This window comes from Microtus pennsylvanicus, chromosome 18, assembly GCF_037038515.1.
Source record: "Microtus pennsylvanicus isolate mMicPen1 chromosome 18, mMicPen1.hap1, whole genome shotgun sequence".
In the NCBI taxonomy this organism is placed as follows: domain Eukaryota; kingdom Metazoa; phylum Chordata; class Mammalia; order Rodentia; family Cricetidae; genus Microtus; species Microtus pennsylvanicus.
The window spans coordinates 2,945,798-3,082,154 of NC_134596.1; the positions used below are offsets into that span (position 1 = coordinate 2,945,798).

The 136,357-nt window shown below is 51.7% G+C and overlaps 9 protein-coding genes, 1 long non-coding RNA gene and 1 pseudogene across 23 annotated transcripts; 4 read left to right on the forward strand and 7 right to left on the reverse strand.

Annotated features, from left to right (window-relative positions):
- Positions 1–1,614: 1,614 nt before the first annotated feature.
- Bcl2l12 (BCL2 like 12) lies at positions 1,615–7,878 on the reverse strand. The gene is made up of 7 exons (XM_075952802.1): positions 7,745–7,878; positions 7,301–7,415; positions 7,005–7,147; positions 4,782–4,868; positions 4,607–4,698; positions 3,233–3,520; positions 1,615–1,834 (listed from the first exon to the last, which is right to left on the reverse strand). Exons 2-7 carry the CDS (start codon positions 7,405–7,407, stop codon positions 1,784–1,786), a joined length of 768 nt encoding a protein of 255 aa, XP_075808917.1. The 5' UTR covers positions 7,408–7,415; positions 7,745–7,878; the 3' UTR covers positions 1,615–1,783.
- A 26-nt stretch (positions 7,879–7,904) lies between these two features.
- Positions 7,905–13,029, forward strand: Irf3 (interferon regulatory factor 3). 3 transcript variants are annotated; one of them, XM_075952798.1, is made up of 9 exons: positions 7,933–8,083; positions 8,172–8,347; positions 8,981–9,154; positions 10,152–10,323; positions 10,411–10,478; positions 10,629–10,803; positions 10,898–11,278; positions 12,128–12,243; positions 12,803–13,029. In XM_075952798.1, the coding sequence occupies exons 3-9, from the start codon at positions 8,990–8,992 to the stop codon at positions 12,965–12,967; spliced, it is 1,242 nt and encodes a 413-aa protein (XP_075808913.1). In that variant the 5' UTR covers positions 7,933–8,083; positions 8,172–8,347; positions 8,981–8,989; the 3' UTR covers positions 12,968–13,029. The 3 variants fall into 3 exon arrangements, with proteins under 3 accessions (XP_075808912.1, XP_075808913.1, XP_075808914.1); XM_075952797.1 differs by lacking the exon at positions 8,172–8,347 and having other exon boundaries at positions 7,905–8,167; XM_075952799.1 differs by lacking the exons at positions 7,933–8,083; positions 8,172–8,347 and adding an exon at positions 8,375–8,786.
- A 612-nt stretch (positions 13,030–13,641) lies between these two features.
- Positions 13,642–26,176, reverse strand: Scaf1 (SR-related CTD associated factor 1). 7 transcript variants are annotated; one of them, XM_075952792.1, is made up of 12 exons: positions 25,903–26,109; positions 24,280–24,410; positions 23,644–23,757; positions 23,380–23,437; positions 22,846–22,943; positions 22,472–22,572; positions 22,117–22,232; positions 17,441–20,101; positions 16,200–16,282; positions 15,765–15,983; positions 14,177–14,305; positions 13,642–14,052 (listed from the first exon to the last, which is right to left on the reverse strand). In XM_075952792.1, the coding sequence occupies exons 3-12, from the start codon at positions 23,749–23,751 to the stop codon at positions 13,861–13,863; spliced, it is 3,765 nt and encodes a 1,254-aa protein (XP_075808907.1). In that variant the 5' UTR covers positions 23,752–23,757; positions 24,280–24,410; positions 25,903–26,109; the 3' UTR covers positions 13,642–13,860. The 7 variants fall into 7 exon arrangements, with proteins under 7 accessions (XP_075808907.1, XP_075808905.1, XP_075808911.1 ...); XM_075952790.1 differs by having other exon boundaries at positions 25,693–26,103; XM_075952796.1 differs by lacking the exon at positions 24,280–24,410 and having other exon boundaries at positions 26,101–26,176.
- A 1,761-nt stretch (positions 26,177–27,937) lies between these two features.
- Positions 27,938–31,718, forward strand: Rras (RAS related). Of its 2 annotated transcripts, none has more exons than XM_075952803.1 (6): positions 27,938–28,140; positions 30,230–30,317; positions 30,397–30,499; positions 30,584–30,692; positions 31,172–31,290; positions 31,362–31,718. In XM_075952803.1, the coding sequence occupies exons 1-6, from the start codon at positions 27,988–27,990 to the stop codon at positions 31,444–31,446; spliced, it is 657 nt and encodes a 218-aa protein (XP_075808918.1). In that variant the 5' UTR covers positions 27,938–27,987; the 3' UTR covers positions 31,447–31,718. The 2 variants fall into 2 exon arrangements, with proteins under 2 accessions (XP_075808918.1, XP_075808919.1); XM_075952804.1 differs by lacking the exon at positions 27,938–28,140 and adding an exon at positions 29,520–29,654.
- Positions 31,719–36,262: 4,544 nt separating this feature from the next.
- Positions 36,263–59,860, reverse strand: Prr12 (proline rich 12). The gene is made up of 14 exons (XM_075952788.1): positions 59,289–59,860; positions 57,755–57,867; positions 56,747–56,908; positions 53,361–56,662; positions 52,211–52,877; positions 49,830–50,272; positions 42,175–42,291; positions 41,904–42,037; positions 41,303–41,796; positions 39,309–39,434; positions 39,054–39,151; positions 37,384–37,530; positions 37,207–37,302; positions 36,263–37,084 (listed from the first exon to the last, which is right to left on the reverse strand). The coding sequence occupies exons 1-14, from the start codon at positions 59,372–59,374 to the stop codon at positions 36,938–36,940; spliced, it is 6,132 nt and encodes a 2,043-aa protein (XP_075808903.1). The 5' UTR covers positions 59,375–59,860; the 3' UTR covers positions 36,263–36,937.
- A 760-nt stretch (positions 59,861–60,620) lies between these two features.
- Prrg2 (proline rich and Gla domain 2) lies at positions 60,621–68,041 on the reverse strand. Of its 3 annotated transcripts, XM_075952807.1 has the most exons (8): positions 67,918–67,965; positions 67,158–67,222; positions 66,432–66,576; positions 65,894–66,075; positions 65,736–65,775; positions 62,677–62,821; positions 61,059–61,187; positions 60,621–60,747 (listed from the first exon to the last, which is right to left on the reverse strand). In XM_075952807.1, the coding sequence occupies exons 3-8, from the start codon at positions 66,514–66,516 to the stop codon at positions 60,729–60,731; spliced, it is 600 nt and encodes a 199-aa protein (XP_075808922.1). In that variant the 5' UTR covers positions 66,517–66,576; positions 67,158–67,222; positions 67,918–67,965; the 3' UTR covers positions 60,621–60,728. The 3 variants fall into 3 exon arrangements, with proteins under 3 accessions (XP_075808922.1, XP_075808921.1, XP_075808920.1); XM_075952806.1 differs by lacking the exon at positions 67,158–67,222 and having other exon boundaries at positions 67,918–68,041; XM_075952805.1 differs by lacking the exon at positions 67,918–67,965 and having other exon boundaries at positions 67,158–67,382.
- Positions 60,743–64,330, forward strand: LOC142837621 (uncharacterized). Its single transcript, XR_012908300.1, has 4 exons — positions 60,743–61,114; positions 62,584–62,778; positions 62,891–63,131; positions 64,163–64,330. It is a non-coding gene; the product is annotated as an uncharacterized LOC142837621 (long non-coding RNA).
- Positions 67,987–85,767, forward strand: Nosip (nitric oxide synthase interacting protein). Its single transcript, XM_075952801.1, has 9 exons — positions 67,987–68,067; positions 81,490–81,560; positions 81,937–82,042; positions 83,321–83,402; positions 84,540–84,699; positions 84,782–84,900; positions 84,987–85,174; positions 85,252–85,360; positions 85,664–85,767. Exons 2-9 carry the CDS (start codon positions 81,491–81,493, stop codon positions 85,733–85,735), a joined length of 906 nt encoding a protein of 301 aa, XP_075808916.1. The 5' UTR covers positions 67,987–68,067; position 81,490; the 3' UTR covers positions 85,736–85,767.
- LOC142837687 (nucleolar protein 16 pseudogene) lies at positions 79,923–80,987 on the reverse strand (annotated as a pseudogene).
- Positions 85,768–92,351: 6,584 nt separating the features above from the next.
- Rcn3 (reticulocalbin 3) lies at positions 92,352–101,037 on the reverse strand. Of its 2 annotated transcripts, none has more exons than XM_075953304.1 (7): positions 100,820–101,037; positions 100,179–100,426; positions 98,692–98,894; positions 97,082–97,254; positions 95,421–95,481; positions 94,195–94,394; positions 92,352–92,802 (listed from the first exon to the last, which is right to left on the reverse strand). In XM_075953304.1, exons 2-7 carry the CDS (start codon positions 100,418–100,420, stop codon positions 92,695–92,697), a joined length of 987 nt encoding a protein of 328 aa, XP_075809419.1. In that variant the 5' UTR covers positions 100,421–100,426; positions 100,820–101,037; the 3' UTR covers positions 92,352–92,694. The 2 variants fall into 2 exon arrangements, with proteins under 2 accessions (XP_075809419.1, XP_075809420.1); XM_075953305.1 differs by having other exon boundaries at positions 92,561–92,802; positions 97,073–97,254; positions 100,820–101,000.
- Positions 101,038–101,743: 706 nt separating this feature from the next.
- On the reverse strand, positions 101,744–110,828 carry Fcgrt (Fc gamma receptor and transporter). Of its 2 annotated transcripts, none has more exons than XM_075953303.1 (7): positions 110,673–110,828; positions 109,962–110,042; positions 109,194–109,454; positions 108,691–108,966; positions 103,039–103,314; positions 102,200–102,316; positions 101,744–102,049 (listed from the first exon to the last, which is right to left on the reverse strand). In XM_075953303.1, the coding sequence occupies exons 2-7, from the start codon at positions 110,026–110,028 to the stop codon at positions 101,940–101,942; spliced, it is 1,107 nt and encodes a 368-aa protein (XP_075809418.1). In that variant the 5' UTR covers positions 110,029–110,042; positions 110,673–110,828; the 3' UTR covers positions 101,744–101,939. The 2 variants fall into 2 exon arrangements, with proteins under 2 accessions (XP_075809418.1, XP_075809417.1); XM_075953302.1 differs by having other exon boundaries at positions 109,962–110,232.
- Positions 110,829–136,357: the final 25,529 nt, after the last annotated feature.

The window sequence follows — 136,357 nt, forward strand, 5'->3', positions numbered from 1 at the left end:
CAGCCAGAAGGACTCCTAAGTCCTTCACCAGGGTCACAGAAGCAGCTCAGCATTGGCTGGGAGCCCAGCTCCATGTGAGGTGGTTGCCAGCTGCCTGGTGACTGCTTCCGGAGGAGTGAATGCCATCTGCACTCAATCCATATGTCCACCCACCCCAACACACCTATACTTGTAACTTTTAAATACTTTTTTAGAAACAGCCAGGGCTGGAGAGATGGCTCAGAGCTTAAGAGCATTGATTGTCTCTTCCAGAGGTCCTGAGTTCTTCCCAGCCAACACATGGTGGCTCACAAACATTTACAATGAGATCTGGCGCCCTCTTCTGGCATGTACATGTTAGCAGAATATTGTATGCACAATAATAAATAAATGACTAGAAATCGGTAAAGTGGAGTTGGAGCGGCTGCCTAGCCGTTAACAGCCATTTTTTTTAGATTTATTTATTTATTATGTATACAGAGTTCTGCCTGCATGTGTGCCTTCAGGCCAGAAGAGGGCACCAGATCTCATTACAACCGTTTGTGAGCCACCATGTGGTAGCTGGGAATTGAACTCAGGACCTCTGGAAGAGCAGCCAGTGCTCTTAACCTCTGAGTCATCTCTCCAGCCCCAACAGCGATTGTTCTTGCAGAGGACCCAAGTTCTGTTCTTGGGGCCTGTACGTGGCAGCTAACTGCCTGTAACTCTAGCTCCAGGGGCTGTAATGCCTTATTCTGGCACCTTCCTTGCGTGTGATCACACACATATAAACACACACATAAATAAAAACCAATCTATAGAAATAAAGGGGCTTGGGCTGGAGAGATGGCTCAGTGGTTAAGAGAAATGCCTCCTCTTCCAAAGGTCCTGAGTTCAATTCCCGGCAACCACATGGTGGCTCAAAACCATCTGTAATTAGGTCTGGTGCCCTCTTCTGGCCTGCAGACATACAGACAGAATATTGTATACATAATAAATAAATAAGTATTTTTAAAAAAAAAAAAGAAATAAAGGGGCTTGCCGGGTGGTGGCTCACGCCTTTAATCCCAGCACTCAGGAGGCAGTGGCAGGTGGATCTCTGAGTTCGCGGCAAGCCTGGTCTACAAGAACTAGTTCCAGGACAGGCTCCAAAGCTACAGAGAAACCCTGTCTCGAAAAAATAAATAAATAAATAAAATCATGAAGGTGTTTTCATCCCTATTTAAAAAATAAAAGAAATAAAGGGGCTTGGAGATGACTCTGCTGTTATAACCCTCTCGTAGCCTCTGTAGGCACTGCACACATGTAGTGTGCATACATACATGCATATACTCATAAAAACTGGTATTTCTTTTCTCTTCAAGACAGGGTTTCTCTGTATAATGTTGGCTGTCCTGGAAGCCACTCTGTAGACCAGGCTGGTCTCAAACTCAGAGATTCACCTGGTTCTGCCTCCCGAGTGCTGACACTAAAGTCAGCATGGTGCCACATGCCTGGTGAAATCAGGGCCACCTTTACAAAAAAAAGAAAGAGGAAGATGGGGTGTGATAAAGACCCCAACCTTGACCTCTCTCCACCACACATATTTCAGTTCACTGAAATACACATGTATACACACACACACACATAAACTCACATAGTCAAACACTTTAGTGCTCTAGTTAAAGAACAAAGCTTTTAATATGGAAATATTTCTAAACAATCTTTTGGCAAAAAAAAAAAAAAAAAAGAAAGGTGGCACGGCAGCCACCACCTGAGCCCTGAGAGGAAACACGTGTGTCAGCAGGACCTGTGGGCACTCCTGCAGCAGCCTCGGGGGAAGCACTCAGTCCAAGGGTAAGTTCAGGTCCACAGGCGACACAGCCAGGATGCCTGCCTGCAGGGGACAGAGCCCATAAGCTGCACTTCCACTGAAGGGATCAGATACCCACAGAGGGAGACGGAAAGGTAAAAAAGGGACAGAGTCCTGGACAGAGTAGTTCAGTGGCTCGCCACTCTGTGCTGGTTTCAGTCCTCTGTCTTTTAACTCTGTGGTCTCCCTTAAGTTCTGGCATCCCTGTTAAAAGAAGCGGGTATGCCAGCTTCTTAGATGAGTTTCACAAGTGCATCCTTCCTCTCCATTCTGCTCCAGTGTGGGCTGGATTCCTTCGTCACTCCCCACCCCCCGAGCCCAGGGAATGCAGAGGAACCTACAGATGCTCGCAACAGCATATTCAATCTGGAGAGAACCTGCCGCCTCACCAATGAAACCCACAGTCCTTCCTGCAGGGACTGGCACCCATCTCCAGGCTTCTTCAGGTCTATCCATGAGGCCAGGACGGTCTATGCACATCTGTATCTCACAGCCCCCATCTCGGAATGATCAAGGGCCCTCCCATGGCTACCTGTGTCTCTAGACCACACTTTCCCCCTTCTGAAGTGCTGGGCTCTACCACTGAGTTTTATCCCAACTTTGAGACAAGAGCCCACTAAGTTGCCTAGGCTGACCTTGAACCTACTCTCTAGCCCAGTTATGTCTAAAGCTGTATGCTTAGCCTCTCTGGTACCAGGGATGACAGGCCTGTACCACCAGCTACCATTTTCCCTACCTTTACCTCCAGGGTCTCACTCAAGCCCTAGCTGCTTTGAAATCCTCTATGTATACTAGGCTGGCCTTGTCCTTATAGAGATGCCAGCCTCTGAGTCCTAGGATTAAACATGGCTAACGTGTGGCATCATGCCAAGCAGATTTATTTCTGTTTATATGTATAAAATAATAAACAGGGTCCAGGGAAGACCTCATTTGGTTTATACTCAACACAGAAAACAGAGGTCCATTAGACCTGGGTCACTATTCATCCCTGAAGAATCCCGTCCTCTCCTACATAGCTACCCTAAAAAGATGGGAGGAGAGGCTGGAGAAATGACTCAGTGGTTAAGAGCACTGACTGACCCGGGTTCATTTCCCACCACCCACATGGCAGCTCACAACTGTCTGAAACTCCAATTCCAGGGCATCTGACACCTTCACACCAATGCACATAAAATAAAGATAAATAAATCATAAAAAAATTTTTTAAAAAAATGAGAGGACTAGGGAGCTATAGGAGCTCCTCTCACAACTGCTGCCCAAGCCCAATGGGCCTCAGAAGTCAGCACAGTGCCTGGCATACAGCAAGTGCTCAATAAGCACGCGATGGAGTAAATGGAGCTGGGAATTCTGGAAGGAAACCTAAGATTTCACCCATCAAATGGCAGTAGGGTAAACTGAGGTTTGGAGGGATGTGCGACTTACCCAGCCCCCATGGGCCTGGATCCAGGGTGCAAAGCTGTGTACGTGTTCTACACTGAGGCTGGCCAGGGTGCCCCCCAGCCCGGCCACGCGCCGGCTCAGCTCCATAGCCAGAGCCAGGCGGGCCAAAGGCTCCGGGGATGGCGGTGGGGGCGCCGGGCATGGCAACGAGGGGCTTGCACAGCTTGGGGCGGAGCTGACTTCACGACTGGAGAAGAGTTCCACAAGGCGGGCGAAGGAGCCCGCTGACAGGCGAGCAAGTTTCCGGTGCAGAGCTGGGTCAGAAGCTAGCTGAGGGGCAGAGGGGCAGCGTCAGCTAACTGCACCCCTCCGCAACCAGCCCAAACACCAAGTCCCACCCAATCATCCTCTATGGTCTTGGCCATTGGACTTCCAGGAAGGGGGTCTAGCTAGACTCAGAGCCAAGCAGAGTTCTGAGTTCTAGTAACAAGTTTTCCTTTAGTTAAGGGCCCCTGAAGCCAAGCCTGGAGCACTGGCGCACACCTTTGATCCCAGAGGAATGCCAGCCTGATTTACAAGTGAGTTCCAAGACGGCCTGGAATAGAGAAACCCTGCCTCCAGAGGGGGAAAAAAGAGTGGCTGAAGCCATTTATGGAAACCTTGTTTCCTACCAGATAATCGCTGTTACAGTACTGTCCAGCTCTGAAAGCCAATCAGGTTCCAGGAAACACAGAAGCTTCACTTCAGCGGGCATTTCCTCCATATTCTGAGCTATATCCTTACTGTAGTCAATCAGGGTTCTTTCGTTGGTTTTAGAACCAGGGTTTCACTATGCAGCCCTGGCTGGCCTTGAAGTCAGAGAGCTCTGTCTGCCTCTGCCTCTCAAGGGCTGGGATTAAAGGCTGCACCCAAGTCGCACCTTACTTTGTTGAACGATGTCTCCCTGGGCAGCCCTGGAACTTGTTCTGTGGCACAGGAGAAAGCTGAACTAGTGAAAACCTCCTGCCTCACATTCGCAGTGTGTGTCACCATGCCTACTACAATCAAATTTTACACACCTGCTCACAGCCATTCTCTTTCCTGGCTCATGGTCTGGTCTCTTTGTTGTTCTTTGCTTTTGAGAATTTGACTTGGGGGAGAGGGTGGCAGAGAGGAATGTTAAGGACCTCAGGTCACTAGGCAAGGGCTCTGCTGTGCTCCAATCTAGTGGTTTCTGTTGACTGGATTCCCTGGCATGCTGCTGGTCCATGGGTCCACGGATTTAAAGTCCCACCATGGTGACGCTCCAAAGCTCCTGTAAAGATGATCTGGTGCTCACTGAGCCCTGGAGCCTCACCTCTTCACCAAGACAATGCAAGTCCTGTTCTGCCCAGTCCCATTGCTGCCCTCTCAAAGGCATAGAGCATAGCCAGTCACCTTTTGGTTGATGACTTCTGCTTCCTCCTCCAGCAAGGCTACCAGCCTCCTTAGCAGGGCTTCCTTTTCTGTGGGTGGGGGTCCCTGGAACTCTGGGGGTAAGAAGAGAATGGACTGAGGAGAGGTCCTGGCCTCACCCCCACTCTCACCTGTCCCAGGCTCCTCTGCTACTTACCTGGGCTGGGCGGAGATCTCAGTTGTTCTTGGACCAATTGTTCCAGACGCTGGGCAACCATGGCATAGAAGTCTGAAGTAGCTGGACCTGATGGGAAGAATAATTCTTTGTCCACAGAACAGGATATATTTATGAATTTTCTCCTCCAAACCATCTTAATAGACAGCAACAATTTTCAGTTCACAAAGGGGTAAAAACTAGGCCATGAGAGAATTTGATAAAAGATGTGAAAATCCTTAGCCTTTCTACTTTGTTGCACCCTCAAGTTACACTGAAAATAATCGAGCTAAACTCTGGAGGTTCTTCCATCCACCAGGGCAAGCACAGCGTTCCTGCTGCTACCTCACCTTGGTCCGGCTCCCAGATGAGCAACCGAGCAGACTCACCTCTGCAGTCACACCTTCTAGGTAAGCCGTCAATCAGGCATGCTCCGTTAAAATTATTTTTTAATTTTATGTATATGGGGGTTCTGCCTGCGCGTGTCTGTATACCACTTGGGTGCACAGTGCCCATGAAGGCCAGAAAAATGCATCAGAGGTTGAACAACCCAGCAGCTGGGTTCAATTCCTACCACCCACATGGTGGCTCCCAATTTTCTGTAACTCCAGATCCATGAAATCCATTGCTTTTTCGATGGCGCACACCTTTACTCCCAGAACTCGGGAGGCAGAGGCAGGCAGATCTCTGTGAGTTCGATGCCAGCCTGGTCTACAGAGCGAGTTCCAGGACAGCCAGGGCTACACAGAGAAACCCTGTGTCGAAATACAAACAGTAAGCACACAAAAGAGAACAGAAAATAGTGAGAGAGGAGGTACCGCCAGGAGGTCCACCAGGCAGGGAGAGGAAGTGGGAGGAAGACCTCAAGTTCAGGGGAAGAAGGAATAAGAGACGCCAGGGGCCAGACAGACAGACACAGAGGAAGCAGGAGAGCAGGACATACAGAATGGAAGAAAGGGAAAAAGTCCTGGGGAAAACATAGATGAATAGAAACAGGTTAAACGAAACTGTAAGAGCTAGTGGGACAAGCTAAGCAAAGGCCGGGCATTCGCAATAATGTCTCCGCGTCATGAGCTGGGAGGTAGTTGGTGGCCTAAGAAGAAAGTCTGTTACATGGGACAGCCAGACTGTTTCACAGAGAAACCGTGTCTCAAAAAACAAAACAAAACAAAAAAACCCAAAGCGAAACAATTTTTTCTTTTATTTAATGAGTATGGGTGTTTGGCCTGCACGCGTGCCTGAAGACCGTGTAGGCCGCTTCCCTCTGCTTCCTGATATGTACTACTATGCCTCAGGTGCTGATGGCAGGCCTCTACTGACTTGACTACATCATCAGCTTTCTGTAATCCAGGCTGGCCTCAAGCCCACAGCAATCCTTCTGCCTCAGCTCCCAAGTGCTGATTACAGCAATGCGCCCCCACACCCAGGTCTGCTGATCACTGATCAAGTCCCAGTACCCCTTCCAGTCTTCCTCTACGACTTGACATTACCAGTTGGCTAAGGAGTTGTGACTAACAACCATGCCTCCTGTCTCAGGCCCTGGGGCACCGGTGTCACAAGCAGTCTTTCCTAAGATTTTAAGAGCCAGGGAAGCACCTATGTAAGGAAAGAGACAATTACCTAAGAAGGGCGCCAGAGCACCTCCCCCTGGTCAACCACAGAATTGCTCAGTAGAAATCCAAGCTCAACCCAGCGGTGGTGGCGCATGCCTTTAATCCCAGCACTCGGGAGGCAGAGGCAGGCAGAGCTCTGTGAGTTCGAGGCCAGCCTGGTCTACAAGAGTTAGTTCCAGGACAGGCTCCAAAGCTACAGAGAAACCCTGTCTCAATCCCGCCCCCCCCAAAAGAAATCCAAGCTCAATGCTGGGCAGTGGTGGTTTAGGCCTTTAATCCCAGTACTTGGGAGGCAGAGACAGGAGGATCTCTGTAGGTTTGAGGCCAGCCTGGTCTTCAACGGGAGTTCTAGGACGGCCAGGGCTACATAGAGGAAACCCTGTCTCTGAGGCTCTATTTAACGATGTGTGCCTGTGATTCCAGTTCGAGGTAGGCTGACGCAGGAGGCTCCAGCAACTGAGACTGTGTCTCAACACTGCCCTTACCCTCTAGAAAGAAGTCTAACTTTGAAGGGGAAGAGTTGTGGCTAAACCTGAGCAGTGCTGGCCTTTAACAGGTACGAAAGCTCCTAGCCTTTAAAGTTTCATAGGTAACCAGTGTAAAAATCTCTCACCAGGTCCCGAGTCATAGCAGGGGCGTAGGGGAAGGAAGCAGGGCCGAGAGGACTCCGGGGGAGGGGCTCCTCTACCCAGGGGACAAGGGAGGCATCTTCGGAGACGACTCAGGAAATCTGTTGGCTCCTCTTGGGCAGGGCTCCTGGGGACAAGAATCTCAGAGTAACCCCATGGAAGATCAGTCTTGAAACTGGAGTCAGGCATATGGGGTCAGATCTGAAGGGAGGAGACAGGTGGGGACCAGTACTCAAGAGGACCTTCCAGTCTGGCCCTGGGGGAGTGGCCACTCACTCACCTGGGTGGAGTTGGGACAGGGCACCCAACAGCTTCACCGCGCCTAAGGAAAGCTGCCAGAACCCTCAGTGTGTCCTCTCGGAGCCCCAGCTCTTCAGAGCCGGCCATGGAGGCACCTGAGGGAGAGGACGGAGGATGAACCAGTGGGAGAGTTGATTCTGTCGAGGAAAAAGGGTCTGGAGAGAGGAGGTAGCTGAGTGCTAGGACATTGAGGTACTTAAGTCCTTAGAGGCTAGGGTACTACCAATCCCAGTACGCCTTGCGGCACTCATTGGCCCGTTTTCCCCGTTTATTCGCCGAGCAGCCTACTGGGAGATGTAGTTCCAACTACCTCTGGCTGGCTCCGGAGATCCTGGGACCTCAAGAGAGACAAGACTGGCTGTGGCCGCCCCAGCAATGGTTCCCCTCGCTTGCTGCTCTGATCCTTTCCTGGAACCCCGCTCACCTTGTTCGGGGTTCTGTTCTAGTTGCGCCGGCGCCCACGCTTTCAACTCAATTTCAACAAACTTTTCGGAAAGTCAACTTTCCCGCGCTTGCGCACTGGGCCGACCTGGTAACCGCCCCAACGTAGAAGGGGCGGAGCGTTGGGTTGTATATTTGCATATGGCGTTCCCAGCATGCTTGTGGGCGGAAGGCCAAAAAAGGGCATTGAGGGAGTTGGGTTGCGCCCAGAAGTAGACTCTCTGCTTTTGGGTTTATTACCCAAATTATGAGAAAACTGTTTTTATCTCAAAATATCGTTAGAAAAGAAAGTCCCAGCGCTCGGAGGCTTAGCTGACAGGAGGTGCGTGGCTGCGAGTCTCAGAACTACTGAGGCCCCTACACCAGTGTTGGCCCCAGCGCCCCACGAGTGCACGATTCCTCCCCGGTAGGTAACGCGGAAGACTCGGACGGGTGGCGGTCTCAGGGCACAGCATGGGGCAGCTCAGACGCGCAGGAGCTCGGCGACCGAAAACCAGAAGGGCAGCGCGTTGAAGGTCTGCAGTCTCAGCACCCTGGCTGAAGACTGTAAGATTGCCGCAAGTTCAAGGCCTGCCTGGGCTCCAGAGTGAGTGCCAGGCCGGGCTGGACCACAGAATGAGCCCCAGGCCAGCCTGGGTTATGTGAGTTGAAGACCAACCTGAGGCTAGCTTGGCTTACAGAGGGCGTTCGAGGCCAGCCTGGCCACATAGTGAGTCCCAGGCCAATCTGGGTTGCAAAGAGAGGTGAAGACCAGACTGGGTTACACAGCAAGTTCAAGGCCAGCCTATGCAACGTTCTAGGCTCTTTCTAAAAACGTCAATAAAAACAATATAGGAAAACCAAAACAGAAGAAGCTTGGGGAGAGGCGACTGCACTTGGAAGCATTTAGGAGAAGACTGGAAATGTGCAAGGGAGCAGTCACGGTCCTGAAAAGACTAGGAACAGAGGGCTCCACCCAAGAAGTGGGGTGCCTGCTTTGGATAATAGACAGGGGCTTACATTTATAAAAGAGAAGGAACCGATGGGTAGGTAAGAGTTTCTACTAGAGAAGCTGGGGTAGGAAAGACGGCCCCACTAGGTATGGAAGGGTGGGAAGGAGTTTCCCATTTGTACCCCATAAAAGAATGAGTGAAAGGCTTCTTCCGCTGTGGCGGGGCGCAGAGGTTTGAGTGCATTTGCTCCTTGACATGCATACTCAGAAACTGCCCTGTGTGCGCAGGCCCCAAGCATGGGAACCCCGAAACCGCGGATCTTGCCCTGGCTGGTGTCGCAGCTGGACCTGGGGCAATTGGAAGGCGTGGCCTGGCTGGACGAGAGCCGCACTCGGTTCCGGATCCCGTGGAAGCACGGCCTGCGGCAGGATGCCCAGGTGGCTGACTTTGGCATCTTCCAGGTGCGACGTCGGAGAGGCGTTCCTGGGCGTGGCTAGTTAGGGGCGGGTCTTGCTAATGAAGGTAGTTGGGACTGGAGGGATAGACAGGAATTGATTGGCCGTTTCCAATAATAGAACCCGGAAAGCAAGTTCGGGTCACTTAACAGAACGTTCTGTAGTAGAGGTTCTCAGCCTGTAGGACAACACTTCCACAGGGGTCGCTCGTTGCATATTTACATTACAATTCATAACAGTAGTAAAACTAGTTATGAAGTAGTAACAAAAATAATTTTTTAAAAAGATGTTATTTATTATGTATACAGTGTTCTGCCTGCATGTACACCTGCAGGCCAGAAGAGGGGGAACCAGATGTCATAGATGGTTGTGAGCCACCATGTGGTTGGTTGCTGGGACTTGAACTCAGGACCTGTGGAAGAGCAGTCAGTGCTCTTAACTTCTGAGCCATCTCTCCAGCCCCAACAAAAATAATTTTATGGTTGGAGTCAGCACCAGGAAGTGTATTAAAGGATCGCAGAATTGGGAAAGTTGAGAGAATGAGAGATCTTTGCGGCGTGGGCTCGATTTTAGAACCCTTCAGGTTTGAGACTGCCTCATAGATGGGGTTATTGGTTACCAAATTAGCATGGACTAGTGGTAGCAATAGAGAGAATGGGAGACTTGGTCCGGAAGGTGTCCTGGGGTGGGTACCAAGTAGGTCTTGGGTTAGCTGGAAGGTGGGCATTGTGGTTGGGTTTGGAATCCCAGCACTGGTGGCGGCAGCAGGACCATGACAAGTGGGAGCCCAGCCTCGGTTAGTGTGGAGACCCTGCTTCAAAGCCGAAGGGGATTTCTCTTTGGTGTTGAAAGGAGTGGATAAGGATAAGGATGGACCTAGGGGCCCAGTGAATGCGAGACCGTGGGTCTGAAGCTATAGGATGGAACATGGTGGGAGGTGCCAGGAAGTCAGGGCAGAATCTAAATCCTCTCCCTTCCTCTCCTGCAATCACTGGTGTGTCAGGCCTGGGCTGAAGCCAGTGGTGCCTACGTCCCAGGGAAGGATAAGCCCGACCTGTCAACCTGGAAGAGGAATTTCCGGTCAGCCCTGAACCGGAAGGAAGTGTTGCGATTAGCCGATGACCAGAGCAAGGACCCCTTTGACCCCCATAAAGTGTATGAGTTTGTGACCCCAGGTGTGTAACCAGGCTGGCTTGGGTGCAGACCTTGGGATCAGGAGGATCTCTGCCCTTCTTTCACCCCACCCTCTCTCTGGACTGCAGCAAGGGACTTTGCACATCTGGACACCTCTCCTGATCCCAATGGCAGAAGCAGTCTGTCTGATCCCCAGGTGAGGAGGCAATCATCTTGCCCTGTCCCTGTTAGGTCAACCCTTCCTCCCCAGCCCAGCTTTTACCCCTGGACCTCCAGTCCTTTAACACTCTGCTTCCGTCTTGACTCAGCTGAGGCTGTTAACTAGACCAGCCCTTTCCTCCTCCAGGAAGACCTCCGGGAATTACTGGGTGACATGGTCTTGGAACCTCTCCCAGATGAGGGGTCCTCAGGCCTGGCTATTGCTCCTGATCACTCTCAACTACTACTAAGCCCAAATCTGGACAACCTCCCAAACCTGGCACCCCAGGAAAATCCACTGAGGCAGCTGCTAGCTGAGGAACGTGAGTGCCAGCTGTGGGGTAGGAAGGGCTGCCGCAGGGGCAGCAGCCCCCACCCTGGTCCTCTTTACCTCTCTCTTTTCATGCCACCACACAGAATGGGAGTTCGAAGTGACCGCTTTCTACCGGGGCCGGCAGGTCTTCCAGCAGACACTCTTTTGCCCAGGGGGCCTGCGGCTGGTGGGCACCACAGCTGATAACAGGACACTGCCCGGACAGCCCGTCACCCTGCCAGACCCTGAGGGGTTTCTGACAGACAGGCTTGTGAGAGAGTATGTGAGCCAAGTACTCAAGGGGCTGGGCAAGGGGCTGTTTCTGTGGCGGTCAGGGCAGTGTCTCCGGGCCCAGCGTCTGGGCCACTCCCATTCTTTCTGGGCTCTGGGTGACGAGCTGCTTCCAGACAGTGGGCGAGGGCCAGATGGAGAAGTTCCCAAAGACCAGGACGGAGTTGTGTTCGGCCTTGGGCCCTTTGTGACAGGTGAGTACCCTATGGGGATTGACAGGCCATGGTGGTGGACTGTATTCAGAGCCTGCTCCTCTGCTCTGTGGCAAAGGACAGGCCTGCACCACCGCATTTGGGGGCTGGCTGCTGTAACTGTTGAACCTCGTGTAGTACAGGCATCATAAGATGCTCTGGCAACCATTTTATGGTGAATATGCAGAAATGACGCTGGGGTGGGGTTTGGCTCAATGGTAGTGCCCCTGCAAACTACAGGTAAATAAGTCCCCTAGAGCTCTGCTGTCCAGCAGTTTTGGGGAACAAGACCAGCACTTGCCTCCAGTGTTTTCCACTAAACACATGGGACCACTAAAGAACCCACAAAGAGCCAAGTGAGATGGAGAGTCTTGAAGCTGTTTTGAGAAAGGGCCTCTGTAGCCCAGGCCTCCCTAGGGGTAGGGCACCTGGTGTGAGCTGATGCTCAGCTTGACATTGCATTTCTATGAGTTTTCTGAAGCAGGGTCTCGTTGCTTCGGCTGGCCTTAAATACATCCCTCCGGCAGTCCTCAAAGGCTGGCATGACAGTGTCAGTTCAGAGAACCACAGCAAGGCCCGAGTTGTTGAGCCATCCCAACAGCCGCCTCCTACACTAAGCTACTAGGGCCCACCCTCCTCTCTGTGGAGCCCTGGGTGGGGTGGGCTGACATCTCACCTCCATAGTGCTGCTGAAACAGGAAAGGAAATGGATGAGCTGTGTCTGCAGGGAACTGCCCAGAAAGGCAGTGCCTATGGTGGCGGCAGAGAATTGGCAGGGAAGACAGTAAGCTGGGTGCATGGAAAGCGTAGAGGGTCATCCTTTCTTTTCTGACCTGACTCCTGGGTTCCCAGATCTGATTGCCTTCATGGAAGGAAGTGGACACTCCCCACGCTACACTCTGTGGTTCTGTGTAGGGGAGTCGTGGCCCCAGGACCAGCCGTGGGTCAAGAGGCTTGTGATGGTCAAGGTGACAGCTGTCTTGTGCTTCTGGGGCTGGGAGGGTCCATGTGTAGAGGAACCTGTGGCAGCCAGGGATTAAAACTCCCAGAAGCCTCTCCAAGAAACAGCAACTCAGCCGGGGGGGGGGGGGGGGGGGGGGGTGGTGGCACACGCCTTTAATCCCAGCACTTGGGAGGCAGAGAGACAGGCAGATCATTGTAAGTTTGAGGTCAGCCTGGTCTCCAGGGCAAGTTCAAGGACAGGCTCCAAAGCTACGGAGAAACACTGACTCAAAAAACCAACCAAACAAAAGAAACAGCATCTTCCACAGGGCTCCACAGCCACTGTTCCCCATCTTCAGCAGGGCCTCGCCATCACAGCTTATTCTAACACTAGATCCTGGAGCTGTCAGCTGCAGGTCTGCAGCCTTTGAAGTGTTCAGCTCCCAGGAGCCCCATTGGTTATGACTATGGGAGGGGGAACTACAGTTCTTAGCAGCCCCAGTTTGAGGGAGGATCCACCCTGGGCTATGCTGGGGGCTTGCACCTGATTAGCGATTTGCCCTGATCCATTCCTGCACCATGTAGGTTGTTCCCACGTGTCTTAAGGAGCTGTTAGAGATGGCTCGGGAAGGAGGAGCCTCCTCACTGAGAACTGTGGACTTGCACATCTCCAACAGCCAGCCTATCTCCTTCACTTCTGACCAGTACAAGGCCTACCTCCAGGACTTGATGGAGGAAATGGACTTCTAGGCCACCAGAGACACCTGAGCCCTGCCCAGCTGGCACCAATAAAGCAGTTTATGCCACCATCACATCTGTCTGGTGTTCACTGTCCCCCAGCTGGTGATTTCTCTACAGAGATCTCAGTTTGCCCACATGCAGCTGGAGTTTAGGTGCTCAGTGAGTGAGGCCCAAGGGGCAAGGGCAGCACGGTTACCGGCTGTCTCCCCACGGTCCTGGAGAAAGTATCACAAAGGAGGCGGGAGACAGGCCAGGCCCGGGGCTGCATGCTCTCCCTTCATGAGCCAGGGGAATCTGAGTAGTACTGGAGGGCAACTGGCAAGCCAGTGTGGGCAGCCTGACTGGTAATGTCGCCCTTGTTGCCTCGGTTTCCTCCTAGGATCATGGACTGAGTCACTGCAGCCTCACAGGGCTGCTGACACTAGAGGCCACTCAATGGGGTCAGCTCCAGTGTCCATCAGACAGCCCAGCTGCTGTTCAAGGCTGGGCCCTGCCTCCTGTCACCACGTTCCTGGGTTTGGTGTGGACCCTTCATGATGTCCCATGTCCCCCTCCCCCATAACCCTTTTCTCCTGAAAAGAGCATTTTTTTTTTCTTTTAAAAAGAGAATCTCTCTCTAAGCCAGGGCTGTCCCTGAACAGCCTGAGATCAGCCTGCTTCAAGCGTGTACCACTACACCCATCTCTATTTCATGAAATCTTTAATGAAAGTGGAGGGGCATGACAGAAGGGCCGAGACCATGGGAGTAGGCTAAGGGGCCAGGATAACGGGCAGGGGCAGGGCTGGGGGGGCTCTCCTCTTCCTCACAGTGACCCCATCATCCCACTGTGGGGGGTGTGGTGGGGAAGTGGAGCCATAAATATGTCCAGAATCTCAGAGGCGCAGGAACAGGGTATGAAGTCTCAGAGAGGGGGCAGGGGCAGGCCAGGGCCACCCTTGTCTGGGGGCCCTGGCTCCTTGGGTGGCCGAGGGGGTCCTGGGGGGTCCCCCGGCTTGCGACCATGCTTGCGGAAGTAGCGGTAGCGCTGAACGTAGGCCCTCACCAGGTTGCTCACCTTGACAGGATTGATCTCCCCGCTTTTGCTGTGGCAGATCTGCAGAGCCAGAACAACTGAATTCCTGCCAGCCCCAGGGCACCTCACTTGACTCAATGACTTGGCCTACCCTATGCCCCTCTCCAGGACCCAGGTTCCCATCCCCACAGTCCCTCTGCCCCACCTTGTGGACAGCCTTCCTCAGGATGTCCTTGTACTCCTCCTTGGTGATGTCTTTCTTCTGGTAGTATGGTTTGATGGCCAATTTCACCTCTTCCACTGCCCGTTCCTGTGTGTGCAGCTTCTTCAGATACTGGTGGGGTGAGACAAGCACAGTGAAGAGCCAGCGAGTAAGGAGGACCTGCAGTGCCCTCACCCTGCCTGCCCTGTGCTCCCCTTTCTGCAGTTACCCTAGGCCAGACCCTGGGCCACCCTGGCCTAGCCAGGCCCAGCATTTGCTGGGAGACAGTCAGACACTACTGTTTATCAGTGCTGGAACTGAGAGCTTGGGGTTGCTGGTGCTCTACCACCCGGCCCAGCTTGTTTACTAGTAGTGTCTAAGTTGCCCATTCTTGCCCTCAGCTTTTAAATCTCTTGCCTCAGCCTCGAGCGGTGTGTATCCCACACACAGCTGGTCACAACTCTCCCTAAGCAGACCTTACAGGCTAAGTAACAGAGACACCCAGCTTGGCTGCTCACACTCTGCTCTGGTCCAGGTTGCCTGAGCTCTGGCAGAAGTACAGGAGGGGCTGAGCGATCAAGCCCAGGTGGCTCAAGCTGCTAAGGTGGACAGCATCACCGCCGGGGAAATAGATCCTGTGACTCATGGGAAATGGGACACCACCATCAAGGGAAGCTGTGCTGGGAGGCCGAGCTTCCTGGGAAAGCCCCGTGCCCAAGACCACGCGTGTGGAAGCCAGAGACAGGGGACAGGGCCTGGGCCCACAGCAAGATGCGTGTAGGCAAACGGACCCTGGAGAGGGCAGGCACTAAAATACACCTGCTTAGGGACCAGGGACACATACGTCCCAGCTACAGGGAGAACCAGTTTCAGCTCTGTGGGCCATGAGATTCTCAAGTAACACAGAAGAGGGGCTGCATGCTACACCACACCTCACACTTGCCAAGACAATACAAACAGCACAGAAAAGTCCTAGAAGCCTAGCTGGCAGGGCATGGCAATGTTCACAAACCAGGGGCTGGGTGAGCTGAGGCCACCTGTTTCCACTACAAGCCTGTTCAGCCAGCGTGAGGCAGAGCAGTGGTTAGTACCTTCAGTGGTGTCAGGGCCATGACCAGGTAAATCCATCTAGACAGGACTTAAAGAAAGCAGTCCAAGGCCCAGTAGTAGCAGCCAAAACCACTGTTCCTCTTTGTGCCTGCAGTTCCTCACTCCAGCCAGGGATGGCCTCATCACCATCTCCCTTGCCTCTGAGCCTTCATAAATGCTAGGGCTACAGGCCTGAGTCTGTGTGACCAGCTCAGCCCGAAGTGCTTGACCTTTCCTTAAGAAACTGGTATCTCCCAGTTACATAAAGCAACCGAGAGGTACATTAAACGGGTATTTATAAACACATACATACATATACAAACTATAAATGTTTTTAATTCTTTTATACATTAGTTATTTTTACCTGGAATTGAGGATGAAACCCTGTGCTTCTTGCAGGGAAGCACTCAATATGAGCTGCACTACTCTGTGGTTTTCTGTTGTAACTGCTCAGCACCCTGCCCCATTCACCTAGTCCTCTGATGCTCCAAATTCATCTCACCTTGTCAGTGTCCCCACGTCCCTCTGAGCTGCTGCTTCCCTCTCTCTTGTCAGATGCAGGGGCCAGCCCAGTGGGGGTAGGAGGGGTGGAGCCACAGCCCCCTATGGGGAGGCTACCAGGAAGCAGGTAGCTGGAAGGGCCTGGGGGCAAGCCCAAAGAAGTGGGTACAGGAGCTGGGGTCACCCCCAGAGTGGAGGGTGGCTTCCGATGGCTGAGGATCTGTGAAAGAGAGTATGATGAGCCAAGGAAGGTAGAAGGGAAGAGGAGGCTTTGTACCCCCTCTGTTCCCTCCAATTTCCCAATGTTAGAGAGCAAAAGGCTCCTCTTCCGGCCAATACCTTGCCCTAAGGCCTGCTGGGAGTTGTAGTTCCTCTCCTACCCCGAGGCAATGGACAAAAGAAGGGGCTGTGGGGACTCTTCCCCATGGGAGCCCACCTGGTTGGTGGCCTGGATCAGCTCCTGGGCCTTTGCTCGGCTGGCCAGGTTGGCTTCTTCCATCTTGAACAGCAGTGCAGTCACTGCAATGGACAGAAGTGAGAAGATCAGGGTGGGTAGTAAACCTCATCTAACCCTGACGCTGCCAGGTCCTCCCTATCTTGATCCCAAAACTAGAAAACCTCAGTTAGGAACAGAAAAAAAAAAGGATCTCCTCTACTGAGAACCACTACAGACGCCCAATGTTCTGACACAAGGGGTATGTGTGCAGAGGCTAGGAGGACCAGGATATGAAGAGGAGCTGGTTAGAGTAACGCCTGCTTCCCGACCCACCCAAGCCCCAGCTATCCCCCACCTAGCAGGAGGACAGCATGCTGATCAAGCACTCCATTCTGGGCTAACCACTACATCCTTCTGTTCCATCTGTCACCTGTACATCCAAGACTGGACTAGACCCTGCCCTGTTCCATCTCCCTATCCCTTCTATCCCCCATCCCTCCTATCCCCATCCCTTCCACCCCCATCCCCTCTATCCCCCCATCCCCATCCCCTCTATCCCCCCCCATCCCCATCCCTTCCACCCCCATCCCTTCTATCCCCACATCCCCATCCCTTCCACCCCCATCCCCTCTATCCCCCATCCCTTCCACCCCCATCCCTTCTATCCCCCCATCCCCATCCCTTCCACCCCCATCCCTTCCACCCCCATCCCTTCTATCCTCCATCCCTTCCATCCCCCCATCCCTTCCATCCCCCCATCCCTTCTATCCCCCCATCCCTTCCATCCCTATCCCTTCTATCCCCCATCCCCTCTATCCCCCCATCCCCATCCCTTCCATCCCTTCTATCCCCCCATCCCCATCCCTTCCACCCCTATTCCTTCTATCCCCCATCCCTTCCATCCCCCATCCCTTCTATCCCCATCCCTTCCACCCCCCATCCCTTCCACCCCCATCCTTCTATCCCCCCATCCCTTCTATCTCCCCATCCCCATCCCTTCCACCCCTATTCCTTCTATCCCCCATCCCTTCCATCCCCCATCCCTTCTATCCCCATCCCTTCCACCCCCCATCCCTTCCACCCCCATCCTTCTATCCCCCCATCCCTTCTATCTCCCCATCCCCATCCCTTCCATCCCCATCCCTTCTATCTCCCCATCCCCACCCCTTCCACCCCCATCCCTTCCATCCCCCATCCTCCTACGCCATCACCCTTCCCTCCCCTCATTTCAGAAGACTCACAGGCCAGGACACCACTGGTCGTGCAGTCCACACCAGCAGGCAGGTTCCAGGGCATGGGTGGGGGTAGCGTGGGCAGCTGGGAGACCCTAGCAGCTGGCCCATCCTCGGCACCAGAGTCTCCAGCTGTAGACCCCGCACTGGGAGCAGTACTTGGGGCAGCTGCAGCAGTGCTGGTGGCTGTGGTAGTTGCAGGCTGCTGCTCCTCTTCCTCTTCCTCTTCCTCCTCCTCTTCCTCCTCTGCCCCTACTCGGACCCCAGTGTCTTCACTGGCTTCCTCTGGGAGGAAGGAGACTTCAGGGGTCTTGCAGCTGCTGTCCACAGTCTGTGAGTCTGGGGTGAGTGCAGGTGGAGGTGGGGCTACCTTAGGTGGTGGGGTACTGGGGGCCTTGCTGGTCCGCTCCTCCCCAGACCATGACGTCTCCTCTGTCCCCTTGGCACTGGCTGCTTGGCTGCAGCTGTCGGCCTTGGACTTCTTCAGTGAACCAGGCCCGCCACTGGCCGTGCTACTGCCCCCACTGCGGACCTTCTTCCTGGTCTTTGATGGCTTGGTCTTTCCCTTGGTCCCCTTTGCTTTCTTGGCCCCAGCTTTGGCCTTGGCCTTGGTCTTTTTGGGCTTGGTGCTGCCTGGGGCCACCTTAGCCACCTCTGCAGGAGCTCGCTCATCTGGCTTGAGGAAGGGTGAGCGGCTTTCCCGGTCTCGGCTGAACTTGACCCCGATGGAGCCCAGGCCAGAGGATGAGGAATCCTTGGCAGGCGTGGTACTGCTGACACCCTCTCGGATGAGCACGGCCACCTTGGACTGCAGTTTCACCTTTCGGGAGGAGCAGGATGAGGAGGAGGAGGAGGAGCCGCTGCTTAGCGGGGCCTTGGGTGGCGGCCCCGAGCCAGGTGCTGAGTCCTTAGGTGGCCGCGTCTTCTTGGATGACCTGTCCCTGTCTCGGCCCCGGTCCCCCCCATCAAGGGCCTTCCGTCGAGACCCTTTTTCCCTTGAGGATGAGGATGAGGATGCAGCCCCTGAGCGCCTCCGGTCCTTGTCACTCTTGCCACCCCGCTCATCTGCACTCAGACCCTCAGAATCATACAGGACCTCTCGCTTTGGGGACACAGCAGGTGCTGGCGAAGGTGCACGGGGTTCAGCCTTCTCAGGGCGGCCCACTGTGATGGTCCGTTTGATGGCAAACAGGTCGTGGTCCGTGAGGTCCTGGATCGAGGGTGGCACAGCCCCACGGCGCCGGCTGTCACGGTCAGAGCCTGAGGGAGGCACAGGTGCGGGCAGCTTCTCCACATCCCCAGCGCGCTTCTCGGCCCGCGAGCGCGATCGCTTTTTCTTCTTCTTGCCACCCTCCCGGCGCTTGCCGCGGTGCCGCTCACGCCTCGAGGACGAAGAGGATGATGCTGCTGGGGGTGGTGATGCTGAGCGCCTTCTGCGCCTGCGCTTCTCCCGGGAGCGTGAGCGGTGGCTCCCGCGTCTGCGGTCAGCACTGCGGGAGCGAGACCGGCGGCGGGAACGGGACCGTGAACGTGAGCGACGGCGGGCAGCAGAGTGAGAACTGACCTTCCGCTCACGTGAGCGATGCTTCTTGGCATCCCAAGCTGGTGAGTCAGGTGGGGCTGGGTCCCCACTGCGCTGCCGCTCTCGTCGCGCCTTCTTCCGTGCAGGCGGTGGGCCCGGCGAGGCAGAGCGCTGGCGGTAGCGCTCACGCCGCTGCGTTAGGATTTTGCGGCGCAGGTCCAGGCCGCCCCAGCGTGAGTCTGCAGCCGGAGGTGCGGGTGGCTCACCCAGGTCTACCTGCAGTGCGCCCTCACCATCAGAGTCAGCATGCAGGGATAGGAAATCATCGCCCTCAGGGGCACGTGGTGCAGAGGCTGGGGGCGCAGCGGGAGTGGCCACTGAAGCAAGGGTGGCTACCGAGGCAGGAGGCTGCCGAGAACGCCCAGCTCGGAACAGTGACACTGCAACCCTGGGCTCCTCCTCGGGCTGCACAATCTCTCCTTCCTCGATCTCGGGATCAGTCGGGGGCAGTGGTGGCAGTGGCAGCCCTGGCCCTCCGGCTGTCACTACTTCCACCGACACCTTGCCCTCAAGACAGGCTTCAGCCTCAGGTCCCACCACGAAGACCCTGCGGCGCGGGGCTCCTTCAGCCCGCGTGGAGTCCACCTGAGGTGGCGTCCCTGGGGCTCCCAGCGTCTGCGGGGGCGGGGGCTCCGGTCGGGGACTTTCGTCACCTGGGAAGTCCTGGCTCAAGCTGTTGTCATCATAGATGCCTGCCAGGGTCTCTGAGATGCGGCTGATGCTCTGTGACAGGCCCTCCTCTTCCTCTTCCTCCTCTTCCTCCTCTTCTGGTGAGGGGCTCCCTGCTGATGAGCTAGGGTTGGAGCCTGTGGGCTCGAAGGGGTCGTATTTTTGCTCTGGGGCTGGCGGTGGAGAGTAGGCCTCGTCGGTGGGGTGGAAGGGGTCATAGATGTCGAATCGGGGGGCAGGAAGAGCTGGAGGGGGCGGAGGAGGAGGAGGGGGAGAAGGGGAAGACGAGGATGGGGAAGGGGAAGGCGAGGATGAGGCAGAGGAGGGAGCAGGTGGAGGGGCAGGCCCTCCATCCCCTGTGCCCAAGGTGAGGAGGTGGCGGGCACAGGCAGGCCGAGAGGCATGAGACTGCGGAGACACTGCAGAGACGGGCAGACAGAGTCACAGTCAGTAACTCCCTACAGGCAGGCCAGGGCCACCACTACCTCCACCCCTGCCCTAACCCCGCCTTGACCCCATCCTGACCCTCCTCAGACCCTAATCTAGTGCTTCCTATATGCCCTCCAAGACCTTGAGCAAAACAGGAAACAAAGGAGGCAGAACAGGCCTATTTATCCATAGAATTAAGGAGTAGGGGAGGCTGGTCAGTGAAGTCGGAGACGGGTATGCAGCGCATGTGTGAGGACATCCAATACAGCAGAAAATGGGCCCAGAGGCCACACTTGAGCCCAGAGGTGCACCCACCTAGTAATATCGCACACCACAAACTGGCCCTAAAGCCAAAAATCTGCCTTGACCAATGGCAGTGATGTCCCCACAGGACAGAAGAGCCAGCTGCCTCCCACATGAATTGAATCTGCTTTGTGAATAGGAGGCAGCTTAGATCATGAAATGGCAGAGCTGGAGGCCTGTCAAGACAAGAGAGTCCTTCCAAGTTTTTGGCCCCAATGGCTAGGAAACAAGAGTCACGCCCACAGGGACATAAGGGAATACTTGCCCTTCTCACAGGCCAGGCTATGCATGCCTCCTTAGTTTGGCCCTAATACACACTGCACCATGGGCACACAGGAGCAAAGGCTCATGATGTACCTAAGCATGGAAACCAGACCCCACCCAGCACAACCCATCTGAGGACAGAGACCCAGGTTACAGCTCTCTCTAGTCATGGACCACAGAGACCTGGGTCACACTCTCTAGTCATGTGACTACAGGCCTCTAGCTCAACCTGTCTGCTTTGGATCCCTTCTATGAAATCAAGAGTCTGGGGCACACCTTTAATTCCAGCAAACTAGAGGCAGAGGCAGGAGGATCTCCGTGAGTTCAAGGTCGGCCTAGACTATGGCCTGAGTTCCAAGACAGCCAGGGCTGTGACACAGAGAAACCCTATCTAGAAAAACCCAAAACCAAACCAAAACTAACCTAAAAAGAACTCTGAATGGTGCAAAACCACAGTGCTAAATCCCAGAGGCTGAAGCAGGAGTGTCTGAGCCCAGAGCCTGTGAACAGCCTTAGCAACATAAAAGACCCCAATTCCAAGAGTTTTTAAAAACCATAACCACAAATGGCGGTGTTCCAAGACTAATCCCAGTACATGGGAGGGTAAGGCAGGACCACGCCAGCCTGGGTCACAGTGCAAGACCCCACCTCAGAAAAAGAAACCAACAAACGACACAATCACAACCTAATTTAGAGTTCCATATATATCGCAGTCAGGGTCAAAACCAGACACTCGTCTGTGTCCACAGGCTGTTGGCAAGCTCATCCTCTGCAGCCTCTGCAGTCAGGGAGACACATGTGACAGAGTGACCGTGACCTGCCTCAGTGGGGTCACAAGTCATGCTCTTTAAGGCACTGGGACTCATTGCTACCAAAGACTCAACCACTCCACTTATAAATGAACACACAGACACCACCAGCAGCACAAAAACAAAGGCCCTGGTGGAGCCTGAGTCAGAACAACCTTAGGTGTTCAACAAACGCCAGTGCCCCTGGAGCTGACGGGTGCTGAGGTCGCTGGGAACCGACCAGGAGCACAATGAGGAGCAGACACTACCCTACACAACCACAGCACAGAACCACAATGTCAAAGCCAGAGCTTTCCCCTCAGACACAAGCTGGTGAGAATCCCCTTCCTAGAAGATGAGTTCCCAACTCAAAGACACTATCAGTCAGCTCTGACATCTGATATCCAGTATGCTCAATGCTCCTACATGACCCCCCGTGCATTCTTTCTACAAGTATATGCATTAACTTGTACCTAACGTCATAACCATCCCTGCTGCCTTCACTACAAATAGCTTAACTGAGGCTAGGCTCAGCTTTGTGGGAGAATGCTGCTGAACATGTGCGAGACCCCCACAGGACAGAGCACCATTAGTTCATTTCCACACAGCTCCTACAAGACCACCCACCCATCAGAGTGCAGCCCATGTACCTGTTTTTCCTGTCCTCCAGGCCCTGAGGCGGGGCAGAAGGCTGGGCACAGGCAGCGGCATGGGGTCCCTGTTACCAATGCGGACCTCGGCCACCAGCTCAAGCACGTCTTCACTCCTGCAAAGCAGAAGAAATGGTGAGCCCCAGCAGTGCCACAGCTCTCAGGTTAGAGTCACCACCACCTTCAGGGCCCAGGCGCTTTACAGGGTTTCTCCGTAGCTTTGGTTCCTGTCCTAGAACTCGCTCTGCAGACCAGGCTGGCCTGGAACTCACAGAGATCCGCTTGCCTCTGCCTCCGGAGCGCTGGGATTAAAGGCGTGTGCCACCACCGCCCTGCTAGCTGCCCAGGTTCTTACTCGCCAGGTCGCAGGTCCAGGCGGCTGGGGACCCAGGTATCGGGGGGATCCAGGATGTTCACCAGCCCCACAAGAAAGCTGTCTGCAGCTGTGTCCAGTACCTAGAAGGGACCAAGTTGGGCTCTGTTCTGTTAGTGCTCACATGGAGAACCTTCCTAGTTCTAGCCTTGCAGGAACCCACCAACTTGCTCCAAGGACATTCAGGGATCCACCAAGGGCCACCCTCGATGGTCTCTGGAAGCAGCTCAGTCAGGGATCTGGTCCCCAGACTCTGATGACTACCCATTAGAGTTACTCCAGACCCAAGGGTATAGATGTCCAGTTCCTTTGTCTTGCAGGCCCCAGGATGAAGGGTCATTGACACCCTTACTCACAGTGGCTGTGTCAGCACCCCCTGACTCCTGTGAACGAGGCTCTGATCGTGGACTGCGGCAGCAGCGCCTCCATCGAAGGCCACGACACTGAGAGCCATCTGGATAAATAATGCAGTAACGTGGGACTTACCATGAGGCTTTGCAGAGCACAGCAGCCGGGTGAGCGGGACCAGACCGTGTTGGCTGCACAAGTACCTACCCCTCCCAGTTAGAGAAGGACCCTAAGCTCCCCCAACTCAATCTGGGTTGAGTTCACATCTGGGTTACTGAAAGAGATGTCTCAGCTTGGCCTCTGAGCCCTGCCCAGCCCTGGGTCTAGACGTCTCCTCCCTCCCAAAAGTGTCCTACTGCCCTGCTCACAGCCTCTCACCAGCCCCGAAGCCATCCCCTGTGCGGCAGGTCTGCTGGCCCCTGCCAGTTAGGCTTCCCTCCAGCCGCATGCAGTCCCCCAGAACCCCTGACCCTAGCACAAGTGTAGCCCTCATGAAGCCTCAGGAAGAAGGAGGCCAAGCTGGAAAGGACTAGAGTGCCTACCTTTCTCATTAGGCAGGTCCCCCTGCAGGGCGCTCCCCACAGCCTGCTGAATGGCCCGCTGCAAAGTGGGGGAGTTAAAAATCAGGGATATCAGATAAGAGACTGGAACCTCTGCTATTTGGAAGAATGTTCAAGAAAACCCACAGCCAAGCCACAGGCTAAGGCCACTTAGGGCTCCACTTCTTCCAGGTCCCAAACCCTCAGCCCCTATGCCAAGAAATGGGAACATAGGCCACCACGCCCCACTGCCCCCAGCTGTCTTACCAGGATAAAGGCAGAAGGGAAAAGGGCAGAATCTCTGTCAGGTGGACCATCTCCTCGATCCTCTCCCGACTCTTCTGTTTTACCTCGAGACTCATCTTCCTCCTCCATGGTCACCTGGGGTTCAGGGAGGACGGAGCAGAAAGTAAAGCAAGCCCTCTGGGGCTTCTGTGCACCTCCTTTAGTGCCCCTCCCTTCCACCAACTCCTGACGACCTCGGACTTGGTTCCACGCTGACCTGCAGGGACTAGAGCCATTCTCATCCTTCTGGACTTCAGCTGCCTTCCCTGTCAAAGGCAGGATCCTCTGCCACAAGCTCTAACATCTAGCCCTCCACTGCCCACAAAGGCTCCTATTCAAAACTCAAATTCCCCGACCCAATGAGATGCAAACTCAACCCTGACTTTAGGTCTCAGAGACCCACCTTCCCCACAACGAGGACCGCGCCGACATGGAACAGTAGTAGCACAGCTTCACACAGCACCCATCGTCCTCCATGGTGAGGAACCAGAGTCTCATTTATAGGCATGAAATACAACTATGATAGTATGGTCTACACAACCGCCACATTGCTATTAAAACAAAAATGCCAAGTTTCGGAAAGGCATGCTGTCCTCCCAGCCCCATCGGGACACTTGCCTATCACCCAGCTGCCTGTCCTGTGGAAGCATGGCCAAAGCCTCGGTGATGTCACTGGAATTCTGAGCTTTGAGAGCCCAGTCAGGTGGTTGAAAGAGCATCCTTCAGACTGGTGGATGTCTTGATTGAGGCTTCAGAAAATATGGACATCACAGCTGTAAGCCTCCCCACAGCTGTCAAACCTATGACTCTGAACACACCTAATCTTGGAATTCCTAGAAGCTCTGGGCTCTCTAATCAAACTGTGTGCTTATCTGAAAATGGCAAAATAGTAGCACCTATTACACTCATTTGCACATACAACGGATGGATACACATTAGCAATAATTGTATCATTAGCCCTTAGACCAGGTTCCCCCTTTTTGTCTCAGCCGGCTTCCCTGGCTGTGCACCTGCAAGGGAAAGACCTACGCCCTGGACCCAGTCCTACTATGAAACTATGCCCAGGCCTCCACATTCAGTGAGCCTCTCAGGTCCAGCTTCTTCCCTAAATCCCACATCCATATCTCTCCCATATCCAAGCTAATACTCAGGCCTTCCTACACAGTGTACCAACAGTGCCGAGCTCTAGAGTTGCTCCCCAGCAGTGTCTGAGACACAGATGCTGTCCAGAGCAGTGACTGTCACATACAAGAAACTCTAGCCAAAGCACCTGGCCGCAGACCACGGGAGATCAGTGGTCCCTCAATTACAAGGTTCTGGGAGCAATTTAGTGATTAACAGATAGCTCATTTAAGACCAGGTTTTAAATGGGAACATGAGTTTGCGGGGCTGGGGTAATACTAGTGAAATGCATATGCTGGCACACACTGAGTCTCAGCCAGCAGTGTATTTCCTCCTGCCTCCAAGGTCATGCTGCAGAGTACTGCACTAGATGAGTCCAGACCCTCGGCTCTCCAGGTACTCCTCAGCCCGAGGACAACACAGGTTCTCTTTCTTTTTCTTTTCTTTTCTTTTTTTTTTTTTGGTTAAAGCCATTTTCATTTTAATTACTTTCTGAAGGGCAAGTATATTTGAGCTGGGTAAAATGCCTAGCACTTTCTGTTGTACACGCTTATCTAGTCCCCCAAAGCACTTGAACTTGCTCCAAGACACAGTCTGGATTCTGGCAATCACATCAAAATCACCTGGATGACTCCAGTTCCTTCTAACTGCCCCACCCCTTCCCCCATCTCCGAGTCACCCTACATCCAAACACTTCCCAGACCTTGGAGACCCATTTATGCCACTGGGCACATCACAACGCTTGCCTTCCTTTCCCTGAGTGGGAACACGTCTTTCTTCCAGGTGGCCCTTAACACTTCCTAGTCCTTGAAGAGAGTTCCCAGGTCGCATAAATAGTCCCAGATCCATGTAGATAAGCAGAATGCAGAGGCCGGCACGGGTAGACACTCCCAGCCCTAACAGACATACCCCGGCGATCTAGGTGGTTCTGCAGACCCCTTCACTCCTGGGACACACACCAAGATCTCAAGATGGCCCCAAAAGCCTCTCAACAGACCCTAGTCTACGGTCGCACACAAAAACCATCTACAGCGCCTGCAGACACGTCCGTGTTCAGCAATGTATTGGAGGGCTGACCTAGGCGCTGCCCAGGCCCTACGGACGCCCCCTGGTACCCACGGGCGCGTCCCGGGCCCAAAGAAGGCCCCACACTCAGCGACTGCTCTGGCCGCCGCTGCCGGATCCGAGGCTGCCACGTTTTGCTCTCCAGGCCCGGTGGCGGACTGGCGACACTCGGAGACGACTAGCGACCCGACTCCGCCCCGCCCACCCCGCTAGGCCCGAGCCCCGCGGCCCGGACCGCCGCCGCCATCTTACCCCGCCGCTCGGGCTGCGGCTCCGGCCCAGGCGCGGGGCGGGGCGAACTGGGGCGGGGCTCGCGAACTGATGAGGGGCGGGGCCAAATTGCCGCGGAGGTTGCTGGGATTTCAAGTACTCAAGTAGATTTCCTGAAAGCCGGCCGAATGGAGGGCGGACTCGGTTTCCCAGAAATCAAAGCGACGCGTGGAGGCGGGGTGCGCGCGCTGTGCGCCGGGAGACGTAGTCCGCGAGTCAACTCCGTCACGCGGGGACAGTGTAGAGGTGAAAGGTGAAGTGGGCGGGGTTGTAGGAGCGCGCGGTGAGGCCCCCCACAGTGCCCTGCGTGCGCGGGGAAAAGGGCGGCGGATCAGGAAGTGACGTACAAAAGGCGCTCCGATGTTGAGATCCTTGGGAATTGAAGTGAACTGGACGCTACCCCGCCCATATTCTGCCTTTCCGAATATGAGACCCTTCTAACTATTTCCCCCTCGAAGTCCTAAGGAGGTTTTTTGAGAAGGTATCTATGTAGCTCAGACTGACCTGGAACTTGCCTCAGACTGTGATCCGTCACCATGTCCCGCTTAAACGATTCATTTTGGGGGTACTGGAGGTTAAATTTAGACCCTCTTACATGCTAGGCAAGCACTCTATTATTGAGCATTACCTATAGCCCTCTTTTTGTTTTTTGAGACAGGTTAATTCTAGAATGTCAAGGATAGCCTTGACTTTACAATAATCTCCACTAAATTTAGAAGCAAGGCGTCAGACCAGGACAGTTAGGTCCGAAATCTGAGTCCTCTGACTTAGAACAGAAGAGGGAAAACTCATTTCCCTCCTCCCCGGGACTCGGAAATCTCAATCCTCTTCCCTAGGCCTTTCAGGGCATCAATATTATACCTTACACAAACGTAAGTGCTAAACTCCTCAGCAACCCTCCCCGCGCGCACTCATGTCCTCGAACCCAGAATTCTGAGTCCCCCAGACTCTCCATCCTCGAGCCCCAAGAGTTCAGGCTCTCAGCTTCCCCAGTACCTAATCTGGTAGTAAAGAGCCCCTCCTGAACGCCTGTTCTCCCTAGGACCCGGGAATGCACGTCTCCAACTCGATGCACTGGTAGGAACCAGGTGTCTGAGTCACCAGCTGCCTCCTCCAAACCCCAGAAATCCTGGCTGTAGGCCCTTCTGGCCTCGGACTTCCCGACTAGGATGAGCTGGCTCATGAATTAGGAATGTGGTGATCTCACAGCCCGTCCTGCCCCGTTACCCTGCTGTCCCCCTCCAGGGCCCCAGCTCCTCTCCCAGACTATCTTCCGTTTGGCTGGGACATGGGGAACCGGAAGCCTGAGTCCCTTGGCGGACGAAGACTCCAGCGTCTAGACCAACGACGGGGCACAGAGATTGGCGACGATCTCAGAAAAGAGGCGGAGCTTCTTTTTTGAGACCTGTGCTTCCTAAGAGCACCCTATATTCGGCCCTGAGCTGGAGTCCACGAACCCCACCTATCAGAAAGACGTTCAGGGGTGGTCCTTAGATAAAAACGACGAGCATATTATTTGCATATCCCGCCCCGAAAGAACTTTTCGCCCGAAGGTGGGGCTTTATTAGCATAGCTCCTCCCAAAGGCGGAATGCCTGGAGGGAGCGCGTGGCTGGGCTACGGGCGGGCATATTATCTATATTAGCATATCCCCGCCCCTCTTGGAATTCCCCTTATTTGCAAACTTGTTTTCCCAGCCCTTATTAGTATAGCTCCTCCCTTCCCCTGACCTCGCCTCCTCCCGAAGCATCCGGACACGCGCGTCCTACAAACGGGAGCTCATGTTTATGCAGTATCATTAGCATAACCCACCCCTTAGTCTCTCCTGACTCCCCCAGGCGGTAGCGGCAGCGGCAGCAGCGGTGGCGACATGAGCAGCGGGGCGGCGTCCGGGACTGGGCGGGGGCGGCCCCGGGGCGGGGGGCCGGGACCCAGGGACCCCCCGCCCGGCGAGACTCACAAGCTGGTGGTCGTGGGCGGCGGCGGCGTGGGCAAGAGCGCGCTGACCATCCAGTTCATCCAGGTAGTGGGCCCTCTCCGGGGAGGGTGTCCCCGAGGAATCTGTGTCCGTTGGGGGTTCCTTGAAACTTTTACTTTTCCCAGAACCGTCACTGAAACCCTTCTAAACGGGTCACTAATCCTAAAAGATCCCTGCAGGTTGCTACTCAAAGTGCCAGGACCTCCACCCACTTCCTGCGGGGGAGCCTTCTCCTAATACGTCCTGAGGCATATCACCCTCCCAGAGCTCGGTACCTGAGAGCTCTTGTTCCAGCGGACCTGGCCCTGCTCATCTCCTGGGAGTACCTAAATCCCTAACAATTGCTCCATTCAGATCCTAAGCACTCCCTGAGTCCCCGACCCCAGAACCCTGTCTGTCTGAAGTCCCAACTTCACCCCTTAGCCACTCAAGAGCCCCACTGGCCCAGCAGCTGCGCTCAGGACTTTTGACTTTCCACAGCTGGAACCCTGGTCCTTCTATTCAGGGACCTCCCCCAGACTTTGGAAATCTTTGCCAAGATCGTGATTCTAGGACTCTACTGGGTCTACGCAGTCCTAAGAGAGGCACCCTGTAACCCCTGCTTGAAGAGGATTTCCCCTCCGAGCTTAGGAAGATTCTGCCACATGACTAGCCTTGGAAAACACCAATATCTGGCAGTACCCTATTCTGCTAAATGCAGACCCTCATCCTCTTGCCCCAAGGAAAGCCAACCATTTCTCCACCCTAAATTCTCCACTCTATTCCAATGCCCTGCCCTCACCCTCACCTCCGGTAACTCTGGATAGCTCCCAAGTCATCTCCATGTTAAAACAAAAACAAACAAAACCCTCAGGTTTTTCACAACCTCCAAAGACCTAATACTTGGAAGGTTTAGGACCCTTGAATGCACCTCTAGGTCTCCACAACATCGTAAGCCTACCCTCCAAGAATGCCCCAGGCCGTGCCCATCCTTGAGCGGCTCCCCACATAAACCAAGCCGCATCCTTCCTAGGCTCTGCGCCTACACCCCTCCAGCCCCAGCCCTCAGCAAACAGTCTCCAGAGAGGAAGCCACCTTCAGCCCCAGCAGCCAAATTCTAAAAATCCAGCCCAGCCCCGGAAACCTCCACCCAGTTCCCACGGGTGGCCCCCCTTCCCCCTCCCAAGGCAACACTAGGAAAGTAAAAGTTGATTTACTGCTGCACTAGAGGTTCCTGGGTAGTAGACACACATGCAAGGCGCCTCCAGCTATGCCTTTGAGAAGCCTACAAGGGAAGGAAAAGCCCAAATTTGAGCACTTGGCACCCAGGGCCAAACCCGGAGTTGGCCGGAGTCCTGACTGAAGGCAGCAGGACCCAGGCAGGAAGGGAGGGGCGGGTTGAGGGTGGGGCGCCTCTCCGAAGCAGGATTGGAACCTAGACTTTCCCCAGGGAGGAGACACTGGAGTCTGCTTATGGAGGAGGGAAGAAAGATCGGGGAGGAAGGGAAGAGAGATGGGCAGGAGAGGCAGCTACTTTGGTCAACAAGAGCTCTCAGAAGCTGATGGCTAACTATCACCAGGCAAGTGTGAAGTGTTGAGCAGAGAATTCCTGCAAATCAAACGCTGAGATGGTACAGAGCTTTCATCTTCCTTCTCCAAAAGAGGAAACTGAGACTCTCAGAGGGAGGGTGATTCGTAACGTGACGCAGCCGAGGGGGGTTATGGCAAAGAGGACACTTTATACAGAAGAAAACGGGCTGAGAGGTCATGCAAGCGGGCATTGGTGACTGGAGACAGTCAGCCAGAAAGATGGAATCGGAACACTAGAGAGGCAGGACAGAGACCCAGAGGGATGGAAAGGGAAAGAGATGGGACAGACAGACAGACACGGGCAGCAGCAGGGGAGACAGGTACATGGGGGGGGGCGGCAGAGAAAGGAGGGAGAGAGACAAAGAGGAAAAGATGGATAGTCAGAGACTCAGGAGAAGACAGGGAGAGAGAGAAATACTGAGACCCAAAGAAAGAGTGGGGACAGAGACCAAAGGAGACAGACCCAGAGGGAGAAAAGAGAAGATCTAGGGACAGGGCTCACGCGTACATGCACACACACAGAGTCATAGAGTGCTTTGGTGACAGTGACCTCTCTGTCCCGCAGTCCTACTTCGTGTCTGACTATGACCCCACCATTGAGGATTCCTACACAAAGATCTGCTCTGTGGATGGCATCCCCGCGAGGCTGGACAGTAAGGACGGCGGGGCTCGGATGGGAGGCAGGTAACTGGGTAGCCTGGGACCCACATATTTCTCTCCCTGTCTCCACAGTCCTGGACACTGCAGGTCAAGAGGAATTTGGTGCCATGCGGGAGCAGTACATGCGTGCTGGCAACGGCTTCCTGCTGGTGTTTGCAATCAATGACCGGCAGAGGTGAGGGCAGGTGCTGGGAGACCTGGCTGAGCACAGGGCAGGTTCCTCCCTGAGGCGGCCTCACACTACCGGCTTCTCTTGCAGTTTCAATGAGGTAGGCAAGCTCTTCACGCAGATCCTCAGAGTCAAGGACCGCGACGATTTCCCCATCGTGCTGGTTGGGAACAAAGCAGATTTGGAGACACAGCGCCAGGTTTGGGATGCCCCCTTCCTTGATGGCCCCATTTGGACCTAGGAGGCTCTCTCGGGGAAACCTCTCCTTCTCTGGTCCCTGGTCCCTTCACTGTCAGAACTTTCACTTCGACGGACCCACAAATGGAACCATCTATCACTGAGCCACACCCCCAGGGACTCATTGGGAGATTCTGGAAAGTGCTCTGCCATAGTTACTTAGCTACTCCCTTACCCTCACTAGGGGATTCTAGGCAGGGGTTCCATCACTGGTCAGTCCTGACCATCACATAATCCTTTGCTCCTGCACCCTAGCTAGCTGCAGTGTGTTCCCCTCTCGTAGCTAAGAGCACCCTTAACTTCTTCCCTGCCTTCCTGAAGTCTCACTTAGATATAGCTTCAACTCTCCAGTATCCTCCTGTTGGGTCTTTCTTTCTTGAGCCTGCTTCTGTTAGCCCCCCACCCCAACTCCTTGCTTTGTCCCGTGCCATCTCCTCCCAGGTCCTCCGATCTGAAGCATCCACTTTCAGCGCTGCCCGCCACATGGCTTACTTTGAGGCCTCAGCCAAACTGCGTCTGAATGTCGACGAGGCATTTGAGCAGCTGGTCCGGAGTGTCCGGTGAGTAGTCCCCTCTCCTGCCTTCCTGGTCCTCAACCCTCCAGCCCATACTTACACACTGCTTCCCACAGGAAATACCAGGAGCAAGAACTCCCTCCTAGCCCACCCACTGCTCCCAGGAAGAAGGGTGGGGGCTGCCCTTGCGTCCTGCTGTAGCCAGATAGCCCCCAGCGACCAGCACAAGCTCTCCCGGGACCAGCTGCCTCACACTCGTGTGGCCTGAGGCTCTAGCTGAGCCCCAGTCTCCTCTGGGTTTCCCAGGACACACTACACCCTCGACCTTCACTTCCTGGCCTCCCAGGGCCACTGAGTGCCTTCTGTCAATATCTCCTTTCCCCACCCAAGCCCCTGGTGGGATAGGAGCTCCTTGTCACTGCTGTATATAAGTCCCATCTTTCAGAGAAATAAACATCACTGCCTAAGCTGGAGACGCCTTTTACTGAGTGGATGCAGAGTTGATGGCGGTGGACCCAGTCTCATTCCTTCTCAACCTGAGCTGCATCCACAGCCCAGACTTCTTCCCCCAAGATAGGGTTTCTCTGTGTAGCCTTGGCTGTCCTGAAACTCACTCTGTAGATCAGGGTAGCCTCAGACTCAGAGATCTGCCTGCTTCTACCCCTCAAGTGCAGGGATTAAAGGCTCACACCTCCACGCTCTGCTCTTTCCATTTTCTTAAGTGGGAGTGGCCATTTGGCTGTATGTCCAAGCAGGTTGCTACCAAACATGACTTCCTGCGTTCAAAACCCAGAACCTATAAGGTGTGTGTGTGGGGGGGGGGGCAGGGGAGAAACAGGAAAAGGAAAACCAACTCCTGCAACTGTCCTCCTATCTTTATAAGAGCGAGTGCTGGGTAGTTTCCTGTCGACTCAATACAAGCCTAAGTCAGAAGAGGGAATCCCAATTGAGAAAATGCCTCCAAGAGATCCAGCTGCCGGAAAGCCAGTTGCCCATCTTTTGTTTTGTGTTTTGAGACAGGTTTTCTCTATGTAACAGCCCTGGCTGTCCTGGAACTCATGCTGTAGACAAGGCTGGCCTCGAACTCATAGAGTTCTGCCTGCGTTTGCCTCCCGAGTGCCAGGATTAAAGGATTACGCCACCACCTCCCAGCTGTGGCGCATTTCTTAATGACTGATGAAAGAAAGCCCACCCACCCTAGGATGTTGGTCCACAGCAGGCTGAGGAAGCGATGACGAACAAGCGAGTAAGCAGCACTCCTCCATGGCCTCTGCATCCGCTGCCTCCAGGATCCTGTCCTGACTTCCTTCAAAGATGTGGAAGTGGGTTTTTTTTTTTTGTGCAAAACTGTTTCCTCATAAATTTGCTTTTGGTCGTGATGTTTATTACAGCAATAGTAACCCTAACACACACACACACACACACACACTAAATAAATGTAATAACATCTCGTAAAAATTTAAGCTAGGGGCTGGTGAGATGGCTCAGTGGTTAGGAGCACTGACTGGTCCTCCAGAGGACCAGGGTTCAATTCCCAGCACCCACATGGCAGCTCACAGCTGTCTGTAGCTCCAATTCAAGAGAATCTAACATCATTATACCAATGTGCATGAAATAAAGTTAAATAAAGTTTTTTTTTTTAAAAAAAATTTAAGCTGGTGGGGGTGGTGCATGCCTGTAACTCCAACACTTCAAAGGCTGGGGCAGGAGAATTAGACCACAAATTCAAGTCCAGTTTAAACTCTATGACAAGACCATGTCTCAGGAGAAAAAAGTATTAGCTGCTCAATATGGTAGCCAGAACCTACATATGGCTGTTGAAATTAAAATTAATTTTCTCAGCTGGGCAGTGGTAGTGCACGCCTTTGATCCCAGCACTTGAGAGGCCAAGTGGGACTCTGAGTTCAAGGCCAGCCTATTCAACAGAACAAGTTCCAGGATAGCCAAGGCTACACAGAGAAACCCTGTCTTGGTAAAAATTAAATAGATAAAATTAATTTCCTCAAGTTCAGGATCTCAATACTCACTCATGACTAGTAGTGAAACATAACCAGCAAAGCAGATATACAAGATCTCTGTGGCTGCAGAAGGTCCTACTGGAAATGCTAATCTAGAAAGTTCTAGACAGGTAACCCTGCTATCAGGCTCCCACCTCCACTCTCCATGCTAAGGAAGTTCTTTTAGCTGGGGGAAGGCACAGGTCTAAGAAATAGCACCTTTATATATTTAGATCCAAGTCAGGACCTGCCAATCCTGCCGTACAGTGAGATATCCTGGAAGGTGCCAGAGAGAAACCTCCAACCCAATCTGATCCCACTTATTTTTACCCCCGAGACAGGGTTTCTCTGTCACTTCGGAGCCTATCCTGGAACTCTTGTAGACCAGGCTGGCCTCGAACTCCCAGAGATCCGCCTACCTCTACCTCCCAAGTGCTGAGATTAAAAGCGTATGCCACCACCACCCCGCTTTTTTTTTTTACATTTATTTATTTAGCTTTACTGGGCTGGCCTTGAACTCTTGATCCTCCTATCCCCGTTCCCCAACTGCTGGGGTTACAGGTGTGAACCAGCATGCCTGTCTCCGTACCTTTGAGTACCAACACTTACCCAGTACAACAGTCTGACACTCCATCCTAGCAGTGTGTCCCCTGTGCTGGAGACCTATCATCAAACACGTTGGCTTTAAACACTTCTGGGCCTAATTCTAGAACCCCTCATACCTCGTGCCAGTTCTGCCTTCTGATCCCAGGTACACCGTGACCTTGCCGTGCCCCTGGGAAATCAAATCTAGAACAGCAATCTGTGCAAGTTGCCTGTCTTAATGCTTCTTCTCTGAGAAGATGCAGGCTACAGTTGGCCCTTCCAGAGCAGTCCAGTCCCTACTGGCCGTTCTGTATGAACATCCATGACCCACCGCTTTTCTGTCCTGTCCCGGGACTGTTCCAGATCAGACAGCCGACTCGGTGTCCCTTTCCGGCCTTCCCTTACACAGAGCCTTGGCCTGTGTTCAACTTTCTGCCCCCCGCCCCCGCCCGGGACTGAGCAAGGATAAGAACACGCCTTAGCATGTTCACTCCCAGCCCAAGGAGGGAAGCCTTTTGAGAACCTGTAGCTGGCTGCAGCCTCCTCATCCTCTAGGTCAAGGTTCCCAAGTCCCAGCAAACATTCCTCAAAATTCTTTCCCACCATGCATCAGGGTGGAGCTCTTGGCCTGGACACCATGGTTCTTGGAAGGCCAGGATGCACACCGGGACGGTGCCAGGGTGACAGGTTACTGCTTGCCCCCAGAAGCAGCACAAGACTGTGCATGACAACTGTCAGGCCATTTTTGGAAGGCTCCAAGCCACTGCCTTTATAAAGTTTCTAGGAGTTAAAGGCTGTCACAGCCTTGCTGGCACCTCTCTAGGCACAGGTCTGTGCCTGTGGCGGGGTTTCTGCCCCCTTCCAGGCTCTGGCAGTATCTTGTTTTGTTATTGAGAAAAGGCCCCCACTGAAGCTAGGGTTGCCTTCGCTCTACCTTCCTCCCTCAGGATCCCCACACACCAGGCTTGTCTCCTATTTTTGGATGTATGTGCATATATTGATCGGCCTGCTTCAACTAGAAACAGCTGAGTTTTAACCAAAAGGCAACAACAGTCCTCCTACTCTGGCAGGGCAGTCAGGTCAAACTTTTGTTCTAGAACTCAGAGCTGGGATAATAGTTCTGACTCTGGGGAATCTCCAGCTTCTGTTTGCAGGGCCAATTCATAACCTAGAGCAACCACTGCCTATTGGCCTGCAAGCCACAGCCCATGGGCACTGAAGGTCCACTCCCAGCCCTCGCTAGAAAGCCATCTCTAGGGCTAACATTCTCATTCCAGTGCGCCCCTACACCCCAGTGCAGAGCCAGGGGAACTCAGTCCCTTCTCCACACTAGGTTAGTACTCTACCACTGAACCAAGCCCAGCCCCTCACTAGAAGATTTCAGGCAGCTGCTCTACCTGCCTTTTCAGGCAAGTCTTGAGTTCCCTCCTGAGGCCACAAGTGAGGGCCAGCATGCCCAGCGTCGATTTAACTTGACCCCTGCATGCTCTTGGAGGGCCGTGGGGACACTTTAACAGCAAATGTGTCCACAGCATGGACCCTGACATTCACCTGTTCTCCCAGTCCATGCTCCACACCAGCCTAGGCTGTCCCAAGTGCTTCTACTAGGTCACTTATCCCCAGAAACTGATGGTTGTGGAGGGGGCCCTCAATTCTGTAATAAAAATGGCTACCAGGCCGGGCGGTGGTGGCGCACGCCTTTAATCCCAGCACTCAGGAGGCAGAGGCAGGCGGATCTCTGTGAGTTCGAGAACAGCCTGGTCTACAAGAGCTAGTTCCAGGACAGGCTCCAAAACCACAGAGAAACCCTGTCTCGAAAAACAAAACAAAACAAAAAAAAAAAAAAAAAAAAAAAATTTGCTACCCAGCTCCTGACACCTGCTCTCCCTGGATCAGCCTGCATAGTTCATTTAAAATCCTGATGCATCTAAAAAGTGGAACTTGACCAGGTGGGGCAGCACATGTCGGGTAGAAGCAGGATTAGAAATTTAATGTCAGTCACAGCTACTTGGTGAGCTCGGGCTACCGGAGACCAGCAGAGTGGCGTTCAACTGTCTTCTATAGACGTTACCCAGTATGGGCTCTTCAAGAGCGGCTACGTTCTTAACTCCTGAGCTGCCTCTGCAGCCCCAAGGCTCTCCAGGGCATCTACCACGGCAAGGGCAGATGACTTGCGTAGCCACGGAGGTCCATGGAGATTACACACAGTAAGAACTGAGGCCTCCAGCCCACCGCCTTCCATGGGGGATCCTGCAGCCACAACACCCTAGAAACCCCACATCCTTGATTTTGACAAACCGTAACAAAATTCATGCTTGTAGGAGATCATCACATTTCAGGGCCACGCACACACTAACCCTAGGCTGTCTGGTAACCCTTGCTCGCAATGCCCAGGCCCGCCGCGCCGCCACAGACAGAGCACTCCAGCCAGCTGGTAAAGTGTTGCTGTTGGGTCTCGTTTGGCTGGTTCTGTGCACACAGTGTATACAAGAGGAGCTGTACAGCGCCCAAGAGCAAGAGGTCCGGGAGAGGAGGGGACAGGGCAGAGAGGAGCAGGGCTGGGGCAGAGAGACAGATGCTGTAGAAAAGGAACAGGAGGGGCAGGGTGAGGGGAGCCTTCTCACCCTCCCTCTCCACCCCTCCCCCACCCTAGGTATGTACAATAAATAAGATTAAAAATAATTAACAAGATGTTCGGCCCCTCCCACCCAACACCACACACCCCTGGGGAGCAGCCTTTAGCCAAGATGTTGGCTTGGAGGGGGAAGCTTGAGAGGGGAGGGGGCCCCCAGTTCTCTCAAGTTGCCCCACCTCCCTCAACCATACATAGAATTTTCCTATACATTATGTACACAGTGGAGGGGCAGGAGCGATGGCTGTGTTGGGAGGGCTGGGCCAGGGCAAGTGTTACTAAATAGACATTTATACATATATATAAATAATTTCTCTGTACACGAATGGGGGAGGGTGTAAGAGGGACAGAGGGGAGGGCTGTGTGGATACAGCCCGGCTGAGGACGACCCCTTCCCTCCTGGCTGGCAGCTCCGGAGGACAGTTCTGTCCAGTTCTCGGTCATGGAGGAGGAACCCTCCTCGCCAGGCAGGGTGCAGTCACCCGCAGCGGCTGTGGGCCTGTGCTTGGGCCAGCAGGTCACTGAAGGAGTCAAAGAGCTGCTCAAGCCATGGCTGGTTCCGCATACACTGCTGGACTACCTCCTCTTGGCCCAGGTCCTCCGCGCCACCCTCGATGGCCAGGGTCTGTGGGAGACGGAGGTGAAGCTACGCGGGACGTAACGACTAGGGAAGGGTGGGGCAGGATGCCGGTGAGTGGGCCCAGGACCCACAGAGGGAGGAGGGCTGGGGTTGGGCTGGGGGCTCACCTGGTCTCGGCAGCGCAGGAAGGTGTGGTACTTGTAGTGGTGCAGGGAGTGATAGAGGGTGTAGTACCCCGACTTCTCCAACTCCACCTTAAACTCCTGCAGACAGATGAGCAGACGCTCAGATCCTCAGCCCAGCGCCACCCCGCCCAGGGTTACCCTTCCTGGGTCAGCTCCTACCTGGGCCCGCACGACATTTCTCTTGAGCTTGCTGAGCGTCTTGCGGTTATAGGGCTCCCCGGCAGGCCGCAGCCGCACAGCCCCCTCCTCGGGGGAGCCTTCTCCAGTCTGCTCCACCTGCAAATGCGGGAACGTGTGCAGAGCATCCTGTGGGAAAGCCGGAGGGTCAGTGATCACCTCCCTGGACCACCACCACCCAACTCCAGTGCTCACATTCTGGATCTTGAGGGGCCTCACTGTACCCCAACACAGTTTTTTTAAAAAATATTTACTTTTGTATTATGTATACAATATTCTCTCTGTATGCCTGCAGGCCAGAAGAGGGCACCAGACCTCATTACAGATGGTTGTAAGCCACCATGTGGTTGCTGGGAATTGAACTCAGGACCTTTGGAAGAGCAGGTAATGCTCTTAACCTCTGAGCCATCTCTCCAGCCCCCCGCCCCCGAACACAGTTTTAGGAGACCTGGAGGCATACCTGTCTCCTGAGCCTGGCTGCCCTGTCCCTATGACTCTAGCACAGCCTCAAATCTCACAAGGACCACATTTCTATCCCCCCCACCTGTGCTCTATGGCACGGGGAGACAGCCCTGTTCCTGCAGACAACCCTGGCTCGGTTCCTAGCACCCACATGGGATGGCTCACAACTGCAAATACGGAGGCTCTGAAGCCAGCTTCTGGTCTCCACTCATACACAGAAAATAAACCTATCTAAAACTGTGCACTCAAATTCACCGGCCCAGCCCAGCCTATCCTGGAACTGTGCAAACCAGAACATCTGACTACCACCAAATCCCAGAGTTCTTGCTCTCCCTTTTTTGTGGCTATTGCTTTTAAAGATGGGATCTCACTGTGTAGCTCTGGTTGTCCTTGAACCTATAGAGCTTCATCTGCCTCTCCCTTCCAAGTGGAACTGCGGGAATGTGGCATCACCTTGAAACATGGCCTCATTAAGTCACCCAAGATGGCTTTGAGTTTTTGTCCTATCTCAGCCTACCAGGTAGCTGGGATGACAGATGTGAGCAGGTAGATCCTGAATTCAAGGCCAGCCTGGTCAAGGTTACCTAGTAAGACCCTGTCTCAAACCAAACCAAAAAAAACCCCAAAACAAAAGAATGTATTAACCAGAATCCTAAGAATCAGACTAAAATTTTTACCCTACCTTTTCCAAGTCAGACTAACAAGATGCCAGGCATCTATCTCAAGACAACCTGATATTCTACCCCTGAATTCTCAGTGACAATCTAAAAGTCACCCCAAATAATCCAAACAGGACTACCCTCTTCCAGAACCCCTACTAGCCTCCCATGTTACAACCTCAACAGTGTCAGGCCCGCACCACCAGGTCAGTTCTGGGGATAGAACCGAGGGCCTGAAGCACACTGCCAGCTGATACCAGAACTAGATCCTCAGCACTCTGCCTCAAGATTCTCAAGGTGGCCCTGGGATGTGCAGCCAGATGAAGTGTCATCTGCTCTATGAACATCCTCTGGGCCTGCTGGGGAGCCAGAGACCTCACCAGCTTAGCGTTCATCTCCCAACCAAGCCCAGGACAGCTGGCCCTTGCAGTGACCCTCCCTCCAGGGAAGGTACTCAAGGAACCACACCCCAAACCCCAATCTCCACACCAGATTTGGCCCCACGCAAGCCCCAACCAAGCCCCCAAGCACCTGCAGCGCCGGGCTCAGTGACAGCCGCTTCAGGACCTTTTTCTTGTGCTCATTGAGGAGGCCGTCAATCTTCCGCATGGGTGGAAGGTAGAGCTCATCTGTAAGAGGAGGGGTGTGAGAAGACCGCAGCTCCAAATCCCCTACGCCCCAAGACTCCTGAGGTCACAATCAGTGTCCTCCACAGGCCCCGGCTTTCCTCGCCAACGACCACGTGCCCAGTGCTAAACTCCATCCCTCCTCCCTGGTCCGGCTCACCATGCGTATCCTCCAGGGCCTGGATCATGTCTGGGTCCAGGGCTGTGCTCACGAGCATTTCCACATAGCTTCGGTACATCTCTCGCATGGCCCGTGTCTTCAGCAACCGTCCTGGAACTGCCCGTTCTGGGAACGATGGGACAAAGACTTATTATCCCTAGGCTACTGTGCAACAGACACTACTTCAGTGGCAGGGACCCACGGTGAAAGGGCACAGCAGGAGGCTCCTGCTAAGGATGGGATGACATATACGACATCGCAAGCACACGGAGTAATGACAACAACCATTTGGGGCAGAACACTGGGCCTAATCCACTGTGACTCCACAGAAAGCGGCTGAACAGGCAGAATGCTTGCCTAGCAGATACACAACCCTGGGTTCCATCAGAAACTGGGCATGATGATCAAAAATTCAAGGGTCACCCTCAAGTACACAGCAAGTTGTTCCAAGGCAGTCTGGGTTACATAAGACCATCTCAAAATAATTAATAATAATAGTAATAATAATAAAGAGAAGACGGAGCAAAGAAAAGGAGGAGGAAAAAAGAGAAGGATGAAAAAGCCACGAGGAAGAGTTACACTGACCCACTGCCACGCTGACCCACGACTCTGATGAAGAGCCACGCTGACACACTGCTCTGATGAGGGAAAGAACCACGCTGACACACTGCTCTGATGAAGAACCACGCTGACCCACTGCTCTCACACTGACCCACTGCTCTGATGAAGAACCACGCTGACCCACTGCTCTGATGAGGGAAAGAACCACGCTGACCCACTGCTCTGATGAGGGAAAGAACCACGCTGACACACTGCTCACAAGGGAAAGAACCACGCTGACCCACTGCTCTGATGAGGGAAAGAACCACGCTGACACACTGCTCACAAGGGAAAGAACCACGCTGACACACTGCTCTGATGAGGGAAAGAACCACGCTGACCCACTGCTCTGATGAAGAACCACGCTGACCCACTGCTCTGATGAGGGAAAGAACCACGCTGACCCACTACTCTGATGAAGGAAAGAACCACGCTGACCCACTGCTCTGATGAGGGAAAGAACCACGCTGACCCACTGCTCTGATGAGGGAAAGAACCACATTGGCCCACTGCTTTCAAAGTCAAACACAGACTTAAGTTTAAAATATTATACTGGAGCCAGGCAGCAGTGGCGCACACCCTTAATCTCAGCACTCAGGAGGCAGAGGCAGGTGGATTTCGGTGAGTTCGAGGCCAGCTTGGCCTACAAAGCAAGTTCCAGAACAGCTAGGGGCTGTTACACAAAGAAACCCTGTCTTGAAATATGAAGGGGGAGGGGAGAAGAAAAACTGGGGCTGGAAAGACGGCTCAGCGGTTAAGAGCACCAACTGCTCTTGAGAGGACCCAGCACCCAAATGGCAGCTCTAGGGGACCCAAAACCTGCTGCCTCCATGGCACCAGGCACATGCATGGTGTGTGCACTGTGATGGTGTGTGCTTTGGGTTTAATAAAAAGCTAAATGGCAGGATTGGGGCAAGACACCAGGGTAGGCAGCCAGAGCGGAACGAGTCTGACACACAAATGGGATAGAGGTAAAAGTCACGTGGTAGACAGCCCATAGATTAAAAGCCATGGGTTAAGTTATAAGAGCTAGTTAAAAATAAGCCTAAACTAGGCCAGGCGGTAGTGGCGCAAGCCTTTAATCCCAGCACTCAGGAGGCAGAGGCAGACGGATCTCTGTGAGTTCGAGACCAGCCTGGTCTACAGAGCTAGTTCCAGAACAGGCTCCAAAAACACTGTCACTCAGAGCTCCTCTGAACATTAAGCAATTACGTCCTGAGGTCAGCAGACACTGTTACGTAGGAAAGTGTGATTGTTAACTGTTAGCTTCTTCCACTAATGGGGAGTTCCCTTTGTCCCCATTTTGTTGAGGCTATCAGCAGCCCTCCTCAGGCTGGCACTCACCCTGTCCCCTCCCTAGGTGACGCCCTCTGCCTGTGGCTGCTGGAACTTACCGTCCTCGCTGGGAGCACCAGGGGAGGACTCCGAGTCTGATGAGCTCCCCCCAGGCCCGCCGCTTGCTGAGGCATTACCCACTGCCTCTTTCAGCCACTTCTTTCTCTTCTTCGGAGGTGGCTCAGCCTTCACCTTCGTAGGCCTGGTTTTGGGCAGCCGGGAGGTGGTAGACTGTCCTGCGGCCAGGCTCCGGTCAGTCCTCATCTGCCGCCCACTGGCGGCCCGTTCACTCCGTAAGGGCCGATCACTACCACGGGTTACCCTCTCCTTTTCCTTCTCCTTCTCCTTTTCCTTCTCCTTCTCCACAGGTCGGGGTGGGGATGGCTTCTCTGAGGCAGGGGTCTCGAGTACGGCAGGCTCAGGTGTCAGTTCTGGAGGCTTCTCCGATGTTGCCTTCTCAGGGGTCTCAGGCTTAGCAGGTGTGACTGGGGCTTTTGATGGAGGTGCAGAGCTGCCCCCCACAGGGGTAGGGGCCTTGCTCTGACCAGACCGTCTGGAAAAAGAGAGGTGACTGCCATCAGCAGGTCCAAGATTCTGACTCCCATCCCGGGGAACCTGAGATACACCCTTCCCTCTCAGAGACCCTGCCACGGTCAGTACCTGACTGGCAATGGGGGCCGGTGCCAGGGTTTCCGAGCGCACACCCTCACGTAATCCTTCTTGTTGACATTCTCCAAGAACTTCACATAGAGGCGCTGGTATCGGTTTTTCGCATCCCCAAAATAACCCAAATACTGTGGAGGGACCAAAGCCTGTGAGAGCCGGCACACTTCACCCAACCTACCCCCAGAAACGGAGTTCCCACCCTGCCCTGGGCCATGCCAGAGAGGGATCCCAGTACTGAGCACTCTATCCCAACCCAAAGGCTTACGTTACTGGTGGCACAAAACTGCCTCTGGCCATCCTTGATCTCTGGAGTGAACTTCTGCAGAAGGGCCTTCTGGACACGCCAGATAGGTGGAGGCTCACGGCCAGTCTGTAGTGCCAGCTGAGGAGGAGAACAGGGAGGCCTACAAGGTTACCCTCCACAGAGCAAAACACAAAGCTGGAGAGGTACAGTAGCTCACACCTCTCATCCCAGCACTCAAGAAACTGAAGCAGGAGCATTGCCACAAGTGTAAGTGGCCTAGGCTATACTGCAAGGCTGTCACAAAAACAACAGAAACAAACAAAAACAAAAATAAAAAACCTAAGACCCATCTACGAGCAGCACTGCCCTCATGATGGTCTCATGAGGCCCTCAGCCCCAGATGAGCCTGATTCTATCCGTGCTCTCCTACTCCTGCCATCGTCCTAGGTCCTCCCCAGTATCTCGGACGGCAGGCTGCACAATCTGGGCCAGCCAACTTGAGTAGGTTTCTTCTGCGTAACCCAGTGTTTTACCTGTTACTTAAGTAAGGTAAGCTCTGAACACCCACCCACCATCAGTGATACACGAACACTCGCTAGACCCAGGGTCGCAGCAGCAGAGACTCAGAGCCCTAGACATCTCCAACACCAGCATCCCTGCCTCCCCGGGCACGTGACTTTAGCCAAGACCCTCTCTGTGCCTCCTCTTCAGCAGACTGTTAGAACACCTTCTTTGCACTCATGTGACTGATCTGAGAGTCATAGAAAATTGAGTGTGTGTAAGCAAAGTGTACCAGTCCAAAAACAGACACCACTATCTAGCACGCAGGCCTCAATATTGGAGCTGGTACCCAGAGCAGACATCATTAATAGACCCCAGATCACACTACCTCTGAATGCAAAGCTGAAAGGGAAACAAGGCTAATCAATAATTTGTGATAATATAAAGAGAAAACCTATGGGACTAGGTTAAGAAGCAAGAGTTGGGGCTGGAGAGACGGCTCGCTGGTTAAAAGAGCATAATGGTCTTCTAGATGACTTAGGTCCAGTCCCTAGCACATTAGATGGGTCACGGATGCCTGCAGCTCTAGCCTCTGAGGGCCCACCCACATAGAACACACACTTACAAAGACTACACAGAAATAAAAACAAAATAAATCTTTAAAGAGGCAGAGACAATTCAACCTGGCCCCTTCTTGTAGGGGTATAGCCTGAAGGTACCATCCAGAACCAGGAAGAAGCCTTTGCCAGAAACCAAATCTGCCACAGGCTGACCTTGAACTCCCAGCCTCCAGACCTGTGAGCAAGACATTTTTTTCTTGCTATCCAGGTTACTGCAATTTAGTACAGCAGTCTGAGGTGACATTAACAACGACAAAGCCTTCTACGAGCCATTCAAAACACAGGCAATGGGCTAGAGAGATGACTCAGCAGGTAAAAGCATTGCCTGCTCTTCCAAAGGTCCTGAGTTCAATTCCCAGCAACCACATGGTGGCCCACAACCATCTGAAATGAGATCTGATGCTCTCTTTTAGCCTGCAGGCAGACACACAGACAGAATATTGTATACATAATAAATAAGTAAATAAATAAATAAATCCACAGGCAGCTGAAGCAGGAGGACTGAGGGATCACTATTTCAAGAAGCAAAGAGTTCAGGGGATACAGTTGAGTGGCAGACCCCCTGCCTAGAATCCCCTGTGAGGCGCCGGGGTGCGGCTCAACCACAGGGCATTTTCCTAACACATTTTCTCCCAGGGTCCCATCCTTACACCTGGGAAACAACAAGAACACTACAAGGAGTCAAGCTTTGCCAGAACATATAGTTAGGGATTAGGGACGAGAGTCATCAACCTGGCAGATGAAGGGCAACAGGGACAGAAGAGAGGTTCTCCCTCTTGACCTCTGACGTCCTCCATTCATTCCCAGGGTTGTCAGGGTCCCACACCTGGCACATGACCTTCACACATGACAGGGACCACAGAGGAGGTAAGGACAGGCGCAGAACACTCAGGCGTGGTACTGCATGCCTGTGATTCCAGCACTGTGGGAGTCTTGACTGCTTTGAGGTTGGGGCCAGCCTGGGTTAGACACACAAAAGTGCTCCTGACAGAGGTGAAGTCTAAATGGGTGCTTGGAGAAAGCATATGAGGGAGCAAGCCAGCCATGGATCAAGTATGTCCTGGATGACACAAGAAAGCACAGATGGGGCTGGAGAGATGGCTCAGAGGATCCGGGTTCAATTCCCAGCACCCTCATGGTGGAAATTAGTTTCTACCCTCATGGGGGTGGAAAGGAGGAGTTATCTAACCACTTGCTGAATAGAGAGCACACAGCGGTCCTGGATAAAGTGGTACACACACAGAGACACAACAGGGATGCAGGGATGACATCACAGGCTAGGGTAGAGGCCCCCAAAGATGAGTCTATTGCAGACGACCTTCTGCTCAGCTCCAAAACATCCCCTGGGCTCCAAACAGACTTTCAGCCTGACAGGGAGACAAGGCCTGTGTCCTCTCTCATCCCAAACCTTGCCCTATAGGAATCAGACCTCTCAAAGTCTGCAGTTCATGTCACAGACTTTCTGAGCCTGTGACTTTTCTTGCCCAGCCAGTGTGAACACAAAACTCACTGTTCTGGTTCTGAAGAGACCTCCAGGAGGTCCTGTTGGGACTCCTCAACAGGCACCAACCCTCTCCACATCTGCCCCTCTGCTTTTCCCAGCTGGGCGTTTGGTCTTCCTCCAAAACATCCTTCCTAATCTTCACTATTGCATGTGTCTGTGGGTATGTGCACTTAAGTGCAGTACCAATGGAGGCCAGAAGAGGGCAAAGCATCCTGGGGCTAGAATTAGCCATAATCTTAAGGAATACAGTGTGGGTGTGGGGAACTCAGGTCCTCTCCAAGAGCAGTAAGCACTCTTCACAGCTAAACCATCTCTCCAGTCCCCTACTTTCATCCTTCGGGAAGGAACCCGGATTTCACGCCCTTTCACCCTCCCGATCTATCTTTAAGGCCTGTCCATCCAGGCTCTCTTCACTAACCACGCCCAGTGACTGGAGGAAGCTGCCCAGCTCATGGACCCCACACTGAGGAAGTCAGCTCACTGGGCAGGACTAGCACTGGTTCCCATCTTGGTACTGACTAGGACCAATCAGATCATCTCCCAAGAATGTGACCTATGACCTGTGACAAGCTAAGCCGCCATTGCTGCTGTAAGCAGGAGGAATGTAGCAGGTGAGCTGCCCACACCCACACAAGCTATGTGACAAGAAAGGTCAGCTGGATCCAGTGGCCTGGAACTCTCTACGTAGACAGGTCAGCCTCCAACTCGTGGTAATCCTGCCTGCCGGACTCCCAAAAGCAGGGATTCTAGGAGGGGCCACCATGCCTGGATAGACAAGAAAATTTCTTGTGTGCCAGAGTTCAAGGCCCCTCAGAGCAACAGAGCAAAACCATACAACAAAACCAAACCAAACTAGGCCCGAACAACAGGAAGGCAGTCATGGACAGGGGCAAGGAACACACGGCTCTCAGGGCTCTTTGGACTCACTCCTAGCCACCTCCTTTATCTCCCTGCAGACCAAGAGCCCCACCAGCAAAAGCTATGTCTTCAAGATCCACCTGCCTCTGCCTTCCCAGTGCTGGGGTTAAAGGCGTGCGCCACCATCGTCTGGATCCCCTGAATGTTTTCTTTTCTTTTCTTTTCTTTTTTTTTTTTGGTTTTTCGAGACAGGGTTTCTCTGTGGCTTTGGAGCCTGTCCTGGAACTAGCTCTGTAGACCAGGCTGGTCTCGAACTCACAAGAGATCCGCCTACCTCTCTGCCTCCCGAGTGCTGGGGTTAAAGGCGTGCGCCACCACCGCCCGGCCCCTGAATGTTTTCTATTTGTGGGAACGAGACAGTGTAAAATCTTACACATAGGCTTGCAATGGACCTCAGCAGTAGAGGCCCTGCTCTTCAGTGAAGGTCGCGAAAACGGAACTCAAGCCATCAAAGTCTGGGACAGGTGCCTTTACCTAAAGAATCATCTCACTGGACCTGATTTTTAAATTAATAAATATCAGTTCATTTGTGTATATACACATTCATACCCCGTGGTGTAACTATGGAGTTGGAGGAAAACTCGTGGGAATCTGCTTCCTCCTTCTGCCTTGGGAGACCGAGGGATCGAACGCAGGGTCTACCTGTCTCTACCTGCAGAACTACAAGTAAATACCATCTGAGAGCTTGTGGGATGGAGCTCAGTAAGGGACTTACCAACTGAGCCGTTTCCCTAGCTTTCGCTTCATTTGATACATCCTGTAGACCAGGTTGGTGAAGATGACCTCGACTTTTGACCTTACTGGCTCCATTTCCCAAGCGCTGGGATTACAGGTCCACATTATTGTGTCTATGTCTGCTGCAGACTGCAGGTTCACACCATGGCTATATCTGCTGCGGACTGCAGGTTCACACCATGGCTATGTCTGCTGCAGACTGCAGGTTCACACCATGGCTATGTCTGCTGCAGACTGCAGGTTCACACCATGGCTATGTGTACTATGGACTGCAGGTTCACACCATGGCTATGTCTGTTGCAGACTGCAGGTTCACACCATGGCTATGTCTGCTGCGGACTGCAGGTTCACACCATGGCTATGTGTACTATGGACTGCAGGTCCACACCATGGCTATGTCTGCTGCAGACTGCAGGTTCACACCATGGCTATGTCTGCTGAAGACTGCAGGTTCACACCATGGCTATGTGTACTATGGACTGCAGGTTCACACCATGGCTATGTCTGTTGCAGACTGCAGGTTCACACCATGGCTAGGTCTGCTGCAGACTGCAGGTTCACACCATGGCTAGGTCTGCTGCAGACTGCAGGTTCACACCATGGCTAGGTCTGCTGCAGACTGCAGGTTCACACCATGGCTAGGTCTGCTGCAGACTGCAGGTTCACACCATGGCTAGGTCTGCTGCAGACTGTAGGTTCACACCATGGCTATGTCTCCTGCAGACTGCAAGTTCACAACATGGCTATGTGGACTGCAGGGTCACACCATTGTGTCTGGCTATGTCTGCTGCTTTCCGAGGCTGGTCTGAGAGTCATAAGCTCAACTGAGGACGTTCCTGGCTCAGCCTCAAAACACTGCCCAGACCACCAAAATGGAAAAAAGCCAGAAAAGTGAATGATAGTAAAGCCCGAAATACATTCTCTGTATTTTACCAAGCCTTGGAGTAAAAGCCTGCCCAAGATCACAGCAACAGATCCAGTGTTTCTAGCACCTTCTGTGCGTGGGCTGCTGAGACCAGGTCAAGCCAGGTCACATGAGCACTATCAACACACAACCAGGAGGAGGAGCCCATGACATCAGCGCTGACTGAGCTGAGGCTCTGGACAACAGGACAGCCTAGTGCCCAGGCAGGAGGGGAACAATGGAGTCTAGCAAACCTGGTGCAGAAGTCTGACCAGCAACACGAGGGCTCGGTGCCCGCCACTGCTCACACTCGAGAAGTATTTTAAGCACCTGAGTCCTTGCCTGGCCCCTGGCCCTGTCCCACACCAGCTGGGTACTATCAGATGAACAGCCCTGGCCCCTGGCCCAGCCCTGTTCAGTGGATGGCCCCTTCCCAAGGCACACTGGCTTTCCTGGTCTGTAATATGGGGCTGGCAAAGACACTGCCTGGAGCCCTGTTCACCAGGATCAGAAAACACACAGCACAAGAACCGTGGAAAGCTGCGGTCTGCCCAGATTACCCACAAGTGAGGCTCGGCTCAGGCCAGCCTAGGGAAATCCATGAGACCTTGCCTGCAGCAAGTGCCCTTATCAAGTGATCCATCACTCCAGCCCTAACTCCCCATGCTCAAAAAAATTAATATTGTTGGCTCCACTTCACACTTTTGTGATTCTTCATGACAGTTTCTGTCCTCGTCATGAATTCAACCCAGCACCCACGTGAACGGCAGGAAGAATCAGCTGATGGTCAGTGCAATACAACGTGGACAGCGGCAATAGGCAATCCCACCAGAACACGCAGAGCAGCCTCCCTCTGACAACAGCAGAGAGGCGGCCCAGATGAGCACCAGCTCTGCCTCGTGGGAGCAGCTGACGTGCACTACCACACCCGGAACCAAACAAATGCTTGACCAACACATTCCCATTGAGTCACACCCTCAGCTCCTCACCCGGGGATTCTGGGCAAGCATTCTATTCCTGGGCCAGGCCTTCAGGATCCTTCACTCCTCATCCAGACAGGTACGCCTATGAACCAAACATCCTAAAAGCCACCCAACCTCTCTGGGAGCAACCTAGGCAAGAAGTTGGCTAATACTATTGGCTATATCCAGTTTCACGCTGCCACTGGTTATGAAAAACACCCACAGATGGTATGTTGCTGATAAATTTTTATTTACAAAACTCGAAGCCGCAGCACTCGGGAGGCAGAGGCAGGCGGATCTCTGTGAGTTCGAGACCAGCCTGGTCTACAAGAGCTAGTTCCAGGACAGGCTCCAAAACCACAGAGAAACCCTGTCTCGAAAAACCACAAAAAAAAAAAAAAAAAAAACTCGAAGCCGGGCATGGTGGCACATGCAGAGGCAGGTGGATCTCTGAGTTGTCTGAGGTCAGCCTGGCAGAGCTCCAAGGAGAGACCCTGTCTCTGGGACAAGTACAGCACCACTGAACTATACTCCCGGCTTTGCATCCATCCCCTCACTCGATTTTTCAGGCTGGCCTTCAATCTGTGTGTGGCACAGGAAGGTCTTGGACTTAGGGTCCTCTTACAGCTCCCACAGAACCTGAGACAGCAGGCTGACACCAGCAAGTCCAGTTCCACACCAAGAATTTAAAACTCAACCAGGCAGTGGTGGCACACACCTTTAATTCCAGCACTTGGGAGGCAGAGGCAGGAGGAACTTGGGAGTTCTAGGCCAGCCTGGTCAACTGAGTGAGTTTCAGATAGCCAGAGGTACACAGGAAAACCTTATCTTAAAAAAAAAATTAAAGTCAGCCTGACAGACAGCATCCCTAAGCAAAGAGCTGTTACACCACCTGCAAGATACACGTAACTGCATTTGGTTGATGTCAAATATGTAAATGAAAAAGAATATACTCTGGTAGGCTCCCCTGATAGGAAATCCCCAGGAAATGGAATTACCAAGTGATAATTTTGAGTCCTATATTCCACAACACTGGCCTGCCAGGCAAGATGTGCCTACTACTGTAGTAGTGGCATGAAGGTTATAGGGGCAACCAGCTGCTCTGATTGGATCTGATGCCTAGTCCATAGGAGGAAATTAACGTCTGGACCTATAAATCTGGTCAAGAGCCCATGGCTTGAAAAGTCATACGGCCCTGGGGAAGGCAGACACCACTGTCATTCTGTGAAATGGACACAGCCTTCTAAACATGTATAAATACCCAGTTTGGTGCAGCTCTCAGCCTTGGCCAGACAACCCTCCTTCTGCAGGGGCAGACGTTAATGCAGACACCCATTGGTCAAAGCCCTGAGAAGCCAGGCGCAGAGTCTATCACGGAAGACAGGGACAGAATGAATGAAAGCAGGTGTCCTAACCGATTCCTTTATCAGCCAAGTCAGTCAGACAGTGGACCCAGAAGCATCCCACCCAGCTGGCCGGTCACGCAGCAGCTGTTAAAGCAGGCTCCATTTGTAAACAATGCTGAGACTCACCTTGAGGGAAGGGATGTCCTCTGCACGGATGACAAACTCATCCCGCTCCCGGAAGATGCCCTCACCACCGCTCTCCCCGGCCTCCTCATCTGTCTCCCCACACACAGCTGCTGTCTCCTGCTTCTTAGCAAGGTGCAGAGGCCGGGCGTCTGGAGGTTCAGGGTCCTCTGGGGATGGGGCAGCAGGTTCCTCTGGAGGAGGAACTGGTGGGACGGCTGTGGGTGCTGGCTGCGGCGGCGGCGGCGGCGGTGGTGGTGGTGAGGGCAATGCTGGTGGAGGTGGCGGCTGTGGCGGAGGAGGCGAGCTAGCCACAGGGGTCACCAGTGGAGTAGGTGAGGGCAAGGCTGGAACTGGGGGTGGGGGTGGGGGTGGAGGTGGGGGAGGCTGAGGTGTTGGGGCAGGAGGCGGAGTGGGTGGGGGCTTCTCCTCGAGCAAAGGGGGCTCTGAGAGAGAGAGAGAGAGAGAGAGAGAGAGAGAGAGAGAGAGAGAGAGAGAGAGAGAGAGAGATCAGATATGTGGTCTGCTCTGGACTTCCCCTGTGTAGCCCAGGCTGACCTTCACCTCCTGATTTTCCTGCTTCAGTGTCAAAAGCTAGTTAGTTAGAATGAGCAATGGGCCACTATGCCCAGCTCTATTCACATACAAATCCTTGCGCTCGTAACTGCCACTTAGACCCCAGCATACCCAGTGTTTCAGGTGTCACTATGGGTGGCCAGCAAGGCAGCAGATGAGACACTCTCCACCAGTATATCAGGTACATGAAACTTGTAAGGCCCTTGCCGGTCTGAACCGTCTCTCCAAGCCTTCGGAGCCCTTGTCTAACTCCTAACTCCACATCCCAAAGTCTCCTAACTCTAAAGCTATCCCTTCTGTGTCTCCCAAGTCCTCACTCCCTCCCAGGACATTCACCACCCTTTGCAAACGCTCGCTCGTCCCACAACCTGCTATCGTAGATTTCCAATGCCACCCGCATCTGCAGAATTCCTGTGCGCTGGGCTGGAGAGATGGCTCAGTGGTTAAGAGCATTGCCTGCTCTTCCAAAGGTCCTGAGTTCAATTCCCAGCAACCACATGGTGGCTCACAACCATCTGTAATAAGGTCTGGTGCCCTCTTCTGGCCTTCGGCATACACACAGATAGACTATTGTATACATAATAAATAATAAATAAATATTAAAAAAAAAAGAATTCCTGTGCGCGTGCACACGCACAAGCATGAGCAGCTACCTACAGAGGTACAAGAGGTAGAGCTGGAATTACAGGCAATTGGACGTGGGTGCTGGGAACCAAACTCGGGTCCTCAAGAAGAGCAGTAAGTACTCTTAACTACTAAGCCATTTTTCCAGACCCCCAATTATTTTTTCAAAGTACTAAAGATAGAACCCAGGTTTTTCACTCATTAGGAAAACCCCATGAGTCCCTTCCCTGGGAGTCTACACAGGCGCTCGACCTCCCACGCCCCCAGCCTCTCAATGAGGATTCTAGGCAGGGGCTCTCCCATTGCACCTACACCCAGGATTTACTGTTGACTCCTCAGAGCACTTCTGAGGCTCACATTCCTGAGCAGTTCCCGAGCCTTCTCTGCTACCCCATTTCCCCGTCCCTATCACTTACACCCTACGCTGTCTACAGCATCCTCTAGGGTGCGGAACCAGGCCTCTAGGATTCATTGCAGCATTTCTGAGCTCGTAAGAAAAGATGCTCCAAAGCCGGGCGGTGGTGGCGCACGCCTTTAATCCCAGCACTCGGGAGGCAGAGGCAGGCAGATCTCTGTGAGTTCGAGACCAGCCTGGTCTACTAGAGCTAGTTCCAGGACAGGCTCCAAAACCAGAGAAACCCTGTCTCGAAAAACCAAAAAAAAAAAAAAAAAAAAGAAGATGCTCCAGGGGCTGGGGAGGCGGCTCAGCGATTAGGAGCACTGGCTGCTCTTCCAGAGGACCCGAGTTGAATACCCAGCACCCACACGGCAATTCAAGACTGTCTATAACCCCAGTTCCAGGGGAGCTGCCACCCTCACACCAATGCACATAAAATTAAATGAATTATTTTTAAAAAGGAAGAAAGAAAAGGTGGTGGCACACATCTTTAATCCCAGCACTCAGGAAGCAGAGGCAGGCAGATCTCTGGGTTCGAGGCCAGCCTGGTCTGTGGAGCAAGTTCCAGAACAGCCAAAGACAGAGAAACCGTGTCTCAACAAACCAAAGGAAAAAGAGAGAGAGAGAGAGATGCTTCTTCTCAGAAAGCATTTTTTCCCATCACTCAGGAAATCACCTTAGCCACATGTGTTTATCTACACAACAGACAACCTTAAATTAAGCCAGTGTGTAACCTCAATGTGTCTGCTGGTTCACACCATCCCCAGACCACCTTGTGAGAACTCACCGGGTGTGCCATTGCTGTTGGTGCTAGGCAGGCTTGGGAGAGGGGGTGGACCCGAGACCGTAGGTCCAGTGCCTAAGGGTGGCTCTTCAGGAGTAGAAGTGTCCTTAGGTCCCGTTAGTGGCGGGTCGTCCAGGGCAGAGATGGCCGAGGAAATGCTTTCCTGCAGGTCTCGGTTCTTGGCCACAGAATCTTCTTCATCAGAGGAGAAAGAAGGCAGTGTCTCCAGGTTGCGCTTGAGCTCTTCGTCCAGCCGCTTGCAGGGTGAAGGGCAGCCCAGCCCCAGCCCCTCAGTCTCTGCAGCCTCTAAGGCGCCCCCCAGGCCAAAAGGACCAGAGGGTGCAGGGTGTGGCACAGTGGGTGCAGTGGGTGGTGGGGGCTGCAGACCTCGGGTGGGCACAGAGGCTGGCACGCTCTTAGGGGGGCTTAGCGGAGGCGTCAGGCCAGCTTGGTAGAGTGGCGGGTGCCGCTTGCCTGACTTGAGAAAGTCAAGGAAGGAGGCCATAAAGCCTGACTTCATCTCCGGCTGCTTCTCTTCTACCTCCTTGATCTTAGCCTCAATTTTCTCCCGGGTCAGGTTGGAATCCAGGCTATTGTGGTCTACACCTGAGACGGCATCGTTGGAAGGCGCTCCCAGACCCTCACCAGCCTTGGGTACAGACAGCTTGATCTAGACATGGGGATAGCAAAGAATCAAGGTCCAGGGGCCCAAGCCACAGGCCTCCTCCCTCAGATCCAGGGATCCACCTTTTATCCTTCTGAGTCTGAGACCCTGGAGTTCCACATCCCACCTCACTCTAGCCCAAGTCCAAATCCTTCGACCAGGCTGTGAGCCCTGGATTTCAATCCATCTGACCTTACTTAAATGGCAGGAGGCCAGGCTAACAGTTCTTTCAGCACCCAGACCTTCCATCATATTCAGGCAAATGGGATCTGAATGCCCGACCCAGCCGTCCATGTACAAGAGTTTAGGACCCGGTCCTCTCATGAGCATCCCATTACAACACTCTATTTCCTGGGGACACCAGGATTCCATCTAGGTAACTGTCTAGTGCTTTTTAACGAGGTAACCCCAACTTCAACGCCTAGGGCACTCTGCCACCTTCAAGCTCAGACAGTCCAGCCCACCCCTCCGAGACCCAATCCCCCTCACCTTAAGTGGTTTCAGGGGCTCCAAACGAGTACTTCCCATTTCCTCAGCCTTCCTGCCTCTGCCCCTGCCCCGGCCCCGAGGTTTCTTGGCCCCATCAGTGGTTATGGAGGCTGAGGCTGGGCCTGCAATGGCAGGGCCCTCCAGTGGACGAATCCGGGGTCTTCCCCGGGGTCGGGGAGGACCGTCACGCTTTGCCTTGGTGGGCTTGCGGCCTCGGCGCCGAGGGCCATCAGGACCAGGGTTGGGTGGGCAAAAGTCTATATCCCCCAGTGGTGAGAGGGCTGGCCGGGACCGGCAGCTGGACACCAAATCGGGCAGGCGTCTTGGGTTCAGGCGGATGTCTGCGGGCACATCGGCTTTGTCCTCGTCTGCCTCAAATTCATACTCCTGGGCGTACAGTTTCTTGGGTGTCTGGAAGGGGGGGTCACGACGCCGTAGCAGGTGGAATGAAGATGTCTTCAGCAGCTTCTTTGGCTTAGTTGAGCAGAAGATGGGTGAGGTGAGGCCACCCTTGGGCTCGGAGACAGGTGGTGGTGGGGGCGGGGGCGGCGGTGGGGGCGCTGACTGGTGGGGCCCACTCTGGATCAGGCCCAGTGGTTCTGCATTGACAGTGGAGGGAAGCTCGGGGGGTTTATTGGGATCCAGACCCAGGCCTGGAGTCTCTGGTCCAGTCCCAGATGCTCGGCCTCCACAGTAGGGTCCATAGGGGTCATAAGCAGTGGGACCAGGGGGTGGACCAGCACCAGTCTTTGGGTCTCCATCATCTTCAGTCTGTCCAGCCTTACCGTAGTCGTCAGCTGCCCCTCCACCAAACATCTCCTCCATGGTGGGGAAAAAGCTCCGCTCCTCATCCTGAAGCAAGGAGTCAGGAAAGCAGATAGATGTGAGGGGGACAAACCGTGGCGCCTTGGTCCCTTGTGGGCTGGGGCTTCGGTAGGCGCCTGCGGGATCCTTGCCCTCTGAGTTCGGTGGTCCGACACCAGTGTCCCCAGGTCCCGGTGGCAATGGTTCCAGAGCCCCTAGCAATTCTTGCATGGCCCCCGGAGGTTCCAGGCTCTCCTCCGGCCTTAAGCGAGGACTTGGGGCTGTGGGCTCCAGGCCATGACTGCGAAGGTGAGCTTCAAGCTGCAGAGGCATAGGTGGTGGTGGTGGGGGTGGCGGTGGAGGTGGCTGGGGAGCCCCATCCCGGGAGGCTGGCTCAAGGAGGTGGACGCCAACTTTCGGTGCACTGGGTGAGGGGCTTGGGGCATGGCTGAGTACAGAAGGGAGCAGCTGGGGGGGAGGCGGAGGCAGCACCATTGGAAGGTCAGGACCTCCAGCCTCCAAGAGGAGGCCATGGGGTGTGGGCTGGTTTGGCTGGGCCGTGGGTGGTGGGGGAGGTGGGCTCTTCTGCAAGAAGGCTCCCAGCTCCTTGGCTCCTGCTCCATAGTGAACAACTGAGGTGGCTAGTCCCTCAGGGGTTTCACCGCCCCGCTCGGGCCCCTTTTTCTTCTCCTTCATCCTCCCCAGGCCCAGCTCCAGCGCAGCCGTGGCACCCTCGTCCAAGCTGGCACTGGTCCGGATAACACTTTGTAGGTGGTACCTCTGGGGATCTTCCTTGGCCAATTCATACGGCGTGCCCGGCGGTCCTCCAGCACCACCGCTGCCCCCGAGTCCCTTAGAGGCGTCAGCTGGCCCATCCTCGCCCACCAAGCCATCTGCCCCTGAGGTCCGAGGTGGACTGGGTGCCTGAAGGAGGTGCTGAATCAGAAATTCTTCATCTTCTGTGCGCTCGGCGGTAGCACCGCCTGGCCCAGCAAGCAGCTCAGAGCCATCTCCTTTTCCCTTGTAGCCACCTGCTCCAGCGGCATAGCTGCTGGCTCCAGGGGGGGCCAGAAACGGAGCTGAAGCTAAGACTGAACTTAAGTATTTGCCAGGGGCTCCTGGAGAGCCAACGCCGGGAGGGCGACCAGCAGCAGGCGGTGACTGGAGGGGTCGGATGATATGAGAAGGGCTGGCCTCTCCACCACCTCCCAGAGAACTGGGGCCCCAGCCACCTCCATGGCCAGAGAGAGCTGGTGAGTGGCCAGTACTATAGCTGAGAGAGGGACTGGCTGTGGGGAGCCCCTGTGAATGGGCAGCTGGCCCTGGGTAAGGCTCACCCTGTACTCCGTAGAGCTGGCCTTGGAGCTGGTCTGGAGAGTAACTCTGACAGGTAGCCAGACCAGGAGGTGGGGGACCGCTGGGGGGCTGCGGGGGCCCACCAGAATAGCTAGGGCCTTTACTTAAGTCCTGTGCTTGCCCCCCCCCAAACCCTTGCCCATAGGCCTGGGGTCCCAGAAGCCCTTGAGGCTGACCGGGAGAATATGCCTGGCCCCCAGCCCCTCCAGCTCCAGAGGCTTTTCCAGCAGCATAAGCAGCCGCTGGTCCGCCCAGGCTCTGACACTTGGGTGTAGCGGTAGAGCGAGGTGGTGGAGGCCTGGTGGCACCCCCTGTAGCTGGTCCATAACCCCCCTTACTTGTCTTGTAACCAGGGGACTGGATGATAGGGCGGTACCCACCACCACCCCCTGCCCCACCACCCCCAGCAGTCTCCGGGCCTGTGGCCCGGCCAGCTGCTCCAGCTGCGGCTCCACTGGGCCCACCCTTGCTAGGTTCTCCAGCACCTGGAGAAGGTTCCCCACCTCCCAGGGGGCTGCAAGCCAAGCTGGCCCGGTGGCCCATGGAGGGATAGCTGCCTCCGCAGCTCAGATAGTGCTGCAGGGAATGGGCTGGTGGTGGGGGTGGTGGGGGCTGGGCACTGGCTGGCCGCTGGTAGTGTTTGATGACCGTGTCCTGTCGGGGCAGGGCCCGCTCTGGTGGCGGACCTGGGGTGGCACCCGAGAAGTTGTAGAGCTGAGGGGAGGATGGCTCGGTAGCACTGGCAGCAGAAGAAGAAGCCAGCAAATTGAACTGAGTTGGGAGGTGGCGGGGAGGTGGAGGTGGATCTGGGGGACCAGGGCGGTAAGGAGGGGTCTGAGCAGGGCCAAGGCCAGCAGGCCCCAAGACACCACCCCCTGCCAGGCGCTCAAAACCCAATGAAGAGGGCACTGCGGGTGCCTGCGAGGGCTTCAGGTGGAGCACATCATGGGGAGACAGGAGCCCATTAGCAGGAGGACTGAAAGGTGGATCCTGGAGGCTGAGGGATGAGGGCACTGGGAAGGGGCGGCTGCCGAAGGAAGCTGGGTGCTGATAGGCAGACAGGGCAGAGGAAGATGGAAAGGTGCTGGAACCCGGGAGGGCACCAGAGATGAAGAGCTCCGTAGGGCCTGGTGTGTGCATGGCTAGAGATGAAGGAGAAGACCACAGGTCAGAGCGGACCACGAGACAGCCCTTCTCCAGCCCTCTGAGGACTAGCACTAGCTTACCTGTTTGCCAGGAAGGACTTCGGAACTGGGAGAGGAGAGAGGAGGCGGAGGGGCCAGGCTGAGGGCCCCGGGACTCCAGGGCCGAGATGAGGTTCATGACGGAGGCGTCAGGCCCTGCTGAGCCTGCGTGGTGGAGGCCAGTGTCAAAAAGTCCAGAGAGGCCTGGCAAGACACAAGAAGACAGGTCAGCCGGGCTGGGTGGAGACCGGAGGTCAGAGAGAAAGCCCTAAGCATGCTCAGTTCAGAGGAAGGTGGGAGAGAAGAGCAGACAAGCAAATGGACACAATGCGATGCAACGCAGTCCTGAGGCAGGAGGATCAGGCGTTCAAAGACCACCTGAGTAATTTACTGAGACCCCGGCTCAGAATTAAAGAAAGGGAGGGCCAGAGGGAAGGAAGGTGTTGCTAAGATTACATATGTAAGGCTCCAGGTTCGATTCCCAGCACCACAGAAACACCCACAAAAAGACAAGAGGCAGAAAACAGGGCAAGAGCCAACTAGGAGAACCAGGGACCAATCTGGACTGGTTTAAAAAAAAAAATCGAGAGGGAAGGGAACCAATAAGAGGTGTGGGCGGCATGGCCACAGTGGTGGTGGATGAGGTTACTCTAAGAAAAAAAAGGCGGGCCAAAGAATTGGAGCCAATAGAGAAAAAAAGCAACCAAGGAGTCAAAAGCCTCGGGCAAACTCACGGGAAAGAAAGGACTGGGATGGGCTAGAGAGAGGAGGAAAAGCCTGGAAGAGAAGGTGGGATTTGGGGGCCCCTGATGGATGGCAGCCAATAGGAGTGAAAGGGGCGGGCCCATAAAGGGATTGACGAATCCGGTGTGAAATAAAGCAGGGACCAGCAGCCTCAGAGGTAACCAATCAGAGAAGTGGTTTAAAAAAAAAAGAGAGAGAGGGCCAGGACCAAGGGCAAGGCCAATTAGCAGGGGCGGAACTTTTAGCAACCAATCAGGTGTCTTGGAGGGCGGGCCGGCCCCAGCCCTCCCGGATGGGGACCCGTACCTGCCGGGTGGTGGTTGGTGGCATAGCTTTGTAGTGGGTGGGGGGCCGCGTAGGCCTGGCGGTGCAAGATGTCGGTTTCTGGGTGCGAGGTCCGGGAGCTGCCGTAGACCAAGCTGAGAGCAAGGGAGAGATGTAAGAATCTCTTCTCAAGCTACCCTCTGAGAAGAGAGCTGGGGGAACCTCCCACTTGACTAGAGGTGTTACTCCAAGGAACCCTGAGATAACACAAGGGAATCCAGCTGCCCCATGCAGGAAGCACAAAAACGACCCTATTCTTTGGAACCCTTAAGAGTCCCACGTTTGCAAATACAGGCATACAGGGACAGAGGAAGGGGGGGGGGGTCTACAGTAGCCAGTGAAAGGCGTGGTCCTCCCCTGGCACCCTCCTCAGCCACAACAGAACCAAAGGTCCAACCCTGCAGGGACACATGGACACCCCAAGCCCCGCTGGAACAGCACAGACCCTGATCCAGGCACGCCAGAAGCAGGAGGTAGCTTGTGTTCCAAATGGCAAGGGGAGAAGGTGGAGAGGGGACAGGACCTAGGGAAAGTCCCAGGTACAAGTACTGACGTGAATTTGGTACATCCCTAGGGGCTGAGGCTCAAGTGCACAGGTTTAGGCAAAGCCAGGTGCATGAACAGACCGGAGCTCAATTCACAAATGGGAAAGAAAAGATCCTGAGTGTGAAGTCCCACTCAAAAAATTTGTACACCCTGGGCTAACCCAAGTGCTAAGGGGGAGGGGCTGAAGGGCAGGTGAACAGTGAGGACGCGCAACACAGATTAAACGGCAAGAGGCAGGTTCGAAGGTGAACATGCGGCTAGCCACGCGTGCAAAGGGACCACGCGAACACAAACGAGGAAAAGATCTGAGTCTACCCCAAATCCATGGCCCTGGACCGGAGGGCAAACAGTGTACCATCATCCAGGATTCTCAGGATTTGCGGGAGGTGGGGAGAAGGGGGCGTGTCCCTAATCCCAGGACCCCCCCAACACACAGAAACCTAGTTTAAGAAGGGGGCGGGGCTCCGTGCCCACTCTGCGCGCGGAATTTCTTGGAGGGGGGGAGGGCCCGAGTGGCCCAGCCTCGCTCAGCCCCGGAACAATAGGACCTGGAAGGGGGTGCGCGCCCCCCAGGTCTGCGAGCTAATTCTCCTTTCCTCCCACCTTTGCAGTTGCAGAGCCAGGGGCGCCCAGGAGGAGGGGTCAGCAAGCCGGGAATCCAAAAATGAGGGGCAAGTCCAGGCCTTGCATTGCCAATCCTTCCCATCTTCCCAAGGCCTTCCCGGTTCGAATTTGTTTTTGTGCCTTGCCTGCTTCGTTTCTCTTTTGCAAGCCGGAGCTGGCTTTGGCGGAGTTTGCAATTTGCAAACTGGGGCGGCGGCGTTGTTACAAACCCAAAGAAGGCCGCTCCCTTGCAAAAGCCGGAGGGGGAGTTGGCGATGCACGCGTCGCCGGGCGGGCCCCAGGCCCAGGCCCGACAAGAACCCCCCACCTCTTGGCCCGTTTCTCCAGGTCCCCCTCAGCTTCTTACCTAGCTTTCGCTGACCTCTCGTAACTCCATCCCGCCCCGGCGCCGAGTGGGTCCCCGAAGCCGGCGCTGGGGTAGTTCCTGTCCATGAATTGGCCGCGGTGGAAATTGGGGGGAGGGGGAGGGAGGGGGAAAGGAGGGGGCGCGCGCGCGCTCTCCTCCGCCGCCGCTCCCTCCGCTGCTTTTTTCCTCTCCCTCTTTTTTTTTTTTTCTTCGCGGCCACCGAAGGTCCGGGAAGGCCCCGGGCGGGGGAGGGAGGGGGCAGGGATGGAGGGGCGGGCAAAGGAGGGGTGCAGCCGCTGAGCCAAGGAGGGGGGGTTCCCCCTGGAGGAGGGAAAGGGGGGAGGAGGGACCCCGCTGTCTCCGCCTTTGCCCCGCCGCTTGCAAGAGAGAAGGGGGACGCGCACTCGGGAGGGGGCGTCCCGGACGGCCCCGGAGTAGGTGCAGGCGCTGGGTGCTCGCTCTTTCGCCGCCGCCGCCGCCGCCTCCTCCTCCTCTGCGCTCACGGTGCAGCCATCTTTGCACAAGGCGGCTGGGGGAGGGGGGAGGGGAAGGGGGGCGGGCGGCGGGGTGTCTGGCTGCGCTCCGCTTCCTCCCACAATCCCGTGCAAATGCAAAAAAAAAAGAGAGACGAGAGAGAGAGAGAGAGAGAGAGAGAGAGAGAGAGAGAGAGAGAGAGAGAGAGAGAGAGAGAGAGAGAGAGAAGCACTAGCGGAGCCTGGGGGGGGGAGAAAGGGAGAGAGAGAGAGAGAGAGAGGAACGAGAGAGAGCGAGCACTAGCGGAGCCTGGGGGTGTAGGGCACAGCGCCCGTACAGAAATCCAGCTCCACCGCGCTCAGATGCGCCCAGGAACAGGGTTCAGTTCGTTTGCATTTTTATTTTTCTCTAATTGTTTCAATTTTGAGTTGGGGGGTTTCTTTCTTTTAAGTCTCTTCCTTTTCAAAGGGTTTTTAGGTAGATAGACGCTCAGCTCAACTTCATTTCCCCGAGTGCAACACAATCCTAACATCCCTTTTACAGCACATAGCAAACGCGCCCTCCACCTTTATGCTGGATTACGAACCGCCCAGGTGCCCAAGTGGAGAAACACACGAAGACGGGGGTGTGCATGGGCCTGGTTCTCTGCGTGTACGCTCCCCACGACACCAGTGGGAGGACAGTCGAGTCATGTCCAAGTTTCTAAAGGAGCCTGCCCACTCCGAGGCAGGGCCGCTGATCAGGAAAGGGGGGGCGAGAGGTAGGGGCACGGACTCCGCAACAGGATGGTCAGGGACGTGCGTGTATCCGTGCGTGGCGGAAACACGTGTGTCATGTAGACCTCGGGTCCGACGACCCTGACTCCCCCACGCACACACTGATGAGGAGTCGAAGAGGCCGAGCGACTTCCGGAATCCGCTGTGAATCAGGGGCACAGATCGGGAGCCCGCGTTCCGGAGCAGGTCTTCAGTGAGGCCTTCTGAGGCTACCCGGGGTGGGGGTGGGGAGTGTACAGTGCGGAGTCAAACAAGCCCCCTCCACCAAGACCACACCGACCCGCCCTTGGTGCCTCAGCCAATCCTGGATCCTGTAGGCACAAGCCCCACCTTCCTGAAAAGCTGCACTCTTCCAGGCTGGTCCACGCCCCTACAGACAATTGCGTAGGGCCCGCCCTGCCCTGCAAGCCCCGCCCCTTGTAGATTCCCAAAGCACCAAACCCTGCCCTTGGGGACACACCCCTCCCACGCGTGGCCTTTCTCTCCGCACTATACCCCTTGGAGAAGCCCCACCCCGTACCTGGAGTAAGGGGGCGGAGGGGCGTCATGCACACCCGAGGCTGCTAACGCCTGCTCGTAAGTGGGAAGGCCTGGAGGTAAGGGTGGAAACAAGGGCGTCGGGGGAGTCAGGGGACTGATGAGCCCGGTCCTGCGGACAGAAAGAGAGTGGTTAGTATAAAAGCTACCATGGAGTTTAAGAGCACTGGCTGCTCTTGCTGAGGACCCAGGCTCCTTTCGCAGCACACACATGGCGGCTCAGAACAATCTGTAACTCCAGTCCCAGAGGATCCGACGTCCTCTTATGACCTCTGATTGTACGAGGCATACATGTGGTACATATACATACATGCATGCAAAACACCCATACACATAAAATAAATCTTTAGAAGAAATGAAACAAAACCTACATGACCAAGGGGTTACAGACCAAGAGACCGAGGGTGGGAGGGGACAGAGGGGAAGAGAGATGGCCCAGAAAAGTGCCTCAAAGGACAGCCCGATGGACATAGACAGGTAGACATGAAAATGAGCCTCGAATGTACACTCTCATCCACAGAAACATGGGAGCACCAAAGTAACAGAACATCAGGTGGACAGACAAGACAAAGTTCAGCAGAGCCACACAGACAGAAACACAATTCTGAAACATTTAGTTCCAAAATTTCCCAAATCCACTCTTTTAGCTAAGGTCGCCTAAGCTGGCTTCAAAACTTCCAACAACCCTGCCTGGCCTCCCAAGCATTGGAACTGCATGTGTGAGTCACCCTGCCCAGCTTCCAAATCCATTCTTTTACATTTTAATAGATTTTTTAAAGATTTATTTACTTATTTATTACGCAGCGTTCTGTCTGCATGTATGCCTGCAGACCAGAAGAGGGCACCAGATCTCATTGCAAATGATTATGAGCCACCGTGTGGTTGCTGGGAATTGAACGCAGGACCTCTGGAAGAGCAGCCGCCAGTGCTCTTAACCTCTGAGCCATCTCCCCAGCCCTAAATTTCTATAATTAAAGTACAGTTATGTATTCTATGGGTGTGCACACATGCTAACACACAAATGATGGTCGGAGGAGAACTTGGGGGAGGGTTTTCTCCTCCCACCACGCAGGTCCTTGGACTAGAACTTCAGGTTGTCAGGTCTAGGGGGGCCCCAGAACCCAGGCCATCCTATGTCCCTGCATGGGCAGCCTTTCCACAGGCCTTCGACTGCTGATCCTACACCTTCACTTCTCTTTCCAGTTTATTTTGAGAAAGGTTCTCCTTAAGTTTCCCAGGCTAGCTTTGAACTCACATCAGAGTGGAAAGGTCTTGAAAATTTTTAGATCTTCCTGAAGTGACAGGAAGGAAGCGCCGTGATACCCAGCTACTGCCATCAGACACCCTGTGAGCCCCTGCTGATGTGACCTGCACCCATGGGAAAGGCCGTGCCACAGACAGCAATGGACAACAGCCCCGGCTTGCATTCCACCCAGTGTTGACCTCTCTGAAGCCTGGTTCTCAGAAGACTGTTAGGTCTCAACTTCACATCGACTTACTCTCCATAGGCCCGTGGCTCCAGACTGGTCTTGCCCCTCAGATCAAGCCTTCTCCCTCCCACTTTGCTCTCCATCATTCCCCCCTCCCGGAAGACCCCTTACTCTTGCTGACTGGACTCCTGCACTCTGGGTCGGCGCTGCCGTCGGTAGTGCAGATACCAAAAGGCTCCCAAGCCAGCCAAGACGATGAGCAGGATCCCAGAGGTGAGTCCCACCGCCAAGCCTGCAACATCTACTCGTCCACGCCCTGTGGGTAGAGGGTACCACTGTCCCAGGGGCTGCTACCTCCTCCAGATTCTCTATTCTTTTCCCTAAGGGCATGGGCTAGGAAGCAAGGCTGCTCTGAGTCCCCTTCCTGCTACTCTGGCCTCAGGCAACAAACACTAAGGCTTTCTCAGAGCATCTGTTTCTTGCTTTGCAGAACGGGAACATGAGCCCTACCAGTCTATCATGAAAACTCACTGAGATCTGAGTAGGGAGCCATGGCTCCGGCCTGTCATCTCAGCGGTTTGGGAGGCTGAAGCTGAAGTCTAACGGTGAATTCAAGGTCAGCCTGAGTAAGTTAGCTAGACTCTGTCACAAAACCACAAATGAAAAGGGTTTTGGATGTGGGCTGCAACTCAGTGGTAGAGCAGCTGGCAGTGCACTTCAGGCCTCAGGTTCATCCCTACTACTGGAGAGGGAGGGAGGGGGGGAGTGAGGGAGGGAGGGAGGGAGGGAGGGAGGGAGGACAGTTCATTGCAAACACGCTAATGGCATATCTTCTACTTCAGCTGAGCTGTGTCAGCACAGCACAAGAAGAAGGGGCCGTTCCACAGGACTGCTTCAGCATGTTCAGGGATAACAACAGATAAGCTGGCGGACACCTTCAACAAACTAAGGATGCAAAAGGAGACTTTAACATCCTTGCCCTCAGTCTGACGTGGTTTTCTTTTGGCTCCTTTTATTTTTATTTTTATTTATGCTTTTTCTCATACTGGAGACTGAAACTAGGGTTTTTGTTCTTCTTCTTTTTGGTTTTTCAAGGCAGGGTTTCTCTGTGTAGCTCTGGCTAGCCTAGAACTCACTCTGTAGACCAGGCAGGCTTTGAACTCACAGAGCTTGATCTGCCTCTGCCTCCGGAGTGCTGAGATTAAAGGTGTGCATCACTGCTGTTTCAATGAACTTCTAGCTTTAAAAAAAATTATTTTTGCAGGGGGATGGTGGCTCACACCTTTAATCCCAGCACTCAGGAAGCGAGGCAGGCAATCTCTGTGAGTTCAAGGCCAGCCTGATCTACAGAACAAGTTTCAGGACTGGCTCCATAGCTACTGAGAAACCAAAAAGAAAGAAAGAAAGAAAAGAAAAAAGAGGGTGTTGGATCCCCTGGAATTGGAAGTGGTGGTTGTGACCACTATGTAGGGCTAGAAACTGAACCTAGGCCCTTTAACACTCTCTAGCAAGTATTCTTTTTTTTTCATATCTTTTTTTTTAAATTTATTTATTTAACTAGCAAGTATTCTTAATCCCTGAGCCATCTCTCTAGTCGCCTATTGGTTTCCTAAATAATCCATTCTATTATTTTATTTGTATTTGTGTGTATGTGTAGGGGAGGTGGTGCACGTGTGTGTGGATGCTCAGAGATCAAAGAAAGGCACTGGACCTTCTGGAGCTGCTGGAATCATCACCAGTTGTGAGCAGCACTCAAATGGGGTCCTGGGAACCAAGCTGAAGTATTCTGTAACAACAGCAAGCACTCTTTAGTGCTGTGCCATCTTTCTAGCCCTTACTGCTGATTAAATAAGTGTGTGTGTGTGTGTGTGTGTGTGTGTGTGTGTGTGTGTGTGTGGACAACCTCCTGAAGTTACTTCTCTTACTCTACCATGTGGTACCTAGGGACAAGCACAGTCACCTGCTGAGCAGTCTCACTGGGGTGCCTTGTTTTTAGAGACCTGTTCTCTCATTAGGAGGGGGCTCAGTGACTTGGGCGAGCTGGTTACCCAGGGAGCCCCACGGACCCTCCTGTCTCTCCTCTCCCACAGTGGGATTACAACCCAGCTTTTCCCTGGAGAGTCAGGGGATCAAACTAGGGTCCTTGGGGTTGCATGGCCAGCACTTTACCAACTAGTCCATCTCTCCAGCCCTTGTTTTTGTTTTATTGAGACATGGAGTGTCAAGCTGGCCTCAAACTTGATATGTAGGTACAGGCTGGCCATGTACTAACAATCTTTCTGCTTTGGCCTTTGGAGTACCTTGGATTGTGAGGCCAAGGCCGGGGCCATCAAATCTGGCTACCTCCTATTTCCACCTCAAACCTTGCTTTTAGCTTGCAGTGAGAAGATAGGACTTTTAAAGATGGGCAGATTTTAGGTGATCCAAGGAGCCTCTAGGCCTTGCTAGGATTGTAGACAAGGAACTATCTCCCCTAGCAACCGGTTCCACTGTGAGGACTACAGTACAGACCCAGGGTCTGTTGCTAAGGTGCATCTACCCCTAGCAACCAGGCCATGAGGGGGTGGGGCAGCTGGAGCCTAGAGGGGGTCCTTCAGCTGGGCAGGAGGCTCTGGTCTTCCAGCTAGGTACAGTTGCTAGGGAGAAGGCCTCCTTAGCAACCAGGCAGACTGTGGCTGGCATGGGGCTGTGGGGGAGGGGAAGCCAGCCAGGTAGTGCTTCTGACTTCCTCTGTCTGGCCTGGCCAGGGCCTGTTGCTAAGGAGCAGCCCCCCTTAGCAACAAGGCTCAAGCCAGGATGAGGACTTCAGAACTCAGAGGAGGGGCTGGGGTAGGCAAACTGGACAGGTGAGAATGGCCAGGCTTCCTACCCGAGCTCTGTTGCTAGGGCACAGCCCCACTAGCAACCAAGATGCTGGTAAGGGGCTGGGGCTCTGGAATCTAAAGGAGGACCCAGGTTGTCCTATCAGAGCTTGTCCTTCTGATAGGCCCATGACAATAACACACCCACATGCCCCCTCCAGGGGTTGGGCCCTCCTATGAATCTGCATGCAGTTGTGCTGGGTTTTCAGACAAGGGCCATAATGAAAAGGGAGGGGACACCTTGTCAGTCATCTCTGGACAGCATGGGATTTGAGGGAAGGAGGTCCTTGTTTGTGTGTGGGGAGACTTTGGATTGAACTCTAGGGCTAAGGGCCGCTTCCCGGAGCAAGAGGACTGAGGACCACTCACCTCCCTTGCCATTGTAGGTGTAACGTTCCCAGTAGCGTTCCTAGAAGGAGGGGACGAGAAGGGGAAAGCAGCAGCTAGACATGGAGCAGTCCCCACAGCCAGTCCATGCTGGTATTTGAAACCCCAGGGAGGCAGAGAGGGTCCTCTGAGGCTCTCACCGTCAGTGTGTTATCCTCAAAGTATTCCCGGGCCTCCTCCCAGGAGCACCTCTCCTCGTGACACTCCCGCTCCAGGTTCCCAGGGGTCAGCAACTCCAGGTCCCAGTGGTTAGCCCTAGGAACCCGCCTGTGGCCAACTAGGAAACTCTGGGCCTCCGGAGGATTCAGGAAGATGTCAAGAACTAAGGACATCAGGGTCAAAAGCAGAGAGTCCTTAGGATTGAGTTATGGGGTTCTGAGGGGTGAGGGCCAGGCTTGGAAACCCCTGGATCTGAGCAAGGAGGGCCGGGGTCTGGGTAGTTGGGTATGAGGGTGAAAAACTGGAGTCTAGAAATCTATTTCTGAAGGAGGAAGGCTGAGGCTGGACTTGTGGGTTGGAGGGAAGAGGCTGGGACCTAGACTTTTGGGTCTGAGGGAGAGCTGGGGTCTGGATTCCTGGATCTGAGGGAGAAGGGCCAGGGTCTGGGAAGCCAGGAAGTATCCTGGGTAGGAGAAGGCAGAAATTAAACCTCTGTAAGGCTCTTCCTCAAACACTCACCTTGGTTTTGCTCTTCATAAGGTAAGGTGTCCAGGCAGGTGGTCAATCCCATATAGACTAAGAGCAGGGAAGGATGGCCCCTCATGTTGTGTGGATTCCCAAATGCCTCAGCAGAGTTATGAGGCAAGAACTCCCTGCCTGGACTCTGCAGTCAGTGAATGAAAGAAAAAGCAAACACTCAATCTGTAACCTATGCCAGACACTATTGGTCTGTATCAACTCATTTGGATTCTCAAAACAATCCAATTTGAACAATCTCCTGCCATTCTATAGACGAGAAAACTGTCACCAGGTGGTAAAGCGACTTGCCTACGCACCAGGTATTCGAATGTGAGAGGAGGGAGGACCTCAGAGATGGCAGTGCCTGCCCCATGATGAGCACAAAGTCCGTGTGCTCTCGTCTGTCCCTCTGCCGTATCCACAGTACCATGTGACACTGTAAGCAATTTCAACAGGTTCATCCGCAGCCCTGGTCCCTTCCAGCCTGGCAGGTTCCATTCCAAGTCAACCTCCCTCTGCCGTTGCCTCATCCAACCCCAGAGATCAAAGATTATAGGACAAATGAGGTCCTAAATTTCTAGATCTGAGGTCTTGAGAGAACGCGACCCTGAACTCCAGGGCCCAGGATTTAGGGTCCCAAGTCTCTGGATCCCAATGGTGTGGGAAGTCAGGACACCAGAGCTCCCCTCCACACCCCAAGTTTCTCTGAGAGCAGTATCCACTTACCTGCCCAGACCTGGGAGCCCTGCCTCTCTTCTGTAATGAAGACCCCCTGGGTCAGCAGTACCCAGCTGTGAAAAAGGGGAGGGGAGGAAGGAGGGGTGCTTCTCTTCGGTAACAAGGCCCAATCCCGGCTTCTGGCAGGGGGCGGGGCTACTGGTTACCTGCTCTGGGAGGGGACTCAGGTAAGAGACAAAGTACTTAAAGGAACCTTAGGACCAAGGGCTCCGGGGACACAGTCCCACATAGGAGCAAGACTTTGCACATTACGGAGGGATCTAAGGAACCTTATTAGAGTCTCCTCCTCTCTCCTTTCCCAGCCCGGCTCTCTCCCTACAGACAATTTGCTTGGCAGAGCCAGGAAAATAAATCTTGAGTCTCTAGAGATCTACAAACTGGTGGGAACGGAATGCTTTGATTCCAGGAATAACTGGGCGGTACCACATCATATCTGTTTGCTGAGGGTGACTGACGTGGACAGCTTGGCCTCGTGATCTTTTGATTATTGCTTATTCTATAACTTAGGCAAAAATCGTCTCTTAAGATGTAATGGGAAAAATAGGTATATATTTGGGAAAGTGGGTATCAGAATATCTGGGCGAAGGAGTTAGTCCTTAAACTCAGACTTGAAAAGAATCAAAGCAACTACACCACTCTGCCTAACACAGGTTAAGTGGTCTCCGATAGTCAAGCCACTTTCGCTCACCGGAACCTTCGAGTTGTCACTCACGTTTCGGTGGGGGGAAGAGAAGAAGAAAGGACTTACCAAACCACGAGAAGCGCCTCCACTACTAGGGGCAGTATTATTTCCGGTATCTGCTGCTGAGCGGAAGTGGGAGGGGTGTAGTGGAAAAAAAAACAGTACTCTTTTCCGGTTCGGGACACAGTTGAAGCCACGACGGATCGGCTTTGTGAGGTGAGCTGCAGGCGGTGTGGGGTCGCGTCGCTAAGAGTTCCTTCTTGTGGGTGGGATATCTGAAGTTCCGAGGGACACAGGATAAGGTTTCGCACTCCGACTTCCTGTTAATCATTAACAGAGCGCTCTGACTCCTTGAGTTGGAAGCTGAACTACATCTCCCAGGATGCCTTGCAATATGTCGTCATCATCCTGACCACTCTTAGAAAATGTAGTTCCGTAGTGGAAAAGGGTCCGTACCACTGCAGAAATGAACGTAGGATTACCTGGAATAGTGAAGAGTTGAGGCAGGATCCCTTAATCCGCTTCAGTTTTCCAGACAGTGGTGAGGAGGACGATGAGCAGTAGTGGATAAGGCCCTAAAGGATCCTTGAAAGAAGTGAATTATTTTACTTGAGACAGAGTCTCACGTAGCCTTCGCTGTCCCAGAACTGGCCTCAAACTCAAAGAGATCCACCTGCCTCTGCAGCCCCGAGTGTTCGGATTAAAGGTGTTCACCACACCCAATCACTTTTCCCCATTTGTTTATTTTTAATTTTTATTATTGCTTTTCGAGATAACCTTGTGTAACAACCCTGGCCACCATGGACCTCACTTTGTAGACCAGGCTGGCCTCGAACTCAGAGATCTGCCTGACTCTGCCTCCCAAGTGCTGGAATTTAAGGTGTGGACCACCCGGTGATTTGTTTTTTGAGAGAGGGTTGCTTGCAGTGCAGGATGGCAGGATCTCTGTATGGAGATTAAGATTTATTTATAATGGGCGTAGCGCCCCTATATCCAGAGAGCCTGGGATGTTTGAGTGAAAGCGTCATCCCAGCCCCTGGCATCCATATAGCCTAAGAGTCTGGAATATTCGCGTGGAAGTTCCATTCCAAGCCCCCTCCCCTGGGAGTTGCCTTAGTCCAGACTCCACCCCTGAGAAAACCTGCCAAAGGATGACCCCTCCCCAGAGATTCACAAGACCCCTCCCACAAGGAATTTAAACTGCCACCCAAAGAACAAACTCGTAGTTTTCTGGTCTTCCTTCCCCAACTCCTCTCTGGGGTCCTGGAAAGCCGTCCGGGAGCATTGGTATCCAGTAAACCTGGGCTTTTTCTAATTCGGTTTGATTTGGTCTGATTCAGATGATTGCATTGTTAGAGAAGTTTGTAGGGGGTGCAGAAACTTTTTAGTGGACACATCTTTAACCCCAGAACTAGGGAGGCAGAAGTAGGTGGATCTCTCAGGGAGTGAGGCCAGCCTGGCTCACATATGCTGCTCCAGGCCAGCAAGAGCTACATAGTGAGACCCTATCCCAAAAAGGAAAAGGATTTTATGTGAATGAGTGAGGTTTTTGATTTTTTGTTTTGGTTTTGCTAGACAGGGTTTCTCTGTGTAGCCCTAGCTGTCCTGGAACTCACTCTGTAGACCAGGCTGGCCTTGAATTCACAGAGATCCACCTGCTTCTGCCTTCCAAGTGCTGGGATTAAAGGTGTGCGCCACCACCACCCGGCTTGAATGACCGTTTTGCCCTGCTTGTATGATTGTGCACCACTCGAATATGGTGCCTATAGAGGCCAGAAAAGGGCCATCAGCTCACCCGGAACTAGAATGAATCACGAGCTGCCGTGTGTATGTTAGACTCAAACCCAGGTCCTCTGGAAGAACAGCCAGTGCTCTTGGCCTCTGCCCAATCTCATCTGCCTCTTCATTTGTTTTTGTTTGTTTTGTCTTTGTCTTGAGACAGGTAGGCCTGTACTGAAATTATAAGCATGCAGCCACCACTCCTAGCTCATGTTGTTCTTATTTTTCAGTGAGCTTTATTGAGATATAATTTCACGTAATATATACTTTGCCCACTTAAAGCAAACAATTCGAAGTGTATTCACAGAGTTGTATGGGCATCACCACTAACAATTTTAGAGCATGTTCTCTGGGTGTGGTAGCACAAACCTGTAATCCCTCCTGTTCCAGGGGATCTAATGCCCCCTTCTGGCCTCCAAGAGCACCAGACAGGAGCCTGCTGTGCAGATCACTCCGTGGCCTTGGCAGCAAAATCAGAAGTTCAAGGTCATCCTCAGGCTGCCTATAGTATCAGAGGCCAAGCTGAGCTGTCTCAAGTCAACTTTAGGACATGTTTAACATCCCCAGAGAAATCCTGTCCTACATTCTTTGTCACCTCAGTCTTTCCTACCCCCAGGCTTTGGCAGCCTCTGAATGCCTATGAATTTGCCTGATCTGCACATGTCTCCTACCTGCAGTCATACAGGTGTGGGCTCTGTGGCTGGCTTTCCTCACTCGGCATGTTGTTTCTAGGCCCTCCATGCTATATCCTGACGCCTGTCTGTGGGTGCACAGTATTCTGTTACATCCTGACTGTCTGTCTGTGGGTGCACAGTATTCTGTTACATCCTGACGCCTGTCTGTGGATGCACAGTATTCTGTTACATCCTGACTGTCTGTCTGTGGGTGCACAGTATTCTGTTACATCCTGACTGTCTGTCTGTGGGTGCACAGTATTCTGTTACATCCTGACTGTCTGTCTGTGGGTGCACAGTATTCTGTTACATCCTGACTGTCTGTCTGTGGATGCACAGTATTCTGTTACATCCTGACTGTCTGTCTGTGGGTGCACAGTATTCTGTTACATCCTGACTGTCTGTCTGTGGATGCACAGTATTCTGTTACATCCTGACTATCTGTCTGTGGATGCACAGTATTCTGTTACATCCTGACTGTCTGTCTGTGGATGCACAGTATTCTGTTACATCCTGACTGTCTGTCTGTGGATGCACAGTATTCTGTTACATCCTGACTGTCTGTCTGTGGATGCACAGTATTCTGTTACATCCTGACTGTCTGTCTGTGGATGCACAGTATTCTGTTACATCCTGACTGACTGACTGACTGACTGACTGACTGACTGACTGACTGACTGTACACAGTATTCTGTTACATCCTGACTGACTGACTGTACACAGTATTCTGTTACATCCTGACTGACTGTCTGTACATAGTATTCTATTACATCCTGACTGTCTGTAAACAGTATTCCGTTATATCCTGTCTGTCTGTGGATGTACAGTATTCTGTTGTGTGAGATACGGCACATTTCACTTCTCCTTCAGTTGATGGACCGTTAGAATTGTTTCGACTTTTTGGCTGTTGCAGCTGGTGCTCCTGTGCATATGTGTGTGCGACTGTGCACATGTGTGTACAACTGTGCACATGTGTGGATGTGTTCTGACATTCCCTGGGAGTAAGGTCTGTTGGTCACGGCTGTGGCGTCCTCCGGAAGAACTTCCTCCTCACATTGATGTGTGTGCCTCTCAGTTCCTCTTCATTCTCACTAATGATTTATTTATTTTTGCCTGCATGTATGTCTGTGTGAGGGCACCAGATCCCCTGGAGTTACAGACAGCTGTGAGCTGCCATGTAGGTGCTGGAAATTGCACCCAACTCCTCTGGAAAAGCAGCCAGTGTTCTTAATCACCTCTCAGCCCTCTCTCCAGCCCCCTATGCTCACTTAACTGTTGGTTACACGTGGTTATAATAGTAGGGCGTGAACTGGTTCTTTGTTGTGGTTTTTATTTTAATTTTGTGTTTGCGTGGTGCTGGGGGTGAAATCTCTGAGTGTATGTCGATGCTCACAGAGGCCAGAAGAAAGCATTGTATTCTGGGGTTACAGGTGGTTGTGAGCCCTCAGTCATGGGTGCTGGGAATCGAACTCTGGTCCTTTACAAGAGCAGCAACTACTTTAAATCCCTGAGTTATCTCTTCAGCCCCAGCTTTTGTTTGTTTGGTTGTGTGGTTGGTTGGTTTTTGGTTTTGGTTGTTTTTAGTATTTCGAGACAGGATTTCTCTGTGTAGCTCTGGCTGTCCTAGATCTCACTCTGTAGAGTAGGCTGGCCATGTGGGTGCTGGGAATTGTACCCCGGTTCTTTGGCCTTCTGGCAACTGCAACTGGTTCCCCTCTCCCATATGACACAGCCCAGTCTGGTTAAGTCCACTCTGAACCCTCCCAATTGTCCCTGCCTCTGGGCTGTGCTCTCCTGACATCTGTAACTCTCTCTGGGCTGTGCTCTCCTGCACATCTGTAACAAACTCTCAGGGCTGTGCTCTCCTGCACATCTGTAACAAACTCTCTGGGCTGTGCTCTCCTGCACATCTGTAACTCTCTCTGGGCTGTGCTCTCCTGCACATCTGTAACAAACTCTCAGGGCTGTGCTCTCCTGCACATCTGTAACAAACTCTCTGGGCTGTGCTCTCCTGCACATCTGTAACAAACTCTCTGGGCTGTGCTCTCCTGCACATCTGTAACAAACTCTCTCTGGGCTGTGCTCTCCTGCACATCTGTAACAAACTCTCAGGGCTGTGCTCTCCTGCACATCTGTAACAAACTCTCTCTCTGGACTGTGCTCTCCTGACATCTGTAACAAAGTCTCTCTGGGCTGTGCTCTCCTGCACATCTGTAACAAACTCTCAGGGCTGTGCTCTCCTGCACATCTGTAACAAACTCTCTCTCTGGACTGTGCTCTCCTGCACATCTGTAACAAACTCTCTGGGCTGTGCTCTCCTGCACATCTGTAACAAACTCTCTCTGGGCTGTGCTCTCCTGCACATCTGTAACAAACTCTCAGGGCTGTGCTCTCCTGCACATCTGTAACAAACTCTCTCTCTGGGCTGTGCTCTCCTGACATCTGTAACAAAGTCTCTCTGGGCTGTGCTCTCCTGCACATCTGTAACAAACTCTCTGGGCTGTGCTCTCCTGCACATCTGTAACGAACTCTCTGGGCTGTGCTCTCCTGCACATCTGTAACAAACTCTCTCTGGGCTGTGCTCTCCTGACATCTGTAACAAACTCTCTCTGGGCTGCGCTCTCCTGCACATCTGTAACAAACTCTCTCTGGGCTGTGCTCTCCTGCACATCTGTAACAAACTCTCTCAGGGCTGTGCTCTCCTGCACATCTGTAACAAACTCTCTGGGCTGTGCTCTCCTGCACATCTGTAACAAACTCTCAGGGCATTCATTGTGTGTGTATATGTGTGTGCGTTCATGGTGTGTGTGCATCGTGGTGATGTGCGTTCATGGTATGTGCGCATTCGTGGTGTGTGTGTGTGCGCTTTCATGATGTGTGCACATGTGTTCATGGTGTGTGTGCATGTTCATGGTGTGTGTGCGTTCGTGGTGTGTGTGCACGTTCATGGTGTATGCGCATTCATGGTGTGCGTGTGTTCATGGTGTATGTGCATTCATGGTGTGTGTGCGTGCATTCATGGTGTGTGCACGTGTGTTCATGGTGTATGTGCATTCATGGTGTATGTGCGTGCATTCATGGTGTGTGCACGTGTGTTCATGGTGTATGTGAGTGTTCATGGTGTGTGTGTGTGCTTTCATGGTGTGTGTATGCGTTCATGGTGTGTGTGCGTGTTGATGGTGTGTGTGTGTGTGCATTCATGGTATGTGCATATTCATGGTGTGTATGTGTGCTGATGGTGTGTGTGTGCACGTGTTCATGGTGTGTGTGCGTATTCATGGTGTGTGCGCGCTCATGGTGTGTGTTTGTTCATGGTGTTTGTGTACATATATGCATTTTGTGTGATGCTGGGGCCATTGTGTCATGGCACACAAGCTCAGAGGCCATCTTTGTGTCTCTCCTCATGCTTACGTGGGTTCTGGGGTTGGAACTCAGGCCGTCAACTTGCACAGCAAGTTTTTTTTTTACTCATTGTGCCGTCTTGCTGTCCCATTAAAGTTTTATTACCTTTATTTGTTTGTTTGTATAGCTGTATGTTATGTGTGCACACAGACATTCATGCCACTAAACTCTTGGAGGTCAGAGGACAGCTTGCACAGATTCTGTAGACAGGTTTTCCCGTGGACCACCAGCTCACAAGTCTTGTCCCACTAGTTTCTCACTGAGATTAACCAGTTTGTGTTTGTGGTCGTCTACATTTTGCCTTTGCCTTGTGGCTTTTTAGCTCTCTTCCATCTTTTTTTTTTTTTTTTTCCTGAGACAGGGTTTCTCTGTAGCTCTGGCTGTCCTGGAACTAGCTCTTGTAGACCAGACTGGCTCGAACTCAACAGAGATCCGCCTGCCTCTGTCTCTTAAGTGCTGGGATTAAAGGCATGCGCTGCCCCACCTAGCCCTCTTCTTGCACCTCCTGTGTCCTCTCCATATTCCTGGCGTCCCCTCTCATACCTTGACTCGTCTCCTCTTCCTTTCTCTTTGCCCAGAAGTCCAGCCTAACCTCTTCCTGCCTAGCTCTTGGCCATTAGATTCTTTATTAAACCAATCAGAAGGTGCTGTGACAAAGACACATCTTCACAGTGTACACAAAGGTTACTCTACCACCTGGAGCCTGGGGCTGACCTCAGGCTGTCAGGCCGGCACCTTTTCCCCCTGAGCCGTCTCAGCACCTGGCCAGGCTTTTTTACTTGTTTTGTCTTCCCTTTGGTGTTTTGTTTGATTGACTCTGTGTAGCCCTGGCTGGCCTCAGCCTCAAGAGATCCGCCCACCACTGCCTCCACTGCCTCCCAAATGCTGGGATTAAAGATGAGTTACCACCACTGCCGTCACCCGGCTGTTCGTTTTGTTTCTAGTTTTTACACCTCTGCAGGCTGAAGAGATGTTTCAGCTTTAAGGGTTTCTCTTGCTCTTGCAGAAAACCCATGTTTGATTCCCAGCACCCACACAGCAGCTTGCAATCGTCTGTAACTCCAGTCCCTGGGGATCAGACACCTTCTTTTGACCTCTGAAGACACGAGACACCCACAAGCGGGGATAGACACATGTGCAGGCAGAAACTCATACGCACAAAATAAAAATAAAAGTACAATTTTCCGCATTAAAATAAGCTTCTAGCTGGGTGGTGGTAGCTCATGTTTTTAATCCCAGCAGATCTCTGAGTTTGAGGCCAGCCTAATCTACATAGTGAGTTCCAGGACAGCCAGTGCTACACAGAGAAAGCCTTTCTCATGAAAGGAAGGAAGGAAGAAAGAAGAAAGAAAGAAAAAGGAAAGGAAAGGAAAAAAGAATGGAAAGAGAAGGGAAAGAAAAACGCCCCTTGGGCCTGGAGAGTATCTCGGCAGTAAGAGGGCCTAGATGTGGTTCCCAGAACTCCCTCCCCCATGTCAGGCAGCTGTAACTTCAGCTACAGGCGATCTGACATCTTCTAGCCCCTGGGCAGCTACACATGTGTGGCAAAACATACACACAGGCATATACAGAAAGAAAAATAAGATCTTGGGAAAAGATGCCCCCCTTTTTAGCTGTTCCTCTCATCTAAAGAGTGAGTGTTTCACCAACGCAGCAGAATCCTCTCCCTGTGGCCAAGAGACGCCACCCAGTGCCAAATACTTCAAGGTCAAGGCAGCTGGGGCCTAAGAATAAAGCAGGGATTGGCCCATGCGGTCAACACAGCAGAAGCCCAGGGGACTGGGAAGGGGGCGCGAGTGAGAGGTGCTAGATCAGAGGAGGCTGGCAGGTAGATGCTGGACTGATACTCTTAACAGTGGGCTGCATCCGTAGCATCGTGCCAAACTACCTAAGCTGTCCTTGGATTCTCTCTTTAGCCCAGGCTGGCCTTGTAGTTATTGATAATTTTTAAAATTTATTTATGTATTTTATGTGTGAGTGTTGTATCTGCCAGAAGAGGGCATCAGACCCCATTATAGATGGTTGTAAGCCTCCATATGGTTGCTGGGAATTGAACTCAGGACCTCTGTTTTTTTGTTGTAGTTGGTTTTGTTTGTTTGAGGCAGGGTTTCTCTGTAGCTTTGGAGCCTGTCCTGGAACTAGCTCTTGTAGACCAGGTTGGCCTTGAACTCATAGATATCCTCCTGCCTCTGCTTCCCACGTGCGCCACCACCATCTGGCTGAACTCAGGACCTCTGGAAGAGCAGCCAGTGCTCTTAACCACTGAGCCATCTCTCCAGCCCTGTTTGTAAATTTTTTATTACATTTTATTATTTATGTTTTGTGCATGTGAGTGTGTGCATGCATGCATGCATGCTTGCTTATAGGGGAGCATTGTGTGTTTGTGTCTGCATGCAATGCAGCCAGAGAACAGCTTTAGGAGTTCTGTTCTCAACTTCCACTATGGTCATCAGGTTTGTTCATAGAGTGCTTTCACCCTTTGAACCCCCTCGTGGCCTATGCTCGCATCCTCAACTTGGCTTGGCCCGGAGCACACTGACTACAGAGGGTACAGGATCACCTCTCTAGAGCGGGGATGGCTTCCAGCTGAAGGTCTGCACTGGGGCTGGAGAGATGGCTCAGTGGTTAAGAGCATTTCTGCTCTTCCAGGCAACTCTCATTGGTTCATAAAAAAGAATTAAGTAGGAAAAAGATCTCTGTTTTCAGTCTGTGTAAATGTATCAAAAAACAAAAACCGATGCCAGCAGGAGGGGGGGCCATCAGAACTGGGGTACCCATCTCACAAGTTCTGTGTAAGGCAAGTGTTTCAAGGCAGCCAGAAGAGATAAAGTGGCCGGGACATCTGGGCGCTGCCTGCATCCAGAAAAGATGGCGGGGACTACCCTGATCCCTGGAGTCTCCTTTCTCTCCTAGAGCGCACCCTGAACACTGGACTCAAGGCGCCCTCTGGCCCTTACTTCCCCAGTGCTGGGCTTGCAGGGCCCCACAGCTGGCTTCCCGCTCGCCTTTGACATTTGAGTCAGGGTCTCATCATATGCTCCCATCCCTACTCATTCTGTAGCTGGGGTTGACCTTGAATTTGTGACCCTACTTCTTCACCCTCCCAGGTGGCTGGGAGACAGGCCTGTGACAGCAGACTGGACTTTTATTTTCTGTCAGTCTGCTAGAATCTTTGTAACATTGTACTGTGTATAATACTTGCTTGCTTATTCTCTCTTTTTTTTTTTTTTTTCTTTTTCGAGACAGCGTTTCTCTGTGGTTTTGGAGTTCCTGTCCTGGAACTAGCTCTTGTAGACCAGGCTGGTCTCGAACTCACAGAGATCCGCCTGCCTCTGCCTTCCAAGTGCTGGGATTAAAGGCGTGTGCCACCACTGCCCGGCACTTGCTTATTCTCATGCCTGTACACTACACTGGACTCATCCTGACTTAACCAGAAAGGCTACCCCACTCTCATCCCTGTGAAGAACCACACCCACCCATGGGTGGCGCTAGAACATTGGTTCTCAACCCGGGGGTCTCAGATGTTTAGGTTACAGTTCATAACAGTAGCAAAGTTAGTTATGAAGTAGCAACAAAATGATTTATGGTTGGGGTCACCACAATGTGAGGAACTGTATTAAAAAGGGCCACAGCATTAGGAAGGTTGAAAAGCACTGGTCTAGAACTTTCTACTTCCTCAGGTGCTGTTTCTCCAGTATGATCTTCCTCGAGGCCAAGTTCCTGATCGTGGCTGTGTGAGTGAGAAAGTCACCCAGACCTGTTTCCCAGGCTGGTTTCTTGCTTGTGATTGACATTTGACTATGGAGTCAGAGCACACCACTTCTCCACAGCCCCTGCCATTGCCTCCAGGAGGTTTTCTGCATCCTGCTGTGATGTCAGGGAACTCCAATGCTCAGAATTTCAGAATTAGAGCCACACGTGGTGACGCACACCTTTGATCCCAGCCTGGTCTACAGAATGAAAGGAGAAGGAGAAAATGAGTAAATTTCTTTTTGTTCTTTTTGCTTTTGTTTTTCTTGAGACAGGGTTTCTCTGTGTATCCTTGGCTGTCCTGGAACTCACTCTATAGACCAGGCTGGCCTCGAACTCAGAGATCCGCCTGCTTCTGCCTAGTGCTGGGGTTAAAGGTGTACGCCACCACCACGTAGCATTTTAAATTGTTTTATTATAAAAATTAATTTTATTTTTTGGTTACAAGAATCTTGCCTGGATGTGCGTTTGAGCAACACAGGTGTGCCTGGTGCCCAGGGAAGCCAGAGAGGCATCTGATCCTCTAGAACTGAGTCCTGGGTGGTTGTGAGCTGCCGTGTGAGTGCCGGGACTGAGTCTCTGGTAGAGCAGCCAGTGCTCTTATCCTCCAGTTCTGGCCCCCAAATTTAAATGGCCTAGGCATGGTGGCATCTACCTGTCACGTCCAGCACTCTGGAGGTGGAGGCAGGAGGATAAATTCAAGGTTACTCTCAACCTCATAGCTTCAGAGACCAGTTTGGGCTTTTTGAGCCCTGGTACCGTGAACATCAATTAGAGTGCTGTTGGCTGATTGTTCACTGCAGACACCACTGTCCCCCCACAGGTGTTCAGAGGGACTGCCGTGGACAGTATAGAGTCAGGGTGTGCCTGCTGGGCCGACAGGGGCGCTGACAAGAGGACAAGAACCCCTACTTAGTTCTCTCTTGTTTTCAGACGGCACGTGTGTGGGCTTGCAGCCAGTCAGGTGACTTTGTGGCACTGGCTCTCTCCTTCCGTGTTTCTGTGTGACACAGGCATTGCACGTAGGTCATTGTCTCATTGCCTCTGCAAGGCAAGCCCCTCCACCCCGAGCTATCTCATGGCCCTCGATTTGTGTTTCTGAGACAGGGCCCCTCTCAGCCCTTGCTGTCTGGAACTTGGGTCAACGCACTCCCCCCTCACCTCAGCCTTCTGAGTACTGGGATTGCAGGGGTGGGAACCTGGTTCACCTCTCTCTGGAGCACACAGAGAGCAGAGTGACTTCTGACCTGTCATGTGTCCCCACACTCGGGTCTGGAGAGGGTGTCACCCCGTGTCAGCCCCGCTGCACGCTGCAGAGCCTCAGTCTTCGTTGTTTTTTATTTTGGTTTTTGTGTGTTTGGTTTCCTTGAAGAGCTGTGGTTAACCTAGGGCCTCTTGCATGCTAGGGAAGTGCTGTGCCTGCGCTCTGCCGGGCCACATCTGAGGTGACGTGCCTGCTTCACAGTACCCGGCCTGGCTTGGTTCTTCATTTTAAAATAATCAGTTAATTTGTTGCGTGTGTGTGTGTGAGAGAGAGAGGGAGTATCTCCTGGGGCTGCAGTTACAGAACTTGTAAGCTGGAGTATCTCCAGCTCTATTTTTTTTTTAATATTTATTTATTTATTATGTATACAATATTCTGTCTGTGTGTATGTCTGAAGGCCAGAAGAGGGCACCAGACCTCATTACAGATGGCTGTGAGCCACCATGTGGTTGCCGGGAATTGAACTCAGGACCTTTGGAAGGGCAGGCAATGCTCTTAACCACAGAACCATCTCTCCAGCCCTCCAGCTCTATTTTTTTATTGCAGAGAAGTATGAGTAATTGAGTAATTATCAAAACAGTTTTGAATATAAAGATATGATATTGGGTTAAAATGGGAAACGTGGTGAAAATATAAGTTCATGGAGAAAAGAGGACATGTAAAATTCATTTTTGTCAAACTAGCTTTTTAAGACTTTACTATGTATACAGTGCTCCGCATGCATGCTTGCAGGCCAGAAGAGGGCGCCAGATCTCAGTACAGATGGTTGTGAGCCACCATGTGGTTGCTGGGATTTGAACTCAGGACTTCTGATAGAGCAGCCAGTGCTTCTATCCTCTCTCCAGCTCCGAAAACAGCTTGTTTAAGAGTTTGCATGTATGTGGGGTTTTTTTTTTCAGATGTATAGTGGAAATCATGAAACCACTGTATTTAGATTACACCAGCTACATTTTCAAAAACAGTAGAATGATGTTATTCTAAAATCTCCAGGGTGGAGAGATGGCAGAGATTAGCAATGACCGCCGCTCTGCTAGAAGATATGGGTTAGGTCCCAGCAGCCACATGGCCGCTCCCAGCCACCTGTAACTCCAGCTGCAGGGGACCTGTCACCCTCTTCTGGTCTCTGAAGCTCTCCTTGCAGGTGATGCATATTCAGACAAGCAGGCGCACACATAGACACATAAAACATGTTTTTCCCCCCCCACAGGTAAAATGCTTTTATTATGTACAGATCACATTCAAATAAAGCATCACCTCTGGACACAAGAGCCAGTCCTGGCTTTTCTGTGAGCCCCCAAGAAAGTATAAACCATAGCCTCTAAAGAGTTCCTTCTCTAGTCAGGTGTGGGTGCGCACACCTTCCCCTTTAATCCCAGAACTCAGGGCAGAGGTAGGTGGAGCTCTGTGGGTCTGAAGCCAGCCTGGTCTATAAAGCCAAGTTCCAGGACATCTAAGGCTATTACAGAGATACCCCCCTCAAAAATAAAATAAAAAAGAGAAAAGAAATAAAAAAGAAAAACAGTTCCTTCTGATGAAGGAGAGAGTGAGTATGTGTGTAAAAGCTGATTCTATGGCACCTTGCCAGCATCGTCTGAAACAATACACTCCTCGTCTGGGAATGCACACCACTCAGTCAACCTCCATCTTCTTATTCTGCAAAGAATCAATGAAGGATTGCCACTCTTTTGGGTAAAAACGCTTATAGACATTGATCTTATTCCGAATCTGTTTTGGGGTATCTTGATAGTAATTCTTTTCATCCCGGGCCATAGCCTTATAGTCTTCCCCATGATTTTCCACCATGTAATGAACATATTCAATGAGGTCCCGAGACAAGGTATTTCCTTTCTTTTCTGGGAGGCTGGCTTCTGCTTCCAGGTCATTTACCACGTGGGGCTTCCGTACAAGGTCCTTGGGTCTCTCCTCCACGTCTACCTCCATGCCCTTTACCTTTCTCTTTCGGAGGGGAACCGCCTTGTTGGGGTCCATGGCCAACCCCATCTCCGCCAGGTTCTGCCGCACGGATTTGGTGTGGTCCCAGGCATGTCGAATGTGAGAGCACTCGATCCGTGGAGCTGCCTTCCGACGAGCATTCCGGTTCAGACGCTTTCTGTTGACATTGTAACCGAACTTCTGCCTCCGAGTCTTTCCCTTGGCCTTGGGCATATCGCAGACTGCCGCACCAGGAGCTCAAACTCATAAGCAGAAGCTCTAACTCTTGACCACACTACCAGAACCGCGTGTTAACAGGCTCTACGCGCAAGCAAGGGCGCCCATAAAACATGTTTAAAAGTCAGAGTTTCACCAGCCGGTGGTGCACGCCTTTACTTTTCTTTTTCTTTTTCTTTTTCTTTTTTTTGGTTTTTTGAGACAGGGTTTCTCTGTGGTTTTGGAGCCTGTCCTGGAACTAGCTCTTGTAGACCAGGCTGGTCTCGAACTCACAGAGATCCGCCTGCCTCTGCCTCCCGAGTGCTGGGATTAAAGGCAGGTGCCACCACCACCCGGCTTGGTGCACGCCTTTAATCCCAGCCCTCAGGAGGCAGAGGCAGGTGGAGTCTGAGGCCAGCCTGGTCTACAGGATGAGATTCTGTCTCAAAACCAAAAGTTAGTAGCCGGTGCTGCCTGATTTTCCTTCCTCCCTGCTTCAGACTTGTACTGCTGAGGCTCAGGCTGTGCCTGGGGAGTTGATGAGGCATCTGGGGCAGGCTGCTGTTGTTGTGGGGTATCCTGGGGTCACCCCAGCCCAGCCGTTGCCCCTTTCTCCCACAGGATGACGCGGCACGGCAAGAACTGCACTGCAGGGGCTGTCTACACCTACCACGAGAAGAAGAAGGACACAGGTACCTTTGGGGATCTCTCTCACCTCTGTTTTCCCCTCTGTGGGGCCTGGCTGTTTGGCTCCTCTGTTGTCCTATTCTGCCCTTGAATCCCTGTCATTGCCCTGTACTAAGGATGGTGACCACAGGTAGCAGGGCCGTGTGGCTCATCTAACACATCCCTGGATACCACCTTTGCAGAAAGGAAGGCTGAGAGCCACAGTGGTCCCCACTCCAGGAGAGGGGAGCCAGCCATGACCTTCTTTACCCCTCTGCCCCACTGTGAGGGAGCAAGGCTGACATAACCGTGGCTTTCTCAGGTTCCACTCAACCCCCACATTTCCTTGGGCATCTGGTGAAAGGTATGTCCGCATCCATCACCACCTTTCTCTGTCCGCAGCGGCCTCAGGCTATGGGACCCAGAACATTCGACTGAGCCGGGATGCTGTGAAGGACTTTGACTGTTGCTGTCTCTCGCTGCAGCCCTGTCATGATCCTGTGGTCACGTGAGCAGGGGAGGGGCAGCAGGGCAGCTGGTGTGTGTGGGTTCACCCTCTCAGAGCCGCAGAGCTATCTCCAGAGACAGGCAGCTGCTCCTCCACCACCAGTGGAAAGAGTACATTGCTAGCAGCTGGGGCTGGGCTCGGCAAGTGGAGTGCTTTCCTAGCCTGCAGGAAGCTCTGAGTTCTCAGTGCCACAGAAAACCAGGTGTGATGCACTCAGGCAGCGCAGACGGAGGATGGGGGTTCAAGGCAAACCTCAGCTGCATAGCAGTTTAAAGCTAACCTGAGCTGCAGAACATCATGTCCCACAATAAAATGAAAAGAAATGGACTGAAGGGAGAACATGGGAGATGTCACCTAAGGATGTGTAGTGGTACCCAGGGTAGGGAGGGCGTGGATGGATGCTGGGGTGAGGATGCTTGATGGTGGTACCCAGGGTGGGCATGAATGGATGGATGCTGGGGTGAGGATGCTCGATGGTGGTACCCAGGATAGGGAGGGCGTGGATGGATGCTGGGGTGAGGATGCTCGATGGTGGTACCCAGGGTGGGCATGAATGGGTGGATGCTGGGGTGAGGATGCTTGATGGTGGTACCCAGGGTGGGCATGAATGGGTGGATGCTGGGGTGAGGATGCTCGATGGTGGTACCCAGGGTGGGTGTGAATGGGTGGATGCTGGGGTGAGGATGCTCGATGGTGGTACCCAGGATAGGGAGGGCATAGATGGATGCTGGAGTGAGGATGCTCGATGGTGGTACCCAGGATAGGGAGGGCATAGATGGATGCTGGAGTGAGGATGCTCGATGGTGGTACCCAGGGTGGGCATGAATGGGTGGATGCTGGAGTGAGGATGCTCGATGGTGGTACCCAGGATAGGGAGGGCATAGATGGATGCTGGAGTGAGGATGCTCGATGGTGGTACCCAGGGTGGGTGTGAATGGGTGGATGCTGGGGTGAGGATGTTCGATGGTGGTACCCAGGGTGTGTATGAATGGGTGGATGCTGGGGTGGGGATGCTCGATGGTGGTACCCAGGGTGTGTATGAATGGGTGGATGCTGGGGTGAGGATGCTCGATGGTGGTACCCAGGGTGGGTGTGAATGGGTGGATGCTGGGGTGAGGATGCTCGATGGTGGTACCCAGGGTGGGTGTGAATGGGTGGATGCTGGGGTGAGGATGCTTGATGGTGGTACCCAGGGTGGGCATGAATGGATATAGAAGTGAGTGGATGCCATCTTGTGATGAAGCCCAGGCCCACGCTTTCCTCATCCCCTCTCTGCAGCCCAGATGGCTACCTCTATGAACGGGAGGCAATCCTGGAGTACATCCTGCACCAGAAGAAAGAGATTGCCCGGCAGATGAAGGTGATGGGTGCTGAGGAGAAGGGAAGGGACTCAACGGGGCAGTTCCTTTTCTCTGCCTGGAGCACCATCCACTCCCACTTCTGTCCAGATGTTTCCAGGCAGCATCTGTGTTGCCTTCCTCTAGGCCAGGATCTCTGGGGCCCACCCTGCTCTAGGAACCTGAGACCCCTGTGTGCCTACACCCTCTGCTGTGCTTGTGCTGGGATGCACTCTGCAGGAGCAGCTTCCTTGGCTCCATGCACATGGCGAGGGGGTGTGTGTGGTGTACAATGCCCTGTCATCTATGCGATGACCGCCAGAGGGCCCCACCGAGCAAGTGGGAGACACAGATCTCTCTAGGTGCCCACGGTGACTCTGGTCCTTCCTTCGCGGTCTGGCTTTCTGGCGCTCAGGACACTGAGGGGTTGTTTTGTTTTTGCTCGGGCCAGGGCTGGAAGCCAGCCCTCACCGGCCGAGCCTTTGCAATGCTCCTGCTTCCCACCGCTGGCCCCAGCGTGCTCAGACTCCATGTCCTCCCCTCAGCCCGGTCCCCAGCCCCCCCTCCCCAATCCTGGCGCCACTGTCGACACCTGCTGGGTGCCAGGGGGACTGAGCAAGGAGCGGACCTTTCCTGTTCTGGCCACATAGGACAAAGCACACTGTACTGGTCATAGACTTCCAAGCCAAGCTCCCTGTGGCAGGACAGGGGTTCCCTGGCCAGCTCACATTCTTTCTTGAGCGCTTAGTGTGTGCCTCTCAGTCTCAGCACTTTGGAGGCAACCCCGTGTGGCAAGAGATGTAGCTGTTTGTAGAGTGCTTGCTTAGTGTGCACGAAGCCCATGGTCCCACACCCAGCACCTTATACCAGATGTATACAGCACCTTATACAAGATGACTTGATTAGTGGAAAATCAGGAGTTCAGGGTCACCCTTGAGTTCCAGGCCAGCCTGGGCTACATGAGCCCCTGTCTCACCTTGAGCAGGCCCTCCCAACAGGAAGACTCTAGGTCCCACTCTATCCGAGTAGGAAGCCAAGGACTCAGAAAGGCCAGGGCCACCTTATCACACAAAAGCAGCAACCATTGCCAGCCCCTGCCAGAGCTGCTCAGGGCTCCATCCTCCCGCTGGTGGGTGCTGAGCCAGGCCCTCTTCCCCTAGGCCTATGAGAAGCAGCGAGGAGCCCGCAGGGAAGAGCAGAGACAGCTCCAGCGAGCAGCAGCCGAGGACCAAGCTCGAGGCTTCCTGGAGAAGGAGGCAGCCATCGTGAGCCGGCCCCTCAACCCCTTCATGCCCAAGGCTGCCACCTTACCCAACACAGGTGACAGGGAACACCTACCCTTCGCCAGGGGTCTTGAGGGGATGACTTCCTGAGGTGCCTATCCCAGATTCTCTCTCCACAGATGGTGAACAACCAGGGCCCAGCACGGGTCCCCCAGGGAAGGAGAAGGACAAAGTGCTGCCCAGCTTCTGGATTCCCTCACTTACGCCCGAGGCAAAGGCCACGAAGCTGGAAAAACCAGTGAGCTCTCAGTGTCCCAGCCCCTCGTGCCCCTTACATGTTGACCCCTGTCCTTTCTTCTCTGTTGACCCTTCCTCTGCCTGCAGTCCCGCACCGTGACCTGCCCAATGTCTGGGAAGCCACTACGCATGTCAGACCTGACGCCGGTGCGCTTCACGCAGCTGGACGACTCCGTGGACCGCGTGGGGCTCATCACACGCAGTGAGCGCTACGTGTGTGCAGTGACCCGAGACAGCTTGAGCAACGCCACGCCGTGCGCAGTGCTGCGGCCCTCGTGAGTAGGGTTGGGAAGAAGAGTCTGGAGGCATCCCAGGATGCCCTAGGGCTGACCTTCGCCGTGTCTCCCTGCAGTGGGGCTGTGGTCACTCTGGAGTGTGTGGAGAAACTGATTCGGAAGGACATGGTGGACCCTGTGAATGGGGACACGCTGACCGAGCGCGACATCATCGTGCTGCAGCGGGTGAGTTGCCAGTGCACATCCCAGCCCCTGCCCCCGCCTTGTACCTGTCGCGCCCGCGGCGGCGTCCTCCACCCTACCCTCCTCCCACCACTTCCCTCTTCACACACGCTTGGGTCCCACAGCACCTTGTGTTTTTCTTTAGCTCCTCCACATTTTCCTGTGCTTTCCTCCAACCCGGGACTTCTCCCCGCAGTCCCTCCTGTGTCCCAGGTCCCCTCCATCCCCTGCCCTGAGACTTATTTTTCCCTGGTCTACATAGGAGCCCAGCAGGCTCCCCCAGCTTGTTCTTCTCCTCCTTTCCAGGGCGGGACAGGCTTTGCAGGCTCAGGAGTGAAGCTGCAGGCGGAAATGTCCCGGCCAGTGATGCAGGCCTGAGCTATGACCTAATAAACCTGCCTGTAAACCGACTGATGTCTGGTGCCTCACTGTACAGAAAGAGAGGGCTTGGGGTAGGGGCCACTCCAGTCCTGGGCCGGCCCTAAGCTCCTGGAAACTGACTCTAAGCAGGGACAGGAGCCTGTCAGTCATGTCTCCTCCAGGCTCATTCAGGATCAAAGGGCACTGCCCAGGAAGGGTGGGCTCAGGGCATAGCACATTCCCAGGCCAGCTAGCGGAAGAGCCCTCCCTGCGTGGAGCTGCCCCTATGTGCCCTTAACTGCAAGCAACCCTGCAGACCCAAAGCAGGTGGCACACACTCTTAATCCCAGCACTCGTGAGGCCGAGGCAGGCGGATCTCTGAGTTCAAGGCCAGCTCTGGTCTACAGAGCGAATCCTAGGATACCTGGGACTACACAGAGAAACCCTGTTTGGAAAAACAAAAACCAAAAAAAAAGGAATCCCAACTTTCTGAGTGTGTCCAGCTTTCCTCTGTATTCCCACCCCCACCCAAGCCCTCTGAACTTGTTTTGTTTCTTTGGTTTTGGTTTTTTGAGACAGGGTTTCTCTGTAGCCTTGGAGCCTGACCTGGAACTAGCTCTTGTAGACCAGGCTGGCCCCAAACTCACAACAGAAATCTGTTTGTCTCTGCCTCCCGAGTGCTGGGATTAAAGGCGCGTGCTACCACCGCCCTGCATGAACTACTTCAAAAGTAACACAGGCCTACCTGCACCCCCAGCTCCAAGTAAAACGTAGCTTCCTTTTTCCTTTTCTTTTTGTGCGGGGAAGGGCACACACTAAGAAAGTGTTCAAGAGTTCCTATCTTTTAATTTTAAAAATGTTTGTTCTGTGTGTGGGGCTTGGGGGAGGGCCTAATAACCTGTGTGAGCCGCTGGAGCCTGAGTTCCAGCGTGGACAGCCTCGTTGAGCCGCTGGGAGCAACCTCTGCTCCCCTGTGCAGCCCCAAGTGTCTCATCTCAGGTAGCCTGGGTTGGTGGCCCATGCTTTCATCCTAGCACTCAGGAGCTGAAGCAGGAGGATTGCTGCAAATACTAGCCTAGCCTAGCTACATAAGACTGGCTCATGTCTTTAATCCCAGAGCTTGGGAGGCAGAGGCAGGCCTGGTCCACCACAGAGCTACCTCAAGGACAACAAAGGCTACACAAAGAAACCTTGTCTCAGGAGAAACAAAACAAAAGACTGTTTCAAAAATAAGAGAGAATGGGCTGGAGAGATGGCTCAGCGGTTAGGAGCACTGCCTGCTCTTCCAAAGGTCCTCAGTTCAATTCCCAGCAACCACATGGTGGCTCACAACCATCTGTAATGAGGTCTGGTGCCCTCTTCTGGCCTGCAGGCATACCCGCAGACAGAATATTGTATACATAATAAATAAATATAAATATATATATAAATAAATATTTAAAAAAACAAGAGAGAACATACATATATGAGTCCTGAAATCTGGGTAAATTGTTGATGGAGAAACACTGGCTGCGCAGTAATGAGGTAACTGGTAGAAAGATGTTTTTAGTATGTGGTGTCTTGTATATTTATATTTGTATATTTATAACTTGACATCCTGAAGTCTATTGCCAATATTTAAAAATAAAACTTATCCCAGGCAGGGTGTTATGTGCCTGTGTTCTCGATCCTCCTGCCGTCACTGCCAATGTCTCATATTCCCAGCGTGCATCAGGGCACCCCGATCTTCCCAGCGTGCATCAGGGCACCCCGATCTTCCCAGCGTGCATCAGGGCACCCCGATCTTTCCTGTGTACGTAATTTACTGCTTTGTGTATTATTTTGGTAAGATTCTGTTCACCATACAATCTCCGTAAGATTTAGAGGGCCTTTTGACTGGTAAGTCTCTGTCCACTTGTGACCACTAGAGGGCAAAATGCCACCACCACTGAAAGGCTGGGAACAGGATTTGAACTCAGCGTTTCCAGAAACAAAACAAAGATAAACTGGGTAAAATCAGAGCCGCTGGGGCTGTTAGCCTGCAGAGGCAGGAGTGGTGAGGACAGTAGTCAGAGGAGGACACCCCACCTCTGACCCCAAGTCGGGACACAACTCATGATAGAGACATACCAAAGTAACCAGAAAGAGCACAGTCAGGAAGCTGGAGAATGCGAATGGGGAGTTTCCGAGGTGCTGCTTTTAGCCCGGGACAGGGTCAAGCCTGGCCCCGAGTGACCGCCAAATGCCAGTAGAGCTCAAAGCCAAGCCAGGCCTGGCGGTGCACGCCTGCCATCCCAGAGTTCCAGAGTCTGAAGTGTGAGGATTGCTTCAAATTCAAGGCCAGCTGGGAAGGGAGAAGGAGAGGGGGGAAGAAAGCCGGTACCCCAGCTGGGCTCACTAAACTCAGCCGAACCCAGCCGGACCACAGGGACTGTATGGGGTTCGCTCCAAAAAGCCAAGCGGGGCCTTAAAGCCTCAGCCAGATCGAGGAGGAAGAACTCATGGTACAGTGTGAGTTTTATCAAGTCACTTGACTGCTTGGCAAAAAAGAACGGGGCTGGGAAAATGGTTCAGCAGTTGAGAGCACCGGCTGCTCTTCCAGAGCACCCACATGGAAGCTCAGTCATCTGTAACCAGTCCCCAGGGATCCCACACCCACTTCTCGCTCCGGAGGATACGGCACACGTGTGCACAGACACCATTTTTAAAAATGAGGGGAAAGTCGTTTTCTTCTGAAAAATGAAGCCCACTGGAGAGCAGCCTCTGTCGGTAGGGTGGAGTGTGACTCGGTGGTACCTGCCTGGAGTCCCCCAGTGAGGAGCTGGATAGAACTCAGAACCTGGGTGCTAACCCTGGTACCCCCGACCCACTCCTATAATAAAAAGCATTACTTTGTTTGCTAACTTTAAAAGTTAACAACAAAGCCTCTGGATCCCCAAATTCATGTGGTAGGGAGCGAGCACAAGCGCACATTGTCAATAAACAAGATAAGCTGCCTTGAGATGTGCCTTACATGGGTGAACGAATGTCCTTCGTGGGCAGCTGGGTTATTATCACAGACTGAACCCCACCGGGAAGCAGCTAGAGACTGCCCAGCTGGTGGGTGCCTCTGGCACATTCCCAGCACTGGTCAGCAGGGGGCGCTCACGCCATTCAGTTCCTTGCTAAGTAATTGTTTCTGCTCCGGAATGCACAGCCTGAACACCGCTCACTTGGGGGCTCTGAGTCCCCTGATCTGGGCTGTTGTCAAAGCCCTTTCGATGCCACCACTTCTGCAGATGAGTGCCACAGCACTGGCGTGGACCTAATTCATTAAAAGTTTCTGGGGTCAGTTGTGCCTTTTAATTCCAGCCCTGGGGAGGGAGAGGCAGAGGCAGGCAGTCGTGAGTTCAAGGCCAGCCTGGCTGGTCTACAGAATTCACTACACAGTGAAACCCTGACTTGAAAAAACAAAGTGGGAAAGGAAGGAAGAAAAAGAAAAAGTTCTGGGTTCAATTTCAGGTAATCAGGCTTAGTAACAAGCACCTTTATTTATAATAAATGTCAGGCTAGTTCTGTCAACTAGACGTTTATTAGATGCACGTGTGTGTGTGTGCGCGTGTGTGTGTGTGCGCGTGCGTGCGTGCGTGCGTGTGTGTGTGTGTGTGTGTGTGTGTGTGTGAAAGAGAGAGAGAGAGTGGAACTGGAATTCCATAAACAGAGCTAAACTGCCCTGTAGGTGCTAGGAATTGAACCCTAGTCCTTTGGAAGAACAGATGATACTCTTAACTCCCAACCATCTCTCCAGTTTCAGAAAGAAAGAATCTTTGCTGGCCTCGAACTCACAGAGCTCCCTCTGTCTCTGCCTCCTAAATGCTTGGATTAAAGGTGTGCACCACCACCAGCAGCTGAAGAAAGAATCTTACTTGAGAAAATGCCTCCATAGCCTGGTTGAAGATAGCTGTCTGAGGACCCAAACCAGTGTGGGTGCGGCCACCCCAGCAGGTGGTCCCGGGAGCTCTCTGGAAGCCAGCAGAGCAAGCCTGGAAAACAAGCCAGTAGGCCGCACCCCTCCATGACCTCTGCCCCAGTTCTTGCCTCAGGGTTCCTGCCCTGACTTCCCTTAAGGATGGGCTGTGCTCTGAAATAAACCCTTTCTTCCCCAAGTTTCCTATCACTGCAGCAGAAACCCTAAGACACCTGCTGAGTCACCTAGGCCCCCACCTCGTTTATCCTGATTTTTCATTTTTATTTGGCTGAGTGTATACACATGTGTAAGTGCCCTAGAGGCCAGAAAACCCACCTAACTCTTCAGGGATGGAGTTAGAAGTATTTGTGAGCCTCCTGCTGTGGGTGCTGGGACCCCAGCACTGGGATCTTTTTTAACCTCTAGGCTAGCTAACCCCTCTTTAAATTAAAATATATCATTATCCCGTCCCCATTCCTCCCTCCAACAGCAGGGGTCTTATTCTATAGCCCAGGCTGGCTGTGAGCTCCTAGCAATCCTCCTGTCCCAGACTCTGGAGTGCTGGTATCACTGTAGCTGACACCAGGCCTCTCTGTCCTTGGCCCACTACCAGCTGTCCGGTCAGCACCGCACGGCTAACACTGCATCTACACAGGGCATCTGAGAACGGTGGTCCAGTTAGCACCGCACGGCTAACACTGCATCTACGCAGGGCATCTCCCTGAGAACCGTGGTCCAGTTAGCACCGCACGGCTAACACTGCATCTACGCAGGGCATCTGAGAACCGTGGTCCAGTTAGCACCGCACGGCTAACACTGCATCTACGCAGGGCATCTGAGAACCGTGGTCCGGTCAGCACCGCACGGCTAACACTGCATCTACGCAGGGCATCTGAAAACCGTGGTCCAGTTAGCACCGCACGGCTAACACTGCATCTACGCAGGGCATCTGAGAACCGTGGTCCGGTCAGCACCGCACGGCTAACACTGCATCTACGCAGGGCATCTGAGAACCGTGGTCCGGTCAGCACCGCACGGCTAACACTGCATCTACGCAGGGCATCTGAGAACCGTGGTCCGGTCAGCACCGCACGGCCAACATTGCATCTACGCAGGCATCTCCCTGAGAACCGTGGTCCGGTCAGCACCGCACGGCTAACACTGCATCTACACAGGCATCTCCCTGAGAACCGTGGCCCAGTTAGGTCAGCACCGCACGGCTAACACTGCATCTACGCAGGCATCTCCCTGAGAACCGTGGTCCAGTTAGCACCGCACGGCTAACACTGCATCTACGCAGGCATCTCCCTGAGAACCGTGGTCCAGTTAGCACCGCACGGCTAACACTGCATCTACGCAGGGCATCTGAGAACCGTGGTCCAGTTAGCACCGCACGGCCAACACTGCATCTACGCAGGCATCTCCCTGAGAACCGTGGTCCGGTCAGCACCGCACGGCTGACACTGCATCTACGCAGGGCATCTGAGAACCGTGGTCCAGTTAGCACCGCACGGCTAACACTGCATCTACGCAGGGCATCTGAGAACCGTGGTCCGGTTAGCACCGCACGGCTAACACTGCATCTACGCAGGCATCTCCCTGAGAACCGTGGTCTGGTCAGCACCGCACGGCCAACACTGCATCTACGCAGGGCATCTGAGAACCGTGGTCCAGTTAGCACCGCACGGCTAACACTGCATCTACGCAGGGCATCTGAGAACCGTGGTCCGGTCAGCACCGCACGGCCAACACTGCATCTACGCAGGGCATCTGAGAACCGTGGTCCGGTCAGCACCGCACGGCCAACACTGCATCTACGCAGGGCATCTGAGAACCGTGGTCCGGTCAGCACCGCACGGCCAACACTGCATCTACGCAGGGCATCTGAGAACCGTGGTCTGGTCAGCACCGCACGGCTAACACTGCATCTACGCAGGGCATCTGAGAACCGTGGTCCGGTTAGCACCGCACGGCTAACACTGCATCTACGCAGGGCATCTGAGAACCGTGGTCCGGTCAGCACCGCACGGCCAACACTGCATCTACGCAGGGCATCTGAGAACCGTGGTCCGGTCAGCACCGCACGGCTAACACTGCATCTACGCAGGGCATCTGAGAACCGTGGTCCGGTCAGCACCGCACGGCCAACACTGCATCTACGCAGGGCATCTGAGAACCGTGGTCCGGTCAGCACCGCACGGCTAACACTGCATCTACGCAGGCATCTGAGAACCGTGGTCCGGTTAGCACCGCACGGCTAACACTGCATCTACGCAGGGCATCTGAGAACCGTGGTGTTTTTCTTACTGTGGTTTTGAGCTTCTCGCCACCCTGCAGCACTTACAGGGCAGGACTTCCTGCCTGGCCTTCCTCTGTGGTCTCCAGGCTGCTGGGAACGCCCTCAGATTTCCACCAACACACTTGTCCAAACGCCCGAGACCTTCCTAACGCTGTGGCCTTGAGTCCAGTTCCTCGTGTTGCAGTGACCACAACCATAAAATTATTTTTGTTTGGACTTCATAACTGTAACGTTACTAATCATAATGTAAACATCTGATACGTAGATATCTAATATTCGACCCCTGTAAAAGGGTTGTTCGATCCCAAAGGGGTCACGACGCGATACCTTCCTGCAGGCCTCAGCCCAGCCACCAGCACAGCCTCCTTGGGCACAGCATTCTCACCCCACCCCAGACAGACAGACAGACATACTAGAGGACCCCAGCAAAGGCTTTTATTGCTCCCAGGTAGTGGGCAGTACAGGTCAGCCTGTGTGATTGAGGCTCAGATTGGGGTGGGCCAGGGTGTGGGCCCAAGGCCTGTGCTGGGAGATGGTTTCAGTGGCAGTCACTTGAGTGCCTGAGTGTCCGGGGCAGATGGGGGCTCCAGCCGCGGGGGCCAGGGTCTCACGGAGAGAAGGTGATTCAGTGGGTCCCTGAGAGCCCAAGAACCAGGGACACCAGAGCTGAGTCTGTGCCCTGGAGGTTGGCTGCAGTGACCCCTCAACTGCCCCCATGGAGTCCTGGGGTCACAGGGCTGAGCAGACCTAGGATCAGAGTTCATCGTGGTGTCTTGTCAGGTCCTCCCCGTAGTTGGTGGCCTGGCTGCCCACAAACATGTTCCAGTTGCTCAGGATCTCAGCTTTGCTCAGACGGCCATCCTGGGGGTCAGGGGTTCACATGGACACTGCCCACTCAAAGTGTCCTCAGGGTCCTACCTCGGCCTTGTTCTCCTCTGGGCCTCAGTCCCTGTCTGTTTTCTCTCTCTCCCTCTCTTTCAGGGTGTGCCTATGTCTCTCTCTCTGGCTCTCACCCTCTCTTTCTGGGTGTGTCTGTTTCTGGCTCTCTCTGGCTCTCTCCTCCTCTCTCTGTGCTTCAGGACCCTTTTGAGTTCCTGCAGTGGCCCAAGCTCACTAAAATCTGGAAACAAGAACGAAATATAGCCGGGCGATGGTGGCGCACGCCTTTAATCCCAGCACTCGGGAGGCAGAGGCAGGCGGATCTCTGTGAGTTCGAGACCAGCCTGGTCTACAAGAGCTAGTTCCAGGACAGGCTCCAAAGCCACAGAGAAACCCTGTCTCGAAAAACCAAAAAAAAAAAAAAAAAAAAAAAAAAAGAACGAAATATAGAAATAGAAATACAGACACAGAAGATTAGAACATAGAGGCTTAGGATAGAGGAAGAGAGACACATAAAGCTGTAAACTAAGTAAACTACCAACAATTTTCTCAGAGGATCAAGGATCAGTCATTCACAGTGAGCTATTTTCTCAGATGCTTAGGAAGCCTCCATCAGCCTAGGTCATTTCATTTAACAACTGGCTGTTCTATTTACAAGGCCGGAGCTTCTCTCTGCAAACTGAGAGTAGTGTCCTGGCCATCGCTGACGAAGGACAGATAGGAGACAGAGATGCGAGACCTCTGGGTTAGGCACTGTCTCTGTTATAGGAAACTGGCACTGTTAAAGGGGAGGCACCTGGAGGAACCGGGAGAGACAGAGGACACGGTGCAAACACCTGGTTTGACCAATGAGCTCTGAGAATGGAGGCTGTAAAGTAAGGCAGTTTGTATCCGAGTTTCACCTGGAGAAAGTGTGAAGGACTTTCTGCTATCTTCTAAGTTCCCAGCCTAAGAACCAGTTAATTCTAATTTGTTAACCTTCTGGTCTGACTAGCAGCCCCTTTTCTGACTAATTGCTAAAGACACCTGTTTTCTTGCAGTTAGTGACTTTCGCTGTAATCTACTCAGAAACATATTTCATGATAGTTGCCTAGTTACCCACTGATGTTAGAACCCACTCCCCTCCTTAGGGTCTCCATTGGCTGACCCGTGGTGGCGGGTTCAGAAACTGGCCTTTGGCCACAGTCTAACAAACACCATCTCTGGCTGTGGTCTCAGCTAGCTCATACGCTTCTGTGCCCCCACGGTGTTTGGTTTTTTATTTTTAAGTTTGCTTCTGGTTTTCTGGGATCTGGTCTCAGGAATAAAGTTTGCTTTCGGTTTACTAGACTTGGGGTTCCCATCTTTGCGCAACCCCCTGGACCCAACACTCACCTTGTCTGTGTCACTCTCATGCAGCAGGTGGTTGGCCTCCACGAGGGGCTGGTCCTGGGACGGAGGCAGCACCCAGTAACCGACTTCACTGCCGTCCAGCTTCCCATCCTTGTTCAGATCCCGGAAGTCCCGGAACTGCTGCCGTTCCGTCTGCACCCAGGCAGGTTCCTCCTCCCCAGGCACCTCAGAGTACAGGTCCGCTGAGGGGAGAGGGTGGGGCAGATAAGGTCAGGGGCATCCCAAGAGCCACCTTTCTACCCTCTCTCCCCAAACTCCCCACCCGCACGGCCACACCCTCAGGCCACCAGATCCCTAAGCCTGACATCTTCCACCTGTCAAATTTGTTTGGGAGATAAAACACATTATTTAAAAAGATTTGGAAAGAAAAACAGAAAAAGATAAAGCATCCATTCCGTACAAATGTTATAAGCACACGGTTAAGCAAACACATCTCCTGTGCATATTTGATGCATGAACCATTTCATGTGTGAACCTTGCAAACGCCAAAGCCTCCATGCAAGGGGCTGAACATGGCTCAGCTGGTAGCAAGCACAGAGCTCTGGGGTCCGTGCCCAGAACTGTAGAAACAGGGCATGACTGCGCATATGCCTGTGATCCCAGCCCCGTGTAGGTGGGAGAGTGGGGACAGGAGTCCTCTTCTTGTCATAGCAAGTTCAAGACCAGCCTGAGTTACGGGAGACCCTCTCTCAAAAAGCAAAACAAACAAAACAAAAAAAGAAAAATCAAATTTTATCTTCAATAGCACTTTCTGGAATGAACTAGTTTGGTGCCTAGGACAGGACTGCAGCAGGCCTTAGCAGGTGTGCAGGTTCACAGGTGTGCAGGTTAGCAGGTGTGCAGGTTAGCAGATGTGAAGGTTAGCAGGTGTGCAGGTTAACAGGTGTGCAGGTTAGCAGGTGTGAAGGTTAGCAGCTGTGCAGGTTAACAGGTGTGTAGGTTAGCAGGTATGAAGGTTAGCAGTTGTGAAGGTTAGCAGGTGTACAGGTTGGAAAACTTCAAACAGCCCCAAGTAGGACAACTGGAGACACAATGTTTGTATGGAAACAAGACTAATCTCGAGCCTGGTACAACAACACCAGGCTGTCCCCCAGAGGACATCTGTCGCGGTGCCCAGTGAATTCTCCTGGGCTGGTCAGGCAGGAGAATCTGCCTGACATAAGCGGAGTGATGAAGACAGGCCTCAGGCAGGAACAGGGCTTGCTCACCGATGTATTCCTCCACCTGGACGTAGCCGTCTTTGTTCCTGTCAAGGTCCTCCAGGGTCTCCTGGAAAAGGCATTCGGAGGAAGTCAGTGTATCTGCTTTTGACCTGGGGACTTTGAATGCGACAGGGATGGGCATGTGTCTAGGGGAAGGCAGTCAGGAAAGCTTTCTGTCCAACCTTGCCAGCTTTGTCTGTCTTGTTTTACAAGACAGACCCTCACTGTGTAGTTCTGGCCGTCAAAATCACTTTTTAGACCAAGCTGGCTTTGAACTCAGAGTCCCACCTGCCTCTGCCTCTTGAGGCTCATGAATTATGTATTTTTAAAGATTTAAAATTTTTTTTATGTGTTTTACCTGCATACCCTGTACCGTGTGCATGCAGAGCCCCTGCAGAGCTGGAGTCGGGGTGGAGGGGGGGCCTTGCGCAGGAACAGCAAGGGCTCCTAACCAGAGCCGTCTTTCCATTGGCCATGCTTTCATACAGACGCCCATCGTATCTACTCTTCGTGTTATCTGTCCTAATTAAAAGCCTTGTTTCTGGGTCTGGTGTGGCGGCTCGCGCCTTTGATGCCAGCAGTTGGGAGGCAGAGGCAAGCAAATCTCTTGAGAGTTTGAGGCCAGCCTGGTCTATAAAATGAGTTCCAGGGTAGACAGGACTACACTGAGAAATCCTGTCTCGAAAAAACCAAAAAATGGCTCTGTACCCCACTTTTACATTCAAGCTCACTCAGTAAAAGATGATAAAGGCAAGTATTGAAGGTGTGGCTCACAGTAAAACACCTACCCAGAATCCCCCAGTGAGGGACTGGGGGTGTGGCTCAGCAATAAAACACCTACCCAGAATCCCCCAGTGAGGGCTGGGGCAAGGCTCAGAGGTACAGCATATTTCATGACCATACCACAAAATGATTTTAGGATCTAAGGAGACAGTGCAGTTGACAAACTAAAGCCACACAATCACGAGGCCTGAGCTGGATGACACAAGACAGGCCTGGTAGCACACACTTATAAACCCCGGACGCCTTTAATTCCAGACTCAGGAGGCAGAGGCAGGTGGATCTCTGTGAGTTTGAGGCCAGCCTGGTCTACAAGAGCTAGTTCCAGGACAGGCTCCAAAGCTACAGAAAAATCCTGTCTCAAAAAAAAAAAAAAAAAAAAAAAAAACAAAAACAAAAACTGGCTGTCTCTGTCTGGGTGGTGATTGCACACGCCTTTAACCTCAGCACTTGAGAGACAGGCAGGAAGATTTTTGTGAGTTCAAGGCCAGCCAGGTTTACAAAGAGAGTTCTAGGGCAGCCAAAACTGTCACAGAGAAACCTGTCTCAAAAACAAAACAAAAGCAACTGTCTTCTTACAAAGACCTGGGTTCAGCTGCCAGCACCCACAGTGGGGAGTTCACAAACAACTATAATTTCAGGTCCAGGCGGCCACACCTTAGCTTAGCACCTGCATGTTTGCCTAGGGCCCAGCCACAGTTGGGGTTCACCTGAGGGTCTTCTAAGGATGTGGTTGTCTGGGCACAGGCCAGGGACTGGACACCCGATGACAAGTGGACATGGGAGAGGCTGCTGTGCCCACAGCTATGTCGGTGGCCTGGGGTTCATGTAAAAGAATGGAGACCTAGGACAGGTTTGGGAAGCAGGTGTTCTGCAACCTCACTCACTGCAACCACAATGTCCCGCATATGGGGGAACTCCTCGGGGTGCAGAAAGGCTGTCAGCTCTTCCCGGGTAGCCATGGAGTCCCCATCCTGGTCGGCCACCCGGAATCGCCGCTCATCCCGAGCCAGCATCTTCTTGTAGGTCTCAGCATCCTCCACATCATGAAATTCCTCGCCTGGGGAAAGACAGATGATAGATGTGGGTGAGGGGCATGGTCACAGAGGTGGCCCGGTGGCTTAGGAAACAACAGAAGGACCCAGAAGTCAGCTGCGTGCCTAGCCCACACGCTGGTAACCCTTCTGCCTTCCCTTCTCGGCACAGGCCGAGGAGGACCGCTACCCAGGAATGCTGGTGAATTTTATGTCAGCTTGACATAGGTTAGAGTATCTGAGAGATGGGAAGACCAGCTGAGAAGATTCCCTAGGCAGGCTGCATGCAGAGCTGCTCAGCCTCCCCAGTGCAGTTCCTCATGCTGTGGTCACCCCAGCCTGAAAATTCTTTTTGTTGCTACTTCATAACTGTAATTTTGCTGCTGTTATGAATTGTAATGTAAATATCGGATATGCAGGATAGCTGACGTGTGACTCCCAACAGGGTCACAACTCACAGGCTGCGAATCACTGCTTAGAGCATTTTCTTAATGAGTGATTGATGTGGGAGGCCTGGTCTACTGCGGGTGGGGCCACCACTGGGCTTGTGGTCCTGGGTGTGGTGGTGCTCGCCTTTAATCCCAACACTCAAGAGGCAGAGGCAGGCGGATCTCTGAGCTTGAGGCCAGCCGGGCCTACAGAGCCAGTTCCATCCAGGATGGCCAGGGTTACCCAAAGAAACCCTGTCTGGAAAAAAAACAAACATGCCGGGAGGTGGTGGCGCACGCCTTTAATCCCAGCACTCAAGAGGCAGAGGCAGGCGGATCTCTGTGAGTTCGAGACCAGCCTGGTCTACAAGAGCTAGTTCCAGGACAGGCTCCAAAACCACAGAGAAACCCTGTCTCGGAAAAAAAAAAAAAAAAAAAAACAAAACAAAACAAAAGAAGAAAGCAGACCAAACAAGCCATGGGAGCACAGTAAGGAGCACTCCCCCATGGCCTCTGCAGCAGCTCCTGCCTCCAGTTACCCGCCCTATCTGGGTCCCTGCCCTGACTTCCTTCATGCACAGTGGTGTGGATGTGGAAGTCAAATAAACGTTCTCCTCGCCAACTTGCTTTCGGTCATGGTGTTTCATCACAGCGATAGTAATCTTTTTTTTTTTTTTTTGTTTTGTTTTTTTTTTTTTCGAGACAGGGTTTCTCTGTGGCTTTGGAGCCTGTCCTGGAACTAGTTCTATAGACCAGGCTGGTCTCGAACTCACAGAGATCCACCTGCCTCTGCTTCCCGAGTATAGTATAGGACACCAGGGCTGCTTAGAGAGACTGTCTCAAAAGGAAAACAGAGATCAGGGGTCAGGACTACAGCATATGGAAGGAAAATGTTCTGGGCAGGGATGTGGAGTCTCCAGCCAGCTTGTCACACAGGTTGGATCTCACAAGGGAGAGCAAGCTAGATCAGAAATGGAGGAGAGGTATCAGTGATAACGTCGGTCTTAAAAGAGGGCAAAGGTGAGGTGGGCATACCAGGCTCATAGTGGCCGTACGTGGCATTGCGCAACTCCTCCCAACCCACACGCCCGTCGCGGTCCGTGTCGTAGGTGTGCCAGGCTGCGCTCACCGAGTCGCGGATGTGCCGCTGTTGTGTGTGCGCGATCCACGAACGGAGCTCGGCTAAGGACACCCAGCCATCGTTGTCCCCAGCGAGATCCATGCGGTCCACGATCCGACTGCGAAGGGGACGAGGCACATATGCAGGCACAGAACACTATACATAATAAATAAATAAATCTAAAAAGAAGACTGAAAATTCTGCACAGCACCCACAGGTGAACCCAGAAGAGGCATTGCCTGTGTTCTGTTTCTAGTGTTTCTTGTTTTGTTTTTGAAAGAGGGTGTCACTATGTAGCCCTGGTTAGCCTGAAACTCACTGCATAGGCCAGGCTGGCCCTGAACTCACAGATTTGTCTCCCAGGTGCTGGGATTAAACTGTGTGCCAGCCCAGGATCAGGAGGAGTGTAGGTAGGTCTCGTCCACTCCAGGTCTTTGCCCGCCCTGACTATATCCCTCAGAGACAGTGTCACACACATCTGGAATGGCAGCCAGATGAAATGGGATGGACATTTAATCTCTGCACCGGACCCTCTTTGCCTAGTGGATGAGCGCCTGGCTCAAACAAAGGGCACACTCTACTCTAGCCCCGTCCCAAAACTCTACCCAGACCTCAACCACAGCTGGACTGAGCTGGAGTAAGGACAGCGAGTCCGGTCTCTTGACTGCACCCCAGTTTCAGAGTGCCAGATCTCTATTAACCCTGAGGCTCCACCTCTTGCCATCTCAGGGCCCACTCCTCTCTCAGGCAGCCTGTGGACTCAAGCTCTGCCCACTTCCCTAGATGGACACATCAATTTTGGGCTCCTCCCTCCCCAGCTCAGCCCTGCCACTTCCAATGCCACTTCTTGCCCAGTTTAAAAGGAGTAATTCATTAGCCGGACATGGTGCAGACCCTTTTAGTCCCAGCACTCAGGATGCAAAAGCACGCGAATCTCTGCATTTTAGACCAGTCTGGTCTACATAGTGAGTTCCAGGCCAGCCATAGTACTCACTGAGATCCTATCTCAAAGTAATGAAAACAATAATTAAAAAGCATGTATACATGGAGTGGTCTTCTTGTCCCCTGGGTCATGCTAATTGTGTCCTCCAGCTTGAGTCACGACTCCATCCCTCTCAGTCCAACCTGAATTCTGAGCTTGGACTCTCAAATTTTTTCAGACTCTTTCAAGAGTTGGTGACCCGTTTAGAAGCTAAGAGGGTCAGAACAGGGATGTCCAGACGGAGGAAGTAGCGGGGAAACTCAGGTGTTGGTGAGACGGGTCCACCGCAGCCTCAGGTTTAATTCTGTCTTTTCCCAGGAGGCGAGTACCACAGTTGTGTCCAGTCTCCTGCCTCTGACCTTTTCAGTGAGCTCAATTCTCCCCGACTTCCCACCTCGGCCCGGCTCCCCCCATTCCTACCCGAGTCGGGCCTGGCTTTCCTCTGGGCTGAGTTGGTCGAATTCCTTGGCCACGTCTCTTCCCAGGAACGCCTCGTGGTCATACTGGAAATTTCCGTGGGCGTCATCGTGGGGGGCGTCGCTCAGGGGGGCTCCCTGATGCACCCTCGCCTGGCCATGAGGTCCGGCGTCAGGGGATGGCTTCCCCAGGGCCCACCACCTCAGCAGCAAGAGAAGCAACAGAAGCGACCGTCGCCACATCATTGGTCGCTGGGGAGGGGTGAGGATCAGGGGTCAGCGGATCACATGGGGAAAAAAATCCAAATCAGACATTAGTGTGGGGTGAACTTCAAAGTTAGGGGAGTTGCTTAAGGCAGGGCAGATATAAGCAAGCTACAGAAAGTTTGGGGCTTAAGAAAAGTCGGCAAAAAGAATAGGAAATTTGAAGGTAAAACCGCCTATGGGGGTAGAATCCGTGCCTCGGAAGAGTCCCAGAGGAGAAAGGGGGTATTTCAGTTGAGACGTGGCACACGCCCCACGCAAAGTTCAGGGCATGCTGGTGACTGAGGGTATCATGCAGGGTCCTCTGTGTGTCCCGCCCCGACCGAGACCGTAACCCCGAAAACCCCTCCCGGGCTAGCTCCCCACCCTCCCCCCGGTTACCAGGCCTGGGTTCGCTCCCCAAGATGAACTCGGCTTTCGCGCAAAGATGCCCAACCTGGCGCGGCGCCAGTCAAGCTCCGTCCCCGGCAGCCCAGAGGCCCCCGCCCTCCGACCAATGACGGCGCCGGAGGCCCTCAGGGGCGGAGCCAATGGGCGCCAAAGTTGCCCCTGGAGCCCCTCGCCACGTTGAGCGCTAGCCTGGAGGGCGTGGTGGTCGATAAGGCAGATTTGAACTACAACTCCCAGGAGGCTTATGGGAAGTCGGCACAGCTACCTCCATTGACTCTGGTCCCAGAGGATTAGGGGAAGTGTATTTCTTTTAACCGTTTCTCGGATTGTTTTAAGAAAAGAGGAGATCAGACTTGGTGGCTCGTGCCTTTAATTACAGCACTTGGGAGGCAGAAGCAGGTTGACTTCTTATTACTTTTTGTTTGTTTGTTTGTTTGTTTTTGTTTTTCGAGACAGGGTTTCTCTATGTAGCTTTGGAGTTCCTGTTCTGGAACTAGCTCTTGTAGACCAGGCTGACCTCGAACTCACAGAGATCTGTCTCTGCCTCCCAAGCGCTGGGATTAAAGGCTTCCACCTAGGTAGCAGACTGAAGAGTTCGGGACTATCCTGGTATATATAGCAAGTTCCAGGAGAGCGACGACTACATAGAGAGACCCTATCTCAGAAAGAAAGAAAGAAAGAGAGAGAGAGAGAGAGAGAGAGAGAGAGAGAGAGAGAGAGAGAGAGAGAGAGAGAGAGAGAGCTGAATTCCTTGAAAGCTTGACAGTGTAGGTATCATATACGTTCTAAAACCTCACAACTCAGTGTATAAAGTGGAGAGGCTCTACCACGGCAACCAGGAGGAGTCTGATTTTTCCCAAACTCATTCTGTTATCCCCACGGCCTGAAACTTGAGAATAACGGTGCACACACAGATTTGGGCCCAAATTTATGTGGAAATGGAAAAGAGCCATGTATATTAGGAGGGGAAACTGAGGCAGGCCACAAAAGGACGGGGTCCACAAGGAGGACGTCTGTCCCAGGGCTCCCTCGGGAGGCTCAGAGATGCCAAGAGTTCAGGAGGTCACACAGCACCAAATGCTGCAATGGGTATTGGCGGCCCTGGTTGGCATCAGGAAGTGGCTGGGAAGGCATTTGCACCGTGAGGGTCAGTCTCAGGGGGCAAGTTGCCACCGGGCAGCAGGTCACCCGAGTCATCGCCGTTGAGGGAAAGCCATGGGGCTAAGAGAGAAGAACAGAAGTCAGAATCTGTAACCAAGGTAGCACCTGCCCCCCACACCATGAGGGCCCCTCTCTGGTCTCTGTCCCATCTCTTCCCTCCTGCCTTTCTCTCTGGTCTTTGTCACCCCCCCTCCCCTTCCTCCCACGCACCTGGCAGCCCACTGCGCATCCTGTTCCACAGCAGCACGCCCCCTGCAGCAGCCACTAGGACCACCAAGAAACCAAGAATGATTCCGACCACAGGCACAGAAGATCTGACCGGTGAACCTGCACCCAGAAAGTGTTATGAAGACGGGGAAAGAAGCAGCTGATGGGTCCCACAGAAGGCCCCCCCCTCGCCAGCATGTCTGAGGGTGGGGGTGTGCAGAGGAAGTCCCTGGGCCCCACGTTCCCACACTGGATATAAGAACCAGCCACAGTGGAGCTGGAGAGATGGCTCAGCTGTTAAGAGCGCTGGCTCCTCTTCCAGAGGACCCGGGTTCAGTTCCCAGCACCCATATCCAATGCCAGGAGAGCTGACGAAAATCCAGGTCGACAAGATGGCTCAGTGAGCAGAAACATTTGCCTTCGCTGTAACTGAGTTTGATTCCAGGGCGGAAGGAGAGAACTGACTCCCACAGGCTGTCCTCTGACCTCACAAGTGTGCCACGACACAGGAACTCCTCTACAGCTCCTTCCCACATAAAATGTAGGGAAATCAATGTACATGCATACGCTGGGATCAGAGTGGTACACTGCCACCGCCTGCCTAACCAGGAACACAGCCACACTGCTAGCGGGCTAGGGTAGAGCCCAGCTGAGGAAAGAGCGGAACTAAAGAGGTGAGGGCCAGTTGCAGCAAGATGCTGAGCAGCAAAGGTGGACGTCAGAAGCCATGAAGCCCACCAACAGCAAGATGGGAGATGGTCGGACTCTGGAGGTCCAGCCCAGGGTTAATGCAGTCAGGAGACAGAAGAAGCCAGACGTGGAGGCTGGAGGGACAGCCTCACCTAGGTCCACGGTGAGAGGTTGCAGCAGCCCCTCGTGTTCCACCTCACACTGGTAATGATGTTCATCTCCTCTTTTGACCTCCAGCAATGACCAGGCATGGAAGGAGCCGTCACCATTGGGGCCGATGCTGCTGTTCCCAGTGCCTGCAGCCAGCCCACTCCTCAGGAATCGGAGCTTCAGCTCAGGTGGGTAAAAGGAGAAGGCAGCACAGGTCAGTATGGAGGAGCCCGAGTTGGAGTCACTAGGACGGGCCTTCAGGCGCATGGAGGGTGGTTCTGTGGGGACACGGGATGAGCCAGCAGTCAGCTGAGCTGTGACCCCTCAAGGGCATGCACAGACACCCACTCTGACCCCACCAGGACGCCCCTTCTTCCCCTCCCACCCTTGCTCTGGTGTGTATGTGGCTATGCAGGGGTGGAGGCCAGAGCTCCAGAGCAGCTGCCCTCCTCCTCTGCTCCTGCCTTTCCCCTTTATTTCCACTCTCTGTGGAAGGGTGTTTTTTGGCATGTGTGTCTGTGTACCACGTGCACACAGTGCCCACAGAGGCCAGAAACGGACATCAGATCCCCTAGAACTGGAGTTACAGATTGCTGCGAGCTACCAGGTGGATGCTGGGAATCAAATTCAGGTCTCATGAATAGCAAGTGCAGCGCTGGAGAGGCGAGTGCTGGAGAGATGGCTCAGTGGTTAAGAGCACTGGCTGCTCTTCCAGAGGTTCTGAGTTCAATTCCTAGCAACCCCATGGTGTCCGACGGCCATCTAAATGAGATCTGGTGCCCTCTGTGGGCGTGCATGTTTACATACATAAATAAATCTTTAAAAGAAAAAAAGTGTGAGGCCAGCCTGGGTTACACAAGACCCTCCCTGAATCAACAGCAATAAACCCCCCTAGCAATAAACCTCCCTACACAAAGTGAAAGTCCATGGGGATTTGAGAACCCAGCAGGGCTTGCTGGGCAGAGGCATTCCCTCCATCCAGGGTGGGTCTGTTTGGGTCCCCAGCAGCAGGTACTCAGCAGAAAATAAGCTGACAGTTTCTTAGGAAGAGGAAGCCAGGCAGCTTCCCTGAAAGAGGGGCCTCACTGGCAGCTGGTGAGACCTGGGGCACCATCAGCTCTGCCACAGAAGACCGGACCTAGGTCAGCAGTTCTGTGTCCTGCCGGATTGCTATTGTTTTCTAGGGAAGATGACTTCCTGTGGGTGGTGCTGAGTGAGGAACACCCATGTTCCTTCTGTTTTCCAGGGTTGACTGAGAGTCAGCCCAGCCTTGGCTTCTGCTTAACAGGAAAAAGGAAGCCTTTTAACCACCAGAGACACTAAGCCGGGAGGCCTGTGAGCCTGGCGGCCAGGTGGCTGAGGCAGAGGGATCACAGGTTCAAGGCTTAAACCACGGAGTGAGTTCAAAACTAGCCTGGTGACTGGGCAGTGGTGGTGCATGTCTTTAATCCCAGCACTTAGGAGGCAGAGGCAGGGGGATCTCTATGAATTCCAGGCCAGCTTGGTCTACAGAGCAAATTCAAAGACAGCTAGGGCTACACAGAGAAACCTTGTCTCAAAAAAAAATTCTTTTAAAGTAAAATTTTAAGAGGTGTGCTGGGTGGCAGAGCTAGAATTGCCTATTGAGGATGGCTCTGTGGTGGAGCCCGCTGCCTGGTAAGTATGGAAGGAAGGGAACACAGCCTGGTGACAGAGGCTATTATGAGAAACAAACCGCATATAGACAGAAAGGATCAACTGTAGCAGCCATGTGAACAAGGTGGTTACACTGTATTCCTGTCTTCTTGGTCATGGCTGGCTCAGAAATCCCCCTGCCCTGCCTCTGGAATGCATGGACCACCACACTAAGCCACCAGGGCGTTTCCTGGCTAAATGAGCCCAGGGGCTGAACAAAAGACTCAGCAGGCAAAAGTCGTGGCTGCTCATGCAGAGGACGTGGGTTCAATCCCCAGCACCACCTCATGGTAGGTAACTCATAGCCATCTCTATCCAAGTCCAGGAGATCTGATGCCCTCTTCTATCCTATGTAAGCACTCGTGGTGCACAGAGGCAAAACACACACACAAATAAAAAATAAAAATAATTATTCCTTTTTTCTAAAATGAACCCAGCCATCTCTCTTGTGGGCACTTATCCAAAAGTTGAAATCTAGGTCCCATAGAAATACTGGCTCCTATAGACATTGCAGCACCTCCCAGAACAGCCAATAACATAGACACCTAAACACCCAGCAGCCAATAACATAGACACCCTAAACACCCAGCAGCCAATAACACAGACACCCTAAACACCCAGCAGCAGACATAACACAGACACCTAAACACCCAGCAGACATAACACAGACGCCTAAACACCCAGCAGACATAACACAGACACCTAAACACCCAGCAGACATAACATAGACGCCCTAAACACCCAGCAGACATAACATAGACACCTAAACACCCAGCAGACATAACATAGACGCCCTAAACACCCAGCAGACATAACACAGACACCTAAACACCCAGCAGACATAACATAGACACCCTAAACACCCAGCAGACATAACATAGACACCTAAACACCCGGCAGACATAACATAGACACCCTAAACACCCAGCAGACATAACATAGACACCTAAACACCCAGCAGACATAACATAGACACCTAAACACCCAGCAGACATAACATAGACGCCCTAAACACCCAGCAGACATAACATAGACACCTAAACACCCAGCAGACATATAACATAGACACCTAAACACCCGGCAGACATAACATAGACACCTAAACACCCAGCAGACATAACACAGACACCTAAACACCCAGCAGACATAACATAGACGCCCTAAACACCCAGCAGACATAACATAGGCACCTAAACACCCAGCAGACATAACATAGACACCTAAACACCCAGCAGACATAACACAGACACCTAAACACCCAGCAGACATAACATAGACACCTAAACACCCAGCAGACATAACATAGACACCTAAACACCCAGCAGCAGACATAACATAGACGCCCTAAACACCCAGCAGACATAACATAGACACCTAAACACCCAGCAGCAGACATAACATAGACGCCCTAAACACCCAGCAGACATAACACAGGCACCTAAACACCCAGCAGACATAACATAGACGCCCTAAACACCCAGCAGACATAACATAGACACCTAAACACCCAGCAGCAGACATAACATAGACACTCTAAACACCCAGCAGACATAACACAGACGAATGAGGAGGGGGACGCAGGTCCAGTCACAATTCCTCCAGCTGGGGAGACGGCTCAGCGGGTAAGAGCGCTTACTGCACAAGCAAGAGGACCTAAGTTCCAATCCTCAGCACTTCGCAACTGCGACCCTGTCACTGGGGGTGGGGGGAGGGCTTGGCTGGTTGCCAGTGCACCTCCAGGTTCAGTAAGAGAATCCATGTCAAATGAATAAGACGGAGCATGATCGAGGAGGACACTTCTGTCCTGGCCTCTGTGCATGTGGACAGGTGCACACACCCTACACACATGTGCCCACCCCACACACGTGTGCACACACCACACACATGTGCCCACCCCACACACGTGTGCACACACCACACACATGTGCACACACACCACACACATGTGCCCACCCCACACACGTGTGTGTGCACACACCACACACATGTGCCCACCCCCACACGTGTGCACACACCACACACATGTGCACACACACCACACACATGTGCCCACCCCACACACGTGTGCACACCCCACACACGTTTGCACACACCACACACATGTGCACACACCACACACACACACACACACACACAAAATAATAAATAAATGAATGTAAGTTCAAAGAATGTTTTATAAACCTAAAAGATGGCTGAGCAGTGTTGGCGCACGCCTTTGATCCCAGCACTCGGGAGGCAGAAGCAGGTGGAACTCGGTGAGATCAAGACCAGCCTGGTTTAGAGAGTGAGTTCCAGACAGCCAGGGCTACACAGAGAAACCCTGTCTCAAGAAAACACAACAACAAACCCTAAAAGATGGAAGACAGGTAGGGCTCAGTGGCAGAGTTCTTGCCCGGACAGAGACAGGGTCTGATTTCCATCAAAGTCAACGAAGTGAGACATAGAATAAAAACCAAAAGGGGTTGAGGCTGGCTGCAGGGTTCAGAGTGCTTGCTGCTCTCCCAGAGGACCTGAGTTCGGTTCCCAGCACCCACACTGGGCATGTCATAACTACGTCTAAGTCCAGCTACGTGGACATAGAGCCTCTTCTGGCCCTGAGGAGCGGCTGCACTCATGCACACAGATGCACAAGTACCCGTATGAAAAATAAGATGTCTATGCTTTGTTTTTATTATGTACACATGTATGTGTCCACACGAGGACAGTGACGTGGGGCTTGGCACTGGAGTTGTGGGTGGCTATGTGCTGCCTGATGTGGGTTCTGGGACCTGAACTCGGGTCCTCCGCAAGATCACTATGTGGTCTTAATTACCGAGTCATGTCCAGCCCTAAGAAAAAGGTGGAATGTCCTCAGACCAAGATGGCTGTGCTCTGGGCTCCACGCCCATGCGCACACACGTACCCAAATCCAGATGGGATGAAACCTCGGTGGAAAATGACAAAACTTCTCCACATTCAGTTTGTTAGAAAGGAAAGCAAGAGGGAGCCGACCTGTACATAGACTTAAAGCTGTAAAACCCTCCGAACACACAGAGAGACCTAGTCACCCTGGGCTGGGAATGACTTCCCAGACACAAACAAAAGCACAGCCCTCCAGAGAGAAAAGAGATGAATGAAAAGGTCCCACTGGCTGCTCTTCCAGAGGTCTCAAGTTCAAGTCTCGGCAACCACATGGCATCTCACAATCACCTGTAAGGGGATCTGATGCCCTCCTCTGGACCGCGGGCATACATACAGACACAAAGACAGCACTCATACGCATAAACAAATAAACCTTCAAAACAAGAAAATGTTCTGCTTTCTGAAGATATCTTTAAAAGAACAAAAGAAAAACGGTGGAGGGTGTGTGTTTGAAACACTTATCCAGGGGCTGGAGAGACGGCTCAGCGGTTAAGAGCACTGACTGCTCTTCCAGAGGACCTGGGTTCGATTCCCAGCACCCACATGGCAGCTCACAACTGTCTGAAAATGCAGTTCCATGAGATCTGACACCTTCACACCAATGAACATAAAGTTAAATAAATAAATCATTGAAACACTTATCTGGTGATGGGTTGGGTCCATAATATAAAAAGGAACTCTCAGAAGTTAACAAGAAGAAAAAGACATGGAAAATCCTAGCACTTGGAAGGCTGAGACCAAAAGGACGGAAAGTTTGAGGTTATCTGGTCTCTAAACACAGCACCAACAACAACAAAGAAAAGAGAAGAGAAGAGAAAAGAAAGAAAAGAAAAGGAAAGAAAAGTAGCCGGACATGGTGGCACACCCTTCAGTCCCAGCACTCAGGAGACAGAGGCTGGCGGTTCACTGTGAGTTCAAGGCCAATTAGTTGGGTGAGGCAGCACACTTCTGACAACCAGCACTTGGAAGAAGGCAGGAGGATCATGCTACATAGTGACTAGGCTGAGCTACATGAGTCCTAGTCTTAAACAGTTCCTGCACTGAGCAGGAGGACCCGGAGCGGGCAGGAGATGGCTCACCCTTCCACTCCAGGTACTGAAGGCCCCTCTCCAGGTGGCCTAGCAGCCGCTGAGGACAAGAAGTCAGCAGGAACTCGCTCTCCATCTTGGCCACCTCAGGCTGCTTCAGCCACAGATTGCCGATGATCTCTGTCTCAGGCCACTCCCCAGTCCAGTTGCGGATGCTTGGGTCAAACGCCATGAACTCCTCACCATTGAGGGCAAACACAGCCGTGGGCAATGAGGAATTGTCGGGGGCCAGTTCACAGCCCAGCAGGCCCTGCAGTGTGAAGTTACCTAGACGCCAAGACGCAGGTGAGCAGGCTGAGGGCAAGGGCAGCCTTCCTGTGGCCTCCTCCCTCAGACTCAGGGCTCACGCCCCAGCCTCCTCCCTCAGACCTAGAGGCTCAGACCCAGCCCTCACACTTATTCCTAGGGCTTCAGACCTCACCCTCTCCTTCAGACCTAGGGCTCCAACCTCCTTCCTCAACCCAGCCTCCTTCCTCAGTCCCAGGCCACCCCACCTTGAGGCACATGGGTTGCCAGGGTTTTGATGGCATCTAGGAAGAGCTGTTCTTTGCTTTTCAGATCCACAGTCTCCTTCTCCCAATACCAGGACATTTGGCTTTCCCACATCCAGGCACCGCAGGCCTCAGCCTCCTGCCGCAGGCTGTTGTAGCTCAGATACTGCTGAGGGCCCAGCCAGCCTGTGGCCCAGAAGGAGGGAACCCCCTTGGATGGGTTGGACACAGCTGTGAGGTGGTACAGCAGTGGGGGCCGGGTCTCTGTGCAGAGGAAAGAGGGGGAGGTAGTAAGGCGTGGGTTACACCCCACTGAGATGCACAGTGAAAAACTCAACTCGGTCTGAGCGGCAGTGGTCTTACGGAGAGAGGGGAAAACAGACCCAGGAGGGAGAGAGACGGGTGGACAGAAACAGAGACCCAGAAAAGGAGCAACAGATACCCCACTCCTGTCATGTGTATTTGACTCAAAAGCTGAGGAAAGATGTCTACAGTGAGATTTCCAGGAGGGTCACAGGAAAAGCTGTTTCATTCTCTCTCTCTTTTTTGGTTCATCGATACAGGGTTTCTCTGTGTAGTCCTGGCTGTCCTGGAACTCACTTCGTAGTCCAGACTGTCCTCAGACTCACAGAGATCCGCCTGCCTCTGCCTCCAGAGTGCTGGTATTAAAGGCGCGCGCCACAGCCTCCCAGCTTGGCTCGTTATCTCTTTTCTACTCTCTGGCTCTCCTCCCAACCTCTGCGCTTACTCCAGATCCAGGTGGCCTCTTACCTGCACCCCAGGTCCGAGGCAGGAGGACCAACAAGAGGCTGAGGACCCAGGGCTGGGGCATCCCCATCCTGACTGGGCGACCTGAAGTGGGAGGGACACGTGACTCCTCTGGACCCAGCCTTGCTGATTCTTCACAAGGTCCCCGTAGACTCTGCATAGACCAGGACACTGGGTGGTGGGATGAGGACCCAGTCCAAGATGACAGGAGTGCCCGCTCTTGTGTGAACTTTCACCTCCTCATTTGATCCACTTTAGTTAATTAATTACAGAACTAGATAGACCAAAATTTGTCTCAGACTTCTGCTATTTCCTTTTCTCCGCCCTCAGATCTAAAGCTCCAGGCCCTATCCTCTTCCCTCATGCCCAGAGGTTCAGACCTCACCCCATACCACAGACCCAGGGGTCCAGTTGCATGAATTCCTCCCTCAGACCCAAAAATCTACGCCCAGCCTTCCTCCCTCAGGCTCAAGTGCCCAAGTTCCTGCTCTCCTCCCTCAGGCCCTAGCCCCTTCTCTATCCCTCAGGAGTCCAGGCCCCAGCCTCCTCCCTCAGACCCAGGTTCCAGGCCCCAGCCTCCTCCCTCAGACCCAGGGTTCAGGCCCCAGCCTCCTCCCTCAGACCCAGGAGTCCAGGCCCCAGCCTCCTCTCTCAGACCCAGAGGTACAGGCCCCAGCCTCCTCCCTCAGACCCTGGAGTGTTGGCCCCTCAAACCTAGGAACCCAGGCCTCGGCCTCCTCCTCCGACCCTCAGCCTGGGCCAGTATGGCTCGCAGAAGCCTGCTTCCCTCTTTGCCTGCAGCTTGCGGAGCCTCTGCCTGGAGCCCCTGGTTTTCTTACATCCTGTCAGTACACAGAACTGTGGAACTCTGAGGGCATCCAGCTCCACCCCCTAGCTGCTAGGCACGCCCCTGGGCCTCTGCCCAGCCTCTCTAGAACCTCCTTCTACTTTACTGGTATTTTGGTTGGAAGTCTTCTGGGGCAATAGCCGGTTAGCCTGCCTCCCCTGAACAGCTTCCATGTTTAGGGTTTTCCTCGTGGACTCGCAGGCTTGGAAAGGCCTGCACGAGGCCTGTTGCTTTAAGACTCCCCAGGATTTGTAGGCTGGGGGTGTGGCTCAGTCACAGAGTGGTTGCCTAAGGCCCCAGGTTTGGCTACAGCCCTCTTCCAGCTGTAGTCTGCTCGCTTTACTTTCCTGTGAACCCCTGAGGCAGCCCGGGCCGCTTGCAGACTTTCTCTGTGCACAGAACTTTCTATAAGGCCGTGTCCCACCCTGCTGCCCACCTAAGATCTTGCCAGGACACAGAAATACGGACACTAGTCGGCAGGCTGACAGGCAGACAGACAGTTAAGTAGAAGGGGGATTGGCGGTAGCCTGTGCTTGTAATCCCAGCACTCAGGAGGCCAGGAGTTCAAGGCCAACCTGGGCTAACCAAGTGCACAGACAGGTGCAGAGGGAGGCTGAGTGAGCCATGAGTGGTTGGCTGGTGGGTCAACTTCTTATCTCCAGGAACACCAGGCAAGAACGTGGGGCACATGCATACGTGCAGGCAGAAATAAAATAAATAGGTCTAAGAAAGTTGTGTTAAGGGAGAGTAGAAAGTCAACCAGGCTGCTGTCTTGACCTCCTCTCCAAATGGTTTGTATTCTGTGTGTTTAAAGGGGTGGGGGCAAGACGAACTCACACAGCCCAGGCTGACCGGAAACTCCCAATCCTCCTGCCTCCAGGCCTCGCATGGGCTAGGAAGATAGCTAGTCAGTGTTTGCCTTGCAAGTGTGGGGACTGCAGCTGCAGTCTTTTCCTGATCCTGAGCGGTCATGTAAAAAGCTGGCTCTGTGCCTAGAGAGACGGCTCGGTGATGGTGGCGGCGGCACACGCACACTTTTAACCCCAGGACTTGGGAGGCAGAAGCAGGAGGATCTCTGTGAGTTCAAGACCAGCCTGGTTTACAGAGTGAGTTTCAGGACAGCCAAGGCTACACAGAGCAACCCTGTCTCAACCCCTCCCTCCAAAAGAGTTCCCAGCATCCACATGGATGCTCACAACCACCTGTATGCCAGCTACAGGAGAGCTGACGCCCTCTTCTGGCCTCTGAGGGCACTGTACTCATGTGCATAGACACACAGGGAGTCATTAGAATACATGTAACTAAAAAACAAAAAAAAAAAAAAAACAGGCATAGCGGCTCATGCCTTTATTCCCAGTACGCAGGAGACAGAGGTAGGCAGATCTCTGTGAGTTCCAGGCTAACCTAGCCTACATAGGAGGTTCCAAGCCATCCAGACTTAGGTGCTGAGACCTTGTTAAAAAAAAAAAGTCAACAGCAACAACAAAAACCACATAAGGACTGGGGCTTTGGTTCACTTAATGGAGTTCTTACCTAGCGTGTAAAAGGCCCTGGGAAGCTGGGTGATGGTGGTACATGTCTTTAATCCTAGCACATGGAGGGTAGAGACAGGGGGATCTCTGTGAGTTCGAGGCCAGCCTGGTCTACAGAGCAAGTTCCAGGACAGCTATGGCTATTGTACAGAGAAACCCTGTCTCAAAAAGCAAAAAAAAAGAAAGAAAGAAAGAAAGAAAGAAAAAGGCAGGGGGGTGGGTTTTCCTGTGTCCAGCACGGTATAAACCAGGCCTGGTGAGGCCCGTGTCCAGCACGGTATAAACCAGACCTGGTGAAGCATGCTTGTGGTCTGAGTCCTCGGAAGGCAAAAGGATCAGGAGTTCAAAGTCATCTTTTCAGCTACATAGTGAATTTGAAACCAGGCTGGCTACAAAGGACCCTGTCGAAGAAAGGGAGGGAAGGTGGGAGGGAAGGAAGGAGAAAGCTGACAGGGAAACCAAAGCTGCCTCGCACCCAGTGTCTCCATTCTCCAGACAGCTGAGAGTCACAGCACAGTTAGCGTTTGCTGTGCAGCCGAGGCGTTGGAGACAATGGCCTTCTGTGTAGAGAGAACAGAACACAGCAATCAGCTATGCTAATGGCCACCATCAAGTCCCGGCCTTTCTGTTTCCCCATATGGAAACACAAAACTTCCAGAACCTTTGTTCACAGTGAAAAGCTGTAGTTGCGCCCTTGTGCAATCTTGCAGTCATGACTTTTACCTCGTCAGCTGCAGTCCTGCCCAGTGCCCTCCAGGAAACACTCTGTAATTTCACTCACTAAAAAAGAGAGGGGAAAGGGATGTCTGGGTTTTTTTGTTTTGTTTTGTTTTGGTTTTGGTTTTTCAAGACAGGGTTTCTCTGTAGCTTTGGAGCCTGTCCTGGAACTCCCTTTGTAGACCAGGCTGGCCTCGAACTCACAGAGATCCACCTGACTCTGCCTCCCAAGTGCTGGGATTAAAGGCATGCGCCACCACCGCCCAGCATGGGATGTCTTTTCAAAAACATAAAAAGTTACTTTCAGAAGCCTCCAAAACCATACGTGTGTTAAAACACTAAGAAGATCCGGGTGGTGGTGGTGCACACCTTTAATCCCAGAACTGGGGTGCAGAGGCAGGAGGATCTCTGAGCCAGCCTGGTCTACAGAGTGAGTTCTAGGACAGCTAGGGCTACACACTGTCTTGAAATCACACCTCCCTCAAAACAAACAAACAAACAAACAAGCAAACAAAAAAGAACTTTTTATTTGTTTGGTTTTTGTGACAGGGTCTCTCTGTGTAGGCCTCTAGTTTCTCTTGTAGACCAGGTTGACCTCAAGCTCACAGAGATCCACCTGCCTCTGCTTCCAAGTGCTAGGATTAAAGGTGTGTGCCACCACCGTCTGGCAACATTTCTGTTTTTAATCCCTCACTTTTTTGAGATGTTTGGTCCATGCATGGTTTGCACACCCTGTGGAGCTCAGAGAAGGAGTCTGGAGTCTTCCACTGTTGCTGCCTGCCCTATTGTTTGAGCTCCAAGGACCGGCTTGTCTCTGACCCCAGGGCTAGCATTACAGACACGACAGCGGCCATCACTGTGCATCCCGGCTTGTCTCTGCCCCCAGTGCCGGCATTACAGACACGACCGGCCATCACTGTGTACCCCGGCTGACCTGGAACTCTCAGGGATCACCTTTACCTTCCAAGTGCTGAGATGAAAGGAGCTCATCACAAACCAGACCCTCAGAATCCCTCATAATGAAGCCCAGTCTGTAACTCCAGCTCCAGAGGGTCTGAAGCCCTCTTTGGGCCCTGTAGACACCAGACACGCATGCGCTGCACACACACACACATACATACATGCAGATAAATCTCTCCTACACAAAAACTAAAAATACTCTTTTAAAAAAGGGTGGCCCAGTCAGCCAGTCACACCTTTAGTCTCAGCACTCGGGAAGGAGAGGCCAGCCCGAGCTAAACAGTGAGAGCTTCCAGAGCCGTGTTCACACATGCAGACCCAGCAATAAAAAGGAAATAAAATGCAAAAGAGAGAAAGACACCATGAGCGCCCTTTAAGGCAGTTGGCTGTGCTGAACCATTCTACCCCAGAATCAACCTGCCTTGGCTTGAGCGAGGCTGAAGCGACCCCTGGGGAGGGGCAGAGTGAGGTTTAACCAGCCTGCTACAGTCTGCGTGTGGGGTCGGCTCCACCTCAGACAATTTCACTCTGTGTGTTTGTGAGCATGCGAGTATATGTGTGTGCACCTGAATGCGGAGGCAGAGGGCCTTCGCAGAAGAGCTGTCTACCTCCTTTGAGACAAGGCCCTCAAAGAGTTGGTTAGGTGTTGTGGAATATTACTTCCACTTTGTAAAGGTATGTTATATTTGTCTATGTTGTGGACTATTTACATAAAGGTGTAAATGTTTATGCTGCATTTGTGTAATTAATGTTGCAAAGATTTGTTGCTTTGCTTGCCTAAGGCCATCTGATCAATGTGGTGAAAAGCTGAATGGCCAATAACTAGGCGGTAGAGGGGTAGGCGGGGCTGACAGGCCAAGACAAGGGGTAGGAGGAAGAATCTAGACTCCAGAGAGAAGAGAATGAGAGAGAAAGAAAGGGAGATTGATGTGGGAGTGTCATATATCAATCTGTTGATTTCATTGATTAAGCAATAAAGAAACTGCTTGGCCTTGATAGGTTTAAACATAGGTGGGAGGAGTAAACAGAATAGAATGCTGGGAGGAAGAGGAAGTGAGCTCAGAGACGCCATGCTCCCCTCTCCCGGGCAGACGCTATCGATGAAGCTCCGACCCAGGATGGACGCAGGCTAGAATCTCCTTGGTAAACGCACCTTGGGGTGCTACACACAGATGATTAGAAATGGGCTAAATTAATATGTGAGAATTAGCCTAGAAGAGGCTAGATAGAAAGGGGCCAAGCAGTGTTTAAATTAATACAGTTTGTGTGTTGTTATTTCGGGCATAAGCTGGCAGGTGGCCGGGGTGCTGGGGATGCAGCCCCGCCGCTCCTATTACTACAGGAGCCAGCCAGGGAGACAGCCACCAGTCAGACATGGAATAGGACATACAGAAGGAAAGAGAGGTAAAAAGCTCAGGGCAAAATGTAGGTGAAGAGAAACAGGTGAAGTTATAAGAGCTAGCAAGGGCCAGGCCGTGGTGGCACACACACGCCTTTGATCCCAGCACTCGGGAGGCAGAGGCAGGCGGATCTCTGTGAGTTCGAGGACAACCTGGTAGACAAGAGCTAGTTCCAGGACAGGCTTCAAAGCTACAGAGAAACCCTGTCTTGAAAAACGAAACAAAACAAAACCAAAAGAAAACCTGTTATAGTTATTTAGGCTCTTCAGCCAGTGAGTCTCTGGTATCCTCCTGTTTCTCTGGCTCCAGGGCTGGCATTAGACTTGTATACCTTCACACCTAGGTTCCCTCCCCACACCACCTTGGGTTCTGAGAGGTAAACTCAAGTCCTCAACAGGCAAGCATTTTACCACTTGTGCTGGTTGATTTGTATAAACTAGACGCAAACTAGAGTATGGGGGGGCTTCATATGCATGTCTGTAGACTATGGGGAACTTCATATGCATGTCTGTAGATGATGGGGGCTTCACATGACATGTCTGTAGATGATGGGGGGGCTTCACATGGCATGTCTGTAGACTATGGGGGGCTTCACATGGCATGTCTGTGTGTGTTTTCTTTCTTTCTTTATTTTTTTTTTTAATTTTTCGAGACAGGGTTTCTCTGTAGCTTTTCGTTCCTGTCCTGGAACTAGCTCTTGTAGACCAGGCTGGCCTCGAACTCACAGAGGTCCGCCTGCCTCTGCCTCCCGAGTGCTGGGATTAAAGACGTGTGCCACCACCGCCCGGCTCTGTGTGTGTTTTCTTGACTGATACCCAGTGCAGGAGACGTCCCGGGCTATATAAGAAAGCAGACTGGTGGCCATGGAAACGAGTCTGTAAGCAGCGCGCTCCTCTGTGCTTCAGGTCCTTGTCTGAGTTCCTGCCCTGCCTTCCTTCAGTGATGGACAGGTCTATGGACATATAAGCTAATATATATAAGATATATAAAATAATAAACCCTTTCCTCCCCAACCTGCTTTGGTCATGGTGCTTATTACAGCAATGAAAGCACAAAACTCGGGGCCGGGCTATGGTGCCGCACGCCTTTAATCCCAGCACTCGGGAGGCAGAGGCAGGTGGATCTCTGTGAGTTCGAGACCAGCCTGGTCTACAGAGTGAGTTCCAGAACAGACTCCATAGCTAGTTTTTTGGTTTTTCTATCTTTTTGGGTCTCTTTAACTTCCCACTGTGGCTTCCGCTCAGCCTATCTAATAAACTCTACCACAGCCTTCTGCCGTCTTGGTGAACTCACAGCCTGTCAGTGCTGTGCCTGGAACGGTATTTTGTGACCTGAATGGGACCTCTCTTCCTTTGTCTTCTTCCTAGGGTGCCTGAGGTCAGTGAGTGAGCTGTTGGGAGCTCTTATTCACTCTCTAAAGAGACCGGAGGGTGGCCAGGCTGTTAATCTGGGCTGCTGTCCCCTCACAGGGTGCAAGCGGCTGAGGGGTTCCTTTCAGCCTCTTGTGAAGAGCCGTAGGTTATAATTGCAGACAGGCACTGGCTCATTGTAGCCGCAAGGGTAAGGGGACACTTTCTTCCTGCCCTCAGTGTGGTGTGACTGACAGTGGCAGCTCCTCTAGAGGAAACTGTCTTTTCTCTCCTCTCACTTCTTCTTGTTTTGAGGAAGGCTCCCCTGTAGCCCAAGTTCACCCTGAGTCTTCCCCAAGTGCAGTATTAGAGTGAGTGGCACTCTGCCATCTGCTGCTGTGTAAAAGCCACAACCAAAAGCAACCTGGGGAGGAAAGGCTTTGTTTCGTCTTTCACATCCCTTCATGATGGGAGGTCCGGACAAGAACTCTAGCAGGAAACCTGGAGGCAGGGGCTGATGCAGAGACCATAGAGGAAGGCTGCTCCCTGCCCAGGGATGGCACTGCCCAAGAGGGCTGGGCCACTGACATCAAACAAAAATCAAGAAGATGCCCCCACAGGCAGATCAGATGGAGACATTGTCTCAGCTGAGGTTCCATCTTCCCAGATGACCCTAGCTTTTGTCAAACTGATGAGAACTAACACCACAACCGCCACGCCCAACTTCTGTGGCACTTGCTGCCTGAGCACTCGACCACCTACATCTCCTTTCTCTTCCTGGGCCAGCATTTCCTCTCGGCCTCCACTGCGGGAGGAGGCAGTTGATGGGCATCATGCCAGCTCCTTCCAAACAGGTTCCCCAGCTCCTCCGCGACCTGTTGGTGGCCAGTTCTAGTTCATCAATCTTGCTTTGAGATCACTGCAGCCTGAGGCATTGAGTTCATTTGGTGCTGAGCTTCTCTTCCGTGAGGCTGGAGGCCATCATCCCCAGGGGATGCCCAGTCTAAGGCCCAGCTCTGTCAAGTCAGCACTGTGAGCCTGGGTCTCACCCCTAGTGTTAGGGAAAGTCCATACCATCTAGAAATGCCCCTTCAGTGGAGGGTACGTCTTCAGCAGAACCTAACAAGTTTTATCTCCTCTGACTCCACCTTCAGACACATAATATCGTCATCGGGACCCGATTCAGTCTCTGTGAGCCTCTCTGAGTCCAAGTTGGTTGTTTCTGTGGGTTTTCTTGTGATGTCCTTGACCCCTGTGACTCCTACAGTCCTTCCTCCCTTTCTTCAGCAGAATTCCTTGAGCTTGACCTAATGTTTGGCTGTGGGTCTCTGCATCTGTTTCCATCAGTTGCTGGGTGAAGCCTCTCTGATGACAGCTGGGCTAGGCACCAACCTATGAGTATAGCAGAGTACCATTAGGAATCATTACAATGACTTTTTTTCCCCCCAATTGTGTTTGGTTCTATCCAGGGAGCTTCCATGGGACTGGCTGTGTTGCCTGCTTTTGGGGCCCTTTCCTCCTCATCTAGCCCCAACAGAAGAGGAGGTGCCTAGTCTCACTGCAATCTGTTACACCATGGCTGGCTGATATCCATGGGAGGCCTGCCCTTTTATGAATAGAAAGGGATGAGGAGGAGTGGATGCAGAGATAGGGAGATGGGAGGTGTGGCAGGAGAAACTATGAGGAGAGGAGGGAGGAGAAATTGTGATTGGGCTATAAAAACGATAAAGTAAATAGGACCAGATCCAGAGTCAGCAATCTCCACCAGAACAGGTTCCACTCCAAGCCAGGGACTTCTGCAGGAGGGGATCCAGACCAGGATTTACAGAAACAGATCAAAGCCAGCAGCCTAGGCCAAAGTAGGTCTGAGACTGCACAAGGGAGCAGAGCAAAGCACAGGAGCCCTGAGCTATCTCCAGAAACAGGAGTAACCAACGGGGTAACTAGAACTGTGACACCGACTGTACCACGAGGAACAACCATCTGAGCTCTGGATTCACTGGCACCTAGAAGATGATTCAATAGACTCTCAAACAACCCCAACCACACCTATTAGAGAAAAAGATGAGTAGAAAAGGTAAGATCACACGCTATACCACAAAGAGCAGCACAAAACCAGTAAAACCAACAGGACCTGAACAACCAAATATGGATGAACCAGAAGAAAATGAACTAAAAAATAACTTCAAGAGATTATTAGAAATTCTTAAAGATAAAATGAGAAATTCCCTTAAAGAAATTGAGGAAAAGACAAACAAAAAATTGGAAGATATCATCAAATCATTTAAAGAAAACCAAGAAAAAGAAATCAAACATATAAAAGAAACTATTCAGGATTTGAAAACTGAAATAAAAACAATAAGGAAAACACAAGCCATAGCCTGGCGGTGGTGGCGCACACCTTTAATCCCAGCACTTGGGAGGCAGAGGCAGGCGGATCTCTGTGAGTTCGAGACCTGCCTGGTCTACAAGAGCTAGTTCCAGGACAGGCTCCAAAACCACAGAGAAACCCTGTCTCGAAAAACCAAAAAAAAAACAAAAAACAAAAACAAAACAAAAAAAAACCCACAAGCCGAAGGGATTATAGAAAGAGAAATCTTGAGCAAAAGGTCAGGAACCACAAATGCAAGCATGAACAACAGAATACAAGAGACAGAGAAAATCTCAAGTGCTGACAATACAATAGAGTAAAAAGAATCATCAATTAAAGAAAACATTAAATCTAACAAAAGCTTAACCCAAAATATCCAGGAAATATGGGACACCATGAAAAAGCCAAACCTAAGAATAATAAGTATAGAAGAAGGAGAAGTTCAACTCAGAAGCACAGAAAATAGATTTAACAAAATCATAGAAGAAAACTTTCCCTACCTAAAGAAAGATATGCCTATGAAGATACAAGAAGCTTACAGAACACCAAATAGACTGGATCCAAAAAATGTCCTCTTGCCACATAACATTCAGTAAAAATGGCAATTTTACCAAAAACAATCTACAGGTTCAACACAATGCCCATCAAAATCCCAACAAAATTCTTCAAAGACCTCGAAAGAATGGCACTCAACTTCATATGGAAAAGCAAAAAACCCAGGATAGCCAAAACAATCCTGTACAATAAAAGAACTTCTGGAGGCATCAAAATCCAACTTCAGACTCTACTACAGAGCTACAGTACTGAAAACAGCCTGGTGTTGAAAACAGACAGGAGAGCCAGGCGGTGGTGGCGCACGCCTTTAATCCCAGCACTCGGGAGGCAGAGGCAGGCGGATCTCTGAAGGCGTAAGTCACAAACAATGCCACACCAGTTTGGAATTATGATTAATAGGGTGGTATTTATTTAAAGGGGAAAAAACTTACAGATCACTGTCAGCCCTCTGCGTAACCAGGAAGGAAGTCAAGTCACCGGCGGAGCAGGAAGTGAAGAGAGAGAGGAGAGGGAAGTGGCCGCTTTTTTAAAGGGAGAGAGACCACGCCCCAAGGGGCTGGTATCTCAGCGGCGATAGGCTGGAGGAGTGGGAGGACCTCCCGTAACACCTCCCCCTTCTGTTTAAATAAGAGAGTTCTAAACCTACTATGAAATTATATACAATAAGTACAAATATGCCATTCTAACCAGCTTAGGTCTTGTATAATAAATAACTTGGCCAAGTCATGAGAGAAAAGTAACTACATCTATATAGTCTTCAACCCCATCGAAGATCTGAGAAGGGAAATAATGTTACCTGGTTAATTAGGAAGTTCAGTAAAACAACTTCCAAAACATGCAACAAATCACAGAGACAACTAGCTACCTAGGCAATCACCCAAAGTCACATTAGCAGTGTTGAAGCAACCAACTTTGGCTAAGGCCTAACATAACTGACACACCATTTTCAAAGGCAAGCAACTTTTCAAAACTATCTTACCCTGTCTTGGCAGGATAAGACAGCCCTGTTTTATCCATTGATGCATGCTCTGTATCTTTGTCAGTGGTTGAGGTATGGGCATTTCTTTGCCCCAAGGCCAGTTCTGCCAAAAGGAAAGGCTCCAGGTGGAGTGTCTTTGGTGCTCAACATTCTCTCGGGAATAGAGTGGTGTTGCCAGGAGCAATTGTGTCTCACTACCACAAAACTCTGAGTTAGATTAAAGGCCATTTTCTACAGCTCTTTGAAGAAGTTGAAGATTATCTATCTATACTGAGTATAATCTCTATATATCTAAAGAACCTGATTAGTCTAATTATAAATGACAAACTTAGATGACTATTAGTCTATATAATTCTCAATATCTATCTAACTTAAAGACTAAGACAACAAACGACTGTGAAACAAATGAGGACAATGACCTCCAAATATAAACAATGTACAAATATACATTGCAGTAGGTAAATATATATCAATACACAAACATTATATAAGTATCTTAATCAGAGGTAGAAATGTACACAGCAATATGGTAAATATATACAATACAATATATGTCAATACATAAAAATGTTTTAAACAAGGTAGAAACATGCATGCATACAATAGTCAATATAATTTAACTTTGTATCAATATACAAGAATCTATACCAATACATCTGTCTAAAAACAGTAACTCACAATTACAAATCTATTATCCCATCATCCCTCTTTTTTTTTTTTTTTCAAAATGATCCCTGAGCTTATAAAATTCCTCCCCCAACCCTCAATCGTATACTAATTATAATCAACCCCTAAATGATGTCCCTAAACCCAAGGGCAAACTTCACTGGGAGAGGGGACGTCGTCCTCTAGAATTACTTCCAGCTGTCATGGGGGCGACGTTCTTTCTGGGGGATCCTGTGAAAGTAAAATGATGGTTAAATTTCAAGATCAAGTCTTTTAATATTGCCAATAGTCTCTGAGTATTTTGTGCAGGTCTGGCCAAAATGTTGTATAAGATGTGCACCATTTCAGCTAACCAAGTTGGAACTGTCTTGTGCAGCTGGTACCCAAAGCAGGTCTTGTTGTAGCGCTATCAGTATCATGACGTCATATCAACCAGGTGGAGTTGTTGTTATGGGGCCCCATCTTCTTCCTGGAAACTTCAAATGTCACTTCAGGAAAAACTCATTGTTCATTATGAAAAACTTAAGCATTAATCATATAGACATATATATATATTCAATGAAAGACATGATAGATATATTCAATGAAAAGTATGATAGATATGAAGAAAAGCAAAGATGTTTTCTAAACTCATATTTCTTTCTGTCCCACATCATGGCTCTTGACATGAGACAGAAACTCCAGAAACTCTGGGTTTTTCTCTTACTAACAGGCTTGGAATTGGAGAGGGACTGAGCCAGAGTCCAACTTCAAAACCAGCTTTATAAATTTAGAAATATGGTTTAATATTACTTACACAGCCCATTCAGTTTTCTTGATATTTCCTATCGGGCAGGTATTTTTCCATCTGTCAGTATCCAAACATCCAGGGTCCCTTGAATTTCTCAAAGATGAGTGTTTTCCTGTGGAGATAAGAACAGAACCCTGCCCCCATTCTATATGTTTTTCTTACCACCTGTATGAATATAATCATTGTGGATGAGTTGTCATTTCTCCTTTCCAAGAGGTTTCTCTTCTTCAAATCGAAACTTTATTAATTTTGATGGTATCCACAATTTTTCTTCTCCTGTGGAAACAAGAGCAAAACCCCTTCCCCAACGTAGCACATCTCCTGGCTTCCACTGAGAGGTCAGCACATCTTTGAAATAAATCGGTTGATTTAGTTCAGCAGACTTTTCCATTATCCAATGTCTTTCTGCTGCTGTCGTTCCTTTCTCATTAGCGTTAAGGAAATTCAAGGTTAATAAAGCATTATGTAATCTATTTCTGGGGGTATTTTCGGTCCCTTTCTGTTTGTTCAGCATATCCTTTATAGTACGATTTGATCTTTCTATAACTGCCTGACCTGTAGGATTATTTGGTATACCTGTAATGTGTTTTATATTATAATAATCAAAAAAGCGTTTCATTTTCTTAGATACATATGCTGGACCATTGTCTGTCTTTATTTGTGCAGGTATACCCATGATGGCCATAACTTCCAATAAATGTGTGATTACTGAATCAGCCTTTTCTGAGCTCAGGGCAGTAGCCCATTGAAAACCTGAATACGTGTCTATGGTGTGGTGTACATATTTTAATTTACCAAATTCTATAAAGTGGAACACATCCATCTGCCAGATTTCATTTCTCTTAGTGCCCTTTGGGTTACTCCCTGCAGGCAACGGTGTTTGATTATAGAAAGAACAAGTAGGACATCTCTTTATAATGTCCTTAGCTTGTTGCCAAGTAATGGAAAATTCTTTCTTTAGGCCTTTACTATTGACATGATGCTTCTTATGAAATTCTGAGGCCTGCAACACACTTCCAATCAATAATTGATCAATCTCAGCGTTGCCTTGGGCTAGAGGACCAGGCAGACCTGTATGGGACCGGATGTGTGTTATGTACATCGGACAAAGCCTGTTCCTGATTATGTCTTGTACCTGGATAAACAATGAAGTCAACTCTGTGTCATCTGGTATAAATTTAGCGGTTTCAATATGCAAGATAACTCTTTCTGCATATTGTGAATCTGTAACTATATTAAGAGGTTCTTTAAAATCCCTTAGCACCATAAGAATGGCATATAACTCTGCCTTCTGGACAGAATTATAAGGGCTTTGTTCCACCTTACTCAATTCATCTGACTTGTAACCTGCTTTCCCTGATTTATTTGCATCAGTATAGAACGTACGGGCTCCAGTTATTGGAGCATCACGTACAATTCTAGGAAGAATCCAAGAAGTTCTTTTTATGAGGTTAAGTCTACCACTTTTGGGATAGTTGCTATTAATTTCTCCCAAAAAATTAGCACAAGCTCTTTGCCACGGTTCATTGTCTTCCCATAACTTTTTTATTTCTTCAGTAGTAAAAGGCACTATAATTTCTGCTGGGTCTATACCTGCTAGTTGACGAAGTCTCAGCTTACCTTTTATAATTAATTCAGAGACTTTTTCCACATAAGTTTTTAATTTTTTACTTGGTTTATTAGGTATAAATATCCACTCTAAAATAATATCTTCCCTCTGCATTAGAATCCCTGTAGGAGAAATTCTGGAAGGCAATATGACTAGGATGCAGCTAAGATTTGGGTTCACCCTATCCACATGTGCCTCCTGTAATTTTTCCTCAATCATTGTCAGTTCCTTTTCTGCTTCAGCTGTCAGTTCTCTTGGACTATTCAAATCTTTATCACCATCTAAGGTTTTGTTTAAATGAACTATTAGATCAGGTGTTATCCCAACAGCTGGTCGTAGACTGGAAATGTCTCCTAACAATCTTTGGAAGTCATTAAGAGTCTTTAACCGGTCTCTCCTAATTTGTGCCTTTTGCGTTTTAATTTTCTCTAACCCTATTCTGTAACCTAGGTAATTAATAGAATTTCCTCTTTGAATCTTTTCAGGGGCAATTTGTAATCCCCACCTAGGCAAGACTTTCTTTACTTCTTCAAACATCCTTTCTAAAGTATCTTTATTTGAATCAGATAACAAGATGTCATCCATGTAATGATAAATAATGGACTTGGGGAATTGTTTACGAATTATTTCCAATGGCTTACTTACAAAATATTGGCACAGTGTAGGACTATTGAGCATACCCTGTGGGAGGACAGTCCATTGATATCTCCTATTGGGCTGAGAATTATTATAAGTAGGCACTGTGAAGGCAAATTTTTCTCTATCCTTTTCTTGTAACGGTATAGTGAAAAAACAATCTTTCAAATCAATAACTATAAGAGGCCATCCTTTTGGTAACAGAGAAGGCAAAGGAATTCCAGATTGTAGTGAGCCCATAGGTTGAATTACTTTGTTGACAGCTCTTAGATCTGTCACCATTCTCCATTTACCAGATTTCTTTTTTACAACAAACACAGGAGAATTCCAAGGGCTGGTTGATTCTTCAATGTGGTGAGCATTTAGTTGCTCCTGCACCAGCTGTTCCAATGCCTGTAGTTTATCTTCAGCTAGAGGCCACTGTTTGATCCATATTGGCTTCTCAGTTAGCCATTTTAAAGGTAGGGCTGTTGGTACCTCTAAAGGTTTGGTATTTGCTGTATGTTCTTGTACAGCCTGAATGGCTAGTGACCTTTTTCCATAATACCTCATCATATCTTTCCCAGAATTATGAGTTCCTGGAACTACAGGAATGTTAATCTGGGTATTCCATTGCTGTAGCAGGTCACGGCCCCATAAATTTATGGCAATATTGGCTATATATGGCCTTAGTCTTCCTATTTGCCCTTCGGGCCCTATGCATTCAACCCATCTTGTGCTTTGTTTTACACGAGATAGGGTTCCAATTCCCAGGAACTGAACATCTACCTCTTGAAGAGGCCAATTCGGATGCCAAGATTCTGGGGTAATGATACTTACATCCGCACCTGTGTCTAATAAGCCTTCAATAAAAGTGCCATTTATACAGACTCTTAGCTTTGGTCTTTGATCATTAATAGAAGTCTGCCAAAATATACGTTTACTCTGTCCAACTGGGTTTTTTGACTCATCCTCCACATGGATTTCATCATTTAGACCAGTATTACTTTTTGCAGCAGAAATTGGAGCTTTTAATTTTCTTGGTGAGGCACGTTCTCCACTGTGACTGGGAATGACTGGGCCACTGTTGGCTTGGGGGCCTGCGAGAGGCCCCTCAAGGAGTTTCCCGACGGTATCGGGTTGCCTTGTTTGTCTGTTGTTGACCTGCATTCATTGGACCAATGTCGGCCTTTACCGCATCTCCTACATATACCTGAAGGCCTAGGTCTCCTATCTTTGTCATTCCCAGAGGAGATAATATTCCTAGAAATTCTGTGCCTGCAATCCCTTTTCAGATGTCCTAATTTACCACAATTAAAACACCTGGCAGTTTGATGTCTCCTCATTGCTGTGGAAATCGCTTCTCCTACCCAAGATTCATCGTTATAGCTAAACGTCTCAACATTCATCGTATGCTGAATCCATTCATCCATAGGTGCTGATCTAGACTTTAAAGGCCCAATTATCTTTTTGCATTCTATGTTTGCATTCTCAAAAGCTAGAGATTCAAGAAGTATTCGTCTAGCTTCTGGGTCTGTTACCCCTATGTCCAGAGCCTTAATTAATCTTTGCAAAAAGTCAATAAAGGGTTCTCTCTGTCCCTGCCTAATTCTGGTATATGATTCAACCCTTTTTGCTGGATCTTGTATCCTATTCCAAGCATTTAAAGCTGCTTGGTGACATAGACACAGTACTTCATCATCATAAAGAGCTTGGACCTGTGGATCAGCATATTCTCCTGCACCAAGAATTTGGTCTTGGGAAACCTCAATACCTTTTGCTCTTCCTTGCTGTTCCATATGTTTGGATTCTTCTCTAAAATAAATTCCAAACATCAAGGAAGGTCCATTATCTAAAACTGCAGACACTAACTGATGGAAATCATGGGGGGTAGCTCTAGCATTAGAAGCCCAAGTCCTTATCATTTCCTTTACGTATGCAGAGTGCAAGCCAAAATTAACAATAGCTTGCTTAATTTCTTTTAGATCATTCATTGCTATTGGCGTCCATCTAGCTTCTCTGACTCCCTTTGAGCCTTTAGAAGTTGACGCTTTGTCAGAATTAAGTATAGGGTATGCTGCTAAAACCTTTGGTAAGCCAGTTCTAATAGCTGGTGTTGGCATTGTATCCTGTCCTTGTGCCTTATTACTCTGTTCACCAGCTCCAATCATTTCTTCAATCATTTCAAGTCTTTTTATTATTGTCTCTTTTGAATCCTTAATCTCCTGACCTGCATGAGTTTCTAGTAAAGATTGTATGGTTCTTAGGAGTGCCATGATCTTCCTAAATGATAAAATATGCAAAAGAATACTAAAACCTAGTAACCAGTAAATTAAGTTATCCCCATAGTCATATAAACCTTGCATGATATAACCCATTGTATTGGTAACCAGAACAGTAAAATTCGCGTTGGAAACGGGAACTGCCATATTACCTATTATCCAGCAGGTGGCGCTGTTGCCAAGTCTCGACGAAAACACGGTCCTGTTTCAGAGTCCGCCTAGTATTTGTTAAAAAAGATCACTTTCAGCCCTCTGCGTAACCAGGAAGGAAGTCAAGTCACCGGCGGAGCAGGAAGTGAAGAGAGAGAGGAGAGGGAAGTGGCCGCTTTTTTAAAGGGAGAGAGACCACGCCCCAAGGGGCTGGTATCTCAGCGGCGATAGGCTGGAGGAGTGGGAGGACCTCCCGTAACAGATCTCTGTGAGTTTGAGGCCAGCCTGGTCTACAAGAGCTAGTTCCAGGACAGGAACCAAAAGCTATGGAGAAATCTTGTCTCGAAAACTTCAAAAAAAAAAGAAAAATAAAAGAAAAGAAAACAGACAGGAGGACCAATGGAACAGAATAGAAGACAGATATCAATCCACACATCTTCGAATACCATTTCTTTGATAAAGAAGCAAAAAAAAAAATAGAAAAAAAGAAAGCATATTTAACAAGTGTTGCTGGCATAACTGGATATCAACATGTAGAAAAATGAAAATAGACCCATATCTATCACCATGCACAAAACTCAAGCCCAAATGGATCAAAGACCTCAACATAAAGCCAGCCACACTGAACCTTATAGAAGAGAAAGTGGGAAGTACACTTGAATGCATTGGCATAGGGAACCACTTCCTAAATATAACCCCAGCAGCACAGACCCTGAGAGAAATAATTAATAAATGGAACCTCCTGAAACTGAAAAGCTTCTGTAAAGCAAAGGACACAATCAACAAGACAAAACTACAGCCTACAGCCTACAGAATGGGAAAAGATCTTCACTAACCCCACATCAGACAGAGGTCTGATCTCCAAAATATACAAAGAACTCAAGAAATTGGACACCAAAAGATCACATAATCCAATAAAAAAAAATGGAGTACAGACCTAAACAGAGAACTCTCAACAGAGGAATCTAAAATGGCTGAAAGATACTTAAGGAAATGTTCAGCATCCTTAGTCATCAGAGAAATGCAAATCAAAACAACTCTGAGATTCCATCTTACACCTGTAAGAATGACCAAGATCAAAAACACTGATGACAACTTATGCTGGAGAGGTTATGGGGAAAAGGAAACACTTCTGCCTTGCTAGTGGGAATGCAAGCAGAATGCAAGCTGGTACAACCCCTTTGGATGTCAGTGTGGCGATTTCTCAGAAAACTAGGAAACAACCTTCTTCAGGCCCAGTAATACCACTTTTGGATATATATCCAAAGGATGCTCAATCGTGCCACAAGAACATGTGCTCAATTATGTTCATAGCAGCGTTGTTTGTCATAACCAGAACCTGGAAACAACCTAAATGCCCCTCGATTGAAGAATGAATAAAAAAATATGGTACATTTACACAATGGAGTGCTACTCAGCAGAAAAAAAAAACAACAGCTTGAATTTTGCAGGAAAATGGATGGAGCTAGAAAACATCATTTTGAGTGAGGTAACCCAGACACAGAAAGACAATTATCACATGTGCTCACTCATAGGTGGTTTTTTTTTTTTTTTTTTTCTTTTTTTGGATTTTTCGAGACAGGGTTTCTCCGTAGCTTTTGGTTCCTGTCCTGGAACTAGCTCTTGTAGACCAGGCTGGCCTCGAACTCACAGAGATCCGCCTGCCTCTGCCTCCCAAGTGCTGGGATTAAAGGCGTGCGCCACCACTGCCCGGCTCATAGGTGGTTTTTAAACATAAAGCAAAGAAAGCCAGCCTACAAACCACAATCCCAGAGAACTTAGACAACAATGAGGACACTAAGAGAGACTTACATAGATATATTTTACATGGGAAGTAGAAAGTAGAAAAAGACAAGATCTCCTGAGTAAATTGGGAGCATGGGGACCTTGGGGGAGGACTGAAGGGGGAGGGGAGAGGCGGGGAGGGGAGCAGAGAAAAATGTAGAGCTCAATATCAATTTAAAGAAGTTTTAAAAAGTAAATAAATATATTTTTATTAATTTATTTTTATTTTACGTGCATTGGTGTTTTGCCTGCATGTGTGTTTGTGTGAGGTGCTGGATCCCCTGGAACTGGAGCTACAGACAGTTGTCAGCTGTGGGTAATGGGTCATGTGGGTGCTGGGACCTGAACCCAGGTCCTCTGGAAGAGCAGCTGATGCTTTTAACTGCCGAACCATCTCTTCAGCCAAAAATAAATAAGTATTAAAAAAGTAGGGACATGGAAATATAGCTCAGTCATTAAAGGGCAAGCTTTATAGCCAAAGCTTCAAGAGTGTGACTCCCAGAACCCAAAGTTCATTTCTCCTGTTTAAAATGAAAAGGAATAACACTGTACACCTCTAACACCAGGACTCAGGAGGCAGAGGAATTTAGCATCTCTGTTAGTTTGAGACCAGCCTGGTCTATAGAAAGAGCTCTATTCTATCAGTTGGAAAGTCTGGGGGAATGGTTCAGTGGGTGTAAGGGAGTCTGCCGTTGCATTCCTGGCTGCCCAGACACAGAAACTATATTAATTACAGCCCTATTCAGCCAATGACTTAGGCGTATTTCTAAACTAGCTCTTACATCTTGAATTAATCCATTTCTATTAATCTGTGTATTGCCACAAGGCTTACCAGGTAATGTTCTGGCTGGCGTCTTTCTCCTTAAGAGTCTCTCTGACTCCTCCTACTTTCTCTCTATATCTCTGTTCGGATTTCTGCCTGACTTTACTAAGTCATTGGCCAAAACAGCTTCTTTACTAACTAATGGTAACAAAAACATATTCATAGCAAATAGAGGGGAATCCCACATCAAATGGGTAGTGTCTGGCAGATGGTCCAAAGGGTAGTGTCTCGCAAGCAAATCTGAGGACCTGAATTTGGATTCTTTGCACACACATAAAAAGCCAGATGCATTAACACTCATCTGTTTCCCCAGAACTGGGGTGGAGAGGCCAGGAAGATACCTGGAGCTTGCTAATCAACTTGGTGACTAGCGAAAATGGCAAACTCCAGGTTCATTGAGGAACGCTGCATCAGAAAATACAGAAGACATCCGGGCCTCTCTGCACACCCTCCACTCATCCTCAGCACACACGTTCAATGTCACACTGTTGAAGCTGTTTAAATTTAACTTATTATCAGCGTCTGCGCACATGCGCACATATTCAAGCGTGTGCCTGCGTGTGTGTGCCTGTGTGTGTGTGTGTGTGTGTGTGTGTGTGTGTGTGTCGCAGAACGATTTCCAGGAACACATTGTCTTCTGTGGACTCCAGGATTGAACTCAGGCCCTATGTGAGCATAGCAAGCGTTTTACTCACTGAACCACTTCCTTGGTCTCCAAAAGCTTACTTAACTAATTTATTAAAGTTTTATTTGTAACTGTTACTGTGTGCTTATGAAACGTGTGTACAAGTACACACGCCACAGCGACGGTGGTGGTCAGAGAGCAGTTTCACGGGTCTGCTTCTTTCCTACCTGTGAGTCCCAGGGGTGAGCTCAGCTCACCAGGGCTCTTCAGAAGACTCTTCACCTGCTGAGCCGTCTCCTGGCCCCGTCTTTCTCATTTCTTTACTGTCTCTCTACCTGTCTATCATCTGTCTAGCTGCCTACCTGAGACACATGGTATCACTATGCAGCCTGGGTGGAACTCTCTGTAGGCCAGGCTGGCCTCAAAATTCTCAGTGGCTGGCCTGCCTCTGCCTCTCGGACTGGAATGAAAGGTGTACCACCACACCTAGCAACTCTCACCCCTTCAGAGAACATCTTTCCACTACACAAGGTGGCCAGGAGGGGATCTCTGGATGTGTCCCCTGCTGGGGCAGGCTTTCTCGGGCCGCCAGCCCCCATGACATGGAGACTTAATATTAATTATGAATGTTCTGTCTTATCTTAGGACGCTTGTCTAGCTCTTTTTTTTAAGCTTTTTTTTTATTAGTCCATATTTTTATTGTCTTTTGTTGTTGAGTTTTTGTTTGTTTGTTTGGTTGGTTGGTTTGGTTTTTCCACACAGGGTTTCTCTGTAGGTTTTTGGAAACTGTCCTGGAACTTTGTAGACCAGGCTGGCCTTGAACTCTCAGAGATCCTCCCGCCCAGCACCAGCACCTGGCCAGTTTCTCTTCACCTACATTATGCCTTGGGGCTTTTTTTATTCTGTTTGTCCCTCATTCTCTTCTCTCTTCAGTCTAGATTCTTCCTCCTATCTATTCTCTCTGCCCTCAAGCCCCACCTATCCCTCTCCTGCATAGCTATTGGCCATTCTGGTTTTTTTTTTTTTTTTTGATTTTTAAGACAGGGTTTCTCCGTAGCTTTTTGGTTCCTGTCCTAGAACTAACTCTTGTAGACCAGTCTGGCCTCGAACTCACAGAGATCCGCCTGCCTCTGCCTCCCGAGTGCTGGGATTAAAGGCGTGCACCACCACTGCCCAGTGCCGTTCAGCTTTATATTAGGCCAATCAGGTGCCTTAGGCAGGCAAGGTGTAACAGCAACATATCTTTACGTAATTAAAAAAATGCAGTATAAACGAATTCAACACACCTTTATATATTTAAAGTAATATTCTACAACAACTTTCTCTGTGGCTGACCTGTTCCAAATACCCAGTTTACCATCCAGCTTGCCGTCCCTGGTCCAGAGGTCTCCACCAAACAGGATTCTACAGTTCAGCCTTTGTCTTTCTCCCTCTCGGCCCCTTTTGTATTATGTTAATTATGGGGGCAGTAGGCCCACCAAGGCGGACATACGGAGTGGGGGGAAGCATGCCCGCCCTGGGGGACGTGCGGGGGAGGGGGGGCGAGGGGGGAGGAGCCAGGCCCGCCATGGCCAATGTGCAGAGGCCAGAAGACAACCGCAACAGTTGGTTCTCTCCTCCAGCTGGACCCTGGGGACACCCTCAGATCAGCAGGACTGGCCATAAGCACGTTTACTCATACCAGCCCCTTCTTCCTCGCCCCTTTCAGAACAGCCTCTGGGTGCTGGAGCAATGGCTCAGCAGTTAAGAGCAGTGCCTGCTCTTCCAGAGGACAAGGATTCAGTTCCAAGCACCCCCATGGTGGCACACAACCAACAGCAACTCCAGTTTTAGGGGCTCCAACTTCCTCACAGACATGCATGAAAGCAAACCACCACTGCACATAAAATAAAGATAAATACATTAATCGTGTGATGGTGGTGGTGGTGGTGCACACCTTTAATCCCAGCACTCGGGAGGCAGAGGCAGGCGGATCTCGTCTACAGAGCTAGTTCCAGGACAGGCTCCAAAGCCACAGAGAAACCCTGTCTTAAAAAACCAAAAAAAAAAGGAAGGAAGGAAGGAAGGAAGGAAGGAAGGAAGGAAGGAAGGAAAAAGGAAGGAAGGAAGGAAGGAAGGAAGGAAGGAAGGAAGAAAGAAAGAAAGAAAGAAAGAAAGAAAGAAAGAAAGAAAGATGAAAAAGAACAGCTTGTGTAGCCCAGGCTACTCTCAAATTCAATAAGTGATCCAGAATGAGCCCCAAGTCCTGGGATTCCAGGTGGGCCCCACCGAACGCGGGTGGTGGTGCAGGGCTTGGGACTGAACTTGGGACTTCAAGCACAGTGGGCAGGTGTTCTACAGACTCGGTCGCTGCCCCAGCCCCCTCTCTTTCCTCTGCTCCCCAGGGGAACACAATTCTTTTGCATCCAAACCTGCAGTTTCAGGGTTAACATGGAAACCTCCCTGGCTCTCTGTGGGATCTCTCTTCTTGCTGAGCTAGGCTCCCTAAGCCACACCAGTCATTATCTTGGCTGATCTTTCTGGAATGTAAAACTTTGTAACTCTCAGATTCTTGTGAGGTCCAAAAGTGTACAGAGGAGCCTTCGTAGACAACAAGACCCAAGGAGCAATAAATTCTACCCAGGACACGCACAGGACGTGACCCCTGAAGTCGGGTGTGGATGGGACAACGGGCTAAGCACACCATGGATGAGACAGACTACAGCCAACCTCTTTTAATTTTTTTTTGGTTTTGTTCTTTTGAAACACGGTTTCTCTGTGTAACAGCTCTGACTGTCCTGGAACTCACTCAGTAGACCAGATAGGCCTTGAACTTGCAGAGATTCACCTGCCTCAGCCTCTCGAGTTTTGGGCCTAAAGGCGTGCACCACCATCACCGAGCTTCAACCTTCTTTTGAAAAGTTGGTAAATGTATGTGTTGCACAGTTTTTTCTCACAAAAATCAAAGATTTTTACTTTTTAAAAACAATGTTTATGCCAGATATGGTGGCACATGCCTTTAATACCAGCACTTGGGAAGCAGAGGCAGGCGGATGCCAACGGAGACATCCGGGCTACACAGAGAAACCTGTCTCGAAACAACAACAATGCTGTTTATTTATTTTGCGTCTGCATGTGTTACATGGCACTTGTGGAGGTCAAAGATCAACTTGCAGGAGTCAGTCCTCCCTTCCTCGGTGTGTGGGCACTGGACTTGTCCCCAGGCTTGGCGAGAAGCACCTTCACTCACTGGATCCTTTGCTGTTGCCTGCCTGCTGCTCTGAGGTGGGGTGTCTGGTAGCTTAGCCCCCGCAGCCCTGATCCTTCTGCCTCCCCATCCAGTAGACACCTGCCATGCTCAGCTGCTCTCCCGACCTAGATGTCAGAGGCCCACTGTGGTCTCGCTCCCCACCTCTGTGTGGGTTGCAGGACCAACTCCAAGCTGCCAGGCGTTCCTTTTCTTTCAGTTTAGTTACTCTGTGTGATTAGCCATACTTGGTGCAATGAGAGGGGACACAGAGCACACAGCACAATTTCGTGAGATGTGGTGCCAGGCAAAGAAGGTGATACTTATCACCGCCATCTTGGGCTCTTTTAGACCCGTTTCTGTCCTGGCTGTCCTGGAACTCACAGATCCCCGGAACTCGCTTTGTAGACCAGGCCGGCCTTGAACTCACAGATCCCTGGAACTCACTCTGTAGACCAGGCTGGCCTTGAACTCACAGATCCCTGGAGCTCTCTCTCTGTAGACCAGGCTGGCCTTGAACTCACAGATTCCCCCACACACACTCTACCTCCAGAGTGCTGGGGTTAAAGGTGTATGCCACCATGCCCAGCTTATTTTAGGTTCTTGGTGGACAAATTCCCTCAGGAGATGGTCCTGTAATTGCTGGTGGAGGGGACCTCATTTCTGGTAGGGGCATGACCGTAGGTGTCTCTTAAGCAGGGGAATGGTGTGGGAGGTCCTTCTGTCTATGTGTTGCTTTGATTGGTTAATGAATAAAGGAACTGCTTTGGGCCTATAGCAGAGCTAAAGGGGAACAGAGCTGGAGGGAGAAACTAAACAGAATGCTGGGAGGAAGAAGATGGAGTCAGGGGACACCATGAAGCTACCACCACTGGAGACAGATGGCACTGAAACTTTGCTAGTAGGCCACGACCTTGTGGTGATGCACAGATTAATAGAAATGAGTTAAATAAGATGTAAGAGTTAGCCAATAAGAAGTTGGAGCTAATAGGCCAAGCAGTGATTTAAATAATATGGTTTCTGTGTGATTATTTTGGTTCTGGGCGGCAGGGACCAACAGGCTCCTCTTACAGGGGGGAGCCCATGGGTGGTCTCATATAAGCCGGAAGAGCCATAATTCCTAATGGTGAGGTTGCTCTGCTTGTGGGTGGAGATGAAACTCCCCATCCTTGGGGATACTGGGCTGAGTCTCCAGCAATGCTGGCAGTGGCAGCAGCTGGTGTGGTACTTCTTCCTTTTAAAAAAAAAACTTTGGGTCACACGTTTAATCCCAGCAGCACTCGGGAGGTAGAGGCAGGCAGGCAGATCTCTGTGAGTTCGAGGCCAGCCTGGTCTACAAGAGCTAGTTCCAGGACAGCCTCCAAAGCTACAGAGAAACACTGCCTTGAAAAACCATTTAAAAAACTAAACTAAACTAAACTAAACATTGGTTTAGTTTTGTTCCTTTCTGGTTTTTTGAGACAGCTTTGAAACCTGTCCTAGAACTCCTTATGTAGACCACGCTGGCTCCTCAGAGGTTTGCTTTCCTCTGCCTCCCTAGTGCTGGGATTAAAGATGCTCGTCACCACCTGGCTTATTTTTTTTATTTTTTGAGACAGGGTCTCACTGTGTAGTGCTAACAGGCCTGGAACTTGCTGTGTAGATCAGGCTGGCACTTGGGAGGCAAGGCAGCAGATCTCTGTTATGGAATATTACTTTAACTATGTAAAGATGTGTCGTTTTTCCTGCCTAAGGCACCTGATTGGTTTAATAAAATTTTGAATGGCCAATAGCTAGGCAGTGGAGGGACAGGCAGGGCTGGTGGGCAGAGAGAGTAAGCAGCAGGAATCTAGAGAACAAGGAGAAAGAGGAGACACCTAGGCTCAGCCACCAGCCAGACTCGGGAGCAGGACAGAATGAAAGAAAGGTAAAAAGTCCCAATGCAAAGCGTAGATGAAGAGAAATAGGTTAAATTAATTTACAAAAGCAAGTGGGACCAGCATAAGATAAGGCCAAGCGTTCATAACTAAGAGTAAGTCTGTGGGTCATGATTTGGGAGCTGGTTGGTGGCCCAAAAGAAAGCCTGTTACAGATCTCTATGGGTTCAAGTCCAGCCTGGTCTACACAGCTAGCACCAAGCCAGCCAAGACTAAAATTCATTATTTCCTCTTCAAGACTGGGGATCCTGTCTCCTGGTATTTAAAAGAGCATAGACCTTAGCAAGTCAAAGAGGCCAGCCAGTATTTTGACCCTTGTCCTCTGAAGCTATCCAGGATTCGGGGGCCATGGGTCCCCATGGAAAGGGCCCTACAGCTCTGATAAGTCACCTCTCCTCCAGACTAGAGACAGAAGTGGCCCATGATACACAGCCCTTGTGATCCAAAGGAAGCCACGTAGTCAACAAGACCCAGCGTCACCCAGCGCTTGTCTCTCTGGAAGAGGAACAGTTAAGGGAAGACAAGGGTCCCTCCTGTCTCCCACAGAGTAACTCTGCAGCAGTCTCGATTGACCTTCACTGCTGAAACTGTGTGTGGCTGGGAGGCGGTCGTTGGCAAAATGCTTGCGGTGCAAACATGAAGAAGGGTGTTTGATATCCAGAACCCAAGTGAAAAGGTGATACACACCTACAATCCCGGCACTCAGTAGGTGGAAGCAGTTCAAAGGAGCCTGGACCACGAGAGCTCCTGGGTCAGTCAGACATTGGTGGCCCACACCTTTAACCAGCACTCCAGACGCAGAGGGAGAGGCATCTGTGAGTTCCATCGAAGCCAGCCTGGTCTACACAGCAAGTTCCAGGACAGGCTCCAAAGCTAGACAGAGAAACCCTATCTCAAAAAAAAAACAAAAAAGAGAGAGGGAGAGAGAAGGAGAAAAAGAAAAGAGCGAACATACTCGCCTTGGGCTGCACTCCACCCAGGGAGAGAGGGCTCTTCATGTAGCCTGTCTTTCTGGAAAGACTTAGGCCAGTGCTTCCCCACCTCCCTAACTGTACCTTCAGTACAGTTCCTCGTGTTGCGATGACCACAAAACCTTCAAATTATTTTTGTTGCTACGCCATAGCTGTAATGTTGCTACTGCTATGAATCATAATATAAATGTCTGATATGTGACCCCTGTGAAAGGGTTGTTTGACCTCCGA

Excerpts from the sequence above, each read along its gene's own strand:
- Prr12 (XM_075952788.1), bottom strand. The coding sequence starts at position 59,374 with ATGGACAGGAACTACCCCAGCGCCGGCTTCGGGGACCCACTCGGCGCC. Across the intron at positions 37,531-39,053 it reads CACTGAGCCCGGCGCTGCAG|GATGCTCTGCACACGTTCCC; the intron begins GTGCTTGGGGGC and ends GCTTTCCCACAG. Across the intron at positions 37,085-37,206 it reads TCCTGCGCTGCCGAGACCAG|ACCCTGGCCATCGAGGGTGG; the intron begins GTGAGCCCCCAG and ends CGTCTCCCACAG.
- Rcn3 (XM_075953305.1), bottom strand. The coding sequence starts at position 100,420 with ATGATGTGGCGACGGTCGCTTCTGTTGCTTCTCTTGCTGCTGAGGTGG. Across the intron at positions 95,482-97,072 it reads TTGTGGTTGCAGTGAGTGAG|GAGACCCTGGAGGACCTTGA; the intron begins GTTGCAGAACAC and ends TGCCTTTTCCAG. Across the intron at positions 92,803-94,194 it reads ATGAGAGTGACACAGACAAG|GATGGCCGTCTGAGCAAAGC; the intron begins GTGAGTGTTGGG and ends CCTGACCCCCAG.
- Fcgrt (XM_075953302.1), bottom strand. The coding sequence starts at position 110,118 with ATGCAGAGTCTACGGGGACCTTGTGAAGAATCAGCAAGGCTGGGTCCA. Across the intron at positions 102,317-103,038 it reads ACCTCTCACCGTGGACCTAG|GTTCACCGGTCAGATCTTCT; the intron begins GTGAGGCTGTCC and ends TTCTGGGTGCAG. Across the intron at positions 102,050-102,199 it reads GATGCGCAGTGGGCTGCCAG|CCCCATGGCTTTCCCTCAAC; the intron begins GTGCGTGGGAGG and ends CTTCTCTCTTAG.
- Scaf1 (XM_075952789.1), bottom strand. The coding sequence starts at position 24,169 with ATGCCTATAAATGAGACTCTGGTTCCTCACCATGGAGGACGATGGGTG. Across the intron at positions 20,102-22,116 it reads CTGGAGGACAGGAAAAACAG|TGTCTCCGCAGTCTCATGCC; the intron begins GTACATGGGCTG and ends CCGTCTCTGCAG. Across the intron at positions 16,283-17,440 it reads GACCAGTGGTGTCCTGGCCT|TGACTGCACTGCTGTTCAAG; the intron begins GTGAGTCTTCTG and ends TGTCCATTGCAG.
- Nosip (XM_075952801.1), top strand. The coding sequence starts at position 81,491 with ATGACGCGGCACGGCAAGAACTGCACTGCAGGGGCTGTCTACACCTAC. Across the intron at positions 84,700-84,781 it reads TGCCACCTTACCCAACACAG|ATGGTGAACAACCAGGGCCC; the intron begins GTGACAGGGAAC and ends CTCTCTCCACAG. Across the intron at positions 85,175-85,251 it reads TGCGCAGTGCTGCGGCCCTC|TGGGGCTGTGGTCACTCTGG; the intron begins GTGAGTAGGGTT and ends GTCTCCCTGCAG.
- Bcl2l12 (XM_075952802.1), bottom strand. The coding sequence starts at position 7,407 with ATGGCCGGCTCTGAAGAGCTGGGGCTCCGAGAGGACACACTGAGGGTT. Across the intron at positions 7,148-7,300 it reads CCTGTCCCAACTCCACCCAG|GAGCCCTGCCCAAGAGGAGC; the intron begins GTGAGTGAGTGG and ends TCTTGTCCCCAG. Across the intron at positions 4,699-4,781 it reads GAGATCTCCGCCCAGCCCAG|AGTTCCAGGGACCCCCACCC; the intron begins GTAAGTAGCAGA and ends TCTTACCCCCAG.
- Irf3 (XM_075952797.1), top strand. The coding sequence starts at position 8,990 with ATGGGAACCCCGAAACCGCGGATCTTGCCCTGGCTGGTGTCGCAGCTG. Across the intron at positions 10,479-10,628 it reads GCAGTCTGTCTGATCCCCAG|GAAGACCTCCGGGAATTACT; the intron begins GTGAGGAGGCAA and ends TTCCTCCTCCAG. Across the intron at positions 12,244-12,802 it reads AGAGGCTTGTGATGGTCAAG|GTTGTTCCCACGTGTCTTAA; the intron begins GTGACAGCTGTC and ends TGCACCATGTAG.
- Prrg2 (XM_075952806.1), bottom strand. The coding sequence starts at position 66,516 with ATGAGGGGCCATCCTTCCCTGCTCTTAGTCTATATGGGATTGACCACC. Across the intron at positions 65,776-65,893 it reads TTGAGGATAACACACTGACG|GAACGCTACTGGGAACGTTA; the intron begins GTGAGAGCCTCA and ends CCCTCCTTCTAG. Across the intron at positions 61,188-62,676 it reads CAGGAGTCCAGTCAGCAAGA|GACCGGGCTCATCAGTCCCC; the intron begins GTAAGGGGTCTT and ends TTCTGTCCGCAG.
- Rras (XM_075952803.1), top strand. The coding sequence starts at position 27,988 with ATGAGCAGCGGGGCGGCGTCCGGGACTGGGCGGGGGCGGCCCCGGGGC. Across the intron at positions 30,500-30,583 it reads GCAATCAATGACCGGCAGAG|TTTCAATGAGGTAGGCAAGC; the intron begins GTGAGGGCAGGT and ends CTTCTCTTGCAG. Across the intron at positions 30,693-31,171 it reads ATTTGGAGACACAGCGCCAG|GTCCTCCGATCTGAAGCATC; the intron begins GTTTGGGATGCC and ends ATCTCCTCCCAG.